The sequence below is a fragment of the Rhinolophus sinicus genome, linkage group LG02 (genome assembly GCF_036562045.2).
Source record: "Rhinolophus sinicus isolate RSC01 linkage group LG02, ASM3656204v1, whole genome shotgun sequence".
Taxonomy (NCBI): Eukaryota; Metazoa; Chordata; class Mammalia; order Chiroptera; family Rhinolophidae; genus Rhinolophus; species Rhinolophus sinicus.
Window position 1 is genome coordinate 669,744 of NC_133752.1, and position 137,304 is coordinate 807,047.

Sequence of the window (137,304 nt, forward strand, 5' to 3'; positions counted from 1 at the left end):
GCCACGACCTTCCTGGAAGGTAGAGGGGCATGACCTCACCTGCCATGCTACCTGAGGGCAGGACAGGCAGCTGACCAGAGGACATGACCCATGTCGCCTCAGCCTCACACATTTTGTTGTGCATTTGTCTGTGTCGCAGCACAATTACCTCTTTTTCACCATTTGTCCCGCCCTTACTGTCCGTTTTTGTGGCGTTTGAATTCTCGGTTTAGGTCACAGAGTGTCCAGGTGGTGTCCCGGCTGACGGGGACTTGAACCGCAGAGGTGACGTCTCCTGTCTGGGGCTGATCAGTGGGAAGCTGGGCAGTGTCCTGAAGTTTCGTCACATGGAGGTTAAGTGCGGTGGACGGTGCTGTCCTTTGTTAGCTTGTTGTCACCTCGCCCACACCCCTGCAGCTTGCCTGTGTCCTGGCGGCCGGCCGCCCTCAGACCCCACACCCGGCACCTCAGCCACCAGTCTGCACTCGGGCTCAGCCACCAGTTTTCAGGGCTGGGAGAGCCAAGCCCAACAACTTGTCCCGTTGGCACCCTGTCTCTGCCGTGGTCCCTGCTCGGGCTCCTGCAGGACGGAGGGTCCTTGGTGGGGCCCCCACCGGGCAGCCCTTGGCCAGGCCCGTCCCACCACGCCCTCAGCCCCAGATGGCAGCTGCTTCCTAGGCAGCTCCCATTGGCCCAGCACCTACGGACCCACTTCTCCGAGTCATGTTTCCTCTGCCCAACACATTGACTCTGTTTTTTCTTGAATTCTCCATTTTCAACATTATATACTGTGCTTCCCCGAACATAAGACCTAACCAGAAAATAAGCCCTAGCATGTTGTCTCAGGATGACATCCCCTGTACCTGACCCCTAATGTGTCGTTTGGAGCACGACTTAATATAAGACCCGGGCTTATTTTCGGGGAAACACGGTGTTAGCGCCTGTTCACCACCCAAGAACCCGCTGCCGTCCTCCCTCTCCCGCTGCCAGTGGCACGTCCTGGTTCTCATGGTCTTACTGACTCTGAACTTCTTGCTGTGTCACATGAGCCACATTTCCTGACCCTGCTGTGTAAACCAAGTAGAAGACATGTCCCCATGCCTTCACGGAACTGCACTGAGCGCCCCCAGGTGCCAGGCACCACTCTGGAATTTGGGTGTTTGGGCAGAAAAGAAACCAGACAAAAGTCCCCTCCCAGGGGTCCTACATGCCACTGGGACGACGACAGACATTATACAGATCCTTAGGTACATTGGGCAAAGGTGAACCCTGGGGAACAGAAAGCAAGGTGGGTGAGGGGCTGCCGCTGACCATGGAGGAGGAAGTGAGTGGATGCGTGGTTCCAGGCAGAGGGGACGCAGCATCAAAGGCCAGAGCCACAGCCAGGGACCAGGGTGGCTGGAGAGGATGGAGCATAGGGGTCACGGTCAGAGGGGCCCTGAGCCAGCCCCCCTGGGGCTCTCTCCTCCCCACGGAGCACACCCCAGCAGACTGGGGCTCCACACCGAGGGGCAGCAGAGGGGAACAGTGGGGGGGCTCAGTGTGTTTTGCCACATGGAATGCCCGGGGAGATATGGGGGTCAGCTGGAGGGATGAAAGGGTCTCAGCACCTGTGGGGGGTTCAGAGACGGGGTGCGATGGGGTGGGAAGGGGCCCAGTGATGGGGCCGGGCACTCTGAACCTAGGAGGGGACAGACGAAGGGACAAGAGGAACAGTCACAGGTGGTGGAGGAGCCGTGGAGAGCGAGCTTGAGGAAGGAAGGAAGGGCGTCCTAGGTAATTCCCGTCCGTGTGTCCACTGCGTGTCCGCGTGTGCATCTGCGTGTGGGATTCCGTGTATCTGTGTGACATGTTGCTGTCACCCATCGTGTGTACCTGCGTTTGTCCATGTGTCTGTATCCATTTGGGTGCATGGGTCTGGGGGCAGCAGGGGTAGACACTGGGGTCAGCATCTCAAGGACACCCAAACTGAGCCGGGCAGAGCCCTGAGGGTCTGGACCGGGAGGCAGGTCAAGTTAGGTTAGGGTCACCGGGCAGCCCCTCAGAGAATGGATGGGAAGCACCATGCTGGGGCAAACCAGGCAGCGTGACCCACGGAGCCCTTCCCGGCCGGATGGGCGGCTCCCACCGCAACCCTGGCTCCCGGCCCTGGGCCCGGTCCCCATGGTGGCTGCTCCTGGCTGCCATCAGGCTGCGTCTGTCCAGGTGTGGGGGTCTGAGGCCCGGGCTGGGGCCCGGGCTGGGGGCCGAGCTGGGGGCCGAGCACCTGCTGGGTCTCGCCTCCCCCGCCGGGCGGTCTCCAGTGTCAACTGTGTGAGCACCTCATTGATTGTCTGGCTGGGTTAATTATTAATTAGGGGCCGTGTGGAGGATGTGGGTGGGCCAGGGAGGACCCGCCGCCCGCAGCTTTATTAGTACATAAAATGAGTGTTTAAAACCCACACGGCCAGAGTACGCGGCTGGGCTTTTCATTAAACAAACCTATAAAATTACTTGCCTCATTATGTATTTTCGCGACTTCCTCTGCCTTCCGTGCTCCCGCCCCACCTGCCTCCTGCAACCCGCTCTAAGTGCCTATTTGAAATCAATTTCTCTAATAATGGACTTAATGAGCTCATCAATTAGAGCTGCCATAACCAAATGTAGCCGTGCTCTGCGCTTATCAGTTAAACTCTGGAACTAATTTCCATGCTCCATCTATCATGGGGGCACCCGCGACATTCGGCTGCTGCTCCAGGACGATAGGGAGACCTCGGCCCTTCCCACCGGCCGGCCGGGGGCAGCCCCGGGAGAGGACAATGAGGACAGAGCTGCCCGCCTGGCCGGGGGAGTGGCTGCGGCTCGAGGCGCGGCCATGCCAGCATAATTAGCAGTAATGGATGGCACGGGCACCCAAGATAAGGCAGGCGTTGCACATGGAAAACCCCATTATGCTCCCTCACCTCTGCACGCAGCTCACAGGCCTGCCCTGGCCCCTCAGCCCTCTGAACCAGGCCCAGTAGGCCGGCTGTGTCTCGCTGGAGCCCGGGGGCTCACAGGCCTGTGGCTCCTGCTGCTCAGGCTGGGGCTGGGGTCCAGCCCTACAAGAGCACTGGGGGCAGGGTCTTGGAGGGCCCTGGAGAGGGTGGCCTGGGAAGGAACCGGGAGAGCAGAAGTGTCCAGAAGCTGGACCCCGGCGTGTCAGGAAAGGTATTGGCTAGCAGACCTGTTGCTGAACACAGCAAGGTGTGTCCGTGGGTCCAACAGCCCACCGTCAGTGACCTGGAGGGGACACTGTGGAAGCTCACAGACCAGGTGGGACGAGGGCAGGGACAGGGCAGAGGGAGAGGGACCCTTTGTGAGTGGGCACATGAGTGAAGTGGCCACCTCTGGCAGGAGCTGGACGTGGAGAGCACCCAGTTCTTGGCACAGAGCTCGGTGCCCTGTAGGGGCTCCATAGAGACAGATGGACAAAAGGATGGACAGACGGAAAGATGGAAGGACAGACAGGTGGACAGCAGTCTCTGCCCCAGCTGGGAGGCTCCATATGAAAAGCCACACCCCGGGCAGGGGAGGGGTGGCCACACTGAGGGCCCAGGGTCCTGGGACGTACCCTTGCTCTGCGTGTTCATGTTTCACCCTGATCTCACCCACCTCCATGCTGAGAAGTGCCTGCCCAAGAAGGATGAGGGGGACCAGGGTCCCAGACTCAGAACAGTCTGAGTGTCTCCCCAGCCAGATGCCCTCTGGGTAGGTGAGGAAATGAGCGCTTCTTCTCAGGGTGCCCTTGGGAAAGGGAGGCTCAGAACTACCTTCCTCAACCAGGGAACATTGGGCCAGCTTGCCTGCGACCCCACCCTTACTGCCCTGTGCCCCAGCCACGCCCTGTGGTCATCCCCACCAGGTGGTCCGGGCTCCCCAGACAGCCGGCCTGGCCTCTCCAGTCCTGAACTGCCCCTCGCTTCAACCTCAGTCTGAGCAGGACTTTCCTCTGTTCATTCTGTGTGGAAACGCCTGGAAAAGTCCAGGAATCCCCTGGGCCTAGCAAGCGGAGGGCAGCAGGTGAAGTCAGAAGAGAGAGGGGGTTGGAGGTGGGGAGGGATGTGTAGGGGTGGGGCTTCGGAGCCGGGAGGCCGGTGGGCGGGTGGCAGCCTCTCCTGACAGTGAGTGTCATGTGTGTCTCCCAGAGATTTGTCATAATCAGCAGGCTCTTCCCATTAGTGAAAAGCCACTAATGGGCTTTATCTGTAGCTTTGAGGAATCTCTGCCCTGCACACCCGCCTGGTGGAGCTGCCTCCTCCTGGCTGTTCTCCAAGCTTCCCACCCTTCTGCCCCCCCTCACCTGGCAGGAGGGCAGGTGCAACCATGACTGTGTAACCTGGCCTGGTAGGGAGTCCGTACAAGCCTTGGACCCTCTGCCCCAACCCCCCTGCCCTGGGCACACTAGGGCCCAGAACGAGGTATAAATTGAGCTGGGCTCCTAGGACACAGCCCCAGGATGGCTGAGCTGCCCAGGGACAGACAACTCCCATGGCCCCAGCCCTGTGGAGTCCCTCCCACAGCTCACAGGGCAAGAATCAAGGGCACCCACTGTGTGCTGGGCCCCAGCCCAGGCGCTGGGTAGAGCGTGGACCCAGGTCAGTCCCTGTTAGAGGTGACAGGGACTGTCGTGAACACAAAGTGGGGACAGGACACAGGGCATTCGAGGGCGATCACACACAGGGTGGTCCCTGCCTGGCCTGGGAATGGGCTGGAGCCAGTGGGAGCTCTGGGCAGAGGAGGGACATGATGCAGGAGAGCGGTGACGTGGCCTCAGGCAGAGTGACATTGGGAGGGTGACACGGTGGACCCACAAGTGTATGGGGGCACGGAGAGGCCCCCAGGCTGGGTCTGAGCACTTGGAGGTGGAAGAGATGGGTGGGGGAACGGAGATTCAGGGGAATTTGCAGGAGGAGGGAAAGGTCAGATGGGCCAGGTGACCCCAAGATGACCCCGTGTTGGGGTGTAATTTGAGGCCGGGTCCCATGGGATTTAGCAATGCAGAAGCCCATGGTGCCCAGACAAGGCAAGTCTTTTGAAGATGGAGAAGGGGCAGCCCATCTGTGCCGATGGATGCTGGGGAGGGTGATGGTGGAACAAAGACAGCGCCTGTGGGGCCAGAGACTAGGAGCCCAGAGAGCAGGGCAGGACACGGGGCCTGCAGAGGCAGCCAGTGGGGTGGGGGGCCAGGACCCTCAGAGGACCTGCACCTGCCCCGCAGCTCTCCAGCCAGCCAGCCTGCCTGCAGACAAGACACCTCCCCATCGCAGCTCAGCACCGTCCCGCCCCGGTTAGCTGGCTCAATGCGTGGGGCCGAGCCCTGCCCTGGCCTCCTGGCCCTGGGGACAATGGCCGCCTCCCCAGGTACCACATGGGGGCCATCCTTGGCTGCTGTCTGGGGTCCTGTGTCTCAGGCCTCACAGTGGGTGTCGGGGTGCAGGTGGGGGCCCTCAGAACGTCTGCTCTTGGCAGGCAGCACCAGGCCATGGTCATCGCTGGCTCCGTCTGGCACTTAATCCCACAGGCAGAAGGTGCCCACTGAAACTGAATGAATGAATGAGCAGGGATGAGACCTGGCCCAACCTGCTGGTCACACTCAGTCTCTTCTCAGGGAAATGCTGCCAGCCTCCCAGGCCAGGCAGACAAGGGTCGGCCACAGTCGGGCGCAAGGGGCTTCCCAGCTCTGAGCTGTGTCCTCACCACCCCCAAATCCTGAGGCTGCTCGGTCCCCATTTGAGAGCTCAGGTGGCGCATCCCCAACAGACTCTGTAGCCTGTCAGCCCCAAGAGAGTCAGGGTGCCATGCGCGTAAGCTCCTGAGCTGGGTGGGTGATCGTGCACTTGTCCTGTACACTGGAAAAGCCCAGGTCCTTTGCTCCCTGTTCTGCGCAGCTCAGGGACTGGGGGCCACAGAGTCCCTGCCCGTCTGACAGCCATCAGCTTGCTGCTAGTTGCTCAGAAATGGCTGTATTAATGCACACCTACTCAGGTGGGAACACACCCACTCAGGTGACACTACTCCTGCAGATGTCACCTGTCTCAGGCAAAGAGGCCCAGAGGCCTCTGTGTGGTGGGATACAGCCCTGGGCCTGGGTCCCAGTGCTGTGGGCTAGGGGCTCGCAGGGGCCACAAATCAACACGAAGCAATTGGACTGGCTCTGACTTACCTGACGTATATGTTCACTCGCACATACGAATGAACCGAAGCCATGGTGTTGGACTATTATCCTCGGTTTCCAGTGAGACGGCTGAGAAAACCTTCAGATGGTCCACAGGCCAGTGCAGGCCCAGAGTGTGACCTCAGATGTGCCCCCATAGGGAGGATCAGGTGGGGAAGCCAGAGCTGGGGCATTCTAAGGTGCAGAGAGAAGTAGGAGCCATGTGGCGTGTGTCATGCCAACACTCACCAGCTCACCATGTCAGAGCAATAGAGGCGCCCAGGGGTCCTGCAGTGCTGGGAGCAACTTCAGAACCAGAAAAATGATCCCCTCTGACCCCAGGGTGGGGGAGAGAGGGAGGCTCACCTACAGAGGAGGGGCACCTGCAGAGGAGGGGCCCCGGCAGAGGAGCAGCCCTGGCAGAGAAGGGGCCCTGGCAGAGGAGGGGCCCTGGCAGAGGACAGGCCCCGGCAGAGAGTGAGTGTGAGACTGAGCTGGGGTCTTCTGAGCCACAGATGCAGGTGCTGTCTGGACTGGGACTGGCCAAGGACAGTGTGGTACATTTAATTTACCCAGGGGCTGAGAAGAGGTGTCTAGTGGAAGGTGGGTTACCCCACTGGTGCTGGGAGAACTATCTGTCCTTTCCCTGGTGGAGGGCAGAAGCAAGGACAGTTTGGCTGGAGACTCAGAAGGAGACCCAGGTCACTGCAGGGGCTCAGCTAACAAATGTTATGGAAGCACCTTCTTCCCTACACCAGGAGAGATCACAAGCTAGACTGCCCAAGTCCAAATCCCAGCTGGACCCCTCCCTGCCTCAGTTTCCCTGACTATAGAATGATGACGGTGAAAGACCAGTCTTGGAGTTGTGAGGGTTTCATGAGATGATATAAATGTAGCACCAAGCACCATGCATGGAACAGAGTGAAGCTAAGTGTCAGTGCTGCTGCTGATGGTGGTGATGGTGGTGGTGGTGGTGGTGGTGGTGATGGTGATGATAATGGTGATGGTGATGGTGATGGTGATGGTGGTGATGGTGGTGGTGATGATAATGGTGATGGTGATGGTGATGGTGGTGGTGGTGGTGGTGGTGGTGACGGTGGTGACGGTGATGGTGGTGGTGGTGATGGTGGTGATGGTGATGGTGGTGGTGGTGATGGTGTGGTTGGGCACCAGGATGAGGCTGCCCAGTCTATACACTCCCTTGGATTAGAGGTGAGGGGAAGGATGGATGAATCCCCCTCCCCTGCTAACCCCTGATAATGGTACCCCCACCGGCCTCACTTTCACTCTGCCTCCCATTCCCCAGCTTCACAGCACCCCCACCTCTACTATGGGTCAGGCTGGCCAGAGTGTGGGGCTCCTTCCCCCACAGAGAAGGGCTCTAGAGATGGCGAAAGGAGAAAGGGTGGGTCCCAGAGCTGGTAATTGATGGGCTGGTGGCCAACCTTGACATGTAGGATGCTCAGAGGATACGGCCACAAAGTGTGGCTTACAGGAAGTGTTGGAGTGGCAGGGGAGGACATCTGTCCCTTGTGGTTGCAATGCTTGAGGCCCTGAGCTTGGTCCCTCTTCAGAAGCCCTCTGAGTGGCCTCAGCTGACTCTCCTGGCACCCTACTCCTCTGGAGAGATTAGCTAGCCCTCCCTTCTGGTGGCTGCCGCCTCCCTCAGGATAGACGATTGGAGCCACAGAGTAGCCCCCAAGCCCCTCTCTTAGGCAGCGGATCCCCTGGGCCTCCCCTGGGTATTGGAGGGCCTTCCCCAAGCTTGAAGCGTGCCTGTGAACCCTCTGAGGGCCCAGTGTCCTCTTCTGTCCTCAATTCTGACCGCAGCCAGAGAGGAGCTGCCTGAACAGCCCAAGGCTCAGGGCCCTTCAGCCTCTTCTGTCCTTTTCTCCTCACCCCAAAGCCATCGGTTCACAGGGAGAAGTGGCAGACACGCTTTTGCCAGCAGGCCTGCTGAGAAGGGCTGGGCAGCACTCGGCCATTAGCTCCGGCAGCCTTGGGCAGCTTGGGCCGGCCGGGGCCCCTGTACCTCATCCGCTCCGCCCCTCCGGGTGGTTGGGGGCTGACCACAGGGCTGTGGGGTGCCCCAGTGAGGACAGGTGGCTCTGGGCGCTGTGACAGCCCAGGCAGAGCTTCCAGGAGCAGTGCGGCTGGCAGGGACAGGGTTAAGAGTGTACCCGGCCTCCCTCCCTGTTCCCTCGAAATGGCTCCCTGGTTCCAGAATGACTCTGCTTCCCCTCTTAATCTGTATTTTACGAGTGAGAAGCTTTGCATTATGCAAATCGTTAGATAGGAACAGGTGACATTTCAGCAAAGAACATGAGCGGGCCAGGCCGGCCGGCGGGCTGCTGATTTAGACATTAGTATTTGTCACCGGGGTGGCGGGGGTGGCGGGGGGGCTCAGCTGTTCACACCTTAAGGTGGAAGTCTGCGGCGCAGCCAGGGCCACCCACACCCTTCAGCCGAGGGCACCCAGTGAGCGGACAGGCTGCCCCCACGAGGCCTCCGTCCATGTGCCAGGCACTGCTCGGGCAGCCCACAGGGCAGGCAGCATAGCTCCATTCACAGATGGGGAAACCGAGGCACAGAGCAGCGATGCGTGGGGCAGGGCTGTCCAGCTGGACATGGCGCAGAATCCTGGCCAGGCAGGCTGTCGGGTCCCAGGTGTCCATCGCCCTCCCCAGGGTCCTGGGTGCACCACGTCCCACTCCCAGCACCACACACCTGGGCTCTTGCACCCATGGGCCCACCCCCAGGGCTGCACCACCCATTCAGTGGACCCCAGCTCCACCCTCTGCTGGGGCCCAGACTTCCGTCCCTCCTCACCACACCACACCCTGCTCCTCCAGAGCGAGGTGCCCCCGCCCCTCTGAGCACAGAGCCCCACTGCTCGGCCATGCCATCCGTCATCCCACTGTCAGCCGCATCCACCGTCCGTTTCCCAGGAAGTGGTTTGAGAGGAAATGGACAGAAAGGGAAGTAAGGGGCCACTGCACTTCACAGGGGAGCCCCAGCCGCATCCTTCAATTTTCTAGCTGCCTGACGATGCTCACAGTCCTCCCCTCTGCTCTCTGAGCCCCGAGCTCCCATGGGAATTAGAAGCTGGAACGCAGTTCCCGGGCTGAAGCCTGCCTGTGGGGACCCCAGGGGACCCGCACTCCAGGCTGTGGGCTGTGGACGGCCTGAGCAAGGGTGTGGACCGCAAACACAGGGCAGGAACTCGAGGACACAGGCCCAGCAAAACCCTGCTGACAGCTTGTCCCAGAGGCTTTGCTGCCAAGGCTCCTGGCAGTAGATCTGTGGCAGCCACATAGCTCGGCCCCCTTCCCCATGGCAGAGCCCAGACCACGGGCATCTCTCAGGGGTCACCAAGGTTCCACCTGTGAGAAACCTTTGAACCCACAGCCTAGGTAACCCAGATGGCCCTGCTATGGACTCAGCAGGACAATGGGGCCTGGCCCAGCGTCAGGGCAGTAGCCCCACACCAGGTGCTGTGAAGACTCAGTAGGGCTAGAGAACATGAGGGGCAGTGTTGAGCTCCCCTCCATTCAGGGGCATCCCCTCCATGCCCCGAGGGAGGTGGACCAAGGTGGGACTGAAGTCAAAGCACCTGGAGGGTGAGCCTCGCCCTGGGGACCAGAGCCGAGCTTTGGGGGACAAAGCCTAACAGTGTGACAGTGTCTGAACACTTTTACTCGGGGAGATTTTCAGGTCTTGAGATGGGGCAGAAACACCATGGGGAATGGAGGGGTGAGGGCCCAGGGCCCAGAGAGACTGCAGTGATCACCATTCCCAGAGGCTGTCCCTCAGCCAGCCGCCGCCTGCCCCGTGACACAGGGATGCCCTCGCTGCAGAGGAGCCCTGGCTGCACCTGCTCGGCCATCTGGGGGGACCTGCGAGGGGGCAGGGGGCGCTCAGGAGGTGACAGCGATCCTCCAGCCCCCACTGCACCAGGCTCCTCCTGAACCAGGGTAAAGGGCGTCCTCTAGCTGCGTGTGGCCCCAGACACCCAGGGCTCAACCCTCGCACACCACAGGTTGCATCTGTCAGTCAGTCACCAAACACTGAGACCAGGCAGCGGCAGGGGAGGGGGTGCCATGGAAGTGGGAGTCCTCAGGCACCGCCTCTTCCCACCCCTGCTGTTGGTCAGCTGCAGGGCTGTCCTGCGTTCTCCTGGTGGACAGAGCAAACCTCAGACACTGAGATGGGACAGCAGGCCCCCTGCCAGGCTCTGGAAGGGTGCTGGGGGTGGTGGGGTGCAGTCTGCGCAGAGCTTGGTGGGTTCAGGCACTGAGGGGCGGCCAGACGGCAGCACCTGGAAGTGGACGCCTTCCAGAGGCTACTGGGACCTGATCTGTGAGGCTGCATGTGCAGGGGAGGGGATGTGAGGCAGGAAAGCTATGTCACTTCAGAGACAGTGGCTCCAGTGCTGTCCGCGGGGCAGGGCCCCGTAAAGCAGGTGGCAGGAGAATGTGCAGGCCCATTCTGTATCTCCTGTCCCCCCACAGGCCACCCGCAGGGACCCAGCTGGGGACTAGGGACTGTGGGGGGGGGCAACTTCCTGCTGCCAGCAGAGCTTGAGGAGGGCTGGGTGCATCCGTGCCTGAGAGGGAGTCAGTAGCCCCAGGCAGCAGCCACATCCGTTTTGCTCACCCCAGAACAGCTGGGCACACAGTAGGTGCTCAATAAATATCGAATAACCACAAACACAGTGAGGAGCACTTGCTGTGTTTTATGTAAGCACACTCAGTGCTGGCTGGGGACCGACCCTCTGCCCAGGGCTGTGGGGCCTGAGGCGCTGACCACACAGCTCGGAGGAGCCCAGACCCCCTACCCCCGCCCCAGGACCCCCACTTCTCAGCCCCCTGCAGCACCCTGCCCGCTCCTTTGTCCCTCTGCCCAGCTAGCCAGGCAGGCGGTCCTGGCACCCCTTTCCAATCAAGGAGAGCCCACTGCAGTGACATTTAAGAAGAAAAGAAAGGGACTGTCTAATAGTGTGGGTATGAAATTAGCATTAGAAAAGGAAACCCCCTTATCGCTGGAGGGAGCCTGCGGAATGGCTGCTCCCACGTCTGCCCTCAACGACTGCTTCCCTTCAGCTCATAAATGTCAGTCTTGGGGTGCTGTAAACAGCCTGGCCCCTTTTGAAATGAACAAGTAGAGGTATTTATGGGTTTCTGTTAAGGGTGATGGGCGGGCAGTTGCAGGAGGGAGAGTGCTGAGTGGAGGTATGGAAGGCCAGCCTGCAGGAGCCCCCTCCCCAGCCCTGGCCATCTCTGCAGACCAGGCACCACCATCTCCTGTGGGGATAGCCTGAGCTTGAAAACTGCCAGGTGAGATTCCAGTAGGGGGTCCCCAACAGCAGAGGAGGTGGTCAGGTCCCCACTTACTCCTGGGGGCCCCCCGGCTGTGAAAGCTCACCACCCCAACGAGGTGGCAGGCGTCAGGAGGGAGGTACCAGGGCTCCATCCTACACGGAGCGGGAACACGCATACACACTGGTGCATGAGCACGCACGGCACGCTCACACACACAGCCCCCTTCATCTCTCCTCCCGCCCCAGCAGCCACTCCACACTGGAGGCGGAGGGACTTTTCTTGAAAAAAAATTTTTTGTTTTGGAACAATTTTAGACTTAGAGAAAGTTGCAGACAGTACAGAGCCCTGTACACACGGCACAGTGTCCCTTCACGTGTCATTGTCGTTACAGACACATTTGTCACAGCTAAGAACCCAGCATCTGTACATTACCCTCAACTAAATCCCAGACTTGATTCCGATTCTCTGCATCCCCACAGACGTCCTCCTGGCCCAGGACCCCCGCCCAGACCTTCCACCCGGACCCCATGCCGCCCCCTGGCCCAGGACCCCCACCTGGACCCGATGCTGCCCCCTGGCCCAGGACCCCCACCCGGACCCCTCGCCATCCCCTGGCTCAGGACCCCCACCCGGACCCCTCGCCACCCCCTGGCCCAGGACCCCCACCCGGACCCCTCGCCGCCCCCTGGCCCAGGACCCCCACCCAGACCCCACGCCACCCCTGGCCCAGGACCCCTGCCTGGACCCCACACCGCCCCCTGGCCCAGGACCCCCACCCGGACCCCTCGCCGCCCCCTGGCCCAGGACCCCCACCCAGACCCCACGCCACCCCTGGCCCAGGACCCCTGCCCGGACCCCACGCCGCCCCCTGGCCCAGGACCCCCACCCGGACCCCTCGCTGCCCCCTGGCCCAGGACCCCCACCCAGACCCCACGCCACCCCCTGGCCCAGGACCCCCACCCGGACCCCTCGCCGCCCCCTGGTCCAGGACCCCCACCCAGACCCCACGCCACCCCCTGGCCCAGGACCCCTGCCCGGACCCCACGCCGTCCCTTGGCCTGCAGTCTTCCTTGCCTTTGACCCTGAGAGCTGGGGGTGACCCCAGGTCCTGCAGACTGTCCAGCCTGGGCTTTTCTGATGTTTGTCTCACAGTGAGATGGGCAGAGAGGACTGGGAGGTGCCATGCCCCCTCGTCCCCACCCAGGGACAGTGACAGCTCTCCCCTGCAGCCCCTGTGCTGGCAGGTCACTAAGTGCAGCCCCACTCCAGGGACAAGTCCTCCGGGGTGGGTGGTGCTAGTACATTTCAGAGCCAGCCCTCTAGTGCCCCCCACACTCCTCATCCCAGGACCCTGAGGCCTCCCATGAGCCCCACCCCTGCCCCACCCCCTGCTGCACCTGGCCTCTGCTGACCCCTGCTCTGGGGTCCCTGGCCCGGCCAGGCGTCCTTGCCCCCACACCTCCACACCCTCCGCCAGGGCCCTCTGTTTTCCTGTTGGCATCGGCCCTCGTGGAGTGGCAGGGACTGTCCCCATCACTGTGGGGCCCAGCACCAGGCTCAGGGCCACCATGGCAGCACAGCAAGGCTGTATTCATACTCGGGGTGTGTGCCAAGCCTGCTGGCCCTGCCCTTGGCCTGTCACACAGCACTAGGGGAAGTGCGTCAGGCAGAGGCCGGGTGGCCGCAGTGGTGGCAAGTGGTCGGGGGGTCGCAGTGGTGAGGGGGCACAGGAGACAGACGGTGGTCAGCGGATGACAGAAGCTCAGAGCAGCTGGGCAGCAAAGCAGGCCACACGTGCCAACTCATACCCCAAAGCATGCAGGCCTGGGGTCACAGTGCCTGGATGTCACAGGCTGCATGGGCCCCTCAGCTACAATGAGATTTCACCGTTTCTTCCTCCCACAGGCTCAACGGACATGACACAAGAGGTTAGAATATACGATAAGTTACAGGCTGGCTTCTCAGGGGGGTGTCAAGGAGGCTGAGACTGTGCCCCTGCTTTTCAACAACCAGTGTGAGCGCCGCCCCACCTGGTAAAACGGCCCATCTACCCTGCCAAGAAGAGCAGGACGTGGAGCCCACTAGGGGGCCAGGGCCCTCCTGCCCCTGCACAGAGGAGACAGAGCCCCAGGCCCTGCAGGAAAACAGGGACATGGCTGTCACCTGGCCAGCTGGACATCTCCCCTGGGAGAAAGAGGGGCCTGGGATTCACTGTGGACTCATGGGCTGTGTCTGGGCCAGTGACACTGTCACTGGAGTGCCTGACCCATGGCTGCAGCCAAGGAGCAGTGGGAAGAGTGCTGTCCAGCAGTGGGGGCCCAGAGGGCACTGAGGGAGATGGCAGTGCTGGACACTGACCCAGGGGCCCCCTAGGCAGCTCTGAGAGTAGGTGGTGGGGAGGCTGAAGGCTGGGGGCCTGTGCAGAGGCCCCTCCATGGGGATGGGAGGTGGTCTGTGTTGGGGTCCCTCCTGTCCCCTGGATAGTTAGAGGATGGAAGCCCTGTGCAATTTCCTGTCCCCACCGCCCCCAGTCCAAAATGACAGCCTCCCTCCCAGCCTCCCTCCCAGGGTGCGTTAGCAGGAGCTGGGGCCCGAGGTGGGTGGCGGCGGGGGGTGGAGGGGGGACGTGGTGTGCAGCTGGACACCCTGATACCCCAGGCAAAGGGGCCCTGGCTCACCTGCGCTGCCTGGGGGACGGGGGCCCTGGGGGCAGCGGGAGGGTCCTAATGCGTTTGAGCCCCCTCCAGGCCACAGCAGCCGCCACCTTATCCCGCGATTCCACCTTAAACGGCTTTGATCGGCCCGTGCACCGGTGAGCGCACGCTAATATTGGCTCCAATAAAGAGCAAATCAGGCCCCAAGTCGACTGGTCTTATCGCACAGTCAGAACTGATGGCTGCAGAAGTCATAAAGATCCCATTTAATCTCACGCCTATCTATCACTGCGGACGTCTTCACCCTCTTTGTGCTGGGGTAATATGTGCTCATTACGGAAGCAAAACAGACCTGGCGTGAATAAACGCGGATGAAGAACTCACTTGGAATGTGACAGCATGATCTGTGGCAGCAGTAATCGCGCAGCATCGGAGGCTAAATTATTCCATAGCCGTGATTTGAGGGGACAGCCCGGAGCACCCCACGGCTGCCTGCGGCTGCGGTGACGTGTCCCTGATAAAGCATCCTTCCCAATTTACGGGGCCGTGCTTGACCGAGCTGCCTGCGTCGTGCCGCTGTCTAATCACGCCATCAGCGCCGCGAGAAGGGGCTCAATTGGGACTCAAATGAAAGGAGATTGGAAAACTACCCTCAATTGAAATTACATTTGTAAATGAGGCAGAGTTCTCTGTTCCAAGTGTGAACGTCACGGTAAATCTGCCTGAGAAGTCGTTGCCGGAGGCGGGTGCCGAGCCGGTGGCGCAGGGGCGGCTGGGATGCTGGCTGTGCCCGGGGACATGCCCGAACTGTGTCAGCCCCAGGGGACAGCTCCAGAGAGACAAGGACGTCTCGGGACACCATGACAAGCTGGACCTGGACTGCCCGTGATGGGCACTGGGCAGCATCTGTGAGCCCCACTTTCCACCTCTAAAATGGGGTGCTGGGGGCCTCCTCCTGGGAGGTGGGGCAGGACTGGATGGCAGCTGTGTCAGAGCTGGCACCACCCCCCACCCAGGGGTGCCCTGCCCAGTGCAGGGCCCGGCTCAGGCCTGCATCCCTCTCCCCTCTGCACGTCTGTCTCTGGCCACCTCCCTCCAGCTTTCATCTGAGTATCTGCCTTCATGTCCCCTCTGGTCCTCGCTGACTGAGGTGGGGGGGTCGCATCCTACCCCAGGGGGTGGCTCTGGGCTGTCCTCAAAGGAGGTAGCATGGAGGGCAGGCACAGCCCAACTCAGGCTAGGGGCAGGAGGCCTGGGTCACTTTGACTGGCTGTGTGCCCATGACCTTGGCTGTCCCCAGGTCGAGGTACACTCACTGGGGACACTGAGCAAGGACAGCCATGTACAGGTGCAGGGAGTGAGAAGGGGTAGAGACAACTGGCCCCCGAGGGTCGCTGTGAAGCCCCAGGCTAGGGGTGATCGAGGGCCCCCCTTGAAGTCTTGGCTCTGGACGTCCTTGCTCCCCAGATGGCTGCAAGGCCTGTGTGGTGGCAGGAGGGCATGCTGGCGGGAGCAGTCGGATCTGGCCGCTCCAGCTCTGTGCCACCCAGTGGCCAGCGGGGCTCCCGCCCTGCCCTGCCCTGTGAATGGCCCTGGCAGGACCCCTTTGCAGGCTGGCCTTTATGTAAATCAAGGCCTAATTAGCCCATCCGGCATTTGTGTAGAATATCATTTTTTTAATTACCGGCCCTGGGCAGGTTTGGCTGCTGCATGTTGTGGGGCCAATTACCATAAATCCCGCGGTAACAATTAGCCACGTCGGCGCCGAGCGCACGTGTCCCACTGTTATAATTATGCTCAGCGTGCTTGTTAATTGGCCTATCTGACTCTTTACTTTTTATGCTGCTCATCTGCTCATTACCGCAGCCATTTAATTCAATTAGCACCTTAATTAGAGGAACAGTCTTGTCCAATGTCGGGTCTTGTCAGGGAGCCGGCTTGATGAGCAGACAAACAGGCGGGCGGCCAGGCCTAGAGCTGGGGGGGCTGGGCAGCCGGGGGCTGCCACGGGGTGCAGACGGGCTGTCCACGCACTCCTGCGCCCTCAGAGGCCTGTGGCCAAGGCAACAGAGTGACTCCTGCCACCATGAGCCCCCCCACAAAACCCCCCACCGTGCCCTTCGTGTCTCTGCAGGTCTGCCCTTCTAAACGCCCACCCCCAGGACACCCCCGCAGCTGGACTGGATGGGGCTGGGTTTTGTTTTGTGCCACTCTATAGAAATCGCTATTCCCTGCCTATTAATTCTCCTAATTAGAATTAAATGAAGCATGCTAAATTGCTAGATTAACCAATAATTAAGCAGCCACTGCACTAAAACATAATACCCCAAGCAGCCCGCCTCCCCCCTGCCTCCACCAGGGGCTGGGCCACGCCAGCTGCACAGGGGGAGGGCCCAGGGGATGCAGGACCGACCAGGGTCACCCTAGGTCACTCCAGCAGTCCCGCTCCCGATGGGTGGCACCCACTGCAGCCAGTTCCTTGTGGTCTGAGCCGTACCCTGCAGACCCTGGGGGTCTGTGAGGTTGTGTGAGAGTCTGTGAGCGTGGGGCGTGGTGGGCATGTGAGTGTGTGCTCTGTGTGTGGGGGAGTGCTGTGCCGGCAGGTGTGTGTGTGTGTCAGTACAGGAGGACGGCTGCTGATGTGTGTGTGAGAGCATGTGTGTGAGGGTGTGCACGTGTGTGAGAGCATGTGTGTGAGGGTGTGCACCTGTGTGAGTGCGTGTGTGAGGGTGTGCACATGTGGGTGAGAGGGCGTGTGTGAGGGTGTGCACGTGTGTGAGAGCGCGTGTGTGAGGGTGTGCACCTGTGTGAGTGCGTGTGTGAGGGTGTGCACATGTGGGTGAGGGGCCGTAGCTTGGCAGCCCCACAGGAGCCTGCTGGGGGGGTAGGAAGTCAGAGAACCCTTGGTGACACCTTCATACCACCTCTAGGTTAGGGGTTGGGGGACATAACAGCTCAAGTGAAAAACCAATCAGGGGCTGGAGCTGGTGCTCTGGGAAAACCCCCGGAAGAGTGGGTGTTATTGGGGGATAAGAACAACCACAGCCCAGGACCTGCCCAGGTGTTCTACACCCCAGGTGACAGCTCCCTGCCCCCAGGCAGACCGTAAATGTTCGGGACCCCCAATCTGAACCCCACTGCAGATGAGTGAAAAGACAGGCACAGGCAGTAAGGAAGGAACCAAAGCCGCATGCCCCATCCCTCCCCTCTCCGACCCCAACAGGAAAGGGGGAGCGGAGAGGGGGAAGGTGGGGATGGGGCCCCACATCCAGAGTACCTAGGCACAGGGAGAGTGTCCCCTCGGAACCCCCCACATCCCTACCCTCCCACCTGAGCTTCTGCTCAGGGCATCCCTCACGGACCCTCCCACCTGGGAGGCGCTGCTCCCCACGAGGCTCCCTCAGATTCCCAACGCTGAGCCCCCACACTCCCCCACCTGGGTGCCCACCATCCCTCCCTCCCTATGTGCCCCCCCACACATCTTCAGGGGCCCCTGTTGGCCACGCTAGGCCTTGTAACAAGGCACCAAGTCCAGTGCTTCTCAAGGAGCCCCCTCCCTACTCCAGCACCTCAGGGCCCCCCCTGGTCCCTGTCCTGTGGCTTGGGGACCAGCTTGCCCCTCTTAGGAGCCAAGTTTCCACCCTCCCACCCTCACCCTCTGTGCTCGGGTCAGGGGTGGAGTCTGCTACCCCATCCACATATCTGGGCTCGATTCTGCATGGACTTACCAGCTGTGTGACTGCAGCCAGCTCCCAACGCCAGTGCCTCCATTTCCCTGTCTGTGAAAGGGGAGGAAATAATGTCCCAGGGCTGCTGAGAGGACTGAGTTAATACTCAGGGTGCCAGGACACACAGCATACCTGAGCTGTCCTCACACTCCCCCAGTGGAGCACAGGAGCAGAGGGCTGTGGCTGGGCTTGGTTCCCCAGCTCACAGCCCTGCAGGGACTGGCGGGAGGGTGGGGGACAGCACGACAGCCAGCTGAGCTGAGCTTGGGGGGCTTTGGGGACGACCCCCCCACAGATGTTTTGCTCCCCACAGGGCCCCCACTCGCGCCCGCTGGGTGCCCACAGCCTGGGACACCCCTCTCTCTAGGCAGTGGCCTCATATCAGGGCCTCGTGGCTGTAAACTTCCCCAGAAGAGCTGCTCCTGCAGCTGGAAGATATTGACTCCGGAGAAACAATGGCACGAATAAAATAAAAATAAAAAAGTTAATTATCCTTTGTGTTTGTAATTTAATTAAAGATGCAGTAAAGTTTTACTGTTTTCCCAGGTGATGATGTTTAGAGCCCCGAAAAGCTATTTGTGCTGGTGAGATTAAAGTGCATTTTAAAATGTTCCCCCAGTACTTTCACATTTGTTGATAGATTTTTAAATTAAACTTTAAATTGTAATCTAAATTACCTCCAACAATTCATGGTCCCTGTAATGAACTCCCACCGTTCCTGCTGTCATCCGTCCATGATGGACTGCGAATGGGGCTCCCGTGGCCGCTGGCGCCTGAGGAGCTGCCGGCCCGGCTGAAGCCAAACCAAGTCCGAGGGAGGCCAGCCCCGGCCCGGCCGGCAGACAGTCACCGGGCCAGCCGGCTGGGTCCACCTGGAGGACAGGCCGCTCAGCACGGTGGTGAAGAGCCCTCTGTCCTGCTCCTCGCCCCCTGGCCGCCCACGGCAGCCCCACCATAGGCACCCTGGGCAGGGAGAAAACATTCATCAGGCAGAAGCATCCAGAACCCCACAGGCCGTCCCTGTGGCCTGGAAAGGTCTCCAGGGGCTGAGAGGGCAGCTCAGCACGAGAACCTAAGGCGGGGGTGGGGGCAGGGCAACCCGGTGGAGAGAAACCGTCCCTGGGCTGAGCAGGCAGCTCCCTCCTCCTGCCCGGAGGCCCTTCCACCCTGGGTATCTCATCCCCTGCACTGTGTGGGGGGGGAGGGGGGAGGGGGGGCGCGTCTATATGAAGCTCAGACTGAACAGAATTTTATAATTATGCCAGAAATGGCAGCTAAAGAAAAAATCAATTCCAAGCTTTTGTTTTCTCCCAACTTGGTTATTATTTTTTAAGTTTGTCACCGATTTTGTTTTCCCTCTGATCCCACCATATTTTCAGTGAGTCAGGCTCTTCGGGGGTGTCTGTGCTTCTAAACGAACCCAGTACCTTTAATCATTGACATGGGGCTGCCTGACTCCTTGAAATAACATGTGGGGGACAACCCAGAAATGAACCTGGGACAAGGGGTGCCATTCTCACCTAATATCTTGGCATCTGGATTTGTTTGATGGAAATGGCATCCCCTGCCATGGGGGAAGGAGGTGCACCTGCAGTGAGCATTACTTTCGGAAGGCAAGGTGTGACCCCAAGCTGGCGGTTGTCTGGCCCAGTAACTGGGCTCTGAAAGTGACTAAATGACCAAGAATAGCGGAGACAGGAGCGCCTGGGTAGCAGTGGCAGACCCTGCATCAATCACGGTTCTCCAGAGAAAGAGAATCAAAGGGTTGTGTGTGTGCATGTGTGTGTGTGTGTGTGTGTGTATGTGTGTGTACGCGTGTTTGTGTGTGTACATGTGTATGTGTACAAGTGTGTGTATATGTGTATATGTGTATGTGTGTGCACACGTGTATACATGTATAGCATGTGCATGCATGTGCATGCGTACACATGGGTGTGTGGATATATGTGGACATGTGTGAACGTGTACACGTGTGCCTTTGCATGTGCACAAACATGTGTGTATACGTATATTTATATGTGTGCGTGTGTACTGCATACATGTGATTGTGCGCATGTGTGTACACTTGTATATGCACACATGCATGTGCAGTGTGTATGTGTGACTGTGTGTCTATACGTGTGTACATGTGTGTACATATGTGTGCATGTGTGTGTGCATGTGTACGTCTGTGCAGAGAGAGGTGCTATTTTACAGAACGGGTTCATCAGACTGTGGGGCTGCAGGTCCACACTCTGCCACGTAGACCATCAGGCTGGAGACCTAGGGGAGAGCTGAGGCCACAGCCGAGCTTGAAGGCCGCCTGAGGTAGAACCCCCTTCCCTTGGCAGGGCGCTCTGTTTTCTCTTAAGTCTTTCCACTGACTAGATAAGGCCACCCACAGTTCAGAGGGCCATCAGTTTCACTCAGAGCTCACTGATTTAAATGTTAACCTCACCTACAAAACATCTCACAGCTGCTCCATCTGTGCATGCAAACAAACTGGCTGGGGGTCTTGAGGTCAAGGGTGGTCACTCCAGTCAAGCAGTCAGGTCCCTGTGCAAGTCTGACCTGAGCCACTTTTCAGAGAGTCACCATTGACTGAGGAGAGGCCAGTCCCTGGGAGGGAAGGTCTCCACACGCTGCAAACGTGTCCTAATCGCCCACCCATCCCCAGCGAGACCACGGCCACTTGCTCAGGACACCACAGCATGTGGGAGAGGATCCAGAGCTATCAACAGGCACACAGAGTCTGTGGGCATGATAACATGGTCCCCTGTGGAGCAGAGACATGTGGGAGCAGAGGACACATGGACCCCTGCCCAGGTCTGGCCCATAGCAGGCTCCCTGTCCCGCCAGCCTTGCAGTGGCATTCTCCAGCCCCCAAAGGAATAACTGGCAAGGTGTGTGTAAAGAAAGGCAGACGCACACTTGTTCCTTGGCTATGGAGTAGGAGCTGCCACAGTGGGGCCTCTACCACTGTACCCAACTGACACAGCCAATTGAAGCCATGGAAAGAACTGGAAGAATGGCAGAGACTTGTGCCACCTCTGAAGACCAAAGCATGCATGGGTGGTGGTCCCTTGTATCCTGTTTCACTTGCCAGTCTGTCTCCTGTGAAATCCAGATGGGTCCTGGAAGGTGACGGTGGTCTGTCACAAACTACCACATGGGTCGGGGTGCTCTGAGCATCAGGAGAGCCAATGGTGTAAGTTCCAGTCCAAAAGCTGGCCGGCTTGAGACCAAAGAAAAGTCGATTTTTCAGTTTGAGTCTGAAGTCAGGAAAAGACCAATGTCCCAGCTCAAAGTCAGGCAGGAGAGTTTCCTCGTACTCACTCTTCTTGCTTTGTTCAGTCTTCACTTGATTGGATGAGAACCACCACGTTGGGGAGGGGGAGCGATCTGCTTGACTCGGGTGTTACCCTCATCCAGAAGGACACTCACTGACACGCTCTGCATAATGTTTGACCAGGTGTCTGGGCTCCAATGGCCCAGGCAGGCTGACGTGTGAAATTCACCATCGTAACAATCAAATCTTTTTTTTTTTTTTTGCATCTATTAAGATTACCACCTGACTGTTCTCCTTTTATACACTCAGGAAGCAAATCATGTCGGTAGATTTTCTGATGTTGAACTCTTTTTGCATTCCTGGAATAAACTGATGTGATAATGATTTTTTAAAATATACACTTGGGGTGGTTATATTTTATTTATGACTTTTTATTTGAAAAGGCTTATAACTGTCTTCTCTGATTTTGCAGTAGGGTGTTACTAATTCATAAAGTGAGTTAAGAGACTTTCCCTTGTTTGCTATCCTCTGGAAGAGTTCGCACGAGAAATCGTTTGTCTTTCTTGAAGGTTTTTAGTGGGGAATTATTTTTTCCCATTTCAGGTTCTTTAATAGATTTGGGTCTTTTTAAGTTTTCTATTTAGTGTCAATTTTGGCACTTTATATTCTTCCAGAAATTTACTTATTTTACCTGGGTTTTTTAATACATCCTTTTTCCTTTATTTTCCACTTTTCATTCTGTGTTTACCATTTACGTCTTCTCTGTTTTGTCATCAGTGGTGCCAGAAAGTCTGCCTGTTTTACTCTATTTACAAGGACCAGTTTTAACTTTGTAAATCTTTTCTGGTTTTTTAATGTTAAAGATATTCTCTACTTCACTGATTTCTGCTCTGATCTTTTTTATTTCCATCTTGCTTTTTAGATATATTCCTTAGTTCTTTTTATAAGTCTTGAATTGGACACTTAGTTCACTTCTTTTCAAACTTTCTTTGTTTTCTGACAAATGACATATTTAAAACCATAGCTTTTCTCTCTAGATACAAGTGCAATACTGGTCAAGTAATCCAATCTTTTTCATACCCTCTTGGTGTGTGTGTGTGTGTGTGTGTGTGTGTGTGTGTGTGTATGTGTATATGTGTGTGTATGTGTGTGTGTATATGTGTGTGTGTGTATGTGTGTGTATGTGTGTGTGTATATGTGTGTGTATATGTGTGTATGTGTGTGTGTATGTGTGTGTGTGGCTTCTTCCATCTCAATATTTGAACCAGATTTGGGGTGGGTTCGGCCTGCAGGTGACAATAACAGAGGACTAGTACATAGCCTATTTCTGTGAATAATAAATTGTGCACAAAATGAATCCATATTCTCCATGGGATATGTAAATTGATAGAAATAATAGAGATAATTAAATTAATTTACTATTCCATTCAAATTTAAATATCTAAACTTCCTTTTTGTATTTTTAATCTATTATTTTATAAAAGAAATTTGTTAAAAGTTCCAACTACCATAGTTTAGTCATATATTTCTCCTGGTAATTTCCTCAGTTGTAGCTTCCTATATTTTAAGCCTATATTATTCAATGAATATATATTTATGATCATTATGTCTTCCTGATCTATTGTCCCTTTGAACAAATGTGTAATATTATTCTTTGCCCCTTATGATTTCTGACCATAATTCTATTTTGTCTGATATTATAATAGAATTATTACTTGTTATGCAGGGTGTCATGCGGAGATTCTGGTCCTGCTCCCCACAGAAGAACGCAAGACATGGTGAGGCCAAAAAGGAACACCCACGGAGCCACAGATAGGGGAGTCACCACTATCTTCTCGCTGGCAGCTGGAGACACAGGAAGCAGGAGCCACACGATCTGCAACCTGCCGTCCACTTCTCTGCCAACCAACCCCACTTGCTAACTGTAATCTGCACTTGCTAGCTCAGCCACCATCATCTGCTAGCATAGCCATGGCAGTTATATTAGTGGCCAATGGCTCACTGGTTACAGCTGACGGCCAACTAGCCACAGCTGATGGCCATCCAATCACAGTTGATGGCCATTTACTACCTGAGCCAGCACCTTTCCACGTGAGGGCGAGAGCCTGGAAACTGCACTCCTGGCTCTGTCCCCACACTACTCCAACTTCCTTTTGGTTCTTCTTTGCCTGGCATATCTTTTTTCCATCCCTGGGTTTTCAACCTTTCTGTGCCCTTTAAAATGTTTCTTCTCTAGGCAACATATTGCAGCATTTCATTTCTTGTCCCATCTGTGAGTGTCAGCTTTGAGATCATTGATTCTAACTCATCTACATGTCTTGTTGTCTTGGAGTTGATTAATGCCATCTTGTGTGTTTTCTAATTTCCTCACTCGGTTCATTTTTTCCTTTTTTCCTTTTCTACTTCTCCAGGGTTGCGAAGACCCTGCCCTCCCCCCCTCCCCACGCAGGCTGGCTTCTCTCTGGACACTGTGACGTCTGCGCTCCGGTATCTCCCATCACCTAAAAACGCCAATGGTCCCTGCTTGTCAGGAATGGAGTCGTGAGCAACGACGTTCCTACAGGGGTGCCAACCAGAGCCGGGTGAGCTCTAAGGGCAGGGCTGGCTGGTCTTGTTGGCAGTGCAGCGCCCACATGCACTTCTTAGTGCCTCAGTCCTAGTGCAAGTGAGTGAGTGAGTGAACAATAGGTGTTCATTCACTCTGGACACGTGGTCTGCCTGAGACCCTGCCCCACCTGCAGCTCCTTCCAGGTGTGGGTTCAGGATCCACTCGGGCCTGGGAGTCCCTGGAAGCAAGAATGTGAGTCCCTGCAGAGATGGCCAGGGAGGGGTGTGAGCAGAGGAAGGAGCCACAGTCCTGGACTGGACTTCCGCAGGGGTGACTGAGGCTGCCCTGGGGAGTCCCGTTGTTCACAGAGCTGCTGGCCCAGGCACACCTCTGCTGGCAGCAGGCGCAGTATCCGAGCCTCCTTCTGGGTGCGGGGCGGGAAGAGGAGACTGACTCGAAAGAGACTTAAATGGGGAGCAGATATTTAAGCCCACAGCCGTCAGTCGCCCCAGACCATAGCCGTGAGCCCAGCACCATCGGCTGGATGACAAATGGACGCTATTTTTAAAGGGAGACGCTGCAAAGATCATTTCTATTTGTTCTTGTGGGGTTTAGTCTGGGCCGTTGAGCCTACGTATTAATGCAGCTCTCTGAGGAAGATAAACGGGGACGCTGAGCCCTGAACCCCCCGATACCATCGAGCACTGCAGGGAAAAAGTGGCGTGTAATAATCTTGTGAAGGTTTTCTAAATTAAGACCAAACAGATGACCCGTGGTGTATCGCGGCATCAGCACGTCCGACACGGTGCTCCCATCCATCTCCGCGGACACGGAGTGAAGGCTCGGGAGGCAACCTCGCCACGAAGCCTGCGTGTCACCCACGTGGCCCAGGGCGTGTCCAGTGTGGAAGCGAGGGCCCGGCTCCTGTCAGGGGACCACAGAGATCATCCCTAAATTTGCTGACAGGATCCCCAGGCCAGGCACAGCAGGCCTGCCCAAACAGGGAGCTGCCACTCACTCAGCATGCGGGAGTGGGTTCTCGGAGGGCACAGAGCCACTTAGGAACAGCCCGCGACTGTGACAACACCCCCCCAACAGCATCTGCTCCCCCTTGCTCCATATTTGACCTCACTCCCCTCCAGCCCAGCAGCATTACCCATGTTTGCACCTCCTGGGCCCAGCTCCCACTCGCCAAACCAGGCTAGGCTGCAGGACCCAGACAGTCTGGAAGCCACGGGGTCAGGGGGCCAGGTGGGCACCAGACACAAGGTACCAGGGGTGCCCAGAGGGAGGAGACTTGCTATAGAGATGCCTGAGGCCGGTAGCCCCAGGGAAGGGCCGCACCTGCTCTTGCCCAAGGCTGAGGTCCGGTGCTCTCCAAGGGCACTGCCCACAGTATCAGCCCATGGACCGTGGGGACAGGGCCTGGGAAGGGCCCCGCCTGCCGGAAATGGGCTGAGTGAAGGCTGAGGGCTGGTGCATCTGTGTGAGGCTGGCCCCTGAGTTGCTCTCTGCTCCTGGGGAGCTCACCGGTGCCCTGGTACTGCTGTCCGCCTCCTGAGGTGCCCAGAGCCGGGCACACCTCCTGCTTCCCTCTGCACCCTGAGTAACAACCGCGGTTCTTCAGCTCACTGAGTTCCTGGCCAGCCGCCAGGCTGCACCTCACCGGACATTCTCCTGCTCACTCCCCGCCACCCTCCTGGGCCCTGTCACAGGCGCCAGTCCTCCTCTTAGCCACCTGGCCCCCAGCACCCCCCCAGCACACGGCTGTTGCCCGGCTTCATTTCCTCCCAAATGCAGCCCTGATAGTCTCTGGGTACAGACCCCACAGGCTGCTGTGTGCCCAAGCCTGGCACACTGTGGAGCCGTGGGCATTTGCAGCAAGAGTGGACAGAGGTGTCCTTTCACCCAGGGGTAGGGGGCAAGGGGCAGAGGAGCAGGTACCAGGTGGGGGAGCCAGTGGCATCAGGGCCCTCCCACATCGGTCAGCTCCTCCCTGCCCCCATGCAGGCCTTGTGGTCCAGGGGTGGCCACGTTGCAGCCTGTGAGACCTGAGGGTCTGTGGGCGCACCCACACCGCCTTTTTGCCTGCCTGAGTTTGCCAGGCCAGACCCAGTGGTGGCTGGACGAGCCCCACAGCCATCCCGGTCTCTCTGCAGGGCCCCTGGCCCCCGCCCTGCGCCCAGCTGGCACCCCCTCGGTAGATCAATAGCATTGGAAATCTGAAAAGAGCCCAAACAAAGAAGTAGGTTGTAAGTACCCAGCTTGTATCAGCTGATAAATGGGCCCCTGTTTAAGGGACTTATCTCTTTAGGGCCCGCGGGATGAGGGATGGCGTCATTTGTCCTGTTGGCTCGTCTGGACCAGCCGAGCCGGATCTATTTAAAAGATAGTGCGATACTGTCGACAGCAGTAGACAGGGTAATTGCAGAGCGACTGCCAGGGTATAAATTACACGGCTCTAAGTGGTGGAGTGGCCGCGGGAGAGGGGGAGCTCCTGACAATTTACTTGTCCCTCTGCCCCGCCGCCCGCTTATCACGGGCCAGCAGAAGAAACGCCGTCCGGGTGAAAAAATTAAGTATTGATCAAATTAACAGTCTTTCCTGATCTTTTTAAGGGAGAAAAGGAGTGCAACAATTAAATTTAGAACACAAAAGACGGGGCAGGATAACTCTTGACCCCAGTGTGGCAAAGTCTGTGACACCGACAAGCAGGAGATACAGTCTCAGCAGGGCTGCCGTCCACCAGAAATTTATGGGGCGGAGAGCACCCGGCAGGCGATTGCACCGTCATCACTGCCGTGGGAGTGGGGGCTTTGGCCACAGGGAGGGGTGCTGCTGAGAGAGCCCGACAGCCCCCACAGAGCAGACCAGCTGGGTCAGCACCATGGTGAGCAACCCCACCACTGTCTCCAAGCCCCTCGCAGAAGATTCCCTTGTCCCCTCAGTCCTGGCTTAAGGAATTGAGCAGTTGGGGACCCGGCGTGGCCCTGCCTCCAGGGGCTCCCCCTACAAGGCTCCAGAGGAGGGGAGGGCAAACACAGGCGCTTACAACTTGTGGCACAGCCTGGAAGGCTTCCTGGAGGCAGGGTTAGGTGGGCGAGCCTGCCTGGAGAGGCAGACTGATGGGGTGGGGTGAGCAAAGGAAGGGGCGGGACCCAGCACATGCCCCAAGCTAGATGCAACCCTAGGGGGCCTGAGGGGCTCTGGGCTCCAGTTTCCCACCGTGAGAAGAAGGCTGACAGTGGCACTGCGGGGGTGCACGCGGGGCTGACAGGGAGCTCCCCACCGGGATTGGGGTGGTCTTTATTATATAACTGCTACTTTGTGTCCTTTTCTCTTTCTCCTTCTCAAACTTCCAGTAACGTGGCTCTATGACTTCATCGTTTTGCAAGGCGTTTCAGGTTCCTGTATCCTTCACACGCATCCATAGCACGGTGGGCAGGAGGAGGCCCTGGGCTCCGAGCCCGTACCCCCTCCCACACGGCCAGCGCAGGTGAGGACACCTGACCCCAGGGCCGCACCCTCCAGGGATGGAGACCGGGCTTGTTTCCAGAGCATCTGAGGTCATAGGGCAGGACGAGACAGGCTCGTGGAGGAAGGGGAAGACACCTGGCCACTGAGGAGAGCAAGGGGCCTTTTGCTGTTGAAAGCTGAGGATGGGGCACGCTGGGGGAGCAGGCCCAGAGCCACCAGGATCTGTCCTGGGCCCGGCGTGGGGACAGCAGGTCTGTCCCTGCACAGAGTGACCGGCACAGCTGCCCCTACCCATCCTTCATGGGCACTGCACACCACCAAACCATGGACGTTAAGTGGTTCTGGGGGTGGGGCCCTGGGAAATGTCCCACTGGTGTAATTACTGGCACTGAGCAGCAGGTGAGTAAAGGGCACCTGAGCAGACCCCACCTGGCACTGACTCTTCATGACATCACAGGCTGCCCAGGGCCCTGGAGTGTAACCCACCCAGGAGGGTGACGGGCAGCTCCCGGGAACCAGCTCAGCCCCTACCCAACCCAGCCGGGCTGAGAGGCCTTAGCTGGGCCCATCTGTGGTCCACTCAGGTCCTTTGTCTCCTCCTCTCCCTTGACCTGTCAGAGGAGAGCCCCATCCCAGTGCAGGCTGCTCCTCCTGACAACCCCGATGCTGAGTGGAGGCCTCACAGGACGGGGGGGCCCTCGGGTCACTGTTAGGCCAGGCTGAGCTCCATGGAGGACAGGAGAGGGTGGCTGTCTTGCTTCTCCCGCACCTGTCACTGCTGATGTGGCATGTGGGTCCCTGCCCCTGAGCCAGGCTAAAGGGTCCACAGTGACAGAGGGTCGAGGGGAGGGAGAACACCAATGGCTCGGGGACGTCCCAGGGCCACGTCCCAGGGCCACGTCCCAGGGCCACATCCCAGGGCCACGTTCCAGGGCCACATCCCAGGGCCACGTCCCAGGGACATGTCCCAGTGGCCAAGCCCGCAGCACAGAGCGGGAGCAGTCCCCCTGCTCCCATCGGGCCTTGCCCACCACTCGCAGTCCTCCCGCTGGCCCATCCAGGCTGTGGCCAGGCTCTATGTGCTGCACACAGAAGGCAGTCCTTGCACTCCCTGCCACGGGTTCCCTGCTAAGCGGAAGTGTGCCCAGTGGCAGGAAGCCGGGGCGGGGGGGGGGGGGGCAAGAAGGCCAAGTGGCCCCTCCCAGCCCTCTGCACTCTGTGCTCTCAGGCCCACCACCCACCACCATCTGCGTGGGCTCAACCACCACCCGGTGCCCTCCTGGGGTGAAGGGTCCAGGAGCCCTCACTCACATGAGGGGCAGGCCCGGCAGGGACAATGTCAGAGGAGCCTAGACATGCCTCCTGAGAGCCAGCCCTTCCTCCACAGGGAGCATCATGTGAAGGGGGCCCTGTGCTCACTGTCCCCATGGGGAGGGGTCTGTGGGGGCCAGAGAGGGGCTGGCACCTGCCTCGGCATCACTCCACCTTCAAATTTGTGACTCCCATTGTCACAAAACTTGTTTTTTTTGTGTGTTTTTTTTCACAAGAACTTGTTTTTAATTAAATTTACTTTACAGGAAATTGGAGATTCACATGATGTTAGGCGAACCTATACAAAGGGATCCAATACCCTTTGCCCGCTTTCCCTCAACTGCCATGTCACACCAGGGCACTGACGTGGACACGGCCCGCCGCCGGCCCTGGGAACTGCTGACTAGTGGCCGGGTCCACAGCCGTGTGAGGCTCTTGTGCAGGGTGAGCCTCGGGGCCTGGGTCTGCTGTGGTCCCTGGAGCACTGCTGTCCTCGCTGTGTCCCGTTAACTGGGCCGTCCTCCCTGCTGTGTGCCTTTCCCCACTAAAGGACATCTGAGATCTTTCCAGTTGTTCTACTGTATTGCCTCTAAAATGACAGAGAGACGGGTACAGAGAGAGACAGAGAGATGGGGACAGACAGGGACGGAGAGGTCACCCAGGGGCCTTCAAAGGCTCCCATGGGGAGCCTGCTCTGGACACTTGGTCCTCTGAGGTGCTCTGTCCCACGTCCCCACTTGAAGGAGGCTAGAGAGGAGACAGCCCCTACCCCAGTCTCAGGTGGGCTGGCAGCCCCTCTGAGAGACCCCCACAGGCTTGGTTCAGGGCGGGTACCGCCAAGGTCAGCAGCATCTGGACAGCCCTGCGTCTGGGCAAGCTCCTAGCTGTGACATCTGCAGGGCCACAGCAAGGCCAAGGCACCTGGACCCTGTTGGGGTAGCACTCGGCCCCTCTCACATGTCCCTGCCTCCAGCCTTCCACAGGCATCTCTCCATCACTGCCCGGAGGTGGCGGTGGGGAGTTTCCTAAACCCAAATCCAGCCTCATCCCCTTGTGCCATAGACCCCAGCCTGGCTGACACAGGCCACCGCGGGGAAGCCAGCCCTAAGGCCCTGGCCAGGGCTCTCCACCAGCACCCCCAGCACCACCAACCTGTCAGCCCACACGCCAGCGCCACTGCAAACACCTGCGGACAGGACTGGGTTTCTCCCCAAGGTCAGGCAGATCCTCGGCGTGGCAGGGACTGACCTGGGGCTGCACACAGGACCCCACACGGATCTGCCAGGCCCTTCCCTCAGAACTGACCATACACAAACAGCCTTCTCCGCCTTCAGGTTTGGAGGAAGCGGACTCGACGGCACAAACCTCAGCGGGGTCCCCACCCTCCCAGGACACACATCTGTCCAGTTGGCCGAGACCCAACACGACTGTCACGCCCTCAGGGCTTCAGAACTGACCCAGGCAGAGCATGGCCAGTTGTCCCCAACCAAACTGAGGGTCTTGCAAACGTCATGGACAGAATCCCACAGGGGCGGATGAGGGAGCCACAGCTCTGGGCCCTGAAGTCCTGAGACTGTTCCCACAGAAAGATCTGGAAGGTGCCCTTTGAGGGGCCCAGGCACCCCTTTCGCCGGTGCTCAGGCCATGGGGTAATAAGGGTGAGAGGCAAACAGCTCCTACTTCAGCTCAGGAACAATGGCGGGGGCAGCGCCACTCCAGATCAGTGCCATGACTGACTCTGCACCCACACACATGGCAGGAAGATGAGGCCAGCAGCGACAGCCGTGTTTGAGGGATTTGGGGCACACTCCGAACACTTCTGCCTTTCCCGCCAGCTCCCCACACAGAGGGGTGCAGACAGGGGCTCAGCTCCCCACTCTGGCCCTCCGCTGCTCAGATTTCATTTCTGCAGGCCTAAGGCTGAGGGGGGGTGACACAACCCCCAAACCGTGAGGGTGAAAAGGAAAATCGGAACAGCACACAGAGGAGAGAGAGAGGCATCACACAAGAGCCCTCGCCGGCTACGCGTCCCTTAGAGACAATTTTTAAGCATGAAGAATTGCTGTCGCTGGATCCTTCTGGAATACCCCCCCACCCACGTTTGATGCCTTTTCTCTGCATAGTAATGTGTCTTTAATAAAAAAAAAGAGCCACTGATATATGTTACAAGAAGTGTATCTCTTTCACTGAGACAGAACATTTTAATTCCCCGACACCTTTTAGTGATTGCTTCAATTTCCGAAGATTTTGATAAAATCATGCGGTTTAAGAGTCGCAGGCTGGTGCGCCAGGCGCGGGCAGAACGTAATGAAATGCTCCTGTTTCATAGCCTTCATTTGACACAGCCCAGCTCCGGGGGCTAATAAACGCCACATGATAAATGTTGGAGCCACGATTGTAAAAATATACTTGTAATTGGGTTAATATGCCTTAAAATACTACCCATCACTTATCTTTCTTTCTCCTCTCCATGGCGTGCATGGGTGCCTGCCGGCAGGCAGGCGCCGCCTGTCCCCACCCTGTTTTGCTTCCTCCGTTCCTTCCTGTCCTGGCAGCCTGTCACCACCAAGAAGTGTTCTGCCGGGGCTAGAAGGCAGAGGCAGCCGCCCCAACCCAACCTGGGACTCAGGTGGGGGTGCTAGGCTGCTCTCTGAGCACCCCAAGGGCAGGTAACAAGCACCTCACTCCCCGGGGAATGGGTTGGCCTTGATGGTGCCCAGGAAGGGGCCCAGGGGTGGGAGACCTGAACGGCGCTGGTGAGGGGAGGCAGGACGGAAACTCAGGCTGGGAGCAGGGGACCTTTGCTTCCTCTGCTCTGAGGGCCAGCAGGGAAGGGGCGGGGCCTGGGGCGGGGCCTGGGGCGGGGCCTGGGGCGGGGCCTGGGGCGGGGCCTGGGGCAGGGTGCGGGGTGGGCGGGCCTGCCCCAGAACAGTGTTAAGGGAGATGACACACTGCCGCTGAACTGAGCGGCTCAGATGAGACCCCGGGATGGACACCAGTGGCCCCATGGTGAGGGCGCAGGGTCCAGCCCTGCCCCTGATCTGCCTTCCACTCCCTTGTCACCCGTCCATGTTGTGAGGCAGTTCTGCGCTCTCTACAGCAGCTGAGATGCTGGAACGCTCCCTGTGGGTGTCCCCATTGCCCCCATGGCCCGGTCCCATCAGGGGCTGTGCATGCTTGTGGCTTTGCTGATAAGACGGATGCAAGGGTGGTGGGTGGTGATGGAAGGAGGGAGGGAGACCGGCATGCTGGGGAGGAGCCCTGACTCAGACCAGGCAGAGGCCTTCTCCCCATGGTTCATTCTCCCTCTGGGTCTCTGTTTGCCCAGCAGCCACCCCTGCTGGAAGCCTGGCTCCCTGCAGCCATCACTGACAGCTCACCAGTCTGTCCGTCCGTCCGTCCGTCTGCACCGCTCTGGTCTAGCTCCAGCCTCCCTGTGCTCCCAGTCCTGGCGCAGGTGAACGTGAGTGCCAGCACGGGGTTGGGGCTGGCAGGGACCCACTGGGGCACCCAAGGGTGGCCAGGGGCTCAGAGCAGACCTTGTGGGAAGGAGCTCCTTGGCCAGTGGAGCGGCCAGCTGGACTGCACAGCAGTGGTGAGGGGAGGAGTTGTCCACGGAGCCAGACCTGGGCGGTCCCAGTGTGGCCCTGGGCCCACTGAGGTCCTGGAAGCTTACCTCATGGGGGATGGGCCAGCCTGCCCAGTGCCCACTGTCTGGACTGTCCCCTGGGCTGGACCGGAGGGATGCTGCTGAGAACACAAGTCCTGTGGTGCACAGCCCATTTCACAGACGAGGAGACGAGGCAGAGAGGCTGAGTGAGTGGCCTCAGCAACAAGGACAGGGCCTCTCCTCCTCCTCCCTCCTCCTCCTCCCTCTCCCTCCTCCTCCCTCTCCCTCCTCCCTCTCCCTCCTCTTCCCTCTCCCTCCTCCTCCCTCCTCCTCCTCCCTCTCCCTCCTCCTCCCTCTCCCTCCTCGCTCTCCCTCCTCCTCCCTCTCCCTCTTCCTCCCTCCTCCTCCTCCTCCCTCCTCCTCCTCCCTCTCCCTCCTCCTCCCTCTCCCTCCTCCTCCCTCCTCCTCCCTCTCCCTCCTCCCTCTCCCTCCTCTTCCCTCTCCCTCCTCCTCCCTCCTCCTCCCTCCTCCTCCTCCCTCTCCCTCCTCCTCCCTCTCCCTCCTCCTCCCTCTCCCTCATCCCCCTCTCCCTCCTCCTCCCTCCTCCTCCTTCTCCCCCCTCCCCGCTCTCTCTCCTCCCCTCCCCACTCCTTAAGCCAGGCCAGTGGGCCCATGAGGCAGCTCAATGTACCCAGACCACCCCCCAGCTCCTGTTGCTCTGCCCAGGCACGAGTGTGCTCACACAGAGGCAGGCCACCTTGTCCTCAGGCCACTTCAGAGCAGGTGGTACAGATGGGCAGGGCACGGTGGGCAAGTCCACCCGAGGTCAGAGGAGCAGGAGGCCCTGACTGGCTGGGCCGATGTGGCCCAGTGGACACCCTGGAAGACGCTCACCCCTCTGTGCGGCAACCCCAGGATGAGGGGTGCCTGCACGGGTCCTGTGAGGTCCAGGTCAGGTGAGGCTGTGCAAGGACCAGGCCAAAGGCTGCAGGTGCCGCCACCACCAGTCAACCAAAAACTGGGGGTAGAGCCCACATCTGGGGTTCAGCTCCCTCCATGCTGAGCTCCTGGGGAGCAGATCCGAGGAAAAACTCTTACTTGCCTCCGAGGGGCTGGAGGAGGTGGAGGGGAAGAGGGATGTGGGGGGGTGGCTGGGGACAGAGGGGGGGCCAGGTTGGGGGATTGGGGTTGGGGGGCGGGGCGCCACAGTGCAGGGTGGGACAAGTAATTGGATAATTCCATCCTAAGAGACGCAGGGGAAGGGCCAGGCTGGGACTCAGCTCCCAGAATTACCTCTAAATGAAAGTCTGCCAGGAGGGGCGAGGTCCTGGGTGGGGCGCCTCACTGTCAATTCCCAGGCCAGGAAGCAAACAACAGGCTGCGGCTCTGGCCACAAAGGCTGCGCGAATGAAACGGTATTTGCCTGCTTATGTGAAGAGTGATGAAACTTTAAATGAATCGCTGACCTTTCTGGAATGACAGGTGACCCGCACCATATCTGAGGTGGGTATCGAAAATTGCTGCTTCTGCCCGAAAATAAACAATAAGACAGCAAATGTGGTTTGAAAAAATTGACTGGCTTCACTGCTGGGGGGGAGAGCGAATGATTTCAGTGGCGCTCAGACCTGAGGCTCTGCCCCTCCCCTTGCGGCGGCAGCCAGGCCAGGCTGCCAGGAGACCGCGGGCGGCACCCGGAGACAGAGGGGTGAGAGGGAGGACGCCCTGCAGGCCAGGCTCCACCGAAAACCCAGCTCTGCGAGCACTGGCTGGGGCACCAGGCCAGCAAGGAACCTGTCTATACCCTGGTTTCCTTTCGCAAGACAGGGTGACAGCAGCCCACGGAGCAAGCTCAGTATGGGGCAGCTGTGAGGGTCAAGAAAGCATTGGGAAAGCCACTTCCTTAACAGTGTCTCTGTCTCAGACCTGCCACCCATGAGCACCCTCCAGGCCCACCACGGTGACACAGGGTGAGGACACACCCTCTGCAGGCGACCAAGGGCTCCTAGAAGCCAGGCATCCTAGTCACAGAGTGCAGGAGACGGGGCCAAACTGACAAAGTCTGTCATCCTGGGCTCTGCCGCCTGCACAGGACTCTGGCCTCAAGGGGAGGGCCTCAACTGTGGGCTGGCACCTACCTGAGAGGCAGGGGTAGGAGGTCCCAGTGGGCAGCGACATGCCCATGGCCACCCCTGATGGGGCAGGGCCCAGGCCAGAGCAAAGTGAGGCTTCCCTCTGCCGTGGGTCCCCATGGCTTCCAGAGCAGGTTCTGGTTCCCTGAAACAGCCCCAACCTGGCTCCAGAGGGGTTCAGTCTGGCTCCTTCTGGCACAGGCAGTCCCCGCCACCTCCCAGGGGCCCCTGATCCTGCTGCCACAGCTGCCCCACCAGGAGCCCTTCCCTCTTACAACCAGTCTCAGTTGCATGTGACTTTGGGCATCACCCCCACAGCTCTTAACCCCCAGGAGGCCCAACCCCCATCCTGCCTGGGCTCCTCCTCCCCCAAACCCTTAGTTCCCGAGATGACACCCCTGCCCCCAGGAGCTGTCCGGGACCTGCCACTCCCAAGCCTCATGGCCCCACGCGGGCCCCCACCCCCTAACCGGGCCATTGCAGGACTCCATGTGTGGGGAGGTCCCGTGGAAAGGAGACGGCTCCCACGACCCTCCCGCCCGAGCTACTAGACACAGAGACAGGCCGACCCAGTGAGGGCCCGTCATGTCCCCAGGCTTGGTGGGCCCTCTGCTCACCCACCGTCCCCCTCGGAGTCTTCTCCAGGGGCAGGGTCCCCACGCAGAGCCACGCAGGCACAAGGCTGTCCCTGAAACCGGGCCCAGGGAAGCCCTTGCCGTCGGCCACGGTGACAGTTGGGACTACAAATCCGAGACCGCTGCCTACAGACGCCCAGGACCCTGAGGGCCAGACCTGGACCCGCTGACGGCCCCCGCACCCCACGGTGCACGCCTCACGCCATCCACATTCCCCAGCCGCTCTCTCAGCTCCGGCCCCATCCACCTGCCCAGCAGCCTCTGGGCACCGGGCCACGCCCGTGTCCCTCTGGCTGAACCAGCTCCTCCCACCTCACACTGTCCCCTCGCTGGGCTGTCCTCTTCCGTGTGCGTGCAGGCACCACGCCACCTGGGTTCCATCTACACTCACTCTCGGGTGTGCCATCGCAGGTAACGAGCCACTAACACCCACTGCACACACCCGCCTTCCTGCTCGCAGACTGCGGTCCAGGTGGGCACAGCCCCAGGCTGGCCGCCTCCTCACAGTGTCTGGGCCCACGTGTCCACATGTACACACATCGAACTTTGTAAACAGCGGTGCTGACAGAATGCGCATACTGGACCATTCTCCCACACAGTCCAAGCTTTTGGCATATTACATTATTACTCCTATTTTAGTTATGGTGAAACACACATCACAAAACTTGCCATCCCCTCACAACCATTTCTAAGCGTGCACAGTTCAGTGGCGTTAGGTACACTCACACTGCTGTGCAGCCGTCACCACCATCGCTCCAGGACTGTCCTGTCCCCCCAAAGTGACCCTCTGTCCCCATGGTACACTAACTGCCCACCCCACCACCAGCACCTGCCATCTACTTCCTGTCTCTATGGTTCTGACAACTCTGAGGACCTCCTATAAGTGGGGTCACACAGTGTGTCCTTTGGTGACTGGCTTCTCACTCAGCACAGTGTCCCCAAGGCCCTTCCATGGTGGAGCGGTGTCAGGGTTTCCCTCCTTTTTAAGTCCGAAGAGCGTCCCACTGCGTGCATGGACCCCCTTTGCTTCCCACCATCTGCTCGCGGACACCCGGGCGGCTCCCACGTTTTCGCTGTAGTGAGCAGTGCAGCTGTGAACACGGGTGTGCAAATCTCTCTTCGAGACCCTCTTGCACTCTCAGGTGTATGCCCAGAAGTGGATTGCTGGGTCACAGGGAAGGTCTGTGTTTAGCTTCTGAGGACCCCACACTGTCCCCCAGCGGCCAGTGCTTTGCGTTCCCGCTGACAGCACAGGGCTCCCCCTTCCGCGTCCCGCCTGCACGTGTGTCTGCTCCTCTGAGTGGCCGTCGTCCTGGGTACTCACCTCACAGGTGACATCTTATCGTGTTCTGATGTTCGTGTATTTGCACTGTTACGGAAATGTCATCACGCACCTGGCAGGAGAGAGCTGGGTGTAACCGCCCTTTGACAACCGTCACTTGGGGTCTCTGGTCTGTCTCTGCCGCCCCGACCCCCACCCCCAAGGGACAGCAATCCTCCACTTCCCCGCGGCTTCAGGGTGCATTTCCAAACGCTAAGGGACTTAACCGCACACCATCCACTAGAAGTGACAACTGCTTCCCGATCTCTCCCTGGCAGACTAGCTGTGTCCTAACTATGGTTTTCAGAGGTTTGGGACACCTGAAGGCAACGCGGGAGCCTCACTGAGCACCTACTGTGTGTCCTCCCTGCTCCTGGCCTGGTGGGGTTTTGGCGTTTTGATTTCATACTGACCCCTGGGGACAGAGGGAACAGCTGCTCAAAGCCCCGTCCCCACGAATTGGCCAGTCAGTTATGGAGCTGAGCAGGACGCAGGCGGGAGGGCCGCCTGGCCAGGGAGGGGGCAGCAGGGCCACACACCTCAGGGCGTGACGGGTGGGGGCAGGGAGGGTGTTAGTCGGCTTCGTGACTCGATGTCCCGGGGGCGGCTGACCCCAGGAGGCAGTAGAAGCCCCTGGTGGTGCCAAGCTCAGGGTCCCACGCGTGGGTGGAGACAGCCCACACTCCCAGCGGCGCGGCTCAGGAAGCTGGGACGTCCATCACCACTGTCCTTCAGCGGCCGCTCCTTGCCCGAGGGAGAGCCATTGGGACCTGCCCAAGCAGAACAGCACAATGTCTGTGTGGAGCTGATTAATAATTTGGAAATGAAATCAATATGGCGTGCTGCTCATTCCTGGACTGACCCTGGCCCGCTCGGACTCAGGGACAAGGGCCAGGCGGTCCAGTCGGGTGCTGGCCGCACTGAGACTTGTCTGGGACTCACCGCAGGGAGGCAGATCCTGGGTGCAGACCTCGGGCCCGTCACTTCCGAGCAACCTTTGTGCCTCGGTTAAGGTGGCTGTTCAGCTGTTGCAGCCTTGTGACAGGGGCCTTCACCTCGGGGCCCTTGCAGGGGGTCCCCTGCCAGGGGTGCACCAGAGCCCAGGCCCAGGGCCCCACACCACCCACCCCAGTGGGCCAGGCCCTCATCCTGCCAGGTCCCAACAGTCTCTGTTCCCTCAACTCTGAAGGTGTGGCCCAGCTCTGCGCCCACCCCAGGCCACCCTCAGCGCCTGGGCTTTCATTGAGGCCACTGAAATGGGTGGCTCAGCTATGTCCACTGTGGCCTCCCTGAGCCTGTGGCCTCCCTGACCCCAAGGTCATCGCTACCGAGCTCCCTGCCAGTTCATTCAGCACCCCCGCCCCTTAGTGTGGGTGCAGCACCCAGGGGCTGAGGCTGCACCCACACTAACTCCCGGCCTTCCCAGGACCGTCCTTGGCCCGCCCTGCAGGACCAGCCAATCCCTCCCACTGTACTCCCACCAGGCCCACTAGAGCCCAGGTGGGGCTCACAGAAGCAGCAGCAGAGGTGACATTTCCTGGCTCAGGCAGCGGCAGCCCCTCCACTTCCCCGCAGCCTGGGCCAGGGTGTGGGGTCCAGTGCCCTCAGCCCCCAGAGACCCTCTTGCTGGCAGACCCCAGTGTGGGCCACCCCAGTCTGCTGCCTTGATATAAATGGTCAGTCTACCCGCCACCCGCCCCTGTCTTTCCCAGAGACCAGCCCTCGGGGCCTGGCACTAGCCATGAAGGGCAGCCTGGCCTGGCCCCAAACGCCCCTTCACCTGCTCCCAGGGCTGGTGGCCTTGCCCGGTGCATCTGACAGGCCTCTCCTGGGGGCCGGGCTCATGAGAGGACAGGCAGCATTCCTGGCTGAACAATCTCATGTGTCCCCACGGGGCCCCCACACATATGGACACCAAGGCCCTTGCTCCAAGCAGCACCATGTGACAGAGCGGGGCCACCGTGGGCCTGGCTTCTGAGATTCCCAGGGTGTCACCTGGTATGGAGCACTGAGGGGCCCCACTGCCCCTGGTCAGCCCCAGATCTCAGATGGGCAAGGGCAGCAGGCACACACACGGAGGTGGATGCCTCCAGCCGAGAGGCTCCCGATAGCCCAAGTTCCTTGACCTGCGGGGGTTGGGGGTGGGGGTTCTAGGAGCCATTGACTGGCGGCATTGATCCCCGAGAATGTATCGCACAAATCATTTTGCACTAAACTGCGGGATCGATGGAGAAATCTCCCGGAAAATTTATATTAAAGTCTCTGTTTGCCTAAATGAGTTCCCTGCGCCCCATATTGAATATTTGGCTGATGAATTGAATGGGTTTAAATTTGAACATTGCAGACCCATTAAAGAATGAATTCTTAAATCAAACCCTGCCATTTATGATTGAAATGAGATTTCCTCTGCGATGGACCAGCCACTATATAAATCAGCTGTGTGTTTTATACCGCCCCATAAACAAGATATAATTCTTTTAAATACACAACAGGTGCCTTAAATCTTTTGATGCATCTGGTATTTATCTGAAGTGCGAATTGCTGTATTTACACCAGGTCGCATGAGGGCCTCTGATGGCGCTGCCTGGTGAAGGTTAAAGCTACCTGCCCGCTGGGGTCCTGTCACCAGGACCGTCCAGAGGAGCCGTGAGGGGCCAGGTGAAGCCAAGCCCAGGCATGGCCGGGGCCCCTCCCTGCGTATGCGCAGCAGCCCGACACTCATGCACAGGCACACACCCACGTGTTCACACACGCCACACACGTGCACACGATCACACAGCTCTTGTGCACACATGTGCTTGTATGTTAGCATGACCTGTGTGTGTGCACGTTTGTGCCAGTGTGTGCACATGCCCACATGTGCACATGCATGAACAAGCATGCACACAAAGTAGGCTCACAGTGCACGCATGTACACATCTGTATAGGCGAGCACACATGCAGGCCACTCAAGCACACGCAAACACATGCCCCCCTGTATGTGAGTATGTACACACACACACGAGTACACAGCACCCACATGCACACGTGCTCTCCGGCACCAATGCTGCTCAGATTCACTGACACGGGAGTGCACACACACACAGCACAACGCTCACACAGGGGCACACGCACTCACCTGGCACCTCTCACCAAGGGTCCAAGCAGCAGCCAGAGCAGGAACCAGCCGGGTTCTCTCACCCCGGCCAGCCTCTCCTCACGTCACGGCTCCTTCTCAGAACCATGAGCTCCACCCTACCCCCCCAGCCCGGGCATCCTGGGGCTGAGAGAAGCCTCCCCTTTGTGGTACTGTGCTCCTCCCAACCCGTGCCAATTGGGACCTACACACAGGGGCCCCCGGCTCCCCATAGCTCACACCCTGTGGCATACCAGCCTGTCCAACTGGAAGAACTGGGCCAGGTACCAGGAACCCCTGAGTCATTAGAGATGCCAGCAGGGCACCCAGGAAAGCTTCCTGCGGAAGGCAACACCAGGGATGGGCCCAGGTGGTGAACAGCCTCCCTCCCCTGATTTGGGTATTGGGAGGGGTTCCAGGTCAGTGGGCACTTCTCGGTGAACCATCCCAGTGAGAAACTCTCGGGCCTGTCCATCTCATGGGCCCCTGTCCATGCCCATGGGCGAGCCTTAAGTCTTCCCGGCACTCAGCCAACCATTTGGGCTTAGGGGGCTTTGCTGCCCGCCAGCAGCAGTGGGGTCCCTGAAGGAGGGCCACAAAGACTCCCCACCCTGCCTGGTGGTATGAGTGTCTGGGAACATCAGATGGGGAAACTGAGGCTGGAGGAGAGAGAGGGTGGGGACAGGGCTCCAGACACTTATCCAGGGGCTGGACTTCCACCAGGAAGGGACAGTGCTCAGCCCCCTGGTCTGTACGCCCTCCACCCATCCTCTCTGAGCCCATCTCACCGGCCCCTCGAGTCCTGGAAGTTCTGTCCTCCCTGCCTGGAGCAGCGTGGTCACTCACTCCGGGCACCTCACCTGTGCTTTTCCCTCTTTGGCGCCCCCTGCCGGTCATCTGTGAAGACTCAGGCCTCAGTGTCCGCCCCTAGGGACTCCCTCCCACAGCCCTGCAGAGCTCAGGTGCGCTTGCCAGCTGCCCCACACCCCCACCATGTCTAGCCAGCACCGCCAACCAGCACACCTAGTGCAGGCTGATTGTCTGCCCTCTCCAAGCCCCCCACCTGCGTACTCACAGCCCAGGCCCCTGCACTTGCCCTGCTCACTGCTCACCATGGCCACTCCACAGAAACCAGACCAAGCGCTTAGACGCTATCCAGAAACCGTGTCAATGTGGGTGCTTTGAAAAGCACAACCTCCTCCATGAGAAGGCCCAGAGTCACACAGCCCCAGCTTCTCTCGCTGCTCAGATTTCCTGCCCAATACAAGCTGTTCCAGAAAACAGAGAAGACGGATGTTCCCACCGCGGTTCACAAGGCAGGGATGAGGCTCATGCCAAAATAAAGCACATGCAGACAGCATGGAGGGAGAGTCGTGTCTGTGGGTGAAATATGTGCAGGTGTGGGTACAGGTGTGTGTGTATACAGGTGTGCGTATATGTGCAGGTGTGTGTAGGTATGTTATGTGTATAGGTGTATAGATACAGGTGTGTGTGTATGTATGGAGAGGTGTGTGTGTACACGTGTGTGCATACAGATGTATGTATAGATACAGGTGTGTGTATATGTATAGGTGCATGTACTGGTGTGTTAGATGTGCAGGTGTGTGTATACACACATGTATGTGTATGTATCACAAGTACAGATGCATACATTTTAATGAAATGCTTCTAACTAATCCCAGTGTTCTCTAAATGGCACCTCGTGACCAAGAAGGCCAGGGAATCCAGGATGCACTTCAGAAAACCTGTCACTGATTAGCCCCACCAAGAGCCTAAAGGAGAAAAACCACGCAATTATCTCAAAGGATGCAAGAGGTGCATTTGGTTAGTCCAACCTCTATTTGCACTTTTTAAAATCTTTCCAAAACTAGGAATGAAAGGGGTTGGACTTATTATATGGAGAAAAACATCTGCACCCGTACCTCGGGCTCCATACAGAGATCTAGGGAATGAAAAAGTCTGGGAACCCGTAGAATAAATGAGCAGGCAACTCACATTGGCTCCCCGTTCATGCAGAGTTTGACCCTACAGGAACCAGATAAAAGCAAAGTCACACGCACTCTGTGCCCTGTGTGACCGTGGACTGTGAAAGGTCAGGTCAGAGCCAGCGTGGGCAGAGCCGAGCTGGCAGCTCGCATCGCATGCAGCAAGGCCCAGAGGACTGGGGAATGGGGTGCACACAGATGCTGGGCCCCACGCACGTCCTAGGGGCCCTGCCAAGGATGGGGTCATAGCCCCATCTGTGGAGTCGAGGCCACCCAGGGGTCTGCCACCTGGGGCAGAGAGGAGGCAGACACTGCCACACGGCAGATCGTAACCATGAAGGAAAAGAAGTAGAAAGGACAGAAGTGCGGGCCACGCCACCCATGTGAGCTTGAAACGTCCATTCCAACCATTGGAGGTCGCTATGCCCTGTAAAGCCGCCACCAATATGAGTGACTGAATTAGTGAACGCTGACCCCTGTTCCTGGGGAAACACGAGGGGCGGAGGGGTCCTGGGCCTTTCTGCCCACAACATCCTGTTTCATGAAAGCGTCTGTTTAGAGACACCTCATTTAGCACACTCTGAGTTCAGCCAGCAGCACTGTCACTCAGCCTGAAGAAGCTCATCTGACACACGCATTTTCTCCGAAAGGCATGGCCCAGCCTCCGTGCACTTAGGAGCACCAGACTTGGGGGACATTGCAACCAGCAGAATCACCAAGAAAAAGCATGAAAATGCAGAAAATGTCACACTAATAGATGGCAAAAATGACAGCTGTTTACAGTCTGAGCCGAGACAGAGACCAGGTGTCGCCACAGCCCCCTAGGGGGACATGCAGTCTGCAGGTAGCTCAAGTGTTCCACGGCGCTGCACACATCCCTGAATGGCCTCGGCAGTGCCGCGAGCATCACCTGCGGGCTCACAAGTAAACTTGAGCAAGTAGGAGAATTCACAAACATGGGCTCCGCGAATAATGAAGATACATACAGAAAGAGTTCCAGGTGGTTCCGAAAGCCGCTATGCAGCAAAGACAGACCAACAAGGTGTGCAGGGTCTGGGCGAGGAGCAGGGAGGGGTGTGGGTGGTGCTGTTTTAGGAGCACTGCTTTGGTGGTTTTGACAGAAACCAGCTGATTTTGACTCCAGGCCCAGGTTCCTGGCCCTGCCTTCCTATCCTCCACGTGCCGGCGCCCCAGGAGGTGGGGCATCTAAGAGGCCACGTCCCAGTTAAACACCTCACGTCCATCCGGAGCCCAGAACCAAACTCGGGCCACAGGCTATACCTGGGGTGTTCTGTTATTACAGGGAAGAAGGAGAGAACGGACATCAGGGGACAATGGGATAAAATGAAACAAAACGTAAAGTAAAAAACAGGTGTGCCTTGCACTGACTGACGAAGCAAAAGTTCTACGGACTACGAGCCAGGAGTGTGAATCCCTCAGCTCTGCATCTGAGCCAAGAAACACTGTGAGGTGGGGCTTCGCAGGGCCCGGTGGTGCAGGGCCCGGTGGCGCATGGGGGGCTGGGTCAGGCGGCGCACAGGGCCCTGCGGGTGGGGGGCAATGTCGATGGAGAACCGGTCAAAGGCAGTTAATTACTTTCCTTTTTTGTTTAATATTTAAATGAAACACCAGAGCACGTGAGTTCTGACGTGTAATATTCTCAAAAATGACTGTTTTCTAAATTGCCATTAATGATTAGGTTTTTGTTTCCTTTTTGAATCAATGGTTATTTAAGGAAGAAAGAGATTAAACGTTAAACTGGTTGTGAGGAGGCTTAGTTGCTTCAGCTTTTGTTATTGATCCGCAGTGTTGTTACATTGTAGACAGAGTATAAATGGTGTCACTCCTGTTTTGAGTAATTTATTGAGATTTTCGTCGTGGACTATTAGATAAATCTTCTTAATAAACGTTTTTATAATGCTTAAAATAAGGGCCTTCTTAATATAGAGTATAAAGTTTGATGTATATATACATATATGTTAAATTATCTCTGAATAATTTTATTCAAATCCTACATACACACGTGAATTTTTACACACCTGATCTGGCCGAAGCCTTTCATTACAATTGTTTCCTGATGGGTGTTTTCTTTGCTGGTATGACAGTTTTCCTTTAAAATACTTGGACGCAATATTGTTCATTGCATACAAGTTTATACCTCTAACCTCTTCATCGTGGAGTTTACCTCTTATCAATATAAATTTACTTTTTCTGCATTTTAATGCTTTCTACCTTTAATTACATTTGGTCTGACTCTTCGATACTCTTCCATTCGGGACATGGAGCCTTATTCCTCTCCGAGTGTGGGCTGGATGTGGTGACCCGCCCAAAAGAAACAGAGTAAAAGAGAGGTGACGATGCATGTCTCTGAGGTCACACAAGCGCGTGGCTTCCTGTCTCTGGTGGAAAGGAAGAGCCAGGTGTGTGTGGCACTTGGGAGCAGCCCCAGCCCTGGCCGACCCTTCAGATGACTCAGCCCCAGCTGACAGCTTGACTGTGGCTTGTGGGAGCCCCGAGTCAGCTCAGCAACTCCCCAGTTCCTGACCCACAGAAGCGGTGAGATAATCAGCATCCATTTTTTTAAGCTGCTACGTTTGGGTGATTTGTCACCAGCAAAGGAGAACTAACCCTGCCTGACAGCACTGTTTGTACTGCACTTCCCTTTATGGCTCGGACTGCCCGACATGCTCTCACCGCCCTTATTTGTCACCTCTCAGGCAATTCTGCTTTAGGTGTACATGTCAGGATTGCAGCAGGAAGCAGATGTCGACCGAAGCACTGGTGTGAAGACCAGAATGGAGGGACATTTACGGACGCGTGGGCCGTGCTGGCGAGCCAGCAGGGGTGGGAGCAGCGCCCGGCGGCCCGGAGCAGGCAGACGAACGCGGGGCACATCCAGCAGTGGCTGTGTCCTGAGTGGTGGCAGACGGTCGCCGCTTTGGGCACAAACACAGCCATTCTGCTTTCGCAGGGTGTCCGCTCATTTACACTCCTTGCATGACAGACTCCTGCTCTCACGTCTACAACATTCCTTTGCATCGTTTTTCACACCTGCTTCCTGATATCCCTGCTGCTGTCACTGGCTTAAGAGTTACGTTTTCTTTGCTTTTTTTCTTAGTAGTGATTTTAAAAGTAAGCATGAATCTTGTGCTTCTAAATGTATATATTGGTTATATCTGCAGTAAAAACATGAACTTGAACTCACTTCCTCTGTTTATCCATCGTTCCTATTTTGATTCAGCTCTCAGGAGAACATCGTTAAGGGATTTTTAAAGGAAGGGTGGGTAAGTGGTGGGATATTCTGAGTCCTTTCGTATTTGAGGACGCATCTCAGTATGTTCACGTTATGGAGGGCTGCTCTACAGAGAATGGTTACGTTATAATCTTGTTTCAAAATCTTACATCTTCTTCATGGATGAAATCATTTTTACGCAGAAAGCCTAACCTGGCACCTAAGCTGGTAGAAAGGCCCTGAACGGCCCCTGCTAGATGCTTACACTCCTGTGTCACCTCCCCCTTCAGTGTGGCCTGGATTTAGCCATACTTCTAATGAACAGGAGCGAGTCATGGGATGTCACTTCTGGGATTCAGCCAAAACAGACTGTGGCTGCCATCCTGGGGTGTTCTCTCCCTCCTTCCCCCTCACTCTGGGATCACTGCACCCTGGGAGAACAGATGACGTGTCAGCCCAGCGGACAGTCTCGGGAGTGAGTTTGGATGTGAATCCCCACCCACCCAAGGGAGCCACTGGGGGAGCCCACAGGCCCAGCGACAGTCGACGACAGCCGTGTGAGACCTGGACCGGACGCCGTGCTGAGCCACACAGGCTGCTGACACTCAGAAACCGTGAGGTCACAGGGAGTTCTGGTCGTCGGCAAGTAACTTTTGGGGGTAATTTGCTACCAATAGCAGGTAACTTATACACTAAAGAACCCACAAAGCAACGCTAGAACTAGCAGCTGCGTTCAGCCAGATCACCAGGTGTAAGAGCTACAGAAGTCAATTTCATTGCTATAAGTGAGAAGTAAACAATTAGAAAGTGGGTTTTAAAATCTATCTAAATTAGCACCCAAAATAAAATACACGGGAAGAAAACATGTGCAAGGAGGCTTCCGCAGGGGTAGCTGAGGGAGACGACACACTGTCACAAACCAGTGGAGACATGGACCGTGTTGGTGGCTTGGGGAACAGCCCCGGTGAGATGGGACTCTCCCCTGAATGGGTACACAGACTGAACGCCATCCAAATCAAAATACCAACGGCCTTTCTGTAAAACTTGCTGAGTTATGTAGAAACACAGGAACTCCAGAATGGCCTAAAATTTTGGAAAGAAAGGAAAAACTTGGACTGACACTATCTGATTTCAAGACTTACTATAAAGCTGCAGCAGTCGAGACAGTGAGGGGAGGAATGAGAGACCCACAGCTCAATGGGGCAGAACGCAGGATCCAGAAATAGACCGCATATGTATGTGGTCAATTCACTCCTGACAAGACACCAGTGCTCGCTGAGGGCAAGGGAAGTCTTTCCCAAAAGTGGTGCGGGGCAGGCAGGAAGGTGTGCGGGGACAGATAGCCCTCACCGCCTGCCTGGCAGCACCCCAATAAGTCCACAGCAATCACTGAGCTACACTGAGGAGTCAAAACTATTCATCTTCCAGAAAAAAGCCACAGGAGAACACCTTCGTGACTTTGTGGATTATTTACGGATTCCTCTGTGGTGACTGTGAAGATATCCCTTTAGAGAGTGTGTGTGGGTGAGGTGGCGAACCCCTCCCTATGTCTCACCCTCCCCCACGGCAGTACCTTCACCTTAAACATTTCTTCACCTTCACCAAGAATCATGTCCATCATGTTAAGATTCCTGTGAACACAGCATCGCACAGGAGTTGGGAGACCCCAGAGCAGACCTGTGTGCGTGCCGTCCCCCCGCCCACCATGCTGGCCCTTCCTTCCGTGTGCCAGGCCCCTCCTGCACAGTTTCTGGCCGTTTGGGGACTTGCGTGGGCCGAGCTGTCAGGGCAGGTCTACCGGCACCACCATCTCTTTGTTTCCTTCATCCCAGAAGATCTTGATCGCCCCTTCATCCTGACAATAGAAAATTCCAGGCTGACAGCTCCTTGCTCTCTGCACTCGAAAATGATAGGACCACAGGATGGAAGGAGAGGCGGCACATGGGGACGACCCACCATCCGGTGACCAGCCCGTGGCGCCTTACCCATGAGGACTCGACCATAAAACACCCCAAGGGAAGCCAGCCCGGCAGCGTGTGGAAAGCGGACGACAGGCAGAAGTGGCCAGGCTGGGCCGAAGCAGAGACCACCGTGTACTGTGTGTTCAGGCCCAAGAGCGGAGGGTGGTGGCCAGGGAGCCCCGCAGGTTATGCCGTGTGTGGGCTGGAAGGACTGACGGCAGACCCCCTGGGGCATGGCCTCCCACCTGAGTGGGACCTTGAGGTGGCTGCCACTTCAGAGACCCAGAGACAGTGGGCAGAGAGGCCAGGTCCCCAGGGCGACCGACAGTCAGGATGAAAATCCCTGCTGACTCAGCCTCCACTCTGTGCCCCCAACACCTGCCAGCGGGAGCCCTGCCCCAGTGACCCAGGAGAGCAGGGCAGGGCCCGTCCCACCAGCCGGCTGGGGTCTGGGCTGCGATGCAGGCAGGGCCAGTGAGGCTCTGCCTGGGTCCTGTGGGCAGGCAAGGTGGGAGGAAAGGCTCTCTGGTGGCCTGTGGGCATGCTGTGGCCAGCTGCTCAGTGCATAGAGGGACCTGCGTCTCCTGTCAGGTGTGGACAGAACGTGGCCAGAGTGACAGATTCAGCCCCAAACCAACCATGCCAACCTCCACGTGTGTCCCCTTCTGCGACAACCCTGGCATGACCTTGGGAATCTCCCACCGGCGATGGAAGGAACCGGGTCCCCGAGTTCCTGACGAGTAGCACTATTGCTGGCTGGGTTGTGCTGACAGTGAGACCACCTAGGACGGCAGGGACCCCGAGGGCTCGGGGTTTATCTGCACCAGCTGACATGTCCCCTTCATTAGTACTATACACGGGCAGGGGCCTGCACTCAAACACAACACACCCAGACCTGCGCTCAGATAAGAGTGTGCAGGGTGTGGGCGAGTTCCGGGGACCCCCAGGAGATAGAAAGACATGGGTAATGCTGCGGGGGACAGCTGGGGGCCCTCGCTCACTCTGGGGCTGCAGGCAAGCGTGGGCGTCAAAGCCGCCCGGGGAGGGGTGGGTGGCCTGTGCTCCTCGTCCTCCCGCCAGTCACAGACATGAGGGGCCACGCAGGCCCACAGCGCTCAGCCACCCTCTCGCACTCTCACCTTCTACACCACAGTCCACTCGCACAGCTCGCTGGGCCAGACGGGGGCAGCCATTACCTCCCTCCTTACAGACCAGCAGCAGTGAGGGACCTGCCCTGGAGCGTAGCCCAGGGCGGTGGCTCCACCCTCACCCCAAGGGCGAGGCAAAGGGAATGAGGGAGGGGAGAGGAGCCCTGGGGCAGGCGGCTGAACCTGGGTGAGGGGTGCGGCAGGGGCAGGACTGAAAGGTCCAGCTGAGGGGAGGAGAGGGGACGACTGATGAGCCCAGACAGGCGAGCTGGGCGGAGGAGGCCGCAGCAGATGGCACAGGACGGTGCCAGCCTGTCCTGCTGGCACTGGGGTCCTTTTCACCCAAGCTGGTTTCTGGGTTGGCTCCACTTCACTTCCTTCTCTCCTACAGTCGTCTTATCCGGAACTTTTGTCTCAGGTCTCGGTATTTCCTTCCAGTATATTAAACCCGCCAATGCCTCATAAAACGTCACTTTATTTTCCCAGAACAGACCTTCCCCAAGGGTACTTAGCCACTTTGGTCGGATAAAACAACCCCTCCAGGGTAGAACGACCCACAGAACCCGGCCTGAGCTCTCTGTCTGTCCTGGGACAGGGGAGGCCTCTACAGGCAGCTGTTTCCACATCGGGTGGGTTCCCCTGGCTCCTGGTGGCAATTGTGCTGGCTGCACACAAGGTCGGACAATTAAGTTTGTGAACTCATCCCAGAAAAAGTGCTACATACCTCACTGCTGAATATCACTATGGTCACCTGTGAAGTACTCCCCTTGGGAAGCTATGCACTGACGCCAGTGCCTAGTCCACCCTTCAAAACAATTTTGGAACTCTTTTTCTGGAATGGCCGTCAGAGCTGTCGTCGTATTACCCTTGATGTCCTGAATGTCATCAAAATGTCTTCCGTTTAATATTTCCTTTATCTTTGGGTAAAGAAAGAAGTCATTGGGGGCCAGATCAGGTGAGTAGGGAGGGTGTCCCAATACAGTGATTTGTTTACTGGCTAAAAACTCCCTCACAGACAGTGCCCTGTGAGCTGGTGCGTTGTCGTGATGCAAGAGCCATGAATTGTTGGTGAAAAGTTCAGGTCGTTTTCATCAACTTTTTCAGCACTTCCAAATAGTAAACTTGGTTACTGTTTGTCCATTTGGTACAAATTCATAATGAATAATCCCTCTGATATCAAAAAAGGTGAGCAACATTGTTGCAATGAGTTCTCAAACTTAATTGTCAGACCTCGTACACCAATGCCCAAACACCACTGACAGCAGGTGACTTCAGCAAGTCAGAGGTTCATTTCTCTCTCCCACAGCCAGACGAGGGCTGGCCTGAGCACCCACCATCATCAGGGACCCAGGTGCCTGTCTGTCTGCTCCATCTCTGTGCACACAGCTTCCTGCCCCAAGGTCGCCTCATGATTCAAATGGCTGCCAGAGCCCCAGCCATCACACATCTGTTCGGGAAGCAGGAAAGAAGAAATGCAAAGGACAAGCGGGGCTTTTCCCAGGTGAGTCAGCAATTGTTTTCCATTTATAATTTTATTTTCAATTACAGTTGACATTCAATATTATATTAGCTTCAGGTGTACAGCGTAGTTAGCCATGATAAGTCTAGTCCCCACCTGACACCACTGTGTGGTAACACAGTTACCACCACAATATTACTGACTGCATTCCATGCTGTACTTTGCGAGTTAGCTACTTTAAGGAGCATTCCCGAAAGTTCTGCTCAAAACTTTTACTCTCATCTCATCGGCCAGAACTTAGTCAGATGGCCATGCCGGCTGCAGGAAGATTGGGAAAGGGAGGACATCTGGCTGGGCCCAGATAAGCAAGGGGCCCAGCAGCTTGGCGTGGGGGGCTCTGTGGGGCAGGTCTGCCCCACACAACAGAGTGAGGACAGGGGCCCTGCCCACGACACAGAGCCAGCCCCTCCCTGCCACCGGGCAGACGCCCGCGCCCTCGCTCCCTGGTGTTCCCAAGGCCCTGCCCTGTCCAGCTTGAAGATGCCAGCGCAGGTCTGCAGGGACCAGCAGGGCACAGACTGAGGCAAGCTCCTGGCCTTGCACCATCCCTGTCACCGTGTCCAGGAGCGATGTCCGTCCCACCCTGTGGCTTGGTGCCCTGGCCGTGAGCTCAGGACACAAGCCCAGCCTCAGGTTGCACTGTCCAGCCCGTGTGATGGTCGGAGCTCAGACTTGGGCTGCAGATGGACCAGGCTCGAGTGGCCCCTTCAGCGGGAGGGCTCCTTCTTGGCCCTCGGGCTCCCAGCTGGGCCCTCCAAGGGGTGGTACCCCACCACTCCTTCTGCCGAGCCTCCCCCTGCCCCACCAAGTCCACGGGGCGCCCTCTGCTCACTCCGGCCTGGCCCAGCTGCCAGCCCGCTGGGTCTCCACTGGTGGGCACTGCATTTCCAAGCACCTTGGGGGTCCCCAGCACCCCCAATCAGGTCTGAGGTCAGCAGGCAGGGAGGGCAGGCAGATCAGCACCAGCCGGAAGCAGAGGCCACGTGGGGGCCCAGACAGGACTTCATGATCTGCTGCTCACCCTAAACAAAAGAAGGATACCATGTTATCCCCTGGCACCCGTGGGGAAACCGAGGCATGGACACTAAAGTAACCCTTCATGGCCACACAGCTGCACAGGCTCCCACGCTGGTCACCAGCCTGACATCCTGTCCCCACACCGAGTTCATGGGGCAAGACAAGTCCCACCCTCGGAGCTGGCCATGACCAGGCCCCAGACGCCCCCTCCCGAGGATGGGGACACACAGCTGCAGGCAGGCCCCTGACTCTACCACCACGGCTCCCGGGACCGGCCGTAGCTCTGCTGGAAGTGAGGCAGCTGCTCCATGCTGGTCAGCCGTCTCCCAGCGACAAGGCCCCCACCCGCCCCTTCACTGGAGGGGCTAATTCCCCTCCAGGGACAGTGGCCATGAGGTTGGGCCACGGCCTCGGGAGTCACAGGCCCGGGCTCACTCTTGCTTTGCTGGTGGTGGCTCTGTCCCGACGGCCACCAGCAGGCTGATTTGGGGAGTCCACAGGGTCACCCACCTTCCCTAGCGCCAGAGGCCTGGCCGGCCCCTCCCGAGGCAGGTGGCGGCTGCACCGGTGACCTTGTGATAACCCGAGTGCCATCCGTCAGCGGCCGGCCGCCAGGCTCCGGAACACTGCGGCAGCTCATCTGAATTCAAATTACCCCGAGAGACGCACGGCGGTGCCAGCCATAACTCAGCGCGGTGAGGAGGAGCACGGTCCGCCTGCAGATTGGACATCACCATACATTCCTGGGCGTCGGACAGGGCTGCTAATGAAAATATCAATCAAAAACTCCGCTGACTTAATGGTCAATTGAAATTAATTAATTGGGGAAGAGAAAAAAGTCGAGGGGGGGGCAGCGTTGACGGGCTCCGTCTCTGGCGGGCGGTGAGGAGCTCCGTGTCCCGCTCGGCAAAGCCCCCACCCTGGAGATATGGCATCCCCTCCTCAGGGACCCCCAGGACGCCCGAGGGCCCAGGCCAGCACCCACCTGGGAAGCGGTGGGACACGCGGCCTCCCGGTCTCGGCAGGTCCCTGCCAGCTGGGGGAGGCCTGAGTGTGTGGCTTTGCCGTCCGCAGGGACAGCTGGTCACCTCCTGCGAGGGCCCCCTCCCAGCGCTGAGACAGGGCTGGGTAAGGGCTGGCAGGCTGAGGTCGGGTGGGCGGCCCTCAGCTCAGGTCTCCTCCGGGATGCCTCCCACCCGCCGGGCCACTTCCTCATCCGTGAAAGGGGAGGGTAGCGTCCAACACCCAGGACACAGCAGGGCCCATGCAGTGACGCCAAGGTCAGGCGCCCAAGGTCCCTGGGGACCAGGGGTGGATCCCCAGAATGCTGGAGCCCGAGGGTGTCCAGTGCCCCTCTGAGCCATGTGGTTGGGGGAAAAGCTCCCACAGGCCCCAGGTGACAGGACAGCAGGCTCAAGCGAGACGAGGACACGAGCTCGAGAGGCAGTGACACAGCCCCTCTGAGGCCGCAGATGTGACAACCTAGGAATGGCTGGCAAGCCACCAGCTGCCAGAGAGGGGTCAGGTGGAAGCAGGATTCCCGGCAAACCTCGAGGAAGGCCCCTTCTGTCCAGCTACACCACCATTCATGTCATATGACGTGGAAACTCCTCCCTGGGCCTCACCCAGTGTCCCTCTGGATGGAACCACTCAGAGACATCGCCCATGGCCCGAAGAGGCACCGAACGCCCAGTGTCCAGCCAGTGCGGTCAGTGCCGGTGGGGCCGCTGGAGCCTCGTGTCCAGGCAGCGCGGAGGTTGACTTTGCCCCCTCCCACCCCTGCCCCCACCCCCAAGACAGGACCCCTCCAGCCATAGCCCTGGCAGATGCCCTGCAGTGTGTCCCCGCCCACTGACCCTGGGCTTGGCCGTGAGGGTGGCCTTGCTTCTTGCGCTGTCTGCACACGCAGGGAGCCTGCTGGCCCCGGGCTGGCCACACCCTGACCTCACGAGCTGTCACCAGCGCTGAGGTCACACGGCAGCCTCCCCACAGAACCTAGCTGACACAACACAGGTTCCCTAGGCATGTGCCAGGGGAGACTGCCTGGGCTCAAAGGCCCAAACGGAAATCCCGCCCGGAGTCCAGGGCAGGGCAGGGCCTATCTCGGCCTCCAAAACCCACACAGGACGGCCTGGCCTGGCTGAGCTGAGCACAGGCTCACCCATCAATTCATGTGCACCCCACGGAGGCCCAGGGCTGGGGCTATAGGGGTGAACGAGATGGCAGGTAACAGGCCCAGGGGCGGCTCCCCGTCCCCCACCCCATCCCCAAATCCTGCAGCCTAATCGGGATGTGCGCAGCCCCAGCTTGGGACCGAGTCCCAAACCTTCGTTGTTCATCAGACTAATGGGAACCGGCACCTACATGAATGGGACCCTCAGCCCTCAGGCTCTGGAGTCCCATGTGTAACTGACAGCGTCCAGTGACGAGGGGTGGAGAATGCCACCACCAGCTGGGGCCACACACAGCCAGCTGGGCAGGGGGAGAGGTGGCATGGGTCAAGAGCTCCACACCTGCACAGACCCACCAACACAGCCACTCGGCCCAGGGGCCACCGGGCAGCCCCACTGCAGGGTGGGGAATCAGGCCCCACGCCCACCAGCCTGAGGGAAGGGCTTGGTCCTGGAGCAACCAACCTTGAGCGTCCGCCCCTGGCCCCCCAGATGCAGCTGTGCTGGCCCCACCCTGCTCCCCGAACCCCAGGCTCAGGACAAGCCCCTAGACACCCGGGCCTCTGGGTGGGGACTTCTGTTCCCTGATCTTGTCCCCCCAGGATGCCCAGCACTGTTCTGGGGACAGTACCTGGATCCCTCCCCAGACCCAGCCCTGGCTGGGAAGTGGAAAGAGACACCAGAGGGCACTGGGGTGGGTGGGCCTGAGGGGTGGACCCCATCACCACTGCAGCTCAGGCCCCCAGCAGACCTACGGGCAGCCACCCCAGAGGCGATCTTTGCTGCCACCCAGCGGCCTCCAGGGGCAGCGCGGGTGGAGCTGTCCCCACTACAGGCCGCTTCTACGAAATGTCCAAACGAGGCACATCCATAGGAGCAGAGCCGACTGGTGGCTGTGGGGCTCAGATGGGATGATGGACAAGGGTGGGGGCTTTTTGGGGCAATGAAGCGAAATGTCTCGGAACCAGATTGAGGTGGTGGTTACATAACCCTGTCAATGTACCAAATGACCCTTTAAGTGGTGACATGTAGGTTACGTAAATATCACCTTGAAACAGTTTTAAAAAGACAGGTAGTTTGGATGTGTAGTGATATGCAGCAGTAACACCCAAACAGTAAACGTCTTTTACTCTAACAACAGAAAACATGCTTCCAATAAATTAAAACACTTCAAAAATAGGAATAACGGAGAGAGCACAGCCTCAGCCCGGCCCGTGGCTGCCGGGTCGCGGGGCCCCGCCCCCTCCACTCGCTCTCTGCGCCCCCTGCTGGCTGTGCCCCAGGCCCTGCAGCGCACAGCCAGTCCCCAGGGTCGCGTGCTGGGAGTGGCAGGGCCAACGTTCCTACAGGCACCTAAGACACGCTGTCAGCCTCTGCAGGTCCGGGGACAGTGCCATGGGGTCTCACCATGTGGCATCATGGGGAGCTCATCAGGGAGGGGCCGCAGCACATGGCACCTCAACTGAAGGGGCATCACCCGCAGAGGAAGGCTCTGTGTCCAGGGCGGTGCAGGCGGCCTGAGACGCCCGTGACCCCACTTCCTGGTGCTGGCGCTGGCGCCGAGTGTGGGCTGCACCTGGTGGCTCGCTTCCAGTGAACAGAAAGTGGCAGAGGGGACAGGTGTCACTTCCAAGATGGAGCTCCACAGAAGTGGCTTTGGTCGTGGGTGCACCTCGCATACTAGCTGGCCCCTCGAGAGAGCTGCTGCCATGTGTGAGCTCTGGTGGAGAAGCCGTGTGGCAAAGAGCCGAGGGTGATCCCAGAGGAAACGTGTGACGCAGAGCGCGGGGAAGGCCGTCCAAGTGCAAAACACGTGGGGACACCAAATGGCCAGTGACAGCACACGACAAGAGTAATGTCCTGTGGGGTTGAGGAAACAAACCTGCCCGGTACATAACAGGACAGTAAAACCAAGAGGGGAGTGGCCGGAATTAAAGTGACCCCAGGTCTGCCCCTCCCTCCCCCTGGTCTGTCCGGGGGGGGTAGAGACCTGGATAAGCTTTAGACTTTGTAAGGCAAAGAAAGGTGCTCATTAAAATTTCCAGGGTGCCACATGCGGAACAGAAACAGAACATACAGCCTCACAAACAGGAGGAGACCAAAGGGACAGCACCACGTGACAGAAATAGTTACAATGCCTGAAAACACAGTAAATGCTCCAGGTGCAAAATGGAGGTGGGATTCAGAAAACTGCCCCAGTCTGTTCACCAAACACATAAGGCTACAGAGAGATTTCACATCAAAGAACATAAACGACATGCCTGGTGACGTGCACTTCTGCTAAGCGCGCAGAGGACATGGAAGCTTCTGCTCGGTCGCCCTAGGCAAAGCCCTGCTCTGCTACGGAGCCGGGAAGACAGAGCATGCAGGGGCTCCTCAGGGAACTGAGTTCTGGAGCAAGATGAGGTTTCCCAGCTGGCGGAGCTCAGGAGCAGGTTCCACAGCAGGTGGGCGCCTGGTGCCCCCAGGGCCACACGGAAAACAGACTGAAGTTGGGGGAGCAGCCAGGCTTGGTGAACAGCGTGATCTAGCAGGTGGCCTAAGAGGTGTGAGCCAGAGAAGAGAGGGGCTGCCGAGAAACACCTGAAAAACACCTAACAGAACACTGACTGCAAAAGCTACCGGAACAACCACTACTCTGCAAGATAAATACAAAGAAAAAATACTCCTAGATATGTCACCGCCAACTTGCCAAAAACTGAAAGAGAAAAACTTCAAGGCTTCCAGGACAAAAAAAAAAAAGGCTCTAACGCCACTGTGACTTCTCATCAAGAACTATGCAAGCCAGACGATAGCGGAGTTGTCTCTTTAAAGACAAACTTAGGATTCTGTATCTGGCAAAACTATCCTTCAAAAATTAAGGCAAAAGGAAGGTCTTTTTAGATAAACGAAAGCTGAGCCTTTCCACCTAATTACAGAAATGACAAAGAAGTTTTTCAGGCTGAAGACAAATGATACCTGATGGGACCTTGGATCTACTGAAAGGAAGAAAGCGCATCAACACTCGTAAGGTCGGAACCAAAAGAAAAATACTGTATTGATACTCACTTTGGACAAAACAGCATTTAAGCAAAAGTTATCACTAGAGACAAAGAGTGTCGATTTGTAATTATAAAAGTTTCAACTCAATAGAAATACACCCACAAAGCAACAAGAACTGGAGTCACCAGCCACCACGGAACGTAACACAGCGCTCAGTACCTGGTCCGTCAGACAACAGAGAACTCAGTGAGGATCCAGAAGACTGATGCTGAGTGGACCTTGCAGACATATGTACAAAGCTGCAAACGTCCTGAGAACGTATATTCTTTTCTGGCATAGGTGGAGTGTCTATGAAAACTGGCCACATGGGGCCGGCCCGGTGGCTCAGACAGTTAGAGCTCCATGCTCCTGACTCCGAAGGCTGCCGGTTCGATTCCCACATGGGCCAGTGGGCTCTCAACCACAAGGTTGCTGGTTCAACTTCTTGAGTCTCGCAAGGGATGGTGGGCAGCGCCCCCTGCAACTAAGATTGAACACGGCACCTTGAGCTGAGCTGCCACTGAGCTCCCAGATGGCTCAGTTGGTTGGAGCGTGTCCTCTCAACCACAAGGTTGCTGGTTCGACTCCCGCAAGGGATGGTGGGCTGTGCCCCCTGCAACTAGCAACGGCCACTGGACCTGGAGCTGAGCTGCGCCCTCCACAACTAAGACTGAAAGGACAACAACTTGAAGCTGAACGGCACCCTCCACAACTAAGATTGAAAGGACAACAATTTGACTTGGAAAAAAGTCCTGGAAGTACACACTGTTCCCCAGTAATGTCGTTCCCCTTCCCCAATAAAATCTTTGGGGGAAAAAACAACACACGTGCAGGCGGGACGCGGGACAGGGAGCCCTGTGCTGTCGGCGGCAACGCAAAGCACTGGACGCTGGGGGACAGTGTGGGGTCCTCAGAAGCTAAACACAGACCTTCCCTGTGACCCAGCAACCCACTTCTGGGCATACACCTGAGAGTGCAAGAAGGTCTCGAAGAGAGATTTGCACACCCGTGTTCACAGCTGCCCTGCTCACTACAGCGAAAACGTGGGAGCCGCCCGAGTGTCCGCGAGCGGATGGTGGGAAGCAAAGGGGGTCCATGCACGCAGTGGGACACTGTTGGACTTAAAAAGGAGGGAAACCCTGACACCTCTCCACCATGGATGGGCCTTGGGGACACTGTGCTGAGTGAGAAGCCAGTCACCAAAGGACACACACTGTGTGACCCCACTTATACCCTAACATGGTCAGATTCAGAGACAAAAAGGAGAATGGTGACTGCCAGGGGCTAGGGGATGGAGGAGAGGGGACCGAGTGCAGTTTGGGGGACGGAGAGTCCTGGGAGGACGGTGGGGGTGGCATTTAATACCACTGAACTGTACACTTAAGAAGGGTTATGACGATAAGTTTTATGCTATATGTGTTTTCCAATAAAAACAATGAAGATGGGTCTTTAAAGAGGTGATTAAGGTGAAACGAGGTCAGCAGGGTGGGCCCTCATCCCGTCTGGCTGGTGTCCTTGTACGAGGAAGAAATGAGGACAGAGACACACGGAGTGACGACCACGTGAGGACACAGGGAGGAGACGGCGTCCACATGCCCAGGAGAGAGGCCTCGGGGGGGACCAGCCTGCCCACACCTGCGTCTCGGACCCCAGCCTCCAGGACTGGGAGAGAGAAATGTCAGCTGTGTAAGCCGCTGCCTGTGGTGCTTGTGACAGCAGCTTTAGAAAATGAGTATACAGATTAAAGGAGAAATATATGATCATCTCAATAGATGAGTAAGTATAATAAAATTCAAAACCATTCATGATTTTTCACAGCAAACTATGAAAAGAACTGAATTTTCTGTGTTTCAACATGTCCCAGGTCCACCCAGCTCAGCTCCTCATCTCCGAGGCTGGAGAGGACCTGGCAGCTGCACAGGACACACATGCTTCGCCCAACCCCCGAGTCTCCACGTAGCCCCTACCGGCCGCCCTGTGGGCTCCAAGACGTCTTTGAGCCCTGCTAACAAGCAGGCCTGGCCACCGAGACCTACACAAGGGCTGTGAGCTCAGGGACATCTGCCGTGACCCTTCCCCACATCAAGGAGTCGGGCCTGTCAGGCCACCCTGGACGCACAGGCCCAGACCTCGCCCGGAGACCCAGGCTCGGCCAACAGAGCTGGGATGAGGATGAGGGCGTGTAGCCTCTCACGGATGTGCTCACTGGCCAGACTATTCCACACGTGTGTGCATGCACACGAGGGCACAGCAGGCGTGTACATGTGTGCACATGTGCACATGGCCACGTGGGCCACGTATGGGCGTGCATTACACACACATGCTCGTGTGGCTGTGCATGTCAGCACACATGCACGCACGCACCTCACTGCGTTCCAAATGGTAAAACATCCACAGGCCTCATCATCGAAAGCAATGCAATGAACCTAAAAATTAACAGAAGGGTCTACAAGAGACGCGAGCCGGTGTGGGGACGCAGAGATCCCCTCCTAAGTAACTCCGTGGTCGCAGAGTAAACAAGTGCCGTGACAGGCGGTTTTACAGCCACACAGATGGAGAGGCTGCACGTCCATAGAGCCCGTGTCAGGAGTTGGCGGAGAATTCACAGCCTTAAATGTTTTTATTACTGAGCAAGAGAGACTGAAAATAAATGAACTAAACATTCGATACAAGGAGGGAAAATAGAACAATAAAGTAAATCCATGGGAGGCAGGAGGGGAATGAAGATAACGGCGAATTAATGAATTGGAAACAAGAAAAATGGGAGCACCCATCAGTAAATCTAAGAGCTGGTTCCTCAAAATAAGTAAATAAAATAAGGCAACCTCTGCCCAGCCTGACAACGGAGCGAGAACAGGCACCGGTGAGAGCCGAAGCTGGGGCATCAGAGACACAAAGACGGGAAGTGACCACACGCTGGATACTCCTGATGAAACTGACAATTTCCCAAGACAATATAAATTACCGAAACTAAGGAGGTTTAAAAAGCTATATCCATAACTGCAGAAAAACAGAAAAAGGTGGGTGACTGGGGTTGGGTTGGGGACTTGCTTCCATCCTATACACCATTGGGAGGGCCGGCCCAGCTCAGCAAGGGGGCCGAGGTCAGGGCCAGGGAGAGGGAGGGGGGGCTCAGGGCCTATGGCTGGTGGCCGTGAGGGGACCGGGGCCTTTTCCCTGGCTATCTGGAGGGCTGGGGAGCTGGACCCTGCTTGCCTATGACCCTTCTTGGTGCAAACAGGACCCCCTTGTGTGGGGGTCAGATGGAAAGGTGACGAGGGCACAGCTGAGCTCAGTCCTGGACCCCCAGTCCCCTCCACGCCATGCAGAGGGACATGGGGACAGGGAAAGGAGGGCAGAGGCCAGCCCCAAGGGGCTTCTCCACCACCTCGGCCACAGTGGTCAGTGGGTGGCCACTGCAGCCTCCCTGTCCGTCCCTATCTGGTTTACATTTTATGGAACTTGCCTATAACGTCATCTGGGGTTGGTGTTTCCTCTGCAGGAAGACATTAAACTGTTTCATTTTATTTAGTGGTTCTGGGATGGCCCCTGGGTTCTTCCTTCCAGTCAGTTTGTGGCACTCTTCTTCCAGGAACGTGTCCATTTCCTTAAGTTGCTCCTATACTGTCCCCTGACCTTTATGACCTCTGCTGCGGCCCAGGTTCTGTCCCTCTTCATTCGAGCACCTACTGCTGTCTCTCTTCCTGTCAGCCGTCCAGTCTGCAGAGAACAAGACTGGGTCTTCTCGCTCTGGTTCTGTTGTCTGCTCCGTCATTTCTTATCTCTTCCCATCTTCTTTCTTTGGTTTTGTTCTTTTATGCCTCATACTCAGGACTCAGCAAAAGGCAGCCTGTCTGTGCACAGGCGAGAGAGAGGAGAGAGAGATCAGAGCAGTGTTCACGCTGAAACAAGGCGGACGCGGGAAAAGGAGAATATCTGACAGAGGCCACCCCGTGGCCCTCAAAATCCAAAATCTTTACTACCCAGCCCTTTCCTGGAAAAGTTTGCTGACCTCGGCCTAATTTCTCAAATTGGGTGCTTAGCACATTAATTTTTTCAATTTTTTCTTTCCTACTAGTCATTTCAGGTTACAAATTCCTTTCTGCTGACAACTTCAGATACATTTGACAACTTTCAATACCCACCATGTTCACCATCATCCAGCTCTAAGTATGTTCTGACGTGGATGATGATTTATCTTCTTTGATCCGTGAGTTACACAAAGGGCATTTTTAAATTTTCTAAATATGGGAGATTTTGTTTGCTCCTTTTATTACCGAGTTGTGCTGCTGAACTACAATCTATGTTGTACCAATTTGTTGGCACTTACTGATGTTTCCGTTCTGGCAGTTGGTGGTGGGTTTCTGACGCCTGGAAGGAAAGAACGCCACTTCCCGTGAGGCGCTGCGTGCAGAAGGCCGGCGGCTGAGGCGTGAACAGGGCAACTGAACCTTCTGTCCTGCATCGCTTCCTGCCGGGGCCACCTGACCAGCTGACTACTAAGAGGATTAGCCAAAAGTCTCGCACTAGACGGCAGCTTTGTGAATTTCTGGCGGTAATGTTGTCCGTCCTTGCTGCAGCGTCTACCTTTTGGAGTCAGTTACGTTTGTCGGTGCCCTTTCACTGACTCGCTCACGGGTGTCTGCGCTCATCCCCACCGCCTTGGCCGGGCCGCGACCCCAGTGACCCCATCCCAGAAGGCTCTGTGGCAGGCCTGACACTGACACCATGTCCTCGAGGCCCCATCCTGTGTCCCCACTGCTGTTGTCCAGGCCACGCCATCCCAGCAGCCATCGCGGGCGGTGACTGCAGCCCCACAGCCCCACAGCCTCACAGCCTGTCGTCTCGGGCACCACCCACGCCCACTCCACAGCCCAGAGCACTGGCTTCTTGGGTCAATTCAAGTGAACCGCTGGGTGGTTACCTCAGACGATACAGGTACCTGTATGGCACCTGCCTCCAAAATGAACTCAAAGCACCACCTCCCAATGTTCACTCTGGCGGTTGTGCAGGAAGTCCCGGGCAGGGTCCCAGGAAGCAGTCCCTCTGCCACCCCCAAGGACCTGCCTGCGGGGTCCTGAGCCTTTCAGGCCCCTAGACCTCACGTGTGGCCAGGTGTGGCTGTGGGGGGCAGGTGACACTTCCAGGGGCCAGCATGTCCCCAAGGCCATAGGCTCCTCTGCATTTCAGGTGCCTCGATGGCTCCTGTCCCACTCGAGACCCGTGATGGGCCACTCAGCAGTCCTCAGGGGCTGCTGAGGACAATGATGGCTGCACTGGGCCTGGTTCCCTAGGCACCTTGTTTTTCTTCTTTCCTCTTCACATGGAACCCTGCTGTCCAGGCGACAGCAGTGGCATGTCACTGACCGCCGGCTTCCCGGAGCAAGGCTCTGAACTGCCCACCTCCAGAAATACCAGGGTCCGAGACGACAGCCTAGGTTTTAAGAGGGAAAAGATTCTTTGACGTTAATCAGAAAAGAAACCATTATGGCCACTCCGATCTACAAGTAAAGGTCCAGACGGGGCTGTGGCCACCGGCCACCGGGCAGCGCGCACAGGGCGGGCCTGACGGAGGGAGGGGCTCGGCCTCAGAAAGGCTGCTCTGGAAAACCGGCACTTCCCACCTTTGAGCCACAGTTCAAACCACTTAAGAAGGTGGCTTCCATAGTTATGACAGTGATTTGCGCTAATTTTGTCAGGGAAAAAAACCAAGACAATTTCTCCAAAGATCATGAGTGTTTTCATTTGCTATCAAACTCCTTCCTCTTACCCAAAGTTCCTAGGTCAACGTCTGTAGTACAAATTCCTGTGATTTTACCAAATTAGGAATAAAACACAGGTGAGCCCACCCTCGGTGCTGCACCCAGACGGCAGGCCTAGCTCCCGTCCCCCGCGGCCCGAGAGCACCTCGAAAGGAAAACCAACAAGCAGAAGTCACACGTGCAGAGCTAAGGCCTTTATTGAAGCCACAGACCAGGTGCTTCCAGGACTGCTGTCCTCATGGCCCTGCGCCCTCAGGGACAGAGAGCACCGACTGCGGCCGGCAGCCCCCGCAGCTCAGCCCTGCTCCAAACAGGAGGCGGGAGAACGGGACGGCAGGCTGGCAGTTCAGCACACGCGATGACAGGGGGCGCAGAGGGCCCGGACCACCAGTGCCCAAGGTCTCGTTCCGAGAAGCTAAACGACGCACAGCGCCCTTCACAGCAGGTGTTTACAGAGACCAACCTGCACTGGGGTCTGGACGCAGACTCCCAGCTAACAAATGCTCTTCTGAAAATGGATTTCAAAATAGAGACGCTTTCCCCAGAACTGTAAAAGCCATCAAAATGCAAAAGACTTCTTTAGGAAAGATTGAACCAAAATCACAGCTAATGTTTAAAATAGCACGTCACCTGGCTTCCGTCTGTGCCCTGAGGACACACGGGCAGCCACGGCCTCTGCCCGGGACGCCCCCTGCCCAGCGGGTCAGTTGCTCTCGATCTGCTCCAGGTCCAGCTCGCCGTGGTCCAGAGGGAAGGTGGTCTCCTCCCCAGCGCTGTCCCAGTCACTGGGGTCCCCGCCGCTCCCGCCCTCGCTGGCCGCAGGCTCCCGAGAAGCCCACGAGCTAGGACTGGCAGGACGGGCGCCGGGGCGCGCGCTCAGGGGGCTGGAGCCAGGGATGAGGAGGCCCGTGCGGCCGCGGGGGTCACGTGGGGAGGACACGGATGTCTTCACTCCGGTGTCATCCTCATCGTCTTCATAATCAAGGGAGCAAAGGCTTTTTGAATTTTTTAACGTCTGCAACAGAAAACATACAGACTTAAAGCATTCCAGGAGGGTTTATGGGAGGGGAATCCCACTGACCCCGACAGGGGTCCCCAAGTCACATAAAGCATCTTTGTGCCTCCCCTCGGGGCCATCGTCTCAGAGCCCTGCGTGTCCACAAACAGCCTCGGCACTGCCTGTTGGGTTTCGGGGGGAGACCCATGTCCCCGCCCCCTCAGACCAATGTCAAGGTCATGTTGCCCGAGCCCTGAAACAGCAGACACCTGGAGACTGCAGTGTGGAGCTGTGTCCACACTTGGGAAAGGCCTGGCCGGGGAAGTCCCAGGTCCAACGATGGCTCCCGCCAGGTGAGTCCCCATACCCTAGCCCCTCCCCCGTGTCCGTGGGTGGGGGCCCCATCGCACCCAGCTTCCCACCTTTCTCTCTCCTCAGCCCTCCTCTCCCAATGGTTCTCTTCCTTCAAATATGAACGTGCTTAAGTCTTTGTCATCTTAAAATACCTGAGACACACTCCCCATGGGGCCTCCCCTCCACGGCCTCGGCACACACCATGTATCGCCTGTGCTCAGGACAGCCTCCCCACTGGACTGGTTAAAGATGGGGGCTCCCCAAGCTCAGCTCCAGCCCTGCTCCTCCAGACGATTGCATCCCCAGACCAGAGCAGCGGCAGTCAGAACCCCATCTCTTGGTGGCACCTCTCCCAGGCTGTCCCACGGGGACTGAGAGCCAGCAGACCACCCCAACCTACCTTTGGGGTTGCTGACCCCAGCAGGGTGTGCCTGGCCTCCTGGTCTCCTCACCTCTAGCCCCTCGACCACGGCCCTATTCTGGGCTGCACACAGCAGCAGCCCCCTCAGCACAGCCAGGGCTCCATTCCCTGCGACACCACCCTCATCCCGGCCCAGCCTCCTGGTCCTGACTTCATGCTGTCCCCATGGGCCCGCACCTCTGCTGGAGCAACCTCCCACTGGCTGCACCCGTCCAGCTGTCACCTCTGGACTCCTGTTCCAGCCACACCCACGCTGCCCCCAGACATGTCACTGTGTGGCTCGGGCCTTGTACAGGGAGCCTGCAGACATGGCTGTGACAATGCACGTGACGACGCCAGCCATCCCAGTGCCTCAGGCTTTAATTTGGTAGCAGCACACTGGCCACCGAAACACGTGAACTAGAACATGAGTTAACCGACTCCACACCCAAAAGTCCCCCAAACCACAACTCGTCCAGCACACAAAATGCCTCCTATCAGAAAACCCACCCTGGGGCTAGAAGGTTCTCTGAAAACATCTGGAAACAGTCCCACCGAAAGCTGCAGCCAACAAACACGTCCCCCAGGAAGACGGAGCTCCTCGGGAACCACAGTTTCTAAGGCAGCTCCTTGGCTCCCCAAGACAGACGGCAGTGCCCGTGTTTTTGTTGTTTTGCTATTTTACTCTAACAAGCGAGGTGCTGAGAAGCAAAATGCTAAAGAATCAAATCTTTAAAGATACCACTGGCCACACATTTTGGTCACAAAGTACGGGTTCATGAGGTAACTCCTTCTTCATTCAAATCAAGGCAGATCTGACAGGCCGGCTTGAGGAGAGGGCACACGGTGCTCTCGTGGGCGCTGGCGCCGACCCCACGCACAGCGGGCCCCTCGAGCTGACAGTGTTCCAGGCCTTTCCTTAAACCTCCCCCTGAGGTGTCCCTGTCACTGACAGCAGGGACCTGACAGGGGTGGGAGGGCTTCTGTGCACAGGTCACCTACGGATCACCCGTGTGGCCTGCGTGTGAAAATGGCACACTCTTCCCAACTCCCAGCTCAGGCCGCCTGTGAAGGACTCACAACCACGCTCCATAGAAACAGTCCACACACACACCCCCACCCGCACAGCTCAGCCCAGATGGGGAGTCTTGCCACCTCCCACCTCACAAAGTGGGGCAGACAACGTGGCCTGGAGCCCGACCTGACATGGCGACCCTTGTCACCGCATGGTCCTGGCTTCTGCCACCATCTCTGGTTTGATGGGGACCTGCATATAAGCAGACGAACATAAAATATTTTTCTAAATTCGAAGGTCAAGGCTTTGAGCTCTAAATTGTAAGGATCTTTTAACTTGTGCGCAAGACAGCCTCCTGCGGGGAAGCCGGCAGGTGACCGCTCACCATCTCCACCACTGTAGCCACGCTGACAGGCTGCGTGTAAGCCAGGAGGTCCGGAGAGAAAAACGAAGCTGTCCTGTGAGCCACCCTGAAGCCCCTCCAACACCATCCAGGGACTGGCGAGCCCCCTGCAGCTGGCCACTGGCCGTGGCGCTGGCCGTCTCCCACATGACACACACAGCCTGCTCTCCTGCACAAGTACAGCCTCCACGGGTGCCCTGAGACCGTGTGGCAGGCTCACACCACGTCCCAGCTCAGCCAGAGCCCATCTGCCCGCAGTCAGCAGCCACCTGCCAGGCCAGCACTGAGCAGGAGCCCTAAGCGGGGCCTCCCACTGCCTGCAAGCACCTGCCACCCAGCACACGTGTGTACTCATCCCACAGGCTCCAGCTATGGGAGGAAATACAGACACACGCCGGCAACAGGCAGCTCCATGCAGCCAATGGGACAAACCCGAGTGCCTTCCCCACCCGCACAAAGGGAGGCCTGACAGGCTCAGGAGTGTCCACACTGCAGGTGGGCACAGAGATGGCCAGAGGTGAGGGTGCATGCGTGCGTGTCCAGGCACACGCATGTGCAGGCAGGTACACCACCACTCTCCTGGGCCCTCCCCGGTCTGAGCAGCAGAGCTGCTGGCCATGGAGGACCTCATCGCCCGCTGGACCCCGGTGAAGCCCGGCTTCCTCACCCCAAATGTCAATAGTGGCGGGGAGCCAGGGGTACCCTGTATCCCACGTGCGCGTGCACACACACTCCCAGGCCACAGTGTTCCAGCTGCCACCACACCCTCTCAGCACCCCACTGGCCACTCAGCACCCCACTGGCCATGTCTCCTGGAAAGAAGGCCGATAAACCAGCGGGAAGAAGTGGCCACTGCAGATCCCAAACTCTCAGGACAGGCTTTTCTGCCCTGAGACCGTTGCACCCAGAGGATGACGTGAACCGGCAGCAACTGTGCGGGAGCATCACGAAGCCTGACCTGGGCGAGGGAGGGCGAGGCTGCGCGTCAATAGACACTCGAGTCCAGCGACCACAATGGGCCAGAGGGGTCAGCGGGAATCTGTTGAGCCCACTTCCTGTGTAACTGTCCTCGGACACCCCAGTCAGCACCGACAGGGAAGCTACTGCCGGCTGAAGGAAAAACTCCGTGGGGCTCCCTCCCACCCTCGTGCACCCCCACAGTTACCAAGGCCTGAGACAGGCGCTGAGGCCACCCCTGGCCGCCTGCCCCAGAGCGTGGGAGCAGACGAACAGGGCGCCGTGTCCCCCCTGCACCCACTCGCTTGCGCCTCGCCCGCGGTGGCCGTGTAAAGGCCGTGACCGCCCCGACCTACTGACTGTCTCGGCAGCTGATGCCCTCTTTCTCGTCACAACTGTCTCATTCAACCACATACACGAGGACTTTGGGACAAGATGCAGAGAGTCAGGGCCCAGTTCCTGCTGTGACCCCCGGGAGGCGAGTCAGTGCCATTGTCGTCATTTGGGACCCTCCCTCAGAGAGGGTTGCAGCCCTGCGCCCCTGCTAGCGTCTCAAATGCACTATGTGTGACAAAATAAAGACAAGAACCAAGAATGTGCTTATGTGACAAATGGAAATCCACAGTGGACCAATGTGTCACAGGTCCCTGGCCCTGCCAGGCCGTGCTGGACACACAGCGACTCCAGGAAGCTGCGGGGTCAGCAGGGCGCGTGGGACAGTGCTCAGGGGCTATCACAGCCTCGGTGCCTCCTGCCTGGCAGCCGATGCAGGAGTGGATGGTCAGGCTCTGAGACCGCCATCCTTGGGCCCCTGAGCAGGGAGCGGTGTGTCTGTCTCCACACAGGTGACTTTCCAATCACGCAGGAAGCAGCTGAAGGTTTCCTCTAAGTGGTAAAGGCCTCTAAAAACCCTAGTAACAGACACTTTTATAAAGACCAGCACCTGCTCCCACAGTCTCAGAACCATGACTGATTTGCACATTTTCAGTGAGAATATTTTAACATCAATTTTGAAGCAGCATTGCCAGACAAAATAGAAAAACCTAAATGTTTTCCTGTGCAAACATTCCCCTCCTCAGGGGAGGATTTGGGAGGCAGCGTGGTGTCCACTCCCTGCTGACCAGAGCCGGCCTTCGGCCCGGGAAGGGTGGCCTGGGAGCGGGGACTAGGGGGCTGGTGGAGCCGGCAAGAGGCTTGGCCGGCCAGCTCACCGTGTCCAGGCCTTCAGCCTCAGACTCTGCGCTCCCCCAACTCAAGTCGAGGCACAGATGGGGTTCCCTGACCCCGGGGCGCACCGGCAGGGCCGCTGAGACCCCTGCAGGAAGCACATGGTCACGGCTGAGCCTCGCACATACGGCAAGAAACCCTGGTCACCCCAAGCCGCAGGCTCAACCAAGCACCAGTCCAGGCCCCAGAACTGTCACAGCCCCCGTCACAACCTGTTCTTTTAAGTCCCTCCGGCATGTTTTGCAAGTGTCACTCTAAGAAGCGTGACATGAAAGTGAAGCATTCTCCAGAAAAGGAACATGGGGTCTCTAGTGACAAGCATGCCGACAGAACCTGCCACCTCCCCGTGACAAGCACGCTTCCTAGAGGGGTGCTGTGTCCCTGAGGGAGATGAGACATTGGGGTGCACACGCAGACGCTGGCAATGGCTGCGTCCTGAGGCCCCAGCCACCACACAGCCCAGGGAGCAGCCACAGGAACGTGCCGGAGCAGATGGAAAGCGTTTAGAAAGGACAGGCAACTTTGACCTCTAGGCCTTGTTTCCCTGCGGCAGCAGGCGCCTGTCCTGCCCTACTGGGCTCCATCCTCCCATCCCTGCTGGCTGACCAGTTTGACCCCAAAATCTTCAAGTCTGCCCTTCCCCAACCCAGCTAACCAAGGCCCAGGCCTCAACGTGGCCTCTCTGGACAGAGGCCCTCAAAGTCAAAGGTGACAGGCAGTCCTTGGCCTAGAACCCGGCAAGGCACCGTCACCACCCCTGGGAGGGCGCTTCCCGGGGGAGGGCAGGGAACACAAGAACCAACAGGGGACACTATGGACGAGGATCCTGACACCTCCATCCACGCACACAGCAGATACACACACACCCCGTATAAGGATCTCTCACACACACACACACACACCCGTACAGAGATCTCTCTCATACACACACACACACACACACACACACACACACACACACACCCCTCCCCCACACCAGCATGCCCGCTCATCAGTATGCCTCGGCTGGCACACGCCTCACGCGCTGCCAGGAGCCCCTCTGCCTCCAGGTTGAGCCCCAACGCTGGCCCTGACACTACTGTGCCTTGTCAGGCCTGTCTGTGAGGGGTCGGGCTGCACATGCCCCCAGCGATGCCTGGCACTGCAGTCCTGGGGCGATGCCCCGCCTGTCCCAACAGCACTCGACCCCGCAGGCCCACGGATGCCAAAGCACCAGAGGCGGGGTGTATGTCAGGAGCTCCCCACAGCGTTCCCATGCTGCAGGTGGTTCCCATGTTCACCAGAAAAGATCAGGGCGTCCCTTTGCACAGGTTCCACAGCCAGGACGTCTGGGTTTGGGACCCACCTACTGGGAAGATTTCAGAAAAGCCAGCATTCAGGAAAGACAGTGACGTCCAGAGTGGCCACACGGCTGTGCGAAGGACCTGGGTCCCGTCTGTGTTCTGACGAGGGAGCCCCAGGCCCAGGGTGTAGAGCAGCTGCTCTCCCGCGAGGGCCCCTAGGCACATGGCCCACGTGGCCTGCGGAGCTCAGCCGGGCCCAGTGGGCGGCCCTCTCCCTTGTCACACCAGCAGGTCCCATTCTTGCTTCCTCAGCCCCATCCATAGAAGGTCCCAAGGGAATAGGACCGTTGCACACGCCTGGGCTCCATGCCAGCTCCTCTGATGGCCCTGCGGTGAGGTGACGTCACCCTCCAGAAACAGAGGTCCAGGTTTCCAGTCTGTTTCTTTGCTCTAACTCTGCTTTGAACAAGGGCCTTCGAGCAGAAGACAGGTGGCAGGGGCAGGCGGTGCTGGCCCCAGAACCCAGTCTTCAAGCTGGTCCACAGCCCAAGACTCAAAACATACCCTTTCCCCAGAGAGGTGTTGGCAGAGGACGCGGTGAGGACCGCGAGGAGAAGCCGGGGGCCAGAGTGGCGCAGGCTTGGCTGGGACAGCCCGGGACGCCACCTCGCATCCCACACTCTCTCACCCCAAAGAGCAGTTCGGGCTCCCGCCCTGCCCTGTGCCTGCAGGCACGGGACACCCAGGCCGGCCCTGCTGAGGGGATGGGTGGGCAGGTGGCGCTGCTGCTGGGGACACTCTGGCCTCAGACCCGAGGACACAGTGCGTCCCTGCGGCCATCACCTCCCGCAGGAGAACAGCACATGCTGCCACCACAGCCGGGTGGGCCCACCTCTCCCCAGAAGCACCATGCGGAGGGGTGCGTCACGAGGAAGCCTCACCCGTGTCATCTTCAGGAAGTCCAAGGACGGGCGCGGCCATCGGGCGTCCTCCTCTCGCCGGCGCTTCAGCCGGCTCTTCTTCCCGAGGAGCACGCAGGGCTGTGAGCGGCTCCGGAGCAGGCCCAGCCGCCGGCCGGGCTCAGGCGTGCACGGCGGGGTGCCCACATCCGCAAGGCGCTCCTGTGACAGCGACAGGCGGCGCCGCGAGGACAGCACCCAGGGCCCCACGGGACACCAGGGAGGGCCCGAGCCGCCCCCGCTGCCATCCACAAAGCCACTACTGGCCGAGGCCGGCCGGGGCGCTGGGGGTAAAGTGGGGCCAACCACAGGGAAGGTTCTGCCCGGCGACCCGGTGGTGCCTGGCAGGCTGGCACTCCCGCCACTGTGGCATCGCCTCTTGGAGACCAGAGTCCAGACCTTGGAGCCGCCAGGGCGCCATGGGGACCAGCAGCGGGCCAGCTCATCCGGCTCCGACAGAGACCGGCAGTGTCGCTTGGTGGGCGGCGCCAAGGGCTGCCCTAAGCTGTCCCTGAGGTCCACGGCGCTGACCGCTCCCAGGCCTATGTTTGGCCCGCAGGGACTTGACAGGAAGGGGAAAGCGGGGCCCATGGCTGCCTGGCTTCCGACGGGCCGTCCTCCACTTACGACCTTCCCAGGGCACCTGTCTTCTGAGGAAATAGGAAGGAGGAGAGACAGGTGAGCAGGATGCACCTGCCAGCCACAGGGTGGGGCCATGCTGCCACTTGACACAAAGCCGTGGGCCTCACAGGCACACCGGGAGGTGGCACCCTCCTCTCCCCACCCCGGCAACATGAGCCACAGACGTGGTCCATGCCAGCCCTACCTGCCTTCCCTAGGTGGGTCAGCCCTGGAGCCACTGTCACTTCTCCAATGTCAGAGGGCAGCAGGCCGCACCCCTTGGCCCTGCCAGACGCCCCAGGGCTCTGAGCAAGGACGGGCCCCCGCAGCAGGACGAAGCCCAGGTGAGGACACAGCACCAGGGTCAGGTGCTGGGCCACACTGCCTACTTCCTCTAGTCATCAGAGCAGCTACAAACCTGCACGAGAGTGGTCTGGAGTGCCACCTAACCCCGGATTACCACCAACGGCCACTGGGCACTCACTCGGCCACTGTGGCCAGAGGGAGGACAGGACTCAGCTCAGGTGTGTTCCACCTAAAACTCACACAACTAGCACATTGCACTGTGGCCGCTGACACTGAGCCAAGGCTTATCAGGGGGATACGTGCCAGGGAGCTTCTCACACTCACGCTCACTTCCACTCGGGGCAGCTGCGCCACCTGCTCCCATTCAGGCCACAGGGCACAGGTATGAGCCGGGCACTGGAGGGGGTGAGTGCACACCTGCGCCCTGCAGGCATGACCGTCTGATGCACACCGCTGAGCAGAGTGCAGGGCCAGCATGCACCACGACTGGCCACAGGCTCCCAGGAAGGGCTCGGAGACCCTGGCCCCACCCACATCTTGCCAGGAGGGAGCACCTCGCTGGGCCCCGCCCACAGACCAGCAGCGGGAGGGGCCGGCTCCCGCTCAGCTTCCCCTCACCCATGAGACACCCTGTTCCTGGGCTTTGGCTCCAAAGGTCTGTCAAGTCCAACTCGGCTTCCCACCCAGGCACACGGCCACCGCCGGCCCTGCTCACCGCCTGTGGCCACAGCAGCCAAGGAAGACCGCCCAGGGCTTTTCCATACTTACCGTTGGTCTCAAAAGGGAACAAATGGCCACTTTTGCTCAGTTTCTCGGCAGAATACTGAAAGTGATAGGAAAGAGAAGTTTCACGTGAGACTTCAGAAACAGTGCTAAGAAACAGTCGTACGTGTTTATCACGAGATAAATTCTAGTTTTCCCCAACACTGTCGTTTCAGGTAATTAAAGAGAAAGCAGTGACTGCTGGAATACATGTTCTCCTTAATCAAGACTCTTAAAAGCGTAACAACACTCAATTGAGTGCAGGAAGCGACGAGCCATGAGCCCGTCCACTTCTCCAGAAGCCTGGCTGGCCCCTGCTGAGCTACAAGCAAACCTTGCTACTCAGTCCCTCTTCAGCAAGCCTCTTCCCTCCCACCCACACAGCCCCCTCTGGACCCAGACCCCAAGCCAGGCTCCCCCGGGTGGCCCTGGTCTGGACGTGGGGGGATAGGGCCTCCAGAAGGTGCCGGCCTCGGCTTGAGCCCACAGAACTTTCTCGGCCACAGTCTGCCTGTGAAGTCTGAGGCCTACCTGGTGAGCCGTGGTCCCCGAAAGCGCCTGTGTGTCTGCTTTTGCATCCACCTAGCCCGGGCTCGGGGGTACGGGGCCCTGGCGGCTGAGCCCTTACCAGACCCAGGGGCCACACCAGGAGGTGAGCATCCTACTGGGGTTGCGTGGCCGTCACTGTCTGACTGGCACTCGGGCGAGTCCTTGGAAACAGGGCGAGACCTCTGTGCTGTGTAGACAGAGCCCGGGAGACATCTATACACCAGACCCAAGGGGCCAGGGAGCAGCCGCAGGCAGGTACAGGGACGTCTGCAGCAGCCATTCTGCCCCAGAGAGCGGCACAGACGACCACAGGAGCCGCACGTGGGCTTCACGGCGCTGTGCTTAGCAGCCAAACATCGGAAACAACCCCAACGTCCACCCACAGAGTAAAGCCCGTACGATGGGGCCAAGGAATGGACTACGCGTGCGCCGTCAGCACCCACGGGCCCCAGAGCGACGGCGCTGAGGGCTCCAGAAATTACACGCTTCTCCAGCACAGGCAAGGCCACAGTGCAGGCATGTCCTGGGGGGCGGAGACCAGGTTACAATGCACACGACCAGCAAAAGACGCCCAGCCCAACATCACAGCCCATCAGTGCATTTCACAAAAACACGTTTTAGACTAGAGGCTTCTAGAGCTACACTCTCCACCCACCCCAGCCCGCACCGGCACAGCCGCCCACGGCCCACACCTCCTCCACCCGCCCCTGAATCCTGGCCCCCCTGCTCCGGCCCTCAGCGCAAACTGACAGTGGAAGCCCCAGCGCCTGTCCCCACAGGGTCACCTGGGCTTCAGGCCTTTGCTGGCTTAGCCTGCCCGGCCCTTCCCCAGGGTCCACCTCACTCGGCCTCCATCAGCTCTTAACACTCCCCCTCGTCCCCCGTCATCTGCTAACAGAGAACCTGTGCCCCACCCTGCACCCAGGACGGCCCACACTCCCGCGTGACCCGATAAGTGCCATGGTGTCGCTGCCCTCTCCCAGCGCTGCCCTGGCTCTCTGGGGCAGCCCCCCTGCCCTGCCCGCTCGCCTCTGCAGTACAAAGGCCCCCACTGCACAGCCCACCCCCCGCTGCCCCTGCAGCTCGACCAGGCCCACCACACGCCCCTCATGACAGCCACCACATGCCCTTCATGACAGTCACCACACGCCCCTCATGACAGCCACCACACCTGTGGTCCCAGGGCTCCCCTCATACCACATACAAAAACTAACTCAAAGTGCATCAAGGAACTAAGTGTAGGAGCTAAAATTACGTAACTCTTAGAAAAAAACATTTGTCCAGGGGTTTTTAGATACAACAGCATAAACACAGGCAACAAAAGAAAAAACAGATCAATTGGACTTCAACAAAATAAAAACTTGTGCTTCAAAGGGCACTCGCAAGAAAGTGAAGACAACACACAGAAGAGAAAAAATAGGGTTTTTGCAAATCATGTGTCTGATTATGAGTAGAAACTACTATCTAGAATATATGAAGAATTCTCACCACTCAACAACAAAAAGACAAATAATCCAGTTCTAAAATGGACGGAGGATTTCAACAGACGTCTCTCCAAAGAAGGCACATAAGGGGCCAGAGCCGCATGAAAAGATGCTCAGTAGCGTTAGTCACGGGGAAACGCAAACCAAAACACAACAGGAGAGCACCTTGCACCCACGAGGACAGCTGTAATCAAAGACGGACAGCGACACGCGTGGATGAGAAGGTGGGGCAGCCAGGACCCCCCGCGTTGCCAGTGGGGCTGAACAACGGTGCAGCCAGCGGTGTGCGCAGGTTAAACCCAGGGCTGCCATGTGACCCAGAAATTCCAGTCCTCGGTGTGTGCCCAGGAGAGCTGAGGACACTTGTCCACATAAGAACCTGTGCGCCAATGTTCACAGCTGCATTATTGGTAACAGCTCCAAAGAGGAAACGACCTCAATGCCCATCAACAGACAAATGGATAAGAGCACGCAGTGTGTCCCCCGTGCGTCTGACTGAGCTTGGCAGGGCTTCCAACAGAACCCTGAGATGACGGGCAGTTCATGGACTGTCCCATCTGCACTGTCCCCACACAAAGACACTGAGCACCTGAAATGCGCCTGGTGCAAATGAAAACTACCATCGCTGACTGTTGAACTTTAATCACCTTTAATTTCAATTTAAAAAGCCCTGAGTGATGACAGGCTACCAAACGGACAGCACAGCTAATTAGCAAATTAGCCATTTGCAGAACACGCGGGGGCAGGGACACATGACAAAACCTCTGAGAGCTACATATTGAAATATTTACAGAGGAAAATGTCTAGAATTTACTGCAAAACCACGGGAGGAGGGGTGTGGGTGCAGGCACAGATGAAACAAGCCAGAGGCGACCTCACCGAGGTGGTTGGAGGTGTGGGGTTTCTAACTCTCCACTCCTGTCTGCCTTTAGATATTGCCATAAAAATACTACCTTTGAAAACTTCAGTTTCTATTATTCTTATGCAACAAACTGGCTCTTTAAACTACTGATTTGTTTCAGTGGATGTTAAGAGTAACTCTGGACATTTGCTGGTAACGGGGGAGAGCTGGTCTCCCGTATAAACACTGGACCACCACGTACAGGACGTCAAAGTCCATCCACGGCACTGCCCAAACTGTCCTAACTGCAAAGGGATATTCAAAATCCAGGCAAACCGAAAGCCCACAATCAAACGGTCCTGGAGATGGCGGGGATTCTTCCTTGAAAAGATGGAACGGCTGGTGCATTTTGCCGCATGCAAATTACACCTCTTTTTTTTTTAAAAAAGTGGATGTTGGAAAAAGCAGGTGCTATAAGCCAAGTCTGGGCGCCATGCTGCCGCAACCACGCAGGTAAGTCAGCAAGCCTCACTGGGGGGTCAGTGAGACACCGCCCAGTAACAGGGAAATTCTTTTCCACACCGTTTCCATCCTGTACAGCAAGACTCGTGAGAAATTCACACCAAGTAAAATTATTTGTGGTACATGGGAAGAATTATAGGCAGGGTTTTTCTTGGCACCTTATTCTCTTTCCAACGAACACCTGCTTGCAGGCCCCTTTCCGCCGAGGCGAGCTGCCCAACCTGCGGCGGGGGTGGCAGGCCCAGGCTGCCCAGGCCACGGTTCTCTTCGCCACCCACACCAGAACTAGGCTTCAAACGTTCCAATGGCTCCTCTTAAAATGGAAAAGATTTACACTGCGGGAAAGGAAAGTCTGTTCTCCCATTCCAGGATGAAAAAAGTAAGCAGCCCCCCCTTTTAAAAAAAAACACGTCTTGAAAAAGAAAATCACCATCAACAGCAATGGAACTCAAAACTGACAGCCGTGGGCGTGGTCATGGAGGCTGAGGAGACAGCAGGGGAGACTGGGCCCCTGGCCACACTCGCTGCTCGCTGCTGGGGTGCTCTGGCTGGGCCGGCTGAGAAAGGGCCACCGACCTTCTCTCTGTCAGAGGGACAGTGTGTTCCCTAACCGGGGTAAGAACGCCCAGCTGAGAGCTGAGAACGTAAGCCCATGCAGGCGTCTCCCCAGGAACTCCACAGGCACGACTCTCAGCCCGTCTTCCTGGAAAAACCACCAGGCACCTGGCTGTGGGGTCCTTGTCAGAGACAGTCTAAGGGGCATGTGGCCACCCGATGACGCGTGTACTGTGGCGCTGTATCTTTGGTCTTGGTTCAAGTCTCCATAAAAATGCTTCTTCATTTGATCAGAGGCGAAGATGGGAGCTGGGGCATGGTGTGTGTGCCGCAGGAAGCCGCTCGGGGCAGGCTCCGAGTGCCAGGCCGGACGAGCAGCGCTCTGCAAAGGCCCCTCGAGTCCTTTGGGCAGCAGACGCAGCCCCACCTCCAGCCACGCTCCTGCGCACGCCCACCCCACGCCCAGCCCTCCCCCTCCGCAGGAAGGAGAACCTGCAGCGCTGGCCCTCAGGCCCTGGGCCACACGCCAGGCACAGTACAAAGGCCTGGATTCCACAGCCTCCCGTCGCCCTCTTGTCACCAAGGGCTGGGGCAGACACAACAGCTCTGAGCAGCTGGTCTTGGTGAGATCACATGGGCTTGGCCCCCCACGTGCGCAGGGGCCAGACACTCAGCCACTTCCTTCTGGACCCACAATCTAACCAGGGCAGGGGTGGTGTCCTGAAATTCACGTTAACGTGACCATAGAAAATGGCTCCACTTAGGCAAAGTGCAAACCCAGGCGAAACTAAGCGATGGGGACGGATGAGACAGGCTCTCTGAGGGGTGAGGGGGAGTCACAGGCTCGTGCACACTTAGGATTCACACGCTTCTATGTATCGGTTAGACTTCTGTCAAAAGTTCACTCATTTTAATGATGCTGAAAACCTCCCATCATGACACTGACGGCTCTGGGCGCTGGGTGTGTGCTGGCGCCTCCCTGGGACACCGGCCCCCACGTCCCCTCAGACCTCGGCCACACGTCCCCGGCCAGCTCGGGCAGTGCCTCTGTGGCCTCTTGCTTACCGGGTTGGCCCCACAGCTCTTGCAGGCGAGGTCGTCCAGGCTCTGATTCTGCAGCTTCTCGGTGATGAGCGTGACCATGGTCAGGGGCCAGAAGTCCTCGCTCCGCACCAGTGGCCCCTGCGGTTCCGGACCATGGGGCTCAGCGGGCCCGGGCGGCTGCAGGGTCCGCGCTAATCCTCACGGCTGCATTTCCTCTCCCAGGCTCCTCCTCCCAGCTTCGTGTCTGTTCTGGGATACAGAGAAGACGTCTGTAACTGCATGCGAAACCCCACGGCCAGTGTTCCTGCTCTACCTGAGCACCGACGGGCACCTGACACCTCGGCCTGACACAGGCCACTTACAACCACCGCAGGAGTCGCCCCAGAAAACATAGTAAGAGCAGGGCTCCGGTGGAAGGGTGGCGGCTGACACACACCTGACAGCCCACTGCTCCCATAATCCCAATGAAGCAGCGAGGACGGCCACCCGCCAGCTCCGAAAAGACAAGAAAGCAGGAGATGTGGAAACACTCCGGAAGCCAGAAAGCTGTTGCAAAGCCAAGGCTAAGCCAGCAGTGCAGAAACCCAAGAAACAACCTGCCTGTGACCTGACGGCTGACTGCTGGCCACTGACCACTGACCGCCATCAGAATGCCCACCTCAAGAATGCCAGCTTGACTGCTAACCACCACCCCAGTGCCCACCTGACCGCTGACCGCCACCCCAGGGCCCACCTGACCGCTGACCGCCACCCCAGTGCCCACCTGACCGCGGACCGCCACCCCAGGGCCCACCTGACCGCGGACCGCCACCCCAGGGCCCACCTGACCGCGGACCGCCACCCCAGGGCCCACCTGACCGCGGACCACCACCCCAGTGCCCACCTGACCGTTGACCGCCACCCCAGTGCCCACCTGACCGTTGACCGCCACCCCAGTGCCCACCTGACTGCTAACCACCACCCCAGTGCCCACCTGACCGCTGACCGCCACCCCAATGCCCACCTGACCGTGGACCGCCACCCCAGGGCCCACCTGACTGCTAACCACCACCCCAATGCCCACCTGACCGTGGACCGCCACCCCAGTGCTCACCTGACTGCTAACCACCACCCCAGTGCCCACCTGACCGCAGACCGCCACCCCAGGGCCCACCTGACCGCGGACCGCCACCCCAATGCCCACCTGACCGCTGACCGCCACCCCAGGGCCCATCTGACCGCGGACCGCCACCCCAGGGCCCACCTGACCGCGGACCGCCACCCCAATGCCCACCTGACCGCTGACCGCCACCCCAGTGCCCACCTGACCGCTGACCGCCACCCCAATGCCCACCTGACCGCGGACCGCCACCCCAGGGCCCACCTGACCGCTGACCGCCACCCCAATGCCCACCTGACCGCTGACCGCCACCCCAATGCCCACCTGACCGCTGACTGCCACCCCAGTGCCCACCTGACCGCTGACCACCACCCCAGTGCCCACCTGACTGCTAACCACCACCCCAGTGCCCACCTGACCGCTGACCGCCACCCCAGTGCCCACCTGACCGCTGACCGCCACCCCAATGCCCACCTGATGGCTGCCCCAACGCCCACCTGACTGCTGACCGCCACCCCAATGCCCACCTGACCGCTGACCGCCACCCCAGTGCCCACCTGACCACTGACCGCCACCCCAGTGCCCACCTGACCGCTGACCGCCACCCCAGTGCCCACCTGACTGCTAACCACCACCCCAGTGCCCACCTGACCGCTGACCGCCACCCCAATGCCCACCTGACCGCTGACTGCCACCCCAATGCCCACCTGACCGCGGACCGCCGCTCAAAGCAGTTAGGCGCCCCTCCCCCACTCCATCCAGTTGGGCAAGCGCCCTGTCCTCCAACTGAAGCTCCTGGGAGGGGGCAGGGAGGGGCCAGTGCCACACCAGGCCCACAGGAGAGGGCCCCCAGTCTGTGTGCAGTCAGCACAGCCAGTCGCCAACCTTTCTTGGTGTCCCTACTGCTGAGCGTGAGCAGCTGCCAAGGGAGCCAGACAGAAGCCAGAGGGACAGAGCCACAGAATGGCCAGTGACCTGGAGAAAACATACGGGAGAGGACGAGACCTCCGCTCAGAGGGAAAAGGCACCCTGTGCACAACAGACCGGGATACCCTTGAAAAGGAACATTTAGGGGAAAAGACATGAGTTCTTAGAATTAAAACACGAGAGCAGAGAGGAACCCAGCACCTCCTGAGTTTGGCTTCCTAACTGCCCCCAGGCCTCAGGGTTCCCCCTTCCCGGAGGCTGGGCCCAGCAGGCGGGGCCCAGGCCCCACCTCAAAACGCCTCTGGGGCAGGCGCCCAGACCTCAGTGTGCCCGAGCAGCACAAGCCATCGTGGCAGGAGTGGCGCAGGTGGCAAAGCGGCTGCCAGACGCAAGGAGCAGTGTCTGGGAGACCTGTTAGCAACGTGTACCAACTGAAGTCCGGAGAAAACCATGGGACATTTCCAGAAAGGCTGACATGTCAACAGAACTACACACCCACCTTTGTTCTTAAACACACGTGCACACACTCTCGACAGGTCAACTGACAACCTCAAAGTGGCTTTAAACCCTGGGCCCGGGGCCAGCTTCTCGGGGATGCAGGCACTGCAGCAAACATGGGCACAGCTGAGGCTGCCGCAGGAGCAGGGCACGGGGCTCGCTGAGCCGAGGGAACCCAGATGCCATGAGCTACCCTTGGGCTTATTCCAGGCCAGGAGGGGTGCACGTCAGCCCTGCTCACGTTTACTCACCTGCATCGCAGGGCCTTACCACTAGGTCTCTAGCATCTGGCAGCTCCGTGCTCACAAGGTAGGGATGGCCATCGCTTCCAGCACAGCTGGGGACCCCGAGGCCCAGAGAGGAGTACAGTGGGCTAGGACCAGCCACCTCCCCAGAGGAACCTTCAGAACCCGAGCCAGCCACACAACAACTGCACCGCTGGTAGTCACCGGGGCAGGAGCAGGCGAGCCACAGAATGGCATCTGCCACTTGGCCAATTCTCACTGCCATTCCACATACATTCACCCCGAGCCCTAACTTAGCACCTCCCTCATGGGAATGCCCCTTCAGCCTGACGTGCCACAGGTGCCACCTCTGTTGCTATTCCACCAGCCCAGGACGGAGGGCAGAGGCCATGGCACTGCCCTCTAATGCAGGATGAAGGGGCAGCTCTGCCCTGTGCCCACCCCTCGCAGTGTCTCGAGTGCCCATCAGAGCCTCCTACTGGCACACAGCACGTATAACCACACAAGTTAGGGCAGCCACAGCAAAACTTGAAAAATAATAAAATAACTAGTATTTTCCTAGGCCGCACAGGCCTTGGAGAGACGGCTGATTTCCAGGCTGGGGCAGGGCAGGACGAGACATGGCTGGAGCATGTCCCCCAGGGAATGGTGAAGGTGCTCCCACGCAGCCAGTCCATAATGAGGGCGGGCTAGACTCCACAGGAAGAACTGACACTCCATGAGTTCACCCTGACGTAAATAATTGAAAAATACGTAACAGGGAGGGGGAGGTCTTCCTTTTGGTAGAATGCCGGCTGAGAAATGTAGATGGAATGATGGGATTTTTTTATGTCACCGTTTGACAAATGCCCCATAACGAACGGTTCAGGTGAGAATTATGAATAAATGCTAAGAGTCGGGGGGTGAAAGTACGATGAGAAACAGGGTATTTACAGTCTCAAGCATCTGCCTCCCTACGAGACACAGCTAATTACCAAGGACCACAATCATTTTACAGACCTGGCGGACACCAGCTCAAGCCAGCGATCAAAGCGCACTTAGCAGGTCAGAGGCCAAGCGGACACGGGGAGCCGTGCTGGGCAGGACACATATCACCTGCGCCCCATTCCTGCCAGGAGAGCAGGACCTGAGTGTACTCGTGAGGACACACCTGACGAACCCAGGGAGGTGAGTTGTACAAACAGCTGGTCCGCCTCCTTCAGCGGTGCCAAGGTCACGAAGGACAAGAGCCAGGCACTACAGCCCCAGCCGGATGCAGCCCCGATCCTGGGTCAGAGAAAGGACTTGAGGGGACCGTTCCCGACACCTGCATGAGCACCGGGATCAGAGACCAGCGTCGGGACACATCATGTGCTCTCCTGATGTGACCTATGAATGTGGCTCCGTCAGGTGTGAACGCTGGGGACCTACGTCCCTCTACGTGGGGGCTCGGCTGAGTCCAGAGCGCAGCGGTCATCCTCTGTCACAAGTCATGGAGTTTCAAAAAGTAAAACAGAGTGTGCTCAGTGTGCACGCAGGAAAAGCACAGTGGGGGCTCCACCAGGCAGCACGCAGCAAGCCGAGGACATGGGGATGGAGCGCTGGGCAGGGGAGAAGGGACCCAAGTGTGTGACACCTTAACCTTCTCCGAAGAGAAGGATGCGTGTTGCTGGGGTGTTACTAACATATACATCTAAGTCCCCGTGCTCTAGCTTCAGGTGGCTGCCATCACAGTACCACACTCGGGGGCCTGAAACACTCCAATCTGTCACCAGTTCTGGAGACCAGAAGTTAATCAAGGTGTCGGCACATGGATTCCCTCTGGGGGCCTCTCCCAGTCCTGAGGGCTCCGACTTGAAAGTCTTTTTGGGGGACACAATTCAATCCACAATGCTTTTAAAGAAACTGCACCATCGGGAGGGACGGTCATGGTCACACAGCATCATGCACAGGGCACCCTGGCTCCAGTTAGCCATGAGCCTGTGTGGGGCAGCTCAGGACAGCGTCTGGGCCCTGAGGGAGTGCGTGCTCTCGTCAAATAAAACAAAGCCAGCGGGAGGCAGGTGCCTGGAGGAAGCAAGAAGGACCCCATCGGCAGCCGGCGGGCAGCCTGAAGCCCCTCTGAGGTGGTGACAGTAAAGCCAGGACTGAAAGCTGAGCAGGGGGAGCCAGAAGAAGGGCAAAGCCAGAACTCTGGTGCCAGGTGGACACAGAGGCCAGGCTGGACGATGGGGCCAGATAAGAGAACTACCCAGCCTTGCCGACCAACCAAGAGGTGGGGACTGAGGGCTGCACACGGCAAAAGACGTGGGTGACGCTGGGGACCGGAGCCTCTGGATGCACAGCTGACCTCTGACCCCCCACAGCTCATGCATTAGAAGTGGCCTTTGGTGACCCCACACACACAAACCAGAGCGTCGCATGAGCCCAGGGACGCCTTCTTCTGCGAGTCCAGTGAACCCACACCAGAGGAAGTACGCGAACAGACTCATCTCCACGTTCCCCACAACAGGAAATCCAGACCACTGGCCTCACCTCTAAAGGCACAGGTCATTCTCTGCGACCTAACCAGGGGCTCAGCTGCCACCCTCACATGGTCCTTCTCTGCCGAGGCTCCACTACTGTGCCCGACTCAGACCCTGTGTTGCAAGCCTGGATGTCTGCAGTGGCCCAAGCTGCCCCTTCCCATCTGCTAGGCACTCCTCACCCCAGCCTCCACAGAAAGTAACCGGAGCTGCCACCCCAAAACCCCCTCCACAGCCGTGGGACGAAGTCCGCAGTTCAGAGCTGGGCCCAGGCCTTCCCACCTGTCTTCTCCCACACCCAGGTGCCCTGTGGCCCCAGGAGTACCAGGCACACAGTAGGCGCTCCACAAACTGCGCTGGGGGCTCACCGTCGTTGAGGGCTGGCCCACGAGGTGGACGCAACAGGAGTCTGCTGGCTGGTGGCTCCAGGAACCCTCCCTCCAAAAAGGCAACACAATGAGTTCTGCTGCTGTTTCTTCATTCCCAGTATTAACAGTCAGCACCCCATCTACAAAGCCACATCGGAGTGTCCTGGGGCTGAGAGCAGCAGGGACTCACGGTGCCAGACTGGAGTGGGGTCTGAGTCAGACCATGGCGCCCTTCGGAGACTCTGGCGAGAATCTGTCCTGGTGGCTTCGGGCAGTTCCTAGGCGTGTGGCAGCGTCACTCGTCACCTTCCCAGATCCCTCTCCCCATGTCTGTGTACAAATTTCCCCTTTTCTAATGACACCAATTATTTTCAGTTAGGCCCCCCACCCCCCCAATACGACACCGTCCTAACTAATTCCATCTGCAGGGACGCTGTTTCCAGGAAAGATCGCCGTCTGAGCTAGGACCTAGGAGCGGACCTCAGCTTAGGGGTTTCCAGGGACACAGTGTAGCCCGGAACAGGCCACGGCCACGCACACGGTCTGAACCGGTGCTGTTGTGCTTGTCACCACAGAGCTCTCCCAGGGGGCACCTCACCCTCAGCACTGCACTCGGGTGCTTGTTTACGTCCACAGCTCCTGGTGACAAGCACAGCTACTCCCTGACAAGTCCACCTACGGACTTAGAGGGACACCAGGGCTTGGATCTCACGAGTGCGCCCCAACTTCCCCACCTCCAAACCCCCCAAAAGTCCTGTAGGAGCTTCGTTACATCATCACTGACACTGTTACGTCACTACACAGTGTTCCCAGCTAAGCCGCACTGTCCTCTGTTCCACAGTTAGTAATCCACTCCTTTTTCTCATGTGCAAACTTTCACCCCATTATAAATTCTTCCCCCCAAATCCCCCAAATTATAAAACTCGACAAGCTTCGTTTGGTCAAAGACATCAGGCACCCTTCGGGCCTTCTGCAACCGGCCCCCCAGCGTCTGCTCGGGTCGAGGTATTGCTGTCCAGCTGGGCCCTGGGACTCACCCGCGCCCTCACCTTGCCACTTCCTAAGAGGGTGCCTAGGCAGGTGGGTGGGGGACACCCACGTCCCTTCTGCCGGACGCTGGCCAGGCTTTTAGGTTCTTCTCCCTCCCGGTGTTAGGAAATGCGCACAGGCCTTGGGACACAGCCCTTCCATCTGGATACCCAGGCGTCCAGGCCCACCTTGCACGGTCTGTCCCTGGAACGGTCACGGGTCGCGTGCTGCCCTCCTGGACTGGCTCCAACCTCCAGTCTCTGCCATGCTTCCTGTTGCTGGCAATCTTCCAGGGTCAGCCGTTGTCTTCATGTTCCAGGCCTTCCAACGACATGTTCCTGTCTGCCCCTGTGTGCTTAACGGCCAAGGGTGCCGGCTCTGAACGCTCCTGTGGGAGCCTGTCTGAGGCTCTGTAACCTGCCACAAGGCTTTTCATGCTAACGACTCCTTCGTCCTGGCAGTACCATGTTCCCTCTGCTGGTTCTGGTCTCTGCCAGCCTGACAGCTGATACGTCACACAGAGAGAGCATATACCGTCCACGGTGCCGCACCGCTGTGCGTCACCCGTGCATCTCCAGCAGTGGGCCGCCTGACACACGGCAGAGGCCAGCGAGGACTCGCAGAATAGGTACATGTGCATGGACAACCAGGCTGCAGAAAACCCCCTGGAAGTGGCAGCTGTACTCCACCTCCCGAGCCCCAGGCAGAGGCTGGGCGGGCACTTGACCCGGACCCTCCAGTGGCTGCAGCTCTGACGCCAAGTTCAAGCCGAGGCCCTGGTCTACCTGCTGGCACTCCTCCACACTGGCTTCTGAAGCACGAAGTGGGGAGAACGACTGTTAAGCACCTACTTAGTCTGCTGTGCCCAGAGCCTGACGTGGAGCACGTGGTCAACGACCTTTCCCAGTAACAGACGGGAAGGCCAGCACGAGGGCAGCAGGCTCCCAGGGTGGGGGTTTGTAGCAGACAGCAGTGGAGTCGGCCAGCATGGCTGGAGGGGGTGCTCCGTGCAGCGTCCAACCACACAGCCGACTCAGGAGCACCGGACTCTGTCCTCGGACCTTTCCTTCTGCGCAGTTTCCTCTCCAACAGCACATGCACAGTAATTTAGAATCCAGCTGGACGTTAGTTATTAACCAGCAGCCGTGAATGTAGTGCTTTCAGCACATGACTGTAGATCCTTTGGCACTGCTCCCACAAAAGGCGGGCTATAACTGCCCCGTGAGCATGACAGAGGCTCAGCGACTTCCAGACTGCAGCGAACAAGCACTACAACAACCTGGCTCTCTTTCGGGACACACCCTGAAGCCCCCATGCTGGGAGACCACGTGGGGAGACGTCGGGAGCCCCCCACTGTTCAGGACTTCCCAGCCTAGGTGCCAGGCACGGTGCAAGAATGCCCGAGAGGGGGCCCTCCGGCCCAGCCCCCATCTGACCAGCCTGCACAAGACCCCCAGCAAAGATTGCCAGCCGAGCTGCCCCAGAATTCTGGACCCCTGAAACCATGAGCAGTGATAAATGATTTATGTTGTGTGAAGCCACAATTTTGAAGATAACTTATGTTGCCATAGTAACCACAGCAGTGACACTTAAAAAGGCAAATGGAGCCAAACGCACCTCTCTCGCTGTTGGAACCAGTCATTACTATGACTCCTGCCTCACACGAAGGCTGGGAAGGAAAGGGACGAGGCCATGTCCCCACACGCAACACAAGCTAAGCAGGCAGTCACAGCAAACTACCCAAATCACTAGACTACTGTCATCTGGTAAGGCCCGGGGTGCCACTCCATTTGCAAGGCTCAGCACCTCTTTACCAGGTCACACTTAGGTGCCACAGTCAGGATCTCCAGAAATGTGTAGGCAAAGCCCTGGACCGTGCCACAAAGCCGGTGCCACTGATATGTGTGCCAGACGGCTGAAGTCCTTTTCGAGGACTTCAAAAGAAGAAGACAAAAATCGCCTATCCTAACTAGCCCACAACCTGCTATTAAAACCCACAACTAGAAGGTTTGGACAGCAGGATACTCAGTTTAAGGGTGCACAGAAATCACGTTTGAAATGTTACCTGTGCAAGTCAACAAAGCAGAAGAAACTCACATCTTAAAATGGAGACTGAACCACAATGAAAAAGAAAAGGTGCGGCAAGTAATTTCACTGAGAGAAAGGCCACAGGTGGGCTCGGACAGGCGGGACAGAAAACCCAGGCTCAGACTCCAGCTGCCCTGCTCACTGGCTGGGCTCTCCCAGGCAAGTGACTTCACCTCTCTGGGCCTGCATTTTCTTGACTGAAATGGGAAAGCACCACCCACTACAGGAGGCCACAGGGAATCAAATTAAGTAACACGCGTGAAAATGCCCGGGTTCCTGGCACACATGTTTAGATAACAAATGCTTCAAAGATTGTGAATGTCAATTTTCCTTTAAGAAATATTGCTGCACAAAAAGCTGTAAGAGTTTACATGAAAATTTGGGGTGTTTTTCAGTTTTTTTCCCCAAATGTTTGCAATGCACCTGTGAACGATACCTAACTGTTCTCCTGGTTCTTCTATCTGCCAGTAAGAGCAGGTGAGTCTCTCCGTGCGCCTGTTCCCGGTGCACAAAAGCACATGCCTCCATAACTGGGCAAGGGCCCAGTACCTCCCCTTAAAGAAAAAACAGGAACTCTGGCCTTCTCTCCGTTACCTATTTCCAGTAGCAACAAGGACTGCTGTCTTTCCTGCAGCCCCTAAATCCAACGTAAGTCAAGAAAACATAAGAACCCATCACAGGGCAGAGCCATTACGATGGTTCCCGTTCACACCACACATGCCACCTGGCAGTGTGACCTGCAAAGTGGCATCACAGAGTGCACAGGAGCACAGAGCTCCAGATCCATGTTCTCAGTTCACAGACATCAAGGGGAACACAGGAGTCATCTATGGAGCCACAGGAAAGGCCCAGGGCTGCCGCCACCACCGCCGCCCACAGCACAGAGAGGACTCGGGGAAATGGGCCACCCCTGGGAAATTCCTGAGGGGAGAAAGGAAATGAAGACCTCAAGGCAAGAACTGTCTGGAATTCCTGCACTAACTACCCCAAGTTAAAGAAAAGCCATTGTTTCCAAACAATTTCCATTTCAATTTCAATTTCAGAGTTGTAGCCAAGGATTTCAAAACAGTCACCACACAGTGTTTCCCCACCTTCTACCATCAGAGCAAGAGGCTGTGCTTTTCTGCCCGGACCTGTGATCCCAAGAGACAGTGAGGTGACAGCTGACTTGTTTGAAAAAACAGACTCTATACGTTCAAGTTAAATTTCTTAAACATTGTGAAACTGAAGTACATTCTGAGGTCTAACCCGTCTTAAAAAGTTCTCAGTGCAGAGAGATCAACTTAAACTCAAGTAAGTAATGAGTTGATTTCAGGGTTTGTTTGGTTTTTTAAAGTATGTTAAAGTTACGGAAGCTCAGCCTCAAAAAAAAGGTACGCGCCACGATGCAGTGCAAAAACCCGCGTCCACTTAACACAGACTGAGTAATGAATTTCAGCTCTGCCAGTGCACTTACACGAAGGGGAAATGAAGTAGAAACAGTACACCCGACCCGCCGCGCGCGCCTTTCTCTCTCCATCCACAGGAGAAGTGGGAGACACTTCCGCCGTGCAGTCCACGCAGAGAAGGCTGCTCGCGAAACCACTTCCAAGTCGCCGTGCACAGGTCGCGGGGAGGTCCTGGCCTCCCCACGTCGGTCGGTCCACCTTTGGGGCTCCCTTAACGCAGTTTGTCACGTCAAACCTGCTGCTTCTCTCTCGCTACAAAATGACAATCACAGGAGACCCAGGAATGACAACGGCTCGAACAGGCGATACCCAAGTCGGTTCAACAAGTGGCAGCGCGGCCCCGGCGCGGCCCCTTACAGCCAGAGGGTGCGCGGGGGCCCGGCGTACACGTGGGGTCCCGACGTGCGCGGGGGTCTCGGGGCGCGGCGGTGCCGGGGCCAGTCCGAGGAGCCTTGTGCGTGGCGGGAGTCCCACACCGGGTCTCGAGCCCCGGGGACCCCGCGCCCTCAGCGACTCGCCCGCCGCGCTCTCAGGGTCCAGCGGCGAAAACGTTCGGCACCGAGGTGGGTGGAAAAGCATCGGGCCGTGCGGGCCGGGCTCGGCGCGCCGACAGAAGCGCGACCGTCCGACCCAAGTTCACGCGCGGCCCCGCGACGGGGGCGCGCACGCACGGACCCGAGGGGCGCGCGCGCACGGGGGAGGCACGCACCCGGCCGCCGCCTCGCGGGCCAACGGGGAGCCGGTACCTGAGCGCGGCCGAGCGGCGGCGGCCACGGCCGACACCGCGGAGCAACGAAGACGCCAGCCCCGCAGGCTGCGCCCCTCCCGCAACGGCCGACGCGCCTCAGGCGCGGGAGAGCGCACCGCGCGGCCCCGCCCCCTCCGGCCGCGCTCATTGGCCGCTCGCCCGCGGCCACCGCCCACCAGCACCCCACCGCCCCTGCGCTCCTCAGCCGCGCTGCGCGCAAGGGGACGAAGGCTGCGTCGACCAAGGGGAGGAGCTGCGTCTGGGGGGCGGGACCTGATGCGGCAGGGGCGGGCCAGCTCTGGCGGGGGGCGGGGCTGCGTCTGGGGGGCGGGACCTGACACGGCGGGGACGGGGCTGTCCGTGGGGGGGCGGGGCCTGCGCCGAAGTGGTCGTGCGCCGGGCGTATAGTCCCCGGGCCGCGAAGGCGGGCGGCGGCGGCGGCGGCGGCGGCAACCTGAGGAGGCGGGAGGGGGTGTTTGGCAGGGAAGGCGGGTGGCTCCGGCCGTTGCGAAGGTCTTGGTCCCGCCAGCAGCCCGATCGTTCGGGTTCCTCACCCCCGGACACCGGGGTCCCCACACCCTTGGCCGTCCCCGCACTGCCCGTGACCCGTTGCGTGACCTTGGGCAAGTCTCTGGCTCTTAAAAATTTAAGAGCATGCTATATAGGTCATCACCAACACAGTAAGACAAGAAACAAATACAAGTTACAAGGGCTGGAAAAGAAGAACTAAAACTGTCATTTATTCTAAGCCTGGTTTTCTACAAAGAAATACCAAGAGAAGACGCGGTCAATGTGAGACAGCAAATAGGTTACATACCAAGCCAGGGAGGGGACATAGATCAATATACAACAGTGATGATGCTTTTCACATACAACAGACGGAACATGGAATGTTTTAGGACGTGCCGTGCACTCTCGACAACCAGGTTCCTAGGAGTGAACAGGAGGTTTTATGACACCTTTATGGAGAAGGTCACAAAACATGACAGAAGGCGGTTAAAGAGCTTAATGAAGTGGGGAGACTGCCACATTCCTGCACAGGAAAACAGTACAGCAAAGATGGCGGTTCTTACCCAATAACCTAACTGTCTCCTCGCACTCTTTTGCTCATCTTCTAATTGTGTTTGTTTCTTACTGTTGAGTGCTGGGAATTCTTCATGTATTCCAAATACAAGTCCCATGTCGGATGTGTGGTGTGAAAAGATTTTCCCCTCGTCTGCAATTTGTCTTTTCTACCTCTTCACAGGGTCTTTCACAGAACAAACGTTGAAAATTCAAATTCTGCCTTTTCCCTAGTGAGCACAGCAAGTGCACTGATGGCTGTCACACCTGGACACCCTCCTCAAAATTGCATTCAGGGCCATTGGGAGACATGCCACATGCCTCCTGCGTGGCTTGGTGTTCACATGGGCGAGTAGCATACACTGGACTGGGTTCCAGGACCCCTCCAGGTCTTGGCCTCCAGAAGTGGTTAGGGTGCCTCTGTGGTAAACGTCCCACTTCCTAAGTGCGGGCTGTTATTAATCTTACCCGAAGATGGTCCCTGCCCTACCCGTTACTAATGGAACTGCAGGGTTTTGTCAACACATTAAACGAGGCCCTCAGCAACAGACTGTAACAGCTGCCACTGCCGAGCATTAGTAAGCATGTGGCATTCACTCTCTCCTTTAATCCTATGAGGTGGACATATTATCCCAGTTTTATAGATGGGAACACGAAGGCCCGTCACACAGTAAGAGGCAGCTGGGACTAGATGGCAGGTCTGCGTTCCTCACTGCACACAAAGTGCCTGATATGCCAGGCCAGGCGGCATGCTCAGGGCACCATACACAGTGCCTTTGTTGGAATGCCAGCCACTGAGCCCCTAGTGCCAACATCTGGAGCCTTTGCTTCCTGCACACCTACACTGAGGAAGTACTTTTCCAGAAAATTTTATATGCATCTTGGAAGTGTAAGTTTTACAAAGTGGCTTAGCTCCAATTAAAGCCTGCACATGAAATGGCAAGCAAAACAAAAGCAATGATGACAAAGCAAAAAAAAAAAAAAAAGAAAAACACCCCAAAACCAATACCCCTCAAGATTCTTAAACATAAAATATGAAGCCTGATGATCAAAAGCCCCCTCCCTGCCTGCCCCCACCGCACACACCCCCGCCCACATACACGCAGAGCCAGCCTGGTTTAGAGAAGACAGCTAGCACGTTAATTTGCAAGGCACTTGTAGTTTGCCAAGTCCGGTAACATGACTTTACCCAGCAGACCTTTTAAATTTGCCTACATGGGAGAAAAAAGATCCTGTAAACTATATCAATCAGAAGATCCCCCAGCTGGTCCAGAAAGCCAGAAGTGCAGCCTTTTGGTTCAGGCAGAGGCTGCTGACTCAGCTGGAAGCCTCCACTGACGCCTTGCTACCAAAGGGACAAGGAATCAGCAACCTGATGGCTGAAAAAGAGCACCTAGAGGTCAGGGTCTGGTTGGACCAGTGAGAAACAAGACTGGCTTCACAGAACATGAAGGAAGTGGGGGTGTGTAGGATGACAACCCGATAAGCTGACCACGTCTGTCTATACACGGGAAGATAGGGAAATGAATCTCCAATGGGAGTGAGATAGCCATCAGCCTGCAATTGTGAAGAATTAATCATGCTGGACAAACTTAATTTAGTTCTGACACTTCTCGGTTCTATGTGCCAGAGTCAAGAGTAAAGAAACTTAATCCTAGCCCATTGGTTATTTGTAACGCTCATACAGAAAATACTAGATTATGTTAACAACATGAAAAGGCAAGTGCTAAAGCCTGAAGATTGATTTCCTTGAGGTGTAAGAGCACTCCAAGAATTTAAATGCGAAGCAAAAGCTAGTAGCCAGAGCAGATTCTTCTAGAACCTGAGTCAGATGTCCTGGTCTGCACACTGGGACGCCGGCCCCCGACGTGACCGCTCCAGCCCCGCTCCAGCCAGCCCAGCCTCCTTGCCGTGGTTGGAGACCAGCTCCACCCACCTCTGCCACCATCAGCACAGTCCTCCCCAGCTTCGTCTCAGCCGACTATAGCACCAGCCCAAGGTCCAGTCTCGTCACCAGACAGCTCTCTTTTGGGGTTCCGTAGGCACAGCGCCTGCTGTGGGTCTCCTCTGCCTGCAGACCTCTCAACTCAACAGTCAGGTCATGTGCCCTGTCCCCAGCCCCTGCCACATACCTAACGTACAATGGTAACTATTACAGACACTCCTGATCAAAGTGGGGTGGGTGGGTAGGTGGGGACGGGATGTAGGGGTCACTGGCCCCCGCAGTGCCTTCATCGGGGCTCCTGGCTCCACCTCCTGAAATCTCCCCTTTTCCATGAAGGATGCCCTATGTCTGCAGCTGGGTAGTTTTTGCAGCCCATGGACTCCCGAGGGTCCAAACGCCTCCTTTCATTTCACACTGCCTGTCCCTTTCAGTCCGAACTGGCAGCATTTTTGCCAATGTAATTCTTTCAAAAGCTTTTTGAGTATCCTGTGAATCTTACTGGGGTTCATCAGACAAAAGCCACACGCACAGGTCTCCTCAAAGCCAGCCCTTCTCTGTCTTGGGCTTCTGCCAAGGGACAAGCTCCTGAGTGTCAGAAGTCCCACTGTCCGATGCAGCACCACTTCCCCAGCCCTAACCAGCCTGGTCCGGCCACAGCCTCGGCTCCCTGGGCCCCATCTGTCTTCCCGGCTGGGCTCCGTGTCTGATCTCTGCTCGAAAGCCCAGTGCCAGCCTCCCTTGCCATCTGGGGAGGCCGAGAACAACATAGTCCAGTGCCGCTCCTTTCCACTCAACACCTTCTGTCATGAGCAGAGGGAAGCCAGAGGCACCTTAGTTCAGTCTAGAAAGTCCCCTGGCTCCTCTGGCCCATGTCACACTTTCTACTGCCCACCAGCGCTTTCCTCACAGCTCCTCAACGACCTCCCAGCTCCTGCGCGCAGTCCAGCCAGTGCCCACATCTGAGGGTCTTGCTGGCGGTCTACACACCACAGCCCACCTCAGGGCCTGTGCACCTGCTGCCCACTGGGGTGAGTGTCCCCGCCCCCCCAGCACCACCTGCGTACCTCCTCCACGCTTCTCTTCACCTGACAGCGTCTTCTGTCCCTGCTAAGGTGTGAGTGGACTTCAGAGCACCGTCCCCTGCATGTCCCGTGTCCACTGGACTGTACCGACACACAGTATGGGATCCACAACTGTGTTAAGTGAACAAAGGGCTCCTGCCCCTTTGAAACGCCTTTAACAGCTGCCAGCGCCGTCCCTTGCGGAAGCGAGTTCAGCATCACTTCCGAGGGAGCGTCCTGGGGCATGGAGCTATGGGCTGGTGACCGTCTGCTGGCAGAGCAGCCAGGGTCCAAGTGTGGGAAGTGGCAGACACGCCGTGGGCAGCACAGGCGGCTCAGGACCCAGGTCCGACACTTGCTCTGCTCCTGGGGAAACTGTGCAGCCCTGGTCTGTCTCAGGAGACAAGGAAAGGCCCTGTCACCCCAGGTGCCGAGAAAGAATCAAACCTAGGTCCCCGGCCTCCTCGGCGGGTCTGCTGGGCACACACTTCCCTCAAGCAGGACACCTGGCCTGAGGAAAGTGCACACATGCACGTGATCTGGCCCCAGCTCCAAACCTACAAGGTCGTCCTCGGCGGGCGGGGTGGGGTTTAACGAGCCTGGGCCATGACTCTGTCACCACCGTGTGTTTGCTGTCCTCCCCAGTGCCATGTCCTCCCAACAGAATTGTCATAGCAGTTAGCCTATCTGGTGACATAAGCAATCAGTTACATAAGGTCCTTTACTTTTTATTTTTGCAATGTCATTCCATACAAAAGCAATAGAAACATAACAGTCTCAACAAGGAGTTTACAATTGGATATTTGAACAGAAAACCTGTATACATTCTCATTTACAGCAATTTTACATGGTAAATTAACTGTGTAAAAAACGTTCTTCCTAAATCCCGCTGCTGCCTTAACGCGAAGTATTCTTGGTAGAAGGCCTACCTGGCGCTATTTACAAGTACCAAATTCAGATTGCATAACTTACATAAAATCTATCCATTTAACAGCTCAACATCTTCAGCTATTCAGTGCTCTGTATGAGGGAAAAAGCCACCGTGCCATATGGATAAGAAGCCAACTTACGTTTCCACAAAGATATTAAATGCATCCAGTTGCAAGAATACTTAGATACCAGTAAAGAAAGCTGATGCCAGATTGAGCCCGTGGACACCAGTTAAACTCAAACCCACCATCTGACAACTAACTTCTAAAACACTGTGGAAACCAGTTCGAGTGTGCTTGTCTGGACGGTAGGGATTAAGCAAATTAAGTTTGCTGCGAGATTGCTTCAAGTTCAATTTTCATTGGATTTAGTTCCATTTACAATTTAAAACATGCAAAATACATTCACTATACATAAAATTGTTTCTTAAGGAAATAAGGCAAGAATAACGATTCACCACGACATAATAAACTATTAACAGAAAGCACGGGTTACAAAGGCACCACGCATGCTTGGCTGGCCCTCCCCTAGCCAGGAGATGTCAGTGGCCTCCACAGGGCACCAGTTAGCTCATGGCCGAGAAGTCTTTCAAGGGTTCAGTTAAGCAAGCTTCCAAGTCAAACTCGTCCTCCGCTTGGCAGTCCACGTGTCTAACTTTGGTGGGTGTGCCAGAGTACATATCCTAGAAAACAGAAGCAGGGGTCATGGCTGGTTCCTCAGAAACACGGGACTGCTCGCCCCACCAAGGGAGTGAAGGCCTCTTCCTACACCCACCGCACTACGGGCCTGAGTCCAGTCATTACCAGCAAGGCTCTATGAATGCTGGAACACACGCGAGGACACATGGATACCACCCAACTTTGTTTTAGCAGCAGGTACCAAATTCCTACCCCTCAACCACCTCCCAGATTAGAAACCAACTGACCCGTTAAGGCCTCTGAGCAGCAGTGCCAGTCAGACAGGAGCTGCTGTGTGGCCTAGGCGTCACCCTCGAGACGAGTGAAGTAGAATCACATCGAATTGCCAAGCACCCTGTTCTCCAGCTGAGGAAGCTGCCTCTGCACTAGCCGAGGGCAGCCCCTTCCCAAGCCATCTCACCCCCGAAACTTCTGGGGACCGCACAGAAGAACATACATCAAGGCCTGGGTGTCCGCTCACGCTGGAAGGGATACCCCCCAAGGGAGCAGACGTACTGCTTACACAGCACTGTAGAGCCCAAAGCTTAGATGTGTGCCCCCATGGACGCTGTGTAAAGCAGAGAGCGCCAGACGGCGGGACAGAAGGGGACAGGGGCTCTCAGGACACGAGGTGGCAACATTTAGTTTGATATATTTCTGGATTGTTTTAATGAACAGGTTTTGCTTTTTTCATTAAAAAAGTTTAATTGAAGGGTCATACATTCAAATGTCAGAGTTTACAATTTAGGCAGTTTAAACCAATTGAAGCCCAATGTTTATAGCAACTAAAACCAAAATTTTAAATGAATGTTAAAAAAAGTTCCTGTTTTTACAATGGAGAAATCTGGCTGATGCCACATTTCACATCACCAATAACGAGACAAACTGCTATACACAACCCCCACTATCATATTCTGGCCCAGTGTTCAGTCCGAGGCTGATCTTTAAGAAAACACTGGGGCCGCTCCCGATTGAGGAACGTCCTGCCTAACTAGCCTGAACTCTAAAAAAGTCAAAGTCATGGAGCAAAGGCAGGGAGGCTATTCTAAGTTAAAGGGCGTTTAAGGAACATGGCAATTCAAATGTGTGATTCTTGATTAAATTCTGGATCAGAATAGAGACCCGTAGAAAGAACATTATTGGATACCTGGGAAGCTGAACACAGACTGTTAGACAGCAGTGTTTGCTCGATGTCACGTCTCGAGTACAGTAACGAAACTGGTTATGTGCAATGGTTAGCGCTGACGCCCCACCCTGCAGCTCGCTTCCAGTGGTTAAGGACCACGCAAGCTAAGGTCTCAGCCCGGCCTGCTCCCCGCCCCTTCCTTCTGCACACCAGCCATCTCGGCTGCGGATGGCCCTAGGACCTCCCACCACAACCCTGCCCCTTGTTTTCATAGTCTGGCTCCCTGCACACACCTGTGGTCTCCCCTCCCCTCCCCCGGCCCCTCTCAGTACCTAACGTCTGACACTGTGAGTGGCTTGTTCAGAATCTGTTTTTTTGAGTTGGGATAAGGGTTAGTCTTCATCCCAACTAAGGATGCCTCCAGAGATCTTCCCGAGTTTCTTTCTAGTCCTGCCTCTGTGTAAACAGTCACCAAATCAGGACCACCCTATCATGAGATACACTGTTTTCATTTACCTCAACAATTTCCCCACGTCATTAGTCTTCAAAACCAGTCTGGGACAGCTGAATTCTTATGACATAAACATAACCCTGTGTGGGGACAGAGTCCCAGAGAGCAGTTTCGAGGCTCTCGGCCTCACGTGGAAAGGTGCTGGCTCGGGTAGTGGATGGCCGTCAGCTGTGACTAGTTGGCCATCAGCTGTTACTGGTCAGCCATTGGCCACTGATATACCTGCCGTGGCTGTGGATTGCGCATCATGTGGCTCCTGCTTCCTGTGTCTCCAACCCAGCCGCCAGCAAGAATATAGTGGAATGAACCCCCTATCTGTGGCTCCACGGGTGTTCCTTTTGGGCCTCACCGTGTCCTGTGTTCTTATGTGGGGAGCCGGAGCAGAGTCCCTGCATTACACCTTGCCTTTCCTCTACTGTTGGACATTTCTGCTACTTCTAGCCTCTGTCACACACTGTCAGATAAAAGTGTGTGGTTGCAGACGGTCCACAAAAACTAAGAGACATGTAGCAGGCTAGACACAGAGATGACACAGAAGGCAGAAGGCAGGAAAAGCAACTACGTATCTTTGCATTTCCTGTGTTTCTGAACTATTCAAACACAGTACAGGACTATCTTACACAAAGCATGAGTATTTCACAAATACTTATGTTTTCTATTTTTTAACCTAGTTTTACACTTAATATGCTGGATATTTCCATATGCAAATATTAGGGTGGTCTCCTGTATGAAACAAATGGGTCATTTTATTGTGGACGCTGATATTTGCTTGTACACACAGAGTCTGGAAGAACGTGCACCCAACCACTAACTACAGGATTAGCGATGAGGCAATTTTGTATGCTGCTTTTGATTTTTGATATTTTCCCCTCAAAAACATGATTTTTTTAAATTGGCAAGTATGGGGCAAACCCCTCGGCCCAAAGCATTGCTTTAGCGAATAACAATTAGCACATGCGTCCTACACTAGCAAGTCAGCACCACAAGCTCGTACAGCCTAAAACTGATGCCAGCAGCAACAGCTGTGCGGATGCCGGCACCAGATGAGAAAGGACTTTTACTCTTAAATTAACTGGTGGGACTGACGAGTCGGCCTGAACCAAAACCCTAAATTAAGGTCACTTCTGGGAACTCCACTAATCTGACATTTTGATGGTATCAGAGAACGGGGTAAGAGGCCCCTCTGCCATAAGCAGCAAAATCAGATGTCAGCTCAAACTTCAGCTTATAGAGTGGCACATACTGTCCAAACGACCTGAGAGCCAAAACCAAGGGAAGGAACTTACCAAGTTATCCTGGGAGCTGGTCTGGGACTCGGAGCTGCTTTCTGTGGACTCGGTTTCCATTGCCCCGAGGTCTACGGGGTGTCTGTGAAATCAAACAGGTGTGTTTGTCAGTCACAACGTCACAAAGTCAGGAGACAAGTGATGCGGGAACGTTCTCCCAGTCTGTTCGCTCAGAACTAACACCATCAACCCCACACTGCCCCGTGAAGACACTGACAAGTGTCTCCTCTGCTCCCCGGGGGACTCCATGTGCAGACTAACCCCTGCCCAGTCAATCCAGAGGTCAAGCCGGCTGAAAAAGCCCACCTGACTCAGAGCACACACCATCCATCGCCCACTCTCGACTGCGGTGGGATTATTCACACCAACGAGCATCCTTCTGAAGGGGGCGGGGGTGGGTGGACACTGCGATAGACCGAACTACATGTCATTGCTAACTTTTCCTATTTTCTACTTATAAAGAGAATGGGGGGTGGGCCGGTGGTTCAGGAGGTTAGAGCACCATGCTCCTAACACCAAAGGGCGCCAGTTCGATTCCCACATGGGCCAGTGAGCTGCACCCTCTACAGCTAAGACTGTGAACCACAGCTCACCCTGGAGCTGGGCTGCCATGGGCAGCCGGAGGTCAGTGTGAGCTGCTGTGGGCTGCTGCGGGCTGCTGTGTGCTAACATGAGTGGGCGGCGGCCAGCGTGAGTGGCCAGCAGCCGTGAGTGGCCGGCAGCTGACAAGAGCTGTTGTGAGCTGCTGTGAGCAGCCAACCAATGACCAGCAACCGACTGCCTCAGCCGGGGGGAGCACAAGTCTCTTAATACCAGCATGGGCCAGGGAGCTGCACCCTACAACTAGACTGAGAAACAACGGCTTAAAACAAAACCAGAGGTGGGAGGGTGGGGGGGTGGCTGCAAAAAAAAAAAAGGAAGAACGGGACAACAGTGTCACACTAGAAAAACACTGGTATGACATCCTATGAGGCCAAATTTGTAAAGCCATGTTAGAAATCATTTCAAACATGACAGTTTCTAACACATTTCCCCAGCACAGAGCAAAAACTCAAAAATGTGTTGAGTCAACGTGTCTGAGGGGAGAGGCTCAGGTCAGAAGAGCTGAGACGAGGAAGTGCGAGGAGATGAGGGAAGCCCACCTGTCTACCTCCCTGTCCACCGAGCACCCTGACCGCACAGCACAGGTCCAGGCCTGACATCTTCCCAACCAGGTACAAGTTTAAAAACCAGCAGGAAGAAGATAACAGCCTTCCCTAGTTAAACTATTTCCACAGTTCAAAATAAACTACTGAAATGTTTAGAACGCTTATGTTAAGAACAAACAAAACTCCACATATTTCCAGCTTTACTAAGCTCCATTTTTTCTAACTACAGAAGTCAGCTCAGTCCGGGAACCACACTCTTCCCTCCAGGCCCACCCAGAGCCCAGCTGTCCAGCCATGCACACACATGCAGAAAACGGACATGAAGCTGTGCAACTGGCTGCTCTCCCTTCGAACTTCCAGACGGACTTCACACCAAGACAACCTGCCTGCCACACACGAGACAGAGCCACTGCAGACGTACATTTCTTGAAAATCACATCCTTCTTCAGCTGGAGGGTCCCAGAAATGCAGAGCCACCTTCCAGAGCTTGATCTGCTGGTCCCACGATCGTCGACTGTACTTCTTGAATTTGTTGGGGGTCTTGGGGTGAATGCCAGGCTGTCGAAGGTGTCTACAGGAGAGGGAGATTACCCACACCAGTCACATTTGCACATAGCTTCAAGATGAACCAAACTCTGAGGTTGGCATTATTAAAAAACTATAGATCAACTGACATTCTACAAAATGCACAAAGTGACAGATAAAAAAGCACATCTGAATGTTCCTTTGCAGAGAAGTACATCTGAATCCTGCCAAGGTGACACCCTATCTGGACGTGTGTGTGCCCACGAGGGGCAGGGGGCAGGAGCACGCTGCCTGTACAACACCGGCTCACTGTTTCCTCCAGGAAGAGCTTCAATCTGCAACTTGAACTTTTCCTTTTTTCCCCACCATGCATTTTAATAACTTTACATTTAGAAGAATGTATTCTAAATAGTGAAATGTTTTTTAAATCTTTCTGCCCTTGGCTTTTTAGTCACCAACCCATCCTTATTTACTTATTTACATAAGTGCCTGGAAGTCCCTATAAACAGTTCTTGGCAGCTGTGACCTAAGCAGCTCCTCAGACTTCCGGGGACACACCAACGAGACAAGACTACCTGGGGACTTCTTTGATATAGCGATCGTAGGCGATGGTGTTCTTCCCGTAGTTGATCTGCTTCTGTCTTCTCATCAGGACACTCTCATCCGTCTCCAAGTCGGCGGGCACTACAGACGTAGACTCCCTAGAATCAGAACTGAAGAAAATGAAATTAACAACAGAAAGAGCCTTGCAATTAAGATCACTGTGCAAGAAAACGTAGAAACACAATAATAACGGTGTTTCTGTCTTCTGGATTCTAAACTACATTAATCCTGGGACAGTGCAGAAGCTCTGCATACGCGTTTGTGGGAACTGAGCACACAGTAGACACACTATTTCAAACTGGTGAAGAACAGACTAATCCATAAATGTTATTGGGACAATCAGCATCTTGTGTTCAGTTTTTTTCTTTAACAAATTACAGGTCTATCAAACTAGGGAAAAAAAAAATTTTCATGGCATTTACCTTCCCGATGATGATTTTCTCTCTCTTCCAAAGTCGTTTATGAGGAGTTTTCTTTTATATCTGGGAGCAAAACAGATGTTGCTGTTTTTTCAAAGGTATAAACATGAACACCGAATGCTTTAAGAACTAAAAGATACCCTCAGGAATGAAGCCTTCTTCCTGGGGGGGTCTGAATGGGCGGGGCAGGGTAAGAGCGTGTTGCTTCTTTGACCTTAAACCTCCCTCAGTCACTTCGCCTTCTAAGAAGATGAAGGTTATTTGCCCAAACTATGTAAAGTGCTTGAGGCCTCAATGCCTCCAGGCACTACTGTTTATAATGTAGGAGTTCTCCAGGACAAAGACCCCAACAGTTTCAGTAGTGAGAGCCAAACATAAAAATGAAAAATCCCCAAAACCTTGTAGCCTTAGAAAAAAACATAAACCTGGGGGCCGGCCCGGTGGCTCAGGCGGTTGGAGCTCTGTGCTCCTAATGCCGAAGGCTGCCGGTTCGATTCCCACATGGGCCAGTGCCAGATGGCTCAGATGATTGGAGCGTGGGCTCTCAACCACAAGGTTGCCAGTTCGACTCCTCGACTCCCGCAAGGGATGGTGGGCTGCGCCCCCTGCAACTAACAACTGCGACTGGACCTGGAGCTGAGCTGTGCCCTCCACAACTAAGACCGAAAGGACAACAACCTGACTTGGAAAAAGTCCTGGAAGTACACACTGTTCCCTAATAAAGTCTGTATTAAAAAAACAAACCTGAGTTGAAAGAAAAAGTTTTTATCTCAAACACCACAGTCAGCACTAAAGGGACCCGTGAGCCTGCTGGGCACTGCTCGCCACCTTCTCTGACCTTGAACAAGGCTGCGCACCTTGCTCGTCTTGCTCCTCGGGGGTTTCCCGAGGCCCTTGCTTTCCATCACAGCAACTACCAAACCCAGCTCTGCAAAGCACATCACCACAAGGTGTGTAGTGCAATCCAACCCTAAACCAGGAACCTCAAGCTCATCCGAGTGAAAGTGGTCGCGCGTCACTGCACCTCCTTCCAAAACCTAAAGCACTCGCCCCTCCCAAGTTTGCTGTGGCGTCCATGCGTAGTCTAGACACAGGAGGTAGTGAACTAATTTATTTCCTGTGTATGTAGAACAGCAGTGATTACATAGCATCCTGTGAGAACCGAGAAACCAGTCCCTCCAATCATTTCCAGTGGGGCTTCTTTCTCTCCAGGACCCCTTGAAAAAGAATGGCTTCAGGTATAACTAAAACCCATTTTCTGTTACCCTCCTTGAAGTACAGCGAGCTGAATTCTCGGCCCCTTCCTGGTGGGGAGTAAGAAGACTTCGCCATCAGGGCAAATCCCCTGGGTATTACAAAGCAGCAGCATTTCATCAGAAAGCGTGTGATCAACAGTGGCCCACAACATAACAGGCCTGTTTTGCAAAGTAGGACAATTTTCAGAGACAGGCCCGTGAGACAACTGAGAAACAAAGAGTGTCCACCAACAGGAGGGTCAAGACAGACAGAGGTCTCCCTGCATAGCATGGGGGTGGTGACCTGGGGGTGGGAGGCTCACAGCACATGGGTATGTTACAGTCGTTATAAACTTTATGAGAACACAAACTGCAGAGATCAAGTCAAACATCGTAACTTTACAGGTGACAAAACAGATCTAGACAAACAACTCATTCAAAACACTGGCGTCCACCCCTGTCAACTCCCAGTGCACTTTTTCTACTACCCCCCCCACAGATTTTGATGCCTAAAAGTGCCCCTTGAATGTTCCAAACCAGCCCCTTGTGTGCCTGTGCCTTTCCAGAGGAGGAAGCTACAAATGCCACCAATCACTGCAGTGCGTGGGGGGGGGGGGGGGGGGCAGCCTGGCCTCCTCCCTACCAACTGAGGACAGATTTTTCTCAGCAGAATTAACAGCCAGTGGACTCTTGGTCCAACCCACTCCAACTGATTATGAGCCACAACGTTTTAAGTCAAGGCTCATTCAGCTGGGTTGGAAGGCATATATCAAAGGGGAGAAATGCCCCCGAATACCAGTGAGAATGTCACCGATGGAGACAAGCAGTGGTTAAGAAACATCATGAGTCGTAATGAGTCCAGAAGAGGAAGCAGCTTGCAGTTTGTGAGAACTTGGATACACACGGTTTTGGGTACAACTGCAAGGGGTTCACAGGCTCCAAGCTGGGTACCCCTCCCTGAGCTCTGGCCATTTCCGGGCTGTTACATGAGTCAGCTGTCAGTCACAAGTACACCCCTATTTGGAGAGCACACCCGTATTCTGCGGGCCTGGGAGCACCCCGTAGGGTAGATTCTCTGCCTCCCACCCCCATCTGGAAGGATGGCCACCAAGACAGTGGTCCTCACTCTGAGCAGACTCATCCGGAGAGCTGAAGGCGCAGCTGGGCGGGCCTAGGAGTCTGCCCCTCTAACGTGTCCCCAAGAGCTGCTGATGGCGCTGGTGTGGGGAGGACCAGAGTTTCAAGACCCACCGCTCTAACACATACCTCACACTTAATATATGAAACACCAGATAACGTTTCAAAGCAGTCTGACGTGTGTACCTTGCAATTTCTTTGTTAACTCTGGTCCTCATTTCATCTTCTTCGACTGCACTGGCCCAGTCTGTACACCTAGGACGGGGCTTCGGGCCTTCGGGAGTGGTAAAGCTGCAACCAAACAAACACACACGTCGGAACCATGGCACATGCTTTCAGTTTCCTTTTACATCGCACATCAGGAAATGTTCAAGTGTTTGCAGAGTGCCAAGGGACTGGGCTCAGGGGTAACCTCTGCCCTGTAAGTTACCCTGTAACTTCCTGCTCGCTGAGTTTGGACGATTCGCTTAAGCCTCTCTGGGCTTCGTTCATTATTTTCTGTGCGCCCATCATGTGCCAGTATTGGCTAAACCACGAGGACAATGTCCACCAGGGAGAAAGGCAGACAAAGCCAACAGGCAGCATCATCACTGAGGAGCGTGCCGAGTACAGCTTATTCTTTTATGGGCTAAACGAGCAGCTTTTTTTTTTTCAGGACTTTAAGAGATTTCAAATACACTTAGTGCTAAACAAAGTAACTAACACATTAAAATGTACTGAATAAGCAGCGGCTACTAGTTACTTTCAGATGCACACAATTCATAGCACATCATAATCAAAGTCGGGAGTAAGAATTCACATGGGAGTCATCCTGCATTAGCACTTAGTCAGGTAAAGGTCCCCCTAGGAGCTCGGTTCCATCCAAAACTCAAGGAAATCTTTAGTCAAGATCAGCAGTTTAAAAACATAGGCTTGATGCCAAGAATTCTAGCAGTTAGAATTGCTGGTATGTCTGTTCTTTATAGATTAGATGTAAGCTTAGGCTTTTATATTTCCACTTCGATTTTCTACTGGCCACTACTAGTGTACCAAAACTAGACACTAACTTCAAGTGCAACAAAAAGCAACGTTATGTATCACATATAGTAGCTGGGAACCACCCACATGCTTTGAAAATGCAGCTACAACAACAAATGATTAATCCCTTCAGGTAATTATCATTTCTTCTCCTGGTTATCCGCCCCCGCCCACAAAACTCAAATTAGATTTCTAAAAGTAAATTTCCGGTCTAAAAATGGTTGGCAGGGTGTGAAATCAAATTAATTGTGTCGCAGATGCAGAGAACCACATGGAGGCTTGTCCCTGGTTGGACATCAACACCCTCGTAAGCCTATCAAGAGGTTCAGGTCTGGGTCTCCCCACGACAAATACCGGAACTTTTAGAAGGAGCTTACAAGATGTACCTTTCCCTACGTCTCAAAATTGGTAGTACAGAAAGAATACTTTTCGTGGAACTAATACCCATTTCTTAGATTAGGCAGGTTATATTCACCAATTTATCCTACCTTAGGACAAGAATACTTTTGAGGAAAGTGCTCCAATGGCAAATAGCTTGTTTTACACACTTCAAAGAAACCACTTTTACAGCCTACAAAAGGGATGTAGCTGGCTCTACTGCCCAGGCACACGCACGCATTCCCCCCCGGGGCCTGCGGGCAGAGCAGGCAGCAGGTGAGAGGGCCCAGGACGTGAGCGTTCCTCCCAGGTTAGAACAAGGAGGCCCGTGTGGCTGACTGGTGAGTTACAGGAGTACCCATGGGGATACAGAGCACTGTTGGGGCAACGTAAGGATTTCCCCTTTTATCTTCAGCTAAATGGAAGCCCACCGGAGGTTTCCGAGAAGCGTGGCTCCTCCTGGTACATCCAGCCGAGGGCTGTCGAGAGCCTCTGCCACACTCATCTCTTCCCCGGTAATCACATCTAGTCCCAACTCTTGAAGTCACCCATGTATGCGAGTAACTCACACTAGTGCCTGCCGTGAGCAGCGTCCCCATGCACACTCAGATCCCATCACTTTCCCAACCTCCCCTTGCTCACCTGGGAAGCTTCTAAGCCTAAGCCACCGACTCCTTCCCCATGCCAGGTCTCCTCGTCTTGGCAAATGGTCCCACAAATCGACAAAGGTGTTGAGGCCGAAAAACTTGAGTCATCCTTTATTCCTCTCTGCAGCCCCCGCCCAAACCATCGCAAATACTTCGGAGTCCTGCCTGTAAGTCTATCCTAAGCCATGCTTCTTAGCACCTCTGCTCCATCTTTCACCTAACTTAGCAGTGGCTGTCCCCACTTTGTCGTCCTCTAATCAGCCCTCAAACGGGCAAATGCACCCCCACCTGCGGGTGTTGGTACATGGATCCTCACAACGGACAACCTTCCATTTCATCCCAGTCACTACACCAAGGCCTTGCCGGCCTTCACCACCATCCCCCTGCTTACTTTCCTCAGCCCTCCCCCTCCCCCTGAACACCTGTGGGACCTGCCGACGCACCCACATCAGGGTACAGTCACAACAAAAATGGAGGTCTCGTTTAGCATGGCATCTTGGCCTCTCCGGCACACTACCCAGCCTAGGAAATAGCCAACTAGGTGTGCACACGCTGCGATAAAGGCTCACCAGAGAGGCCGTGCCTCGGGAGCCCCACGATGGACAGGCGGCGTCTGGACTTAAGTCTTTATGATCTGCCTAAAACCACACGCCGGTCTCAACGGTTTGCATCCTGGCAGCCACCTTGTGTGACTAGTGTGATACCCAGCTTCTCTGCATTGACTCTCGTAAGGGGAAACCTAACAGGCTTCCGCGGACCCTATAAGGAGTCCACGGTGGCCTTCACGCTGTCCCTGGAATCTAACAGCCTCGCTGCTGACTGAGGCCCTTTTCTGTTGCCACCTATCACTGGGACACCTCACAGGACCCTCAGGTGCCTCGCAGTCATGTTGAGGCACAGGCACCACTAATCAAGTGTGGTGAGGGACAAGCAGCTTAACCAGTCAGAACCATTGTGACCCAGGGGCACCACGACTAAGTCAAGTGTTATGAAGCAGTGGCGCCTTAACCCGTCGGGGTGACCCACTAGCGTCCGAGCCAGCCCAAGCCGCCGCCCTCCCCGGCCGCCCGGCAGTGCAGCCCAGGCCGCCGCAGGCGTCCCCTGCCCCCGAGCGGGCGGCCCCAAGCACGCGCGCCGAAGGCCCACCTGTCAGGTCTGCGGTCGCCCTCCGGCTTCGCAGGGCCCTCGGCGTCCTCCGCCGTCCTGCGCCTGCCGTCGGCTCTGCGCTTGCGCCCGAGGCTCCATCTCGCGGGGGGTGGCGGGCTGCAGACGGGAGGCCGCGTCAGGGCGGGCAGGGCGGGCCGCAACCCGCCGCCCCGGCGACCCGCCCTGCCCGCCCGGAACGCCCGCGTCGCGCGGCCCGTCCTCACCTGGCGTCGCGGTCGCTGCGGTTCCGGTACCTGGGGGGACTTTGCGAGCGGCACGCCATACTCAGCGCGGCAACGGCCCGCGCGTCCTCTCCGGCGGCGCTGACAGACTGCGCGCCCCCGCCCCCAACCGCCTTTATCCGCCGCCGCCCCGCCCCGCGCCGTTCCCGCGCGGCGGCCGGGCGAGACCATCGGGCCCCGCGGGCGGGGGAGCCCGCTCGGCTGCGCACGCCGCGCAGACGGCCTAGGACCGCGGGAGGCGCGAGGCCGCCTCCCGGACGCTGCCGGCTACGACCCGGGTCGACGCTGTGGGGCTGACTGAGGACAGGAACGAGAAAAAGGTCGCCCCCCGGCTTGGAGGCTCCCGGGACCCCTCGGACGCTGATTGGACGCGCCTTCGCGGGCGGGGGGGGAGGGGTACTGGCGGGAGATTCGGAAGCGCGCGACGCGACGCCCGGAGGAGGCAGGCGGTGCGTCCCCTGTTGGCCGGCCCTCCTATTGGTCCCGGCCTGGGAGGGGCCGTCTCCGATTGGGTGGCCCGACGGCGGCGTCCTCCGCGCCGGCGGGCACAGGAACCCGGAAGGGGCGGCCGCCGAGCAGCGCGGGGTCGCGCGGAGATCCGCTGTTTTCCCCCGGCGCAGCTCCGAGGTACTGCGACGGCCGCCTGGCGCCGCGCTCCGTCGGGGCTCCCTGCCGAGCACGGCTCACTTCCTCTGGTTTCATCGCCGCACCCCGTGGGTCTTCCCCACGCCGCACCGCGCGGGCCCTCCGCGACCCCCGCCCAGCGGAGCCCTGGGCCAGTCTCCGTGCTGTAAAGTGCTGACAAGTGTGTAAACGTGAAGAGAACGCCCCGGGTGGGAAGAAAAAAGATGTTCAGGACGCAGAAAACGATTCCACCTCTCGTGTGTTTCAATGGGTTATATGTGCCACTTTCCTAAAAACGTTTAGGGTCCAGCAGCAATATGGGGGTGCAGCACGTGTTGGGGACCTCACCCCACCTGAGAACCTGGGCAGCTGGGCCTGGCTGCCCTCCTGGACCCCCAGGCCGCCCACGCCCCACGGGACATACCCACGGCGCCGACGGAGGCCTGCAGCAGCAGGGCCCACCCCCGCGGTCCAGCGGGGCCCACCCCCGCGGTCCAGCGGGGCCCACCCCCGCGGTCCAGCGGGGCCCACCCCCGCGGTCCAGCGGGGCCCACCCCCGCGGTCCAGCGGGGCCCACCCCCGCGGTCCAGCGGGGCCCCACATGGGCCCGAGTCTGAAGGTCCTGCGAGGCTGACCTCAGCCCCTCGTGAGGGCCCTGGCCACCACCCTTTCTATCAGAACACCAGGCCCATGCTCCTACAGGGGCCTGGAAATAGGCTTCTTAAGACGCCCACCCCCCAGCTAGGAACTAGAAGGGGAAGGTTCCCACAGTGCCTACCTCCTTTTTCCTCATTCTGAACAAAATACATGTTGAAATGGGCAGTGTTTCCAGTTTTAAGATGGCTTCTCCCCAACTTACCAAAATTTGAATATCAGGAAAAATAAAATATTCCATTTAGAGAAAGCATATGTAACTTCAGGCTAATACTTTATTAGACACTAATATCACTTAGCTACAATAGACTTATCTTTATAAAACGAAGGAACTTTCTTTTGTAGCAATAGCCCATACGGCCCTCCCTTGGCAGCACATGAAACTCCAGGTTGAGGCTGGGCAATGCTCCTAGCTGCCCCCCTCACCCCCCATGACCCATCTGCTGAGCACCCCAGGGGCCCACAAATTCTCTGCTCCCAAATCCTCAGGGGTTGCATGGCCTTGGGTGAGTTGGACCGGCTGAGCCCAGCCCCTCCTTCAAATGGCCAGTTTTAGGGGTCTTAGAGCTGAGTGTGAGGGCTCCAGCAGCCATGCCTATTAAGAGCTTGTCCTGGGGCCTGGCACGGACCTCCTCCATCCCCACCTGCACCACCAGGAAATGGTAAGACACACTCAGTGCCTTGACCACTGGACCTGTCTTCTAAATCAGATGAACCCTGTGGGGTCGTGGCCAGCCTTGTGCTGCATCCTGACAAGTCTGTTGTGGATGTAGGGTGTCACTGGGGTGCTTGCTCTTCAGCTCAATGCCCCCCAGCGGGGAACCTGAAGTTTGGCCCTTCCCTGGACTCTTGGGGGCAGAAGGCACATAGGCGCATACCCCTCCAGGGGATAGATGGCCCCCACAAGCACACAGCTAAGAGAATGGCAGCTAAGAGCAGCCAGTCCCTCGCCCAGGCCTATGGGAAGCCTGGGGTCTCCCTGGGCAGGGAGCAGGTAGGGGCCACCTCACCCACGAGCAGCCACCAGGAAATCCCAGGCAATGCTCTCACCCTAGAGTGGCACTCCAGGTCTCCCCTCCACTGGCAGGCTGCCTAAGGTCCTCAGAGCAGCTTCCGTGAGGCCAGCAGCCGGCTTGGGAACAGGAGTAGGACTTATCATAGCTGGTCTTGGACGAAACTGCATCTGGCATGTAACCAGCAGGCAGACGTGCTCCATAAAATTAAGGCAAGTGGCTCAGGTTAGGGCCATCTGGGTTGGACCCCAGGGCCTCCGAAAAGACAGCTCAGGGAACCCTGGAATACTTTGGAGATAGGCCCAAGGCTGTGTTCTCTGTGACAAGCACCCACCGCACCCGGAGGAGTGGGAAATGGAGGAGGCAGGAGCGCCGAAGACCCAGCCCACTGCCACTGCCAGAGCTTCAGCAGAGAACTTCCTTTCTGAATGAAAGCCCTCATCCTCCTGCAATTGGGGGAGCCCTGGCCTGGAAGCAAAGGTGGGGGCACTGGCAGGGGCTGGCAAACTCAGCGCACGGCACACACGTCCAGGATGCAGAAGCGCGCACGGCAAGTGGGGCAGGGCACGCGGCTGGCCAGCCAGGTGTCAGGGCGTTGCGGGTCCTGGCGGCTGGCGAACCACTTGCCCATGCAGATGAGACACCACATGGGGCGGCAGTAGCACTGCTGGCACTCGCCTTCGGCTGCCTCCTGGCAAGTCTTCACCAGCTTCACGCTGGCACGTGTCTGCATGCAGCCAATGCATGCCTCCAGTTCCTGCGGGCAGCCCAAGGGGGTCACAGGAGCCTGGCTGGACACCCCCATAAGGCCCCCAGCCCCCCAACCAGGGGACCTGGCCTGTGGGGATCTGGCTGTGGGAAACCACCCGCCCCCGCCCAGCCCCCCACCTGGCTGCTGGGGACCGAGTAGGCCGGATTGGCATCCACCAGGGAGGCAAACGTGTCCAGGAAGAGGTCACTGAGGCTCTGGCGAATGACCACATGGGCCGCACTGCGGATGGGTGCCCGCAGCTTCTCACACAGCTCGCCATACTCCGTGGAGTTGAGCCTGCACGAGGTGGGGTCGGGTTAAGGCTGCTGGGCCAAGGCTTCTGTTCCCAGGGGGCCTGGCGAGGACCCTGGGGCAGGCATAGGGGAGGCCGAGGCTGTGCCCCGAGGGTGATGGAGGGGCCCACAACCACACAGAACATGAGGACACTGGCCCAGCCCAGCTTCCTGGTGAGAACCAGCCAGCAAAGATGGCCCTGAGGCCAGAGCCCACAGACCCGGCACCACATGCTAGCCCCCATGGGACACAGGAAGGGTGGGAGGATTGCCACTGAGACACAGAGCATTGGGCAGGTTCCAAGCTGTGTCCTAGGAGGGGCCCAGCAGGCCAGCCATGGCCTGAGGTATGGAGGACCTCAGCTCCAGCCCGGGCCCCACAGGTGAGGCAGCAACACACCTGTCCTGTCCAGCCCCCAGATGTCGCAGTGTGCTCCCCTGAGAAGCTGTGGAAGCAGCTCAGAGGACAACGTGCATGAAAGGGGAGCGGAGGATACCTGTAGGGGCAAGAGGGGGGCAGGGGGCCAGGGAGGGGGCCCTGAGGGAGGGTCACACTGGAGGGGCCACTCCCACCCATCACCACCTCCCAGAGGGACACAGACACTGGAATGGGGCACAAGCTGGGCACACACCCACCCATGAGGTCCAGCCCGCCCTGCCCCACCACAGGCGTGCCTACCGGATATCGAAGGCCTGCACGGCAGGGCTGGCACTGGCCACACGGATGGTGAGGAGCTGCACAGGCAGGTTTGAGTCCGGTGACAGCTCATGCTGCTGTGACTCGGTCACAGTCAGGTGCACATCCTGCTGCTGGGCCACGTGCACACGGTATGTGGTCACTTTCATCACCCACGTGTCCGTCACAATTACACGGGCACCTGGTGCCCCAGTGGCAAACTTATCAATCCGCCGGAACTCAGTGTTGACTGAGGAAGCAACAGCCCGCCAGCCTGACTGTGGGAGGGCATAGAGGGCCAGGGTGCGGGCCAGCGGGTGGCGGGCCCACCGGTCCCGGGACCAGTTGTAGATGAGGCTGCAGGCAATGGTGGGCAGGGTCACCGCCAGCAGGAGGAAGAGCTGCCAGGCCTCAGGGGCCTGGCTAGGAGAGTAGAGCCGCTTCTCCGAGGCTGCAAAGCACATGCCCATGTAATAGCCTGCAAGGGATGGGGCGGCCTCAGCGAAGGTCGGAATGCCAGGCCCTCATCCTGCCCTGGTGGTGCTCACCAAGAGCTACAGTGCTGCCCCTGCACCTCCCAGGGGGCCACTTCCTTTCATCCCCAGCCCTGGGCCTGGCACTCTGCCCTGGTCAGCTCCCAAGGTGAGGTTGTGTACCCGAGGCCAGGTGAGTCTCACGGCTGGCCAGGTTCAGCCCTTGCCCATGGCACTGACACAGTAAGTGAAGGAAAAGCATTTTTAATTTTCACACAATACGTGAGTACGGAAAACTAGAAAAACCTAGAAAGGCAAAATAAATACCAGGATCTGGTGTCACCCTATGCAGAGTTGCCCACTGGCCCTCCCATTGGCCTCTTGACCCCACACCCTCTGAGGAGGCTCATCCTGAGCTGGCACATCATGTGCCAGACAGTAAGCAGAGAAGGATGGGGGCACATCAAAAGAACACAGGAGACAGTGCCCGGGCCCCTGCAAGCCAGGTGGGGACCTGCAAGTCAAATGAATGAAGCAGATAGGGAGCGGCTGCACAGGCAGGTCTGAGATTGCAAACCTAACAGTAAACGTTTGCTGTTGGTCAAGTCACTACCTTTTAGGATAATTTGTTAAGTTGCAATAGATGTTCATTCTAGAAGCCTCAAAGCTTTTCAAAATAAATTGAAAAACAGTCCTGTGTCTGGCCTCCACCAGGCTTCACCACCTCTTCCAGGTGAGGCCCCCTGAATTGTTCAGCCACCTAAATTCTGGTTTCCCACAGACAGCCCCCATGCACTTGCAGCCTCAGCCCAGGCCCCTCCCAGCTGCTCTCCACGCCCACAGGGCTGCTGCCAGCTGCCAGCTGAAAACCACTCCCTGTGTCCACAGGGCTGCAGGTGGGGCCAGCCACCAGCCACCTGCTGTCCCAGACCTGCTTCTGCCATGTCCTCCAGAAATCCTGACTAGTACCCCACTCTTTAGCCAGTCCCCCGACCAACCAGAAGACAGACTGGCCTCCCATGGGCCAGCTAGCACCTGGGTCTGCGCCGAGCACAGTCTCTGGACAACCACTGAGCATACTGGCCACACACAGGCTTTCCAATCTCTGCACCTGTGACACCTCCACATGTCAACCATCTCTGCCTGCCCTTTCCACACCCACCTTCCACGGCCTGGGCAAGGCCACCTCCTCCCTGTGTTGGAATCAGTTAACTTATGCTCCTCTCCTGGGAACTGCCACCCACGTAACATTTGGCGACCTGCCCCAGCTGGGGGAAACATCCCCTCTAGGGCTCTGCCACCTGTAAACGTCCAGCTGTCGCCGGCTGTAAACACACCGGCAGTCGGCCCACAGCCTCGGCTCTCGGGGCGACCGGTGTTCCCGGCATTCTCCCTGACTGTTCCCCAAAGGGAGGTGACCCCGCGACCCAGCCAACTCAGGGGCCCTCGGGCTGGGCTACGCGAGCCCTTGACACGGCCAGCTGCCTCCGTCCACCAGGGGAACAATGACCAAGAGGATCAGGCGCCTCACCCAGCGGCAGCAGCGAGTGGCACAGCAGCGTGGCAGCCGTGCGGCGCAGGTGGTAGGGCACGAAGGCGGCGTCCTCGCTGCCCAGCCAGCCCGACAGCAGGTTCTGCACCGTGAGCCCGGCCGAGTGGAACTCGGTGGGCGTGAACACGAAGCACACGGCGAACACCAGGTAGGCCAGCGTGAAGGTGACCTCGGGACTGTCCATCGCGCCGCCGCCGGCACCACCAAGCCGTCCAGGCAAGGCCGCCGCCCACGGCGCGGGGAACAGGCCCGAGCGTCCCGGTCCCGTAGACGCCGGGGATAGGCGCCGGGTACTGTGGGAGATGGAGTTCCCGCCCGCGGGGCGCTCTGGGAAATGGAGTACCGCCCCGGGCAACGCTGGGCGCTCTGGGAGATGCAGACCCGCGGAGCACTCCGGGAAATGGAGTTCCGCCTCCCCGCACACAGGCGTAATTTGTGAACCAGCCCGCCAGTCCTCCAAGGGTTTGGCTCCTCCTCACGCCCCGCCTTGAGGGCGGTGCTGTACCTGGTCCCATTTTACAGCTGGGTAAACTGAGACCCGGGCGAGCGGCTCAGCCGCCCCCTTTCCGCTCAACCCAGTCACGTCCGCAGCAAAGCCCGAGACCTCCGGTCGACGGCGGGGCCTGCAGCCATCGCCCGTCCGCCCGCTCGGCGAGCCGAGGTCCGGGAGGATTTCCGACTCCCGCCTCGCCCAGCGTGCCCCTAGCCCCGGAAGCGCAACCGCCGGCGCGGCCTCCCATTGGCCGCTGGCGCCCCGTGCGTTCCGCCACGGCCGCGAGCTGATTGGCCGCGCGCGCCAACCGTCGGTATTTGAATCGGCGGCGGGCGGACGCACCCCGGGACTCCGCGCCTCCCGCTCCGTCTGCTCCGTGCGGCGGCCGGCAGGTAAGGCGGCGAAGTCCCGGGCTAGGGGCTCCGTCCCTCCGATCCCTCTGGCGTCAGGTGGGCGCTGGCCGACCCCCACCCCTGACGCTAACTTCCCTCCGGCACCTCCCGCCGGTCCTCCTCGTGGGCCGCCGCCGGCACGGCCGCTTCTTCCGGGTCCCCGCCGCCCTTCCAGGGACATCTCCCTGGTCCTCATCCCGCCGGCCCCGCCGACGCTCTCCGGCTATGTCGTCTCCTGGTCGCCCTCCTGGAGGGTCGTCCGTAGGGCACGGTCCGCAGGCCTCCTCCGTCCCCCTGGAGACCTCATCCAGCCTCAGATTCCACCTGTAGCTGCGACTTGCAAGGGCACATCTCCGCCCCGCCCGCAGCCCCTGCTGGTGCCCCGACCCGACTCCCAGCTGTGCGTGGCCTGCCTCCCTTCCCTGGGGGCACCCCACCTGGGAGCCATTGCCATCACAGCGACACCTGGGCTCGCGCCCTCCCCACCACAGCACCCCGCACGCAGGCAGCAGGCAGCTTCTGCTCGGGAGGTTCTCCCGCGGTCTCCGTCGTTAGTGGAAGCCAAACCCCTGATAGAGGCCGCCATCGTGTACTGCCCCCTCCCCCCCACTTATACCGGTTACACCGGCCAGAAACCTGAGTCACCCTTGCCTCCTGTCTTTTCTTCTTCCACAGTGCGGTGGGCCTGCTGGCCATGCCAGGGCTGGCCCCTCGGCTTTGGCCCCACCTTCCTCCTCCGCAGGCAGCGCCCCGCCCCCACTCCCTCCGGGGCCCCTGATTAAGCCCACTTCCCACTCTGACCTTGATTTCCAGGCTGCCCCCATGCTGCCACAGCCCCCAAGATCCCCACCATCAACAGGTTCCGGTAGTGCTCTCTGAGCAGGTCCATGCTCAGCTCTATGGCAGCTCCTCGTTTGGGAGTCATGGCCGTGACCATCTCGAAGACTCTAGGAAGAGTGGGCTGTTCTAGAACCTTCTGGGCCTGACTGAAGGCCCCTGGTGTGTTTCTGAGATTTCAGCACCTCATGTAGAAGGTCTTCAGCTCCCTGCTGAGTAATTCTGCCCATCGCTGCTTGTTCCCTCCAACTCCTTCCCTGGGCCTTTGCCCTCCTGACACCCTCTTCTGGTCCCCATTGTCCAGTCCCGTGAGGGTGACAGGGAGCAAGCTTCAGCACCCTTCTGCCTTTCTGCTCTCTGCTGACTTGGCCACCTGCTCCAGCTCTGATGAGGCCTCGGCCCCTTGAGTGGAGGCCTGTGGGGAGCCCCACCCTTCCTCTCCTGCAGTTTCTCCAGGCCAGCACTTACCTGTCTCCTTACTTACCCACCAAATCTGACTTAGTGCGTGAATCTGTTCTTCCTCCTTACCCCGCGGGCTGAAGGCCCTTCTAGCTCTTGGTCCTGGGAGGTGGCAGCTCCCCAGCCCAGCTAAAGAATCACAGTCCCCCAAAGCAGGACAGGGACTGGTAGAGGCACGCTGCCTGAGGTGTGACCCTCCTGTGCTGGACGGGTGCATCTCCCTGTGACACTGCAGGGTCAGCTGTCATCACGTCTGCACGTCTGTACAACGTAGCCCTCAAGCTGACAGAAACTGTGTTTCCAGAATGAGTCTGCAAATCTTCAATGACGAAAATGTCACTGGTGACAGAAGTACAGAAAACTGCGACTTCCTGTTTTCACCACTGGAACTTACCGGAAGATCCTCTGTTCTCTGTGTGTCACAGAAAGAAAATGTGCTGCCCAAGAGCATAGCCAAAGCTATGAAGGTAAACATGTTTTGCCCATATAAGAGTGACCGTATGTCACACGTTAGGTCATTCTGGGACCTGGTGACTTATTGAGCTGGCAGGGCACACAGCACTGCCAGCGTGGTGGTTGAAAACTTGAATTATTAAACAGGTGCTCTCCTCCCTCCCCAACAGGTGACTTTTCAGACACCTCTGCGAGACCCACAGACACACAAGATTCTAAGTCCTAGCATGAGCAGCAAACTCGAGGCTTGCTTTGATCGGGGCGACACCATTGGATTAGAAAACTCTCAAGTCTGGACCCAGAAAGAGAAGTAAGTGTCGGTGCTTTTGATATACTGCAACATCTCTGATGGACTTGGTGGGAAAATGCTGTTCTGTTATCTGTCACATCTGTCGGGCTCCTCCTGGTCTCTGCTCTGAGTTTGTGCAGTGCGTGGCCCAAAGCATTCGGCATCAAGTCATTTGTCAGTGGAAAGGTGGATAGTCAGATACTGAGAATAAGCTTGTTTCAGATTCCACTCCCCTGTCATGCCCTTGCCACCAAAGTAGCCTTGGTTGTTGCTTCTCTAACTTCCTGAAGTGTCCTGACCATGTCTCTAAGGAAAGACACGCTGTGGTTTTCTTGTTTTGCATTCCACTGGAGTCTCCCCAGCCCTGTGTTCTTAATATTAGGCCGTAGAGATAGGTGTTCCTTTTAGAGGCAGAGGAGTGTCTGTCGTGGAATCTGGTCAGAATACAAGTGGCCGAAGGGATTGGGTTTTGAACACTCGACTTTAACCAGGAAAAGCTTCTTGGCAGCCTCGCCAGGCGTTCACTGTCTGGCTTGGGTATTTGGAAAGAAGGGTCCTGGGGGCAGCTCTTTACCCCCAGAGTTGGCTGACTGGGGGGCGGGACCTCGCTGGCACACTTTTGAGCTGACTTCTATAGATTTAAAGTGTCCAAAACTTGCCTTTTATACAGATTTCAGATGTACAGAGAAAGGTGTACAAGCAAAGCATCACTAACACATCCTTTTCCTCACTGAAGTAAAACGCCCACAGGGCCCTGCTCCCATCTCCCCGTGGAAGCTTCTTGAATCGATCTTTTCTTCTCCCCGGGTTTCCGTGCTACTTTTCAACTTCACTATTGTGGTTTTCCTTTGAGATTCACCTGAAGGAAATTAGAGTAATTCAAATACTGTTCTTTGTAACAACCCAAGACGGAAAGGAAACCCGGTTGGTGGCTCTGGCGCTGCCTCCCCTTCGGGGTCCCACCTGCTCAAGGGCAGCAGAGCAGAGGCGTGGGGGGGCCAGGAGAGGACCCCGAGAAGATGACCTGGCTGGAGGCAGCCCCTGTCTTCCTCGCTCTGCAGTGAGGAGCTGACCCTCTTGTGCCCTGACCGTCCCTGACTGGGTAGCTGGGGGCCCCCGACCGACAGGGCAGTAGGCCAGCGTGGTCACCTGTGTAGCACCTCCCTGCCCTGTCTCTCAGTCACCTGGGTGGCCCTAGGTGGCCCCCAGCAGCAATTGATGGGAATATGCTCGTGTAACAAGGAGAGGGCTGACTAAATGTTCGTTTTTTTCTGTCTTTAGCTAATGTTTTCAGTGTGGAGTGAAATCTACACAGAAAGCTAAACCAGGTTTCTTGGTGTTAACTAAGTCTGTTTCTGAAAAGCCAACAGCTCCCCATGGAAGTGGACACCAAAACGACCAACGGGACCCCTCAGAATCCGGCAGTAGCTCATGCCAGCCCCCTCCCGGAGGACCTGGGAGCCACCTCTGAGGACAGGCATTCCGGTGGGCCCACCTCCACACTCCAGGCCAGCCTGGGCCCCCCAAGCTCTCCCCAGACCCCAGCGAGTCTTGAAAACCAAGTGGCATGTGCAGGACAAATGTCTGCCAGCCCTGTGCAAGGCTTGGAGGACAACGGCGGTTGTGATATCCTAGAGAAAACCATTGTACCCGCCTCCGACACCCTAGAAGATCGTCCCAGGGTGGCAGTCCAAGGCAGAACGGAGGAGCCTCAAAGAGCCACGGGAGAAAGGGCGAGCGGAGCCCCTGCCTCCTCAGCCGGGGCTGCGTTGCCCCCTGGTACTCACCCAGAAGTTGCCCACAGAGAAGGCCCCCTCGGAGGCCTGCCTGGGGCCCTGGCCATGCCCCCAAGTTCTCAGAACACAGAAGCCGAGGGCCAGATGGTCGCCTCTTCAAGGAATGGGCCCAGGAGGCTAGAATGTGACTTCTCTAACAATGCTACCAGAAAAAGGCCACCCCCACCCAGGGACCTGGGGAGGAGAGCCGACCCCCAGCCTCTCCCAAGACCAGAGGCGAGGCAGGAAAAGGCCCCGGAGGAGGAGGGTGAAGGTCCCGTTCCCCCTCCCCAGGGGTCTTATGACCTGGACTGGGACCAGCTGGATGACCCCAACTTCAGTGTGTCCAGAGGTGATGGAGAAACCCAGCCCCGAGAACACCCCCAGAGCAGGGCAGTCGGGCCTATGGCCGAGCTGCTGAGTACTGGGCCTGCGGCTGCAGGGGATTCATTTCCAAGCCAGTGAGTAAGAGGTGGCTGCTCCATGGCGTGCGTGTTAGAAGACCCGGGACCAGAAATGCCACTTACACAACCCTGAGAAGGGGCCTTGGGGCAGGCAGGCTATTGTGAAATAGCGAAGCAGATCGAGGCCACGCCCGGCTAGGTCCCCTCCACGGGTGGGGGCTGTCCTTGGCTTTTTAAGGGGATTGTCTAATACACTTGGGAGGTGTAGAAAGATACCTGGGGAAAACTGTAATTCCCAAGGCACTGAGGGTTGGTAGGTGGCGCCTGGTGCACTTGTTTCCTTAGGCTCCTGCCTCCCAGTGTGTACGTCCTCTCACGCCACTCACTGCTCTCGGGGCAGCTGCCAAGTGGCCGCCAAGTGTTGGCTCATAAGAGCTCTTGGCCAGTGCCCGGCCGCCCAGCACTCACATTTGACACAGAGCTACTGAATGTCCCCAGACTGCCCTCCTAGCCCTGGCACTGCCCAGTGAGGCTGAGGAAGCCGTCGCCCGGCACCTGGCTTTGCCAGTTTTCTGGTAAAAGGGGCAGATCTCAGGGATGATGCCCGTTGCTCTGAGACGGCCTCAAAGCTCGCACCTCCTTCCGCTCCTCCTTCGAGGCTCGGATTCTCTCGCAGGTGACGGGGGCTGCCCAGCTTAGTCCCTGTGCCTGGCTTTCTAGGTGAGAGCTCAGAGGACAGGTGGCAGCTCAGTGCCCGGGGGGTGAGGGGCGGGGTGGCAGGCTCTGCTGACCCCGTCTCTTCAGGCAGGTGCCTTCAGCCCCAGCTGATGACACACCTGTGACGCAGACCACGGTGGGAACCACAGACAAGGTATGGAGAGTGTGTGCCCGCGCATGCGCATATCCTCACACTGGCACCACCGTTTGCACATGGTGACAGGGTGGAGGGAGGCCAGTGGTGACAGGTGGACACACTGCTGCTCCCCACCTGGGCCCCGCGACTGTGCGAGATGCCCAAACTGAGCCACCCAGGGGGCCCCCACCTTCCTTCCAGGAGGAAACGGCGAATTCTCCAGGGGCTGCAGCTCTCGCCAGCAGCTCGGGCAGTGAGCCCGCAGCCCAGCCTGCTGACCCAGCGACCCCCGCTCTTCAGGGGGGGCCGGAGCCTGTCTTGGACCTGAGTGAGGAGCACTTCCGAGACCCAGCCGAGGGTATGTTGTCCCTGGGTCGCTGCTCGTCTGGCCGTGTGGTCTGGTGAGCGGGCGTGTGGAGGGCGTTTGCAGGCAGTCATTCCCCAGACAGCTCGGTTCCCTGACTTATGTGAGGCATTCACGTGGAAACTGCTTTCTCAAAAGTGGGCATTTTGAGGAGGTGCCTTTAACATAAAGGACTTCTAGAAACGGGCTTTATAGACTTGCTTGGGAAAACATGCCGAGGTGTGAACCAGGGATGCAGCTGTGCCCGGGACACGTCTGCCGTCGCCGCTGAGGCCTCCGTGGTGAGGATTTCTCAGCCAGCCCGCTTAAGACTCCGTCATTGACAACACTTTTCTCCCATTCTGGGGGTTCTTTGCACTTTCTCGGTGTGCCCTTGGAAGACATGTTAACTTTGCAGTCTAATTTATGGGGTTTTTTTCTGTTTATGATTTTGATGTCAAATCTAAGAAATCACTGCCCCCCGAGTTTTCAGCATGAAGATTTACCCCGTATTTTCTATTAACAGTTGCATAGATTTAGCTTTCATGTTTAGGTTTTTTACTCATTTTGAGTTAGTTTTCATATATGACATGAGGCATCCTTAGGTTTTTAAGCACAGGTTATGTTACCAGAAATTAAAGGATTTTTCCAGGGTGGTTTTAAACAGTGCTTCTCAACCAGGACGATGGAGCCCTTGGGACACTTGGCTGGCACCTCTGGGGGTGCTTCTCAGCACCCCACAGTGCCCAGCACGGCCTCACAGCATGGCCTGGCCCGGCCCCCAGGTGGCATTAGGGGGAGGCAGAAACTCCAACTTAAAGCAAAGGACCGTGGGTCCCAGGTCCAGGGTGGGCGGTGGGCGGGAGTGGTCACAGCTCAGAGTTTGCGCAGCCGGCACTGGGGACTCTGGGCCTCCCCTGCGGGCCCGGAAGCCACTGAGCTGGCCTTTGTTTCCCTGAAGAACCGTGTCATGCCGCGAGTGGGGTGATGGGCGCGGTGCTGACGTGTGCCCTCTCAGTCCTAGGTGCGGGGGCCGAGGTGGACTACCTGGAGCAGTTTGGGGCTTCCTCGGTAAGTGTGCGCACCGTCACGACCCTGCCACGGGGCTCCCTCGACCGTGGTGCAGGCCAAGCGGCCGCGTCAGGGCTGCTGGTCCCCCCGGCCCTCTCCCTGCAGCCTTTCTCAGCGGGCCCCAGGTCCCAGTGGAGGCCTGAGCCGGGCTTGCCCCGAGCAGACGCCAGCGCGCCCTGCTGTTCCTGGTCAGCCGTGCCTTGGCGGCTTCTCGCCACGGGCTGTCACCTCCCGGCCCATGGATCGCTTCGCACTCGCCGGTCTGTCAGGGACCACGGGGACCCTGCTGACTTGCCCACCCCTTCAGTTTAAGGAGTCGGCCCTGAGGAAACAGTCCTTATACCTCAAGTTTGACCCGCTCCTGAATGACAGCCCTCAGAGAGCAGCGCCCGCGGCCGCCGAGACCCACAGGTATGCCTCCCCTGTCTCAGTGTGCCATCCGTCAGAGCCGTCTCGACCTCTGGACAGCGGGCTCAGAGGAGCCCCTCGGGTGCAGGACAGCAGTGCTGGGCCTCACGTCAGTGGGGCTCTGAGCCAGGGGACAGCGACGGGGGCAGCACAGCCACCCACTGCCTGTCCTGAGTAAGGTCTCATCGCCAGTCACACATCCCTCTGCACAGCCACTCGCACTAGAACGGCAGCATGGCCCACAGATCCTGACACATTGGCTCTCAGGCCCTTTGGGGAACCTGGGCTGGTGCCTGCTCTGGGGAATGACACGGGTCCCTTCTGTCCGGTCTCAGTGTGCAGGGCGCGGACCCGCCTACCTCGGGAAGTCCGCCTGAGGCCAAGCTGGTGGACCTTGACTTCCTGGGAGCCCCAGACGTCCCCGTAAGTGCTTCAGCCCCCATGCTGTGCAGACATGTGTGTTAGGGCCTTGGTCTTCCATCCCGGGATCTGAAGCTTCAAAAGGTCGGCTGGGACCACGGGGCTGCTCCTATCACTGGTCACTGCTGTGCTGTCCCAGGAGCCTCCCTGATGGCAGGGAGAATGCGAGGGGGCTGTGACCCAGCTGGCCTCTGTCACCCGCAGGTGCTGGGCCCACCTCCGTGTGTCCTCGGGCCCGGGGCCCCGCTGCCGCCTGTGGGGCCCATCGTGGACGTCCTGCAGTACAGCCAGAAGGATCTGGACGCAGCGGTGAGGACAAGGCATGGGGATGGGGTTCATGTCACGCTGGGCCGGGGACTCGCCGAGAGCTGGGTGGACGGTTCCAGGAGGCGTGTGTGGCCGGCACCTCGCAGAGCCTGTCCACACCCACCTGCGGGCCCTACTCTAAGCTGCCTATGAGTGGAAGCCAGCTAGCGGGCAGGACTGGGCCTCAGGGCCCCTGATCTCTGGGCGGCTCCACCAGCAGCTGGCCTGGCCTGGCCTCATTGCCTGGCAGCCACCTGCCCCATTCAGAGCCAGTCGAGAACTCCCAGGTTCGGGCCCTCAGCCTCCCCGTGTCATCTTCCCTCTGGCACGGGGCCTCACCTTGAGCGAGAGGTGTACCCAGGCCACACACCTGCAGGCCCGTGGGGCTGCTAAGGGTCTGAGCTCTCGCCGGGCACCTGCCTGGCCCAGCCTGGTGAGACATGGTGCAGAGGCTGGCCAGGAGGAGCCACAGCAGCTCACTGTGCTCTGTGCAGGTTGAGGCGGCACAGAAGGAGACCCTGAAGCTCAGGAGCATGTATGATGCCCTGCATGAGAAGAACCTGGAGATGGGGTAAGGCCTGACGCAGGGCCCGCTCCGGCCACTCGGCTGCCTCGGGCAGGCAGTCAACACACATCTCTCCCACAGGAAGATCATGGACGGCTTCGAGAGGATCGCGTACCAGGCGATGGGTGAGCCACTAGCCCCAGGCTGCCTTTCCCACTGGGGCGAGGCAAGCACAGCCAGGGCCAGGGTGGGAGCGGTCGGGGAGGCCGGGGAGGCCGTGCAGCTGGCACCTTTTGCCCCCAAATTCAGCAGATCCTGAGCTAACAGCTTGGGCCCCTCCCGCACTGTACATCCAACTTCGGCTTCTCTGGGTGTCAGGTGCTGGACTGGAGGGTGGGAGCACCAGACCCCACCCCCCGGCAAGGACTTGGGTTCCCGGAGGTCCCTGAATGTGGGGACAGGAGTGGCCGTGGGCTCTCGGCACCACCCATCTTCCTCAGGGACCTGAGCTGTCGGATTTGGGGTGGACCTGGTATGGAGGAAGCAGCTGTTTTCTGGGCGCGGTACAGAGCCCTCCCCACCTTCCTCCAGTGGGCCCCAGGCAGGCTGCAGCCGCTGCTCCAGCTGCCCCCTGTCCATTCCTTTCGGCCCTACCTCCTGCTCCCAGTCGCCTGTGTGTCATCCTGGAGGCTGCCCCCCAACCCCACATGCTTGCTTTTGTCAAGAGGAGGCTCAGGAACAGAAGGAACTGGCCAAAGCTGAGATCCAGAAGATTCTGAAAGAAAAAGACCAGCTGACTGCAGACCTGAGCTCCATGGAAAAGTCGTTCTCTGACCTGTTCAAGCGGTTTGAGAAACAGAAGGATGTGATTGAAGGTTACCGCACGGTAGGTGGGGCCCACGCCTGCCCACCGGCCCGGCCACACAGGGCTCTGCTGGGCGCAGTCGGTGACCAAGCTGGGCTGCCGTGTCCTCACCTTGTAGCCGGGAGCCCAAGTCTCTTCAGACTAGAGGCTGCTCTCCCTACTGTACCCAGTTCCTGGCCGTGGCACATGAGCAGAGGAACTAGAGGTCACAGCCTGGAGGCAGGACCACACTGGGCCAAAGGGATGCCGAGGGCCAGCAGCTGCCTTCTGGATGGGTGCCTGGGCTGCTCGGACCTCAGTGGTCCCCCTGGGTGGGGGTGTGGAGGAGTCGGGGCCACACACAGGGCTGCCAGGTGAGGGACATCTCTGGTGCCAGGCAAGCTGAGGGGAGAGGCGATGGCAGCCGGGAAGGGCTAGGGGTCAGGCCCTGTGTCCAGGTTGGGAGGCCTGGGGCTCTGTGTGTGTGGAGGAGCCTTTTCCAAAAGAAAAACAGGAAGTGCTGTTTTACTAGTCCCAGGGGACCCAGAGGTGGCACCTGTCCACACCTGACCCAGGGCCTGAGAAGCCAAGCTTGGCGCCCAGAGCAGTGTGCTGTCAGCAGCTGGTGTCCCCTCCTCCTTGCAGAACGAAGAGTCACTGAAGAAGTGTGTTGAGGATTACATAGTCAGGGTGGAGAAAGAAGGCCAGCGGTACCAGGCGCTGAAGGCCCAGGCGGAAGACAAGCTGCGGCTGTGAGGAGTGGGCCCGGTGGGCGGGAGGTGGGGCGGGGCGGGGCTGGTGGGCGGGGCGTGGCGCCTGAGCCCGCCCCCTGCTTGTCCAGGGCCAACGAGGAGATCGCGCAGGTGCGCAGCAAGGCCCAGGCCGAGGCCGTGGCCTTCCAGGCCAGCCTGAGGAAGGAGCAGATGCGCGTCCATTCGCTGGAGAAGGCCGTGGAGCAGAAGGTGGGCACTGGGCTGGACGGGAGCACCTTCCAGAGGGCCGTGGGCCACTGCCCTCCTGCCTGGCCTTGGCATCTGGCCAAGGCAGGCGGCTGCATCTGGGGCTTGGTGTTTCTCCTGCAGACTAAGGAGAACGATGAGCTGACCAGAATCTGTGACGACCTCATCTCCAAGATGGAGAAGATCTGATGTGGGTCCTGGCCCTGAGCCCACCCACCTTCCCCTGCCTGTCTGTCTCCCTGTCTGTTTGTCAGAAGGTTTCATGTTCTTCTCTCCTAACCTCAGCTCGTTTTTAAACTAGATTGCTTTAGAAAGACTAAATAAAGTTTCCCTTAAGTTTGCGCTGCAGTTGCCCAGGTCTTGATTCAGACGAAGTCTGTAGCTTTGGCCAAACCGCCCACAGCTGCCCACTGTGCCTCCAGCCCTTGCCTGGCTGTACCTTGGAGCTGCCAGTGGGCATGCGCCCTGCTTGAGGGACAGCCACGCAGTCCTGGGGCGTCTTGTCTTGTCAAAATCCAAAGGGACTGAAGCCTTAGTGTAACAGCAGGCAGGCAGATGTGGTGACAGCTGGCCCTGTGGCGCCTGGCCAGCCCGCTCCCCGTTAACAGGGCTCCCCCAGTGGGTGGGCAGTTGGGCTGCTTAACACAGGGCCAGCAGTGACCTCGCCGCTGCAGTGGCTTCCAACCCACTGAAGCGTGAGAGCAAAATGCTCCCCAAGAAGAACGTCTCCAAGCGGCCGCTGCCGCCCAGTCCCCTGGTGCCAGCTACGCCCCACGACTTCCAGAGCCAGTCTGCCAGTCCTGGGGGATAAGCTCGTGTGACAGCAAACGACCAAGTCGAGCCAGGGTTTGTGGCCTGCTCTCTGGAGAATCCCAACCAGAGCACAGTTGTGGCTCGTGACAAAAGTCAGAATGCTCCCAAAAAAATGTCTCAAAGGGGGTCTCAGAGTGGACATTGGGCCCCAGGGGCTGTTGTGCTGCATCTCAGCCTCACACACCCCTCCCCCACCCATGGCCCGCTCCAGAGGCTGAGCCTGTCACATGCTGGCTGGGCCCTTGGACATGGGCCTGAGCACTGTCCTGACCTGGTCTCTTCCTCACTGACCACGTGGTACAGGACATGAGGCCAGCAGGGTGCACTCCCAGGGTGGCGGTGAAGACCTGGGACAGGCACGGGGAGTAACGTAGTTCCGAGGGGACTTTCTGAACAGGCGGGGCCTGGCCTGCAGGGGCATCATGGGACCTCAGCCCCAGGACGCAGGCATAGAGCTGTCTGGACACTGATCACGGCGGCTGAGTTGTGTCCTCACACCTGCGCCCCCAGAGCCAGCTGGAGGGCACAGGGCTGCTGAGTGCCTGACCCAGCAGGTGGGTGGGCCGAGGGCCTGCGTCTCTAACCCAGTCCGGGGGCTGGTTTTTCTGGGCCCAGACTTCACTGTGCTCCAGGAGCAGGCAAAGGGTGCAGGGGTGTGAAATCCACCTGGCCACAGATAAGGGGGAACCGTCGGCAAAAGGGTGTCTTCTCTCATTGGTAGGGTGTGGGGGGACCCTGCACAGGGACCTGGGCATAGGCCTGCCCAGGCAGAGGTCTCCCAGCATCCCACCGGTTAGGGTTGCGGTACACACCCTGCCGCCACCAGGAGGCGCTGCCAGCCATGGGCAGGGTCAGGATAGGGCAGTGACGGCCTGGCTGGGGAGCCCCACTGGGGCTCTGGCTGGCCAGTGGGCGTCCAGCACCCCACAGGTGGAGGGTGAGTTTGTTCTCAGCACATTGGGAAAAGTGCCTGGTATGAGACAAAAGGCCAGGCCGGGCACAGAGACCTGGGGGGCCACTGTTCCCCAGGCTCCAAGTCCCCCACCTTTCCCCCTCCCCCCACCCTGTGGCCCCACTGTGCTCCAGTCCCATCATCTCCCCATCCCTGTGGCACCTCCCTCCGGCGTCTGGGACCACTCCTGCCCCTAATCTCACACAAGTACCCATGCAGTCAAGACCCTGCAGTGGCTCCCAGCTCCAGGTGGAAGGGCCAAATGCTTGGGCTGGGCCAGCTGGACGCTGCCCCACAGCCATGCACTCTGCTAAAGCCACTTCTCAGGGGGGTTTCCCTTACACCCTCAAGCTAAACCAGGTGTGGCTGGCACCCCACCCAGGCCAGCCCCAGGATGTGGCCCTGTGGAGATGAGCTTGGTGGCATCACGGGTCCCTCCTATGCAGAGGCCACCCCACAGCTCCTTCCAGCAGGCAGGCCCATCCCCCCCACGCTGACCGGCCAGCTTCCCTGCTCAGGCCTCTGATCCTCCACGCAGTCGGCCAAGTCCCACTCCATTGTCTGGCCCATCTGGGCGGGGTGGTCGGCTTAGGGAGCTCAGCCCCTGGGAGGCACCCCACAACAGCAGACGTGATGTCGCAGGATTTGAACATCTCCAACTTTACCAGGCCCCGGGGCACTGGCTGCAGGGGTGTGAGTGACAGGCGTGGGGCCACCCAAGCCGGGCTGGAACCCCGTCAAGTCCTGCCACTCCGAAGCAGGCTCTGCACCCCTCCTTGTCATGCTGGGCCCTTCCCCAGAGTGACCTCAATAGGAAATCTCCCCACCCCAACCGAAGTAACCTCATCCCTGCCCCCACCCCCATGTCAGCCCCATGCCAGTCCCAGGCACCCCTTCCATGAGCCCCTGACCAAGAGCCTCCCCCATCCCACCCTGCCCCTGCACAGGGACCCCATATCTCATCCCCACCCCTAGACAGAAATGGGGTGCACTCCACCCTGGAGGAGATTAGAAGCTGAGGGGCTTTCATGAGCCTGCCGGGGTCCACTCCACAGACAAGGAAACAGGCCCATGGGGACCAATGACCATTGGCTGGGGAGCAGCCGGGCAGGGCAGGTTGTGGCAGCACCCCTTCTGCCTGGGGTCGGGTGGGGCTGAGCGACGGGCTGGCAGGACCTGCAGCCTCTGGGCTCGCCGGCTGCCCCATGGCTCAGAGGGGCAGATGGCACCTGGACACCTGGCCACAGTGGGTCTGGCTGAGAGGGTGGGCAGCCAGGTGGCTTCAGGGCTCCCCCTTTTCTTTGTGGACTCAGGCTTATGCAGAAGGGCCTGGAGAGGCACTGTCCTCACCCAGCTCAGCCTGTCTGGCCTCTCCGGCCACTCTGACAGCTGCCCAGTGCCCTGTGCCCCTGCTGGGGCCTCTCTAAGCCGGGCCAGGACACTGCCCGGAGAAGGCCATGCAGGGCTGCTGGCAGTGCTAGGGCCACAGGAGTCCGGGCAGCATCCTAAGCTGAGAGCCTCGGGGACAAAGGGGCCTTGTGCGGCTGAATGGCTGTTTATCCTGGAGTCCGAGTTAACTTGGGGCCGCGAGGCCGGGTGGGGCCCTGGCGTTGGCCTTCCGCGGGTAAACATGACCCAAGCTGGGCATACAGTGGCGAGTCTGGACTCCCGCCTCCTGCATTTCCTGCCCCTTGACACCCAGCGCCATGGGGCCTCCTGCCAGGATGGGGACATGGGCAATCAGGAAGCTGTCCTGGGGGCCGCCTCCAGGTCCCCATTGCTGAGCAGTGAGGCCTTGTGCACTGAGCCCCCAGGACTGCCTCCCAGGCTCAGAGTCACCCCACCTTCCCAGTGCATAGGAGGTGAGGATCGCTGACCCCTGACCCCTGGTGTGAGCCTGGGCCCTTAGGGACCTGACTAAAAAAGATCCCCCAGCCTTGACTGAATTTCTGCGTCCCCCAAAACTCGTGAAGCCCTAACCAATGGCCAGTGTGTGCAAGGGGGCTCTTTGGAAGGTGAGTAGGGTTAGATGAGGTCATGAGGGTGACACCCCCAGGATGGGATTAGCGCCCTTGTCAGAGGAGGATGAGACCAGAGGCCCCTCCGCCCTGAGGACAGTGAGCAGGTGAGAGGCAGCGGGCTGCAGGCCGGAACCTGGGTGCTCACCCAGAAGCAAGTTGACCGCCACCCGATCTCGGACATGCAGCCTCCAGACGTGCGTTCTCTAAGACCCCAACCCGTGCTGACTAAGACAGCCCCGTGACTAAAGCTCAAGCCTAAGGCCACCATTCCACTGCCCACCTGCCTGCAGTTGTGGCCACCTCCAGCCCTCAGAGAGGATCCATCTGGGGCTGAGTGCACATGACCATCCCCTCCTGTCTTCCTTCAGCCAGGCCTCCCTGGCGAGGGGCTGCCAGCCACGGGGCTAAGTCTCGGTGGGAGAGGACCCACATTTGTGTCCATGTGTGCAAACCCGGGCTCCGAGCTCCCTCACTGGCCCTCAGGCTGCCTTGGGAGTGCTGGGCTCATGTCCCTTGTGTCCTGTTGGAGTGGTCCTGGGGGAAGAGCCAGCAGGAAATAGGAACATACTGAGGAACAGCGGCGGGTCTCCATAGCTCCTGGGTCTGGAGGAGGCCGGAGCAGGGGTCCCAAGGCTCTGTTTGCAGGCCGTGTTGGGGGCAGGCACACACACACTGGCACTGGCTCCTAGCACCCTCCACTCCCCAGATCCCAGGACTCCTGTGCACCCAGGCACCAGGTGTCCCACCCCCAAACTCGGAGGCCCCAGACTGCTGGGTCAGGCAAGCTGGAGTTGCTGAGCTGGCCTGAGCCTCTGGCCAAGCAGCCACTATGCCCTGACTGCTGGGCACTGCCTCCTGGGTCCAGGCCTCCCAAACCCCACCCGGGGACGTCTTCCCCAGGCTCGTAGGTGTGCGGGGTGGGGAGAGCCAGGCCCAGGGGACACCATTGCCCACTGAGCGAGAGCAGGGGGCTTACAGCCAGCCCAACGGGCCACCAGAGGTCACTGTTTCCCTGTGCGCCCAGCCTGGCAGGGAGGGTAGCCAAGAACAGTACCACAGGCTGAACCAGGAGCATCCAACTGGCAGCCACAGCAGCAAAGAGGCTGAGGGGAGCCCGAGGGTCCCTGGGCTTCTGCCTGGGGAGTCTTCTCACCTGGGGACTGCCCACCCCTGCCCAGAACCTCATCCCGGGGCCCAGTGCTGTGTGCTCCACAGCAGGGCTGGCTCCAGAAGGCAGCAGTGGTGCTGGGGGGTGGGGTGGGGCCCAGGCGTTAGCTCTAGGTAGACCCCCACCCAGAATCCTACCAACCCCCAAGCTGGGTGTCCCCATTAATCAAAAGGGGAGTGGGACCCTGAGACTCTCAGATCGCTTCTCACATGGTCACTCATTCATTCACATGACAAACATGCTGAGAACCTTCTCATTCCAGGCACTGTTCCAGGCCCTGGGGGATAACTGGGGACAGATCAGCCCAGTCCCTGCCCTGGTGGGAGCCGACCTTCAGGCTGGGGGTGGGGGAGCAGACAGGGAAAGAATAAACAATGAAATACAGAACACGTTGGGAGGTGACAGTACCACAGGGCAAGGGGGCACAGAGAGGGGAGGAAGTTAGTGTAGCTGCATCTTGGGGGGCTCCAGGGGCCCCCTCCAGCAAGTGAGGGCTGCTGCTTCTTCCCAGCGTCTCCTGCCCCACCAGCTGCACACCCTGGAGGGGCCCCACCTCTGTGACACTTCCTGGGTACCTGGGGGTGCTCACTCCCCACCTAGGCCAGCCAGCCAGGGGCTCCAAGGTCCCTGCCGTGTTCAAGGCCGAAGCAGCAGGGAGCATGGGAGATGGGCCACGGTGGTGTTACCCCACCCAGGGAGGGGCTGCCCCTGTACCCTGGCAAAGCCGAACATCCCCACAGGGCACAGAAAGCCCTCGTCCCCGCCTGGCCCTCATTCATCTGTGCTGCACAGAGGTTGTGGTCCCCTGGACCTGGAAGGTGGCTTCCTGCCAGGGGCCAGCCCCCTGCCCCTGAGACGGGCTAGGGCCATGGGGTGGGTCGTCTTGCACCAGGCCAGGCAAGCAGACGAGGCCTGGGCACTGGGAGGGCTCGTGGTGGGGGGTGCCTGTTCCACAAGCACCATGCTGGGGAGGGCTCGAGGAATCAGAAACACATGGTCAGCCCATCCCCATGTCCCTGTGGCCCTGCATCCCGCCCTCGGGCAGCTCACACACATGCAGAGCCAGGAGGAGACCCAGACGGCAAGGCTGTGCGAGGTCTTCCCATCACCACCAGACCCGCCATCAAGTGCCAGGCCCTCCGTCATCCAGCTCTGCTTCCTTGCTTCCTATGCCTGGAGGCTCACACCTTTGCACCAGCCTTGTCAGGCGAAGGTGGGCCCTCGGAGCTGAGTGTCAGCCCCAGCACAGGGAGCCTGGCACCTGCAGGACGCAGGCCTCCGGGCTTCAAGGGATGAATCAGACACACAAGCCCCAACCACCGTGCGCCCCTCCTCCCTAGCTCCCTGTCACTGCGTGCTTCACACCGGCGGGAGGCAGGCACTAAGGCTTCCTTTCACATCAGGGACACTGCTGCTAAGTGGCAAAGGGGGCCACTGACCAGAGGGCTCACCCCACGCTGCTAATGAGGCCCAGGCCTCCAGCCCAGGCCTCAGTGCTCACCACCCTCCCCGTGGGGACACACTGTGGGCCAGCCCTCCTTTGACGGGCTTCCTAGATTAAGAGGCTGCTGAGCTGGGCTCTGAGGGGGCGTGGGCATTGCCAGGCCAGGCCCTCTGTCCTAGAGGAGGCTTCCAGTGCCGGTGGGTGCCCAATGGGCCCAGCCTCTGGATGAGGAGGGGCTGGCCATGTCCCCTTGGAGAGCCCCCGCCTGGCCGAGGGCCACACGGGCCAGGCGAGCGTGGGCCGGGTCTGCGCCCGCCCCGACGTGCCCTGTGCTGCTCACCTGCCAGGAGCATGATCTCATTTCACCCCCTCGGCAGGGCGGGCTTTGGCGACACCCCACCCCACCCCACAGGCGACGTGACTTGCCCGAGGTCCCACAGCCATCTCGGTGGCTCCCCACCCGGCCCAATCAACTGCCCTCCTCTGCTTCTTGAAACAGGCCCGGGGCTCAGGAGCCTACCTGTCCTCGCATGGACAGTGACAGGCCCTGACAGGGGAACCCAGGATAGTTGGGTGGACAGCAGGCATGGTGGGCAGGGGCCCAGCACAGATCGGTGGCACGGAAGAAAGAATAGTGATGGGACTCTGGCTGTGCCAGGGGCAGGGGACATCAGCGCTGGGCCACGTGTGGTCAGGATCCCTGGGCAGAGGGTGCGTTCCACTGGACAGAGAGGGTGATCCACTAGGCAGAGGGGGTGTTCCACTGGGCAGAGGGGGTGTTCCCCAAAGGCCGGCGAGGACGTTGCTGCTTGCTCTTGATGATGTGTTTCTCCTGAGCCCTGGAGCCCTCCTCTCGTCAAGCAGGAAGTGCCGGGGGTTCTCCCCCGGGCCGTGGGCCAGACCTCCTTGGCACTTCTGGGAACCCCCTCCCCACATGCTCAGAAAGCAGGAATGTGCCCTTCCTTGCCCAAGGCCCAGGCTTGTCTGGCCCCAGGTACCCCATGAGCCCAGCTTGACATGCCTCTCCCTGGGGGCAGGGACAGTGGGGTAATGCCAGCTTCCTGGAGGAGGTGCCTTGGGCCTCAGGAGGCCAAGCAGAGGGGAGGCTGGTGGGCTAGGTTTCAGGGCGGAGCTTACTTCCTGCAAAGGAGGAGGTGGATGGAGACAGGGACCAGGCCACAGGGCTCTGGGGCCCCAGGCCGGGGCCTTTCCCTAGCTGTTCCCTCCTTCATGATCAGGTTCTGTACTGCATCTTCACACTCAAGTGCTCAGACCCCAAAACAAAGGGGACCTGGCAGGAGGAAACAGACGTTCCCCTAGAGCAGTGGTGTGACAGAGATGACACTGGTGATGCCAAACCTCCTGCTGTCAGGCCAGATGTGCCCCTGCCCCTGCCTCCAGCCCGTCCACACAGGACCTGTACCCACCGTCCTGCTGAACCCGGGACTCACGGGAGGAGCTGGGTGCTCCCACAGGAGCCCCTCCCCAGCAAAGCTCACAGAGCCCTCGTGAGCCCTTCCGAGCACTCCCCACCACCTGCAGCCCAGGACAGGCATGGCCCCACATCCCAGACCCGAGGCCCCTCAGAGATGGTCCCACGGCTGGGACTGGGCTGCAGACCGCAGGCAGGGGGAGGTCAGTGTGTCAGCTGCACCTGTGTGGGCAGTCTGCGCTGGAGACCCACGTCCAGAGACGCAGCAGGTCTCGGGGAGGACCGTGTGGGGTGAGGACAACGACCTTAGGAGCCTGGCCTGTGGGAGATGCTGGGAAGTGGCAGGGATACTGGGTCTGGGGTGCAGGCACCAGTGCAGGGCTGGGGGGTCATGGTGGGAGCCTAAGGGGCAACAGCTGCCGGGACCCTGGGGGAGTGATTGTCACTAGCAACTGAGGGTCTTTGAGCTGCCACTCGCTCAGGGAGAGGCAGGTGACGTGGCCACACCGGGGCTGGCCATGCTGTCCCAGCGAGAGCCTGCGGGAGGCAGTTGTCCCGGCCACACCCCGCTCATTCTGGGTGATAACTGGAATTCCGCAGGTCCCCAGGCTCCTGCCTGCCCCCGGCCTATCACCCATTCTGTGGCTGGATAGGCAGCAGGGAGGGGGAGAGCTAACTCCTGGGGCCTGTGCTGAAGGTCCCAGGCCAGGCTGCTGGGGACCACTCAGGGCACACAGCAGGCGTTGGCCGACCAGCATCTCCGCGCCCTTTCTGTCCATCCCCTCCCTGAGGGGTATGATGTGGCACCCAGCACAGTGACAGGACACAACAGAGCTTTGAGCAGACGCTCCTGACATTCTCATGGTCACCCATAAACCACCATCACGCCCCCCCGCAACCACCAATGCCAGCCCCAGGCCCTCAGCCTGCAACACTGGGCCCAAGCTGGGGGCCAGGAGGTGGCCACTGCTTCAGGTTAGTAGGGTGGGGACAGGGCCTCTGGCTACCTTGGCCCCTCAGGGGGACTTGAGTTCAGCGTGTGATGAGGGGCCCAGTGCTACAGGCTGAGGGACAAGCAGAGAGGGCTTCCTGGAGGAGGCGGCAGCCTGTCCAATGCCCACCCCACGCCTGCCTCTTGGGCTACCCGTTCCCAAGGCTCAGGCGGGCAGTTCTCATCAGAACCCTGGAAGCAGGTTTGGTGGAGGCTCCTGGGCTGGGGAAGGGGCTGGGCAGGCACCCCTCCAAGGCCCCTCACACGCCAAGCCTGTCCTGGGCCCACTCACTTCTTGGGGGACCAGGATGACCCTTGGATCTCCGAGTTGGGGCATGTGGGGGGCAGCGCTCATCCCTTGCGGGGGGGCTTCCTGGGAGAGGTGAGGGTGAAGGACAAGGAGAGGGAAGGCTGCTCCCAGGGAGGAGGGGCTGGGCGGCAATGGCCCTGCAGAGCGGTCTCCCTCTGCCGAGCTCTCAGGCTGGCGACCTTGACGGGAGGAAGACAGCCTCCACTGGGGGCAGGACGCCTGCCCAAGGCCTGCAGAATATGCCCCCGTGTGAACAACGTCACCCGCATGGGGCAAGAGGCAGCGGACACCGGAAGCTGAGGCTGGCGCCCCGGAGGCCCCCTGCTGCGTGCTTTGATGCCGGCCTTGAAGGCAGCCAGGCGGGTGTCAGACGCTCCCCATGCCAGCGTCAGCGCGATCAGCTTTCATAACCAGCCTGGACGCCGCCCCAGCTGAGGAAGGAGCATAAAAACCCAATATATTTTAATTATATCTTTGAGGGCCACGAGCGCAATCGTTTCCAGATGGGGACCCTGTCGATGGCCGCTCTGCACTGGGCCTGGGCCTGGGGAGGGGAGCAAGGGGGCAGAAGCCAGGCTCCCCCTGGATTATGGGGACCCTGTGACCCAGGGCTCACTGCCCAGCCTATGGCCCAGACAAGAGTGGCTGTTATTGGCCATGCTTCCCATTTTCAGAAGGGAAATCGAGGCTCAGGCCTGCTGGGCCACACAACCTGAAATACAGGGGATGATATCCTGACTCCAGGGCCCTTCCAACCTGAGAGTTCCCAGGGCTAGACCCAGACCCTGGAGCAGGGACCAGCAGGAGTGCGGTGTGTCAGGGATGTGGGTCACTCGTCCAGGTCCCAGGTCAGCAGAGGGCTTGGACCACACTGCCCAGGAAAGCCATCTCCATGAGGGTGAGCTGAGCCCGAGCTGGCTGCTGAATGACAGCTCCATCCTGGCTCTGGGTGAGTGGGGGCCAGTCCTGAGCTTCCTGTCCCAGCTGGTGGATGGGACCAGGAGCTGGATGGCCTCCTTCAGCTCCCTCCAGGCAGGAAAGTACCCGGAGACCCGGCAGCCTTCCCAGAGCCAGAGTGAGAGCTGGGGGCCCAGTGAGGACCAGGGCGGCCACAATCCGGCTAAGGCACTGATGGTAGCTAGAGGCCCTGGTTCTCCTGCTGGGAAGTCACAGCCCCTGGTAGGGGGTGTGCGTGGACTGACGGTGGGGCATGCACAGGGTGGGTGGTGGAGGAAGGTCACTGGGCGGTCAGCGATGGGACTTCGGAAGACAGCTAGCTAATAAGATTTGCCCATCAGCCTTCCTGGCTCTTCCTGTGGAGATGGCGCGTCTGCCTGGGGCCTTCCGTTTTTGCTGCCAGTAGTGCCTCCCACTCCGTCTCAGCCTGGCCAGAGTGAGCAGGACAGACACAGGCCCCGGCTCCTTGCATGGTGATCAGGGGATGGGTGGTATTGCTTGGGACCTCGAGGGGCTAAGACTCCATTTCTGCCTCTGCCCTGGTCTGGGAGCCTCTACCATGTGGGCAGACGGAAGTGGGTGGACATGATGGCAGATGGTGTGGCGATGGTAGCTGAAAGGGCTTGCGGGGAGGCTGTCCTCGTCCTCCCAGGTGTTGTCAGCAGTAGGCCAGGTGGACCTTGGTCAGCCTGGCCATCTCTTGGCCATGCTGCTGCTGGCCGGGACTGGGGGCACCAGCCCATCAGGTGCGGGCTCTGGAGTCAGTGCCACAGGCAGTCCCTGGCCCTCTACTGCTTGGCCTCAGTGCCCACCTATAAAAAGGACACAGACAAAAGGTCCCTCCCAGAGCGTCCAGGAAGCTAGGGCGGGCTGGCTGTGTCCTGTGGGACCCCAGTATCCAGGGTGACTGCTTTGGCTCTCCTGGCTCTGCTCGCGGGGGATGCTCTACCATAACTCCCCCCCCCCCCGTGCCTTTGGCCACAGCCAGCGTCCCCAGAGGTGACCCAGCTTGGCCTGACTCCTAGAAAGACTCCAGAGAAGTCTGAAGCGGGAGACAGGCTTGGCCGGGGCCAGGCTGCCACAGCCCAGTGACAAGACCGATGACACTGGGAGAGGCTGCCCAGGGAGGACAGCGGGGTGCTCCTTCCTCTTCGCCGTCTGCCAGTTTGCTGACCCTGGGATGACCCTGAGCTGGCAAGGTCAAGGTGGGACCTGGCGCAGCCGCAGGCAGGGCACCTGGCCCGGCACCTGGCCCACAATGCCCCTGGGCTCCGTGCCTGCTTTCCAGGCCCCAGGGCAGCCGCAGCAGACGTGTGGTCATCCTACTGAGCCCACTGAGGCACGTGTGGGTGCTGGTTCACACCAGGCTCCCCAAAGCTGGTGACTTACCTCCTGCCTGTCCCCCGCGGCTCCCAGCTCTGCTCCAGGAGGAGGAGGCAGAGGAATGACCCACTGAGGCCAGGACGTCAAGAGGACCCTCGGCTGACCCTGGTGGGACCCACCTCCTGGTGCTCCCCCGGGGCCCCCACACTGCTAAAGCCAGCTGCTGCCTCCCAGCCCCAGGCCCACCTGGCACTGACTGGCCCCACAGGTCACCATCTCTGACATACAGGATTGGACAGGTCATGCCCACCCTCCTTTGGGACTTTCACCACCTTCCTGGCATCTCAAAACCACACCCACTCGTGGTGCCAGCTGACAGGATTCTGGGAGGTGCTGACTTCCATTTCCATGTCGTGTCCCCCAAGACCAGCCCCTCCCTCCACCGACCCCTCTGTTCTCTATAGACTCACCCCTCCACCCCTCCATCCTTTAAGACCTACCTCTCCACTCACCCACCCCTCCGTCCTCCACAGACTCACCCCTCCGCCCACTCACCCCACCCCCACTGCCTGAGTCCCATGTGCCCACCGGCCATCCTGGTCTCTTCACCCTGCAGCGTGCACTCAGCCATCCGCATACTACTTGCCAACTGCAGATCTATTGACTCACAGGCACCTACACACACTGCTGTGGCCAACACTCTGCACCCTCCTCCCTCCACTGGACCAACTTCCCTGTTCCTCCAACCATCCGACCAGCATCTACTGACCATGCAAGTGGCCCCCGACACTGCTGGGGCAAGGCCGGGGGGACTGCAGGGAATAAATGGATTGCAGTGCCACCAGCTCTGACGGATGAAAGTGGGTGTGATGCCATAGGGAGAGGGGCTGCTCCACCCCCAGGCCCCACCCGGACAGGCCTGAGCAGGCGTGACGGAGGCAGGCTCAGCGCCTGGAGCACCTGCAAACCTCCCTCCCCTCCTGCTTCCCCTGCCCCACATCTTCCTGGGTGCCCTCGACTCCTCCCCAAACTGCTCCCTCTCCTCCAGCCCTGCCATCACTGCCTGGCCAGAGTCCTGCCCAGGGAGTGTCTGGAGCATCCCCGCCAGCCCCACGCCAGAGCCCACCCCAAAGCTGCCTTTCACGGCTGATGGTGAAAGAGAGTCTCGGTTTGAGGGTGCCCACTCAACATGGATCTCAAAGGCACTGGTTCAGGAAAGCCACCTCTCCTTGGGTGTCAGCCTCTGCCCATCTGGGTCCTCCAGGCCCTGGGACCGGGCCTGCGGGGACAGCTCAGTGAGGCTGCACAGGTCAGGAGAGGCCAAGCTGACCTGCAGAGTCTGCCGTCCACTAGCACGTCCACCCCTGGGCCAGCCCCGTGCCCTCCTCAACGGGAGTCTGCAGACAGTGGGATGTGGGCACAGCACCTGAGGGTCACAACAGCCTTTCTCACTGCCAACAGGGCGGGTGGGGGTCACTGTGTTCATCGCCAGATGAACAGGTGTTGGCAGGGTAGAGACCAGAGGGCATGGCAGCCCACATACATGGTGGCTGGAAACTAAGTTGGCACAGAAGACGGGGCGAGAATGAGACTGCCCAGGGCTGGCGTGCAAGGTGGGCCGGGCACCGCTGGGAGCCCTGACGGCTGGGGGTGGACACCAGGGTCCTCCCATGGTGCACCTGGGCTGGACCATGGGCAGGGGCACACTGGGGGCTGGCAGAGGTGGTATGAGGAGAGTCTCTTCTTGGCCTTCCTGTAACCCCAGGCCTGGGCACCACTGAGATGGACCTGGGAAAAGAGGTTTGAACCAAGGATGTCTCAACAAAGCTTCCCTTTTCCTGTGCTGGAATGTAGCCAAGGTCCCCAGGAGGGCCTAGTGGGCCACAAGCCCCTGGGATGGGAAGTGGGGTCCTGGCAAGAATCCGGTTCAGAATCCCACTTTCATCCTCCTCCCCTCCTCAGCACATGGGAGGCGCAGAAGGGCCTCTCCTCACTTGTACCCTCTTTGGGCATTTTGTCCATGTCCACATGCGCCCCAGGGCCCAGAGCAATTCCTTGGGGAAAGGGGGGCCCTGGAATCCAGGCTGGCCCTTCAGGGCTTCTGGGTCTGCAGAGCCCACCAGCCTTTTCACCCCTGGGCAGGGCTGGGGCCTGCCAAAGAAAGCAGGGCTGGACCAGGTCTCACATGGAGGCTCCTGGTCCCTTCCCCCCAGCCTCCGCTAGGCTTGGCCCCAGGGCCCCGCCCCCACCAGGATGCCACCCTGCCCCCTTCCCCAGGCAGAGATAACAGTGTGCCGGAGGCACAGATAAACTTCGCCTGCCCCGGCCCTGATTACCGGCAAATCCCAGGAAGTCCCGCCCCATCCTGAAACCCCATCTGGAGCCCGGCTTAAGCGGCAGCAGCAATCCCACCCATCCGCAGGCCACGGGTGCTTCCACCACTGCATGCCCCGCCCCGCCCCCAGGCCCCAGCCATCCCTGCCCAAGAGTCACACCCACTTGAGGGACAAGAGGACTGAGGGGTCCAGGACCTGACCAGTGTCCCCATGGGCCTCGCCCACTCTTTATTTGCTCTCAATCAAGTGCAAAGATCCTGGGGGTGCCCGCTCTTCAGAGGCCAAAGGGGAGACCAAGTCCTGCTGTGGCCAGGGCTCCTAAGTGCCCAGTGGAGCCCTAAGGTCCTATGCTGAGGGGTCAGCGAGGAAGCTGACCCCTCATCATGGGAGTGTCTGGGGGACATGTGTTTCTCATGTCCCCCAGACACTTCTCTCCTCAGGGTCCCCCATAGGCTGGACTCTTCCCTTTGAAGTGTTGGGGTCTATGCAAGCAGGTCCCACGTGGCCCTGCTGTGGAGACCTGACAGCCTGTGGGAGGTGGGACTGGCAGAGACCAGCCCACTCAGAGGCCCTAGGAAGGGAGATGGAGGCCCCTGAGGGACCTAGGGGGGACACTGGGAACAGCAGAAAAGGCAGCTGGGGGTGATTTACTCCCTGGAGTAAGGTGCCCCACCTGCCCCGGCCAGTTCCTGGGGCCTCGTAGCAGCACCCCCAGCTCAGACTGGAGCTCTGGCAGCAGAGCATGGGGGCAAGGCACTGGGAAGGGGTTCAGACACCTAGGTGGGTCGGGACAGTACAACCCTGGCACTGGCGTCTTCAGATGTTTGTCTAGCCTCTGGGGCAGACGGGTACACTGAGGCAAGCGGCCTTGGCTGTGGTCACCTGCAGGTCAGCAGCAGGGCTGGCAGGGTGACATGGGCACCTGGGCAGTAGAGGCCACAGGGTGGGGGATGAGGCCAGGACAGACACGTGCAACCATGTTGGGGGGCCTCATACTGGCCCGGTGCAGGGCCTGGCTGGCTGCAGTACTACAGTGTGGGTGGGAGTGGCCCTCGGGTGGCCGGGGGCATGCGTGGCGCCATTGCAGTCGGGCAGATGACTTAATCACAGGCGGGCTTTGTCCCTGGGTACGCCTGCGAGCCCGGATCCCCGCCAGTCCTGCGATGGCCGCGAGCCCCCACCCCCACCCAGCTCCTAGCAACCGGCAGCCAAGCGTGGGCGAATGTAAGGAGGGCTGGGGGCTGCACCACGGGCCTGGGAACAGCGCAGGGGTGGCCATGGGGCGCGGCCGGGCACATCACCCCAGGCTGGACTTGGGGGATGCCTGCCCAGCTGGGCCGTGCCAGCCCCCCAGGAGGGCATCCTGGGAGTGGCTCCCAGCTGGCATTCTGGCAGAGGAGGCACCAGGGCAGGGGCCGGGGGCTTTGTATGCTGTGGGCCCCTCTCTCTTCCTGGGCCCCCACCCGGCCATCCTGTCAGAGCCTTAGAAAGTGAGACAAAGGCCCAGGAGGCCCTGGGAGGCCCCGGGAGGGCCGGGACACAGGCAGGAGATGGGGTTTTAATGACCCAACTCTAACGTGGCAGCCGAACAGCTCATTAACCCTGTCAGATCCTCACACTGGGCCCGCCCACTGCCGGCCAGGCCCCCCATCACTGACCCATGAGACAGGGAACAACGGGGAACCAAGTGAAAATCTCATCTCCAAAGAGACAGGGCCCCACCCAGGCAACCTGTGCCCTAGAGGCTCTGGGTAAGATGAAGGCCCGGAGGACAGCCGGGTACAAACCAGGAACACTTGTCTGTCCTCAGTTCCCTCTGCACTTATGATTTTCCCACTTCCTGACCTGTGACAAGGACCTGAACTCTGGTGGATGCGGTGTCACCTGGCCTCCTGACCACCTGGGTGGGGCTCTGCCACCCTCCCCAATCCCTTCTCACAGCTTCTCCTCACACAGGCAGGAAAAACTGGGGGCCCCATGTAGGCAATGGGGCTATAGTATGAGACGGTCAAGGCACCAGCTTCCTGTTTATGCCACACCATTCAAGAGCCTCCTTGCTCCTCCTGCCTCAGTTTCCCCACCTCTAAGATGGGCACATGGGCATGGAGGAGGCTGGGTGTGGGTGGAGAGTGATGGGAGTAGTCTACCCCAGGTCTCAGGGTGGGGATCCTGGCGGAAGGAGCCCTATGTGCGGGTACCCCGACAGCCCCCCACACTCAGGACTTTTCTGCTCCCAGCCCTCTGAGGACCTGAGAGGCATCCCCCACTGCCCCCTACACCCCATTCCCCCCACTCTCAACGCCTCCCACCCCTGCCCTGAAGTGCAGAGCTGGACCTGGGCCTCTACCCAGCTGTGGCATTGGACTTGCCTTGTGCCCTTGGCAAGCCCCTGGGTGCCCTGAGCCTTGTTTTTCTGGAGGGGAAGGTGTCCAGGGACCTAGGGCAGAAGTGAGGCAGCAGATGGAAGTTTCCAGTCTAAGCCACACTGGACCAGCCATGAGAGCACCAAGGGTGAGGGGTTGGGAGTGAGCAGCCCCCAGGAGGAGGGCAGGCCGGGACTGTCCATGGGGGGCTGTGGTGGGAGGAGGTACCTTCGGAAGCACTGTGCGGCCGGCAATTCTCCCAGCAGCCCCTGCAGTTGGTGTGAAAGCAGGAGCCCAAGGTCCAGACAGGGTACATCTCCCAGGTGGCTGGGTCCCTGCGTCCACCCTGAACTGTCTCCCTGCACTGGACTGGGTGGGGATGCAGGGCTGAAATCACAGACTCCCGGAAGTGGAGTGACATGATTCCCACTCCTGCTGCGGGGCCGACTTCTCAAGGTGGCTCAGGTTGAGGGTCCTGCAGCCCAAGCAGCAGACAGAGGTCATGGTTTCCCTGCAGGGCCACCCCAGCTCTTGGGACCCCAGTGCCAAGCATCTGTAGGGGGCAGTGGGGCCCACCTGTATCTCATCAGGCCCAGAAGAGTGTGGATGAGGACAGCCAGGGGAGGCCAAGATCCGACGGGTGCCCTGGTTTTTAGAGGGTGGGCAGACTCAAGATGCCATTAGTGGAGTGGGCCCAAGTGCAGATGCTGAGAGGAAGGCATACCCGTCTGTGTCCAGGCCTGGGTGCCTTCTGTGTGTGCACATGGGTCTGTGTGTGCCGCCCCAGAGCTGGCCTGGGCCCTCAATGCCACCAGGGTGGGTCTGTGTGGCAGGCACTGGCATCGAGGTACTCTGTGTGTCCCTGAGTCACAGGCAACACCCCCTCTGGGTGGTCACAGCACCAGGCCTCCCTGGGGGCCCTCGGGGTTCTG

At 58.2% G+C, this 137,304-nt stretch overlaps 4 protein-coding genes across 15 annotated transcripts; 1 reads left to right on the forward strand and 3 right to left on the reverse strand.

Annotated features, from left to right (window-relative positions):
• Positions 1 to 49,114: 49,114 nt before the first annotated feature.
• On the reverse strand, positions 49,115 to 86,523 carry FAM53A (family with sequence similarity 53 member A). 9 transcript variants are annotated; one of them, XR_012492242.1, is made up of 7 exons: positions 85,581 to 86,520; positions 75,388 to 75,615; positions 70,378 to 70,432; positions 68,665 to 69,332; positions 61,718 to 62,102; positions 50,644 to 50,893; positions 49,115 to 50,138 (listed from the first exon to the last, which is right to left on the reverse strand). XR_012492242.1 is itself a non-coding variant. In XM_074320136.1 (6 exons), exons 3-6 carry the CDS (start codon positions 75,463 to 75,465, stop codon positions 61,791 to 61,793), a joined length of 1,113 nt encoding a protein of 370 aa, XP_074176237.1. In that variant the 5' UTR covers positions 75,466 to 75,615; positions 85,581 to 85,824; positions 86,319 to 86,520; the 3' UTR covers positions 61,267 to 61,790. The 9 variants fall into 9 exon arrangements, 8 of the variants coding, with proteins under 8 accessions (XP_074176237.1, XP_074176260.1, XP_074176240.1 ...); XM_074320136.1 differs by lacking the exons at positions 49,115 to 50,138; positions 50,644 to 50,893 and having other exon boundaries at positions 61,267 to 62,102; positions 85,581 to 85,824; positions 86,319 to 86,520; XM_074320159.1 differs by lacking the exons at positions 49,115 to 50,138; positions 50,644 to 50,893 and having other exon boundaries at positions 61,267 to 62,102; positions 68,665 to 69,329; positions 85,581 to 86,523.
• A 4,577-nt stretch (positions 86,524 to 91,100) lies between these two features.
• Positions 91,101 to 103,709, reverse strand: SLBP (stem-loop histone mRNA binding protein). The gene is made up of 8 exons (XM_074320190.1): positions 103,398 to 103,709; positions 103,174 to 103,290; positions 100,172 to 100,276; positions 97,617 to 97,676; positions 97,167 to 97,304; positions 96,488 to 96,637; positions 94,919 to 95,000; positions 91,101 to 92,000 (listed from the first exon to the last, which is right to left on the reverse strand). Exons 1-8 carry the CDS (start codon positions 103,454 to 103,456, stop codon positions 91,884 to 91,886), a joined length of 828 nt encoding a protein of 275 aa, XP_074176291.1. The 5' UTR covers positions 103,457 to 103,709; the 3' UTR covers positions 91,101 to 91,883.
• Positions 103,710 to 104,950: 1,241 nt separating this feature from the next.
• On the reverse strand, positions 104,951 to 110,093 carry TMEM129 (transmembrane protein 129, E3 ubiquitin ligase). 3 transcript variants are annotated; one of them, XR_002135915.2, is made up of 5 exons: positions 109,431 to 109,781; positions 107,430 to 107,904; positions 107,151 to 107,247; positions 106,595 to 106,754; positions 104,951 to 106,463 (listed from the first exon to the last, which is right to left on the reverse strand). XR_002135915.2 is itself a non-coding variant. In XM_074320177.1 (4 exons), exons 1-4 carry the CDS (start codon positions 109,964 to 109,966, stop codon positions 106,215 to 106,217), a joined length of 894 nt encoding a protein of 297 aa, XP_074176278.1. In that variant the 5' UTR covers positions 109,967 to 110,093; the 3' UTR covers positions 104,951 to 106,214. The 3 variants fall into 3 exon arrangements, 2 of the variants coding, with proteins under 2 accessions (XP_074176278.1, XP_019568070.1); XM_074320177.1 differs by lacking the exons at positions 107,151 to 107,247; positions 109,431 to 109,781 and adding an exon at positions 109,957 to 110,093; XM_019712511.2 differs by lacking the exon at positions 107,151 to 107,247 and having other exon boundaries at positions 109,431 to 110,085.
• A 104-nt stretch (positions 110,094 to 110,197) lies between these two features.
• On the forward strand, positions 110,198 to 120,603 carry TACC3 (transforming acidic coiled-coil containing protein 3). Of its 2 annotated transcripts, none has more exons than XM_019712510.2 (16): positions 110,198 to 110,336; positions 111,937 to 112,099; positions 112,256 to 112,395; positions 113,738 to 114,610; positions 115,358 to 115,424; positions 115,608 to 115,764; positions 116,768 to 116,820; positions 117,128 to 117,231; positions 117,564 to 117,651; positions 117,853 to 117,957; positions 118,449 to 118,525; positions 118,601 to 118,644; positions 119,185 to 119,345; positions 119,949 to 120,055; positions 120,145 to 120,265; positions 120,386 to 120,603. In XM_019712510.2, exons 2-16 carry the CDS (start codon positions 111,938 to 111,940, stop codon positions 120,449 to 120,451), a joined length of 2,325 nt encoding a protein of 774 aa, XP_019568069.2. In that variant the 5' UTR covers positions 110,198 to 110,336; position 111,937; the 3' UTR covers positions 120,452 to 120,603. The 2 variants fall into 2 exon arrangements, with proteins under 2 accessions (XP_019568069.2, XP_074176267.1); XM_074320166.1 differs by having other exon boundaries at positions 110,228 to 110,336; positions 111,868 to 112,099.
• The last annotated feature ends 16,701 nt before the right edge of the window (positions 120,604 to 137,304 follow it).

Coding starts and splice junctions, on each gene's coding strand:
- FAM53A (XM_074320139.1), bottom strand. CDS start 75,465: ATGGTCACGCTCATCACCGAGAAGCTGCAGAATCAGAGCCTGGACGAC. Junction 70,433..75,387: donor AGAGCTGTGGGGCCAACCCG/GTAAGCAAGAGG, acceptor TATCACTTTCAG/TATTCTGCCGAGAAACTGAG. Junction 62,103..68,664: donor ACTTCCTGAAGATGACACGG/GTGAGGCTTCCT, acceptor TTTCTGTTGCAG/ACGTTAAAAAATTCAAAAAG.
- TACC3 (XM_019712510.2), top strand. CDS start 111,938: ATGAGTCTGCAAATCTTCAATGACGAAAATGTCACTGGTGACAGAAGT. Junction 114,611..115,357: donor GGGGATTCATTTCCAAGCCA/GTGAGTAAGAGG, acceptor CCGTCTCTTCAG/GCAGGTGCCTTCAGCCCCAG. Junction 120,056..120,144: donor GCGGAAGACAAGCTGCGGCT/GTGAGGAGTGGG, acceptor CTGCTTGTCCAG/GGCCAACGAGGAGATCGCGC.
- SLBP (XM_074320190.1), bottom strand. CDS start 103,456: ATGGCGTGCCGCTCGCAAAGTCCCCCCAGGTACCGGAACCGCAGCGAC. Junction 97,305..97,616: donor AGAAAATCATCATCGGGAAG/GTAAATGCCATG, acceptor CATTTTCTTCAG/TTCTGATTCTAGGGAGTCTA. Junction 92,001..94,918: donor CCAGCTCCCAGGATAACTTG/GTAAGTTCCTTC, acceptor TCTGTTTTCTAG/GATATGTACTCTGGCACACC.
- TMEM129 (XM_019712511.2), bottom strand. CDS start 109,635: ATGGACAGTCCCGAGGTCACCTTCACGCTGGCCTACCTGGTGTTCGCC. Junction 107,905..109,430: donor CCACTCGCTGCTGCCGCTGG/GTGAGGCGCCTG, acceptor CATCCCTTGCAG/GCTATTACATGGGCATGTGC. Junction 106,464..106,594: donor ACTCGGTCCCCAGCAGCCAG/GTGGGGGGCTGG, acceptor GGCTGCCCGCAG/GAACTGGAGGCATGCATTGG.